Source organism: Biomphalaria glabrata, chromosome 6 (assembly GCF_947242115.1).
Source record: "Biomphalaria glabrata chromosome 6, xgBioGlab47.1, whole genome shotgun sequence".
In the NCBI taxonomy this organism is placed as follows: domain Eukaryota; kingdom Metazoa; phylum Mollusca; class Gastropoda; family Planorbidae; genus Biomphalaria; species Biomphalaria glabrata.
The window spans coordinates 52,621,234-52,740,765 of record NC_074716.1 but is presented as its reverse complement, the minus strand read 5'-3'; the positions used below and the strand labels follow the sequence as shown (position 1 = coordinate 52,740,765).

Here is a 119,532-nt window from a genome sequence, read left to right as displayed (position 1 = left end):
CGAGATGATAGCAAAGGCATCACGACCATTCACTGAAGGCCAGTTTGTAAAAGAGTGTATGCTACAGGCGTGTGAAATTATCTGCCCCGAGAAAAGAAACTCTTCGAAGGCATAAGATTGTCTGTGAACACAGTTGCAAGCAGGATCACTTAGGCAGCGACAAATGTTCAACAGCAACTGATTGCCGCTGCAAAAGACTTTGTAGCATATTCCATTGCACTGGACGAGTCTACTGGTGTAACAGACACCGCATACTGTGCCGTATTCATTCGTGGGGTCGACGAAAACTTGAACATTGTTGAAGAGCTATTGGACTTACTAGCCATGAAAGGAACGACGACTGGACGCGACGTGTTTCAAGAACTGGTAGCTTGTATTGACAGGTGTGTGGGCTACCGTGGGAAAAACTTATTGCAGTGGCTACGGACGGTGCACCAGCAATGTGTTCAGAGAAGGTTGGTGTTGTTGGATTAATGGTAGAGAAACGGAATCAGCTCAGCTTGGCAGGACCTTTTGCAGCCATACACTGAATTCTGCATCAAGAAGCACTCTGTGGCAAAAGTCTACAAATGAAGAACGTGATGGATGTTGTCGTGAAGACGGTGAACTTCATACGTGCACGGAGTCTCAACCACAGACAATTTATGTCATTTCTAAATGATTCAGAAACGGAATACAGTGAGTTGCTTTATCATACGGAAGTCAGATGGTTGAGTCGTGGAAAAGTGCTGCAGAGATTGTTTACACTGAGACGGGAAATAGCATTGTTCATTACAATGAAAGTCTTAGACATACCTCAGCTGAGTGACCCAATGTTTTGTCGGATCTTGCTTTTCTTACTGACATCACGCAACATCTCAATGCACTCAATTCACAACTACAGGGCACAAAGCAGCTGATTACCGTGATGTTTGACCGCATCAAATCATTCAGATGCAAGCTGATTTTGTTGGCCTCACAGCTGCAGATGGGGCAGTCAGTGATTGGGTCATCAGATACGTGGAGCAATGCAAGAAAAATTCTAGCCTTAAAAATATTCAAGCCTTTTTAGTCTTATTACTAAGTAGTTATGCTCCGCCCATTTACCCTTCTACCAACCCCTTTCTTTCGGGATGACCACGCCTATAAAGTAATGGATTCCATCCATGAAACTCCTGCACATTAAAATTTTACATTTTTATAATCGCAAAAAAAAAAAGTAAATAAATAGAAATGTTGTTTTTTTCTTTAAATGTCCGCTGTTATCTCTTTTGATTACCAAAGTAGTGAGTCAGCCCAATATAAATCCGCCGAATAATTTCATGGGCTGTCAACACTGGATAAAATAAACCCAGCAAAACCTAAATCGTTTCTGTGTTGTTGTTTTAACTTCTAATGTTCTTATTTAAGCCACGTTCCATGTTTGTATATAGGTTAGGTATTTCAGTGCTGACCTTTGACCCCGTTTTCGTCAAACGTACCCTACGTTTTGTGATCACGCGACTCAGAGACATACAAAGTTATAATGCTAGATAGTGTGGTAAGGATCTTCTCAGCTTGTCTGGTCGTCTTGTCTCAGAGCCATGTCTTTTGTGGTCGGTCACTTCAACACTTTCCGGTGCACCAGGACGTACTTGCTGAGGATGTTGGCCAGGAGAAGGCAAACGACCTGAAAAGATTCCACGTCAAGAGCTTCAAATCTAGGAGGAGGCATAGAAATTGGAGGGGGTGGGGAATGGAGGGGGCAAGTAGGAGGGAAGAGAGTGGAGGAAGTGTGAGGAATGGTAAAAGAGGAGAGTGTGGTAGAAGAGTGGTGAGGAAGTGTGGCTGAAAGAGGGGGAAGTCAAGTGTAAGAAAAGGATAAAGGGGGGGGGAGTGGTGGAGAGAGTCCCTAGTCAGTGGGTGTGCGTAAAGGAGACAACTCACTTAAAATAAGACTTGGTGTGTGTGTGTGTGTGTGTGTTTATGGATATAACAAAGTAATTTTTATTGTTTCGTTTTGTAATTTTGTCTAATAAGCTAAATACAATTAAATTTTAATTTCCACGATAAGCGATGCAAATTTGCACTTAACAAAATTGATATAGAAATAACATTTATTCTACATACAAGACAATGCCCCCCCCCCCCCGACCCAATTTTTTAACATTTTTTTTTTATTTTTTTTATAAGATTACGCAATGATATTTTTATATTTGCTAGATGAGTTGCGTACTGACACTTTAAATAGTTATTTAATGAAAATGGAAATGATAAATCAGTAAGTCATCAGTTAATCTGTAAGGGTTCAGGCATTTTTTTTTTGTTGTTGAAAATAGAATAATTTGATAAATAATGAAACAGTAAGTAAAGTAGAGTAGAACATATAAGAGTGATGTTAAAAAAATACTTCTATAGATTGATATGACTCTCTAGCCAGGCCTATCGGCAAACACTGCACACAACAACTCAAGAACTTGACAACACGGGCTTTCATGTCTAATACGTTAACAGACACATACTTTACAATTGGTCTCACTCAATATCTAACTGGAATCGCTGGACTCAACTTGTGCTGGGATCCAGGGCCGGTCTTAGGCCAATGATACCTATGCGGCCGCAGTATGCCCCGTATTTTCATAGGCCCCGCGCGAATTGTAGGTGTAAATTATAAAATTAAACCACCTTAACTTAATTTTAAAGGGTTACTGGAATTCTCCTGAAATTGCAGATTATACGAAAAAGTGATGAAAATCTCCTGAAATTATTAAAATCTTCTCAAAAATCGTGCAAATCTCCTTAAAAACACACAAAATTGTCATTTCGGGGTGTCAGTCAATATCAAAAACGTCAATCCTACTCGCGATTAAAAAAAAGCAGCATTGTCAGCTTTCATTTAATAAAAATGTAATAATAAGACGAATTTAAACCAAAACAAGAAATTCAAATACTTAATATACTTAAATAGTCACTGGCATACAAATATAGATCTAAAATCAAAAACAATATTTTGCTAGTCGATAGTAAATCTAAAAGGCAGATCTGAATGTTTATCTGCTTTTTGTTGGAAAACTACGATCTACTGCAGATGGCTCGTAAAGTTAATTTGATAGTAATTTTGTACTTTGTAAAGAATGAATAAAATGCAAAGACGAATTTAGTTTCGAATACAAAATCGTAATGTTCGCCTATTATCCTTATCCCAACCCAGAATAGGCCCCGCACAATCCGTTTCGCATAGGGCCCCGCAATCTGTAGGACCGGCCCTGCTGGGATCTGTCTCGTCTTGAACTCGGCTGATCTCAACTGTCCCGGACTGGCCTCACTATGGGCTTGATTGGACTGCCTTGTTTTGCTGAACTGTTCTGGACTGAGTCGCCTGCCTCTGACCTATTCGTTCTTTTTGTTGGGTCTCTTTTGAAAAAAAAATAGAAACGCCAGTTCTATCTACACAATCCCATGACCAGACCACTGGTGATATTCACCTGTAGAATTCATATGGGCACTTTCTTTTAGGTCTTTCCCTTGACACAGTTGACCGCTAGGAACACACTGGGCTGTGCCACATGTATCAGCTGATTGTACACACAACTACAACCATCCGCATCGCACTACAGTTATAACAAAAATCTACACGATTAAAGCACAGGAAGTGACAAAATATTGAGTTTTTTTGTGCCAGGGTATTACCGGATGTCTATCACGGTGTCTTGTTTATTTGATTATCATCAAGGTGTTTTATCTGAACATTATCTGGTACCTATCAAGGTGTCTTGTCTTGCTTGTCTAGTTTACCTATACATTATCTAGTGACTACCACTGTTTCTTGTTAGCCTTTTAAAACTGTCAGGTAGGGTTGAGAAACTAAGTAAGAACTTCCTTTCACCACCATGATTGAACAAAGTGTTTTTGTCTGGAAGAGGTCCAAGTGAATGTCTTATGTTTCACACTACTATTTCCAGAGATTCGAACTATTCGGTCTAGAAACGAGGCCGAAGTTGGAGCACACCGGGGATCCATTTTATTTCTCTATTTCACACTAACCTGCGGAACTCGCCATTTTTCAAACGGTCCCTTAAGAAGCGGAGTGTGGATTGTAGACATAGAAGTGGGAGCTCTCTTTACAACCCCGCCCCCCCCCAGTGCGATGGAAATGCTCTCCCCCCCCCCCCCCTTAGACACCCCAACGGCAGTCTTATCTGCTACCCATAAATCGTTTTGGAGGCGCGGTGAGCGGGTAAAACGCTTGGCTTCCGAACCGGGGTCCCCGGTTCGAATCCTGGTGGAGAGACTGGGATTTTTAATTTCGGGATCTTATGGGCGCCTGATTCCACTCAGCTTTAATGGGTACTTGACAATAGCGGGGCCCTATGCGAAATGGATTGCGCGGGGCCTAATTTGGGTAGTGATAAGGATAATAAGTGAAAATTAAGATTGTGTATTAACAAATAAAGTCGTCTTTGCATTGTATTTATACTTTACTAAGTACAAAATCACTGTCAAATTAACTTTACGAGCCATCCACAGTAGATAGTAGTTTTCCACAAAAAGCTGATTAACATTCAGATCTGTATTTTAGATTTACTATCGACTAGCAAAATATCGCTTTTGTTGTTTTTTTTAAGAGGTCGAGATAGATTTAGATCTATATTTGTATGTCAGTGACTATTGAAGTAAATAAGGTATTTCAACGTCTTGTTTTGGTTAAAATTCGGCTTATTATTACATTTTTATTGATTGAAAGCTGACATTGCCGTTTTTTTTTAATCGCGAGTAGGATTGGCGTTTTCCATAATGAATGACACCCCGAAATGACAATTTTGTCTGTTTTAAGATTTGCATGAGTTTTCAAAACATTTTAATAATTTCAGGAGATTATCATGATTTTTTCTTATATTTTATAATTTCAGGAGAATTCCAGGAACCCTTTCATGATAAGTTAAAATAGTTTAATTTAATAATTTACACCTAGAATTCGCATCGCGCGGGGCCTATGAAAGTGCGGGGCCCACTGCGGCCGCATAGGTTGCAGTGGCCTAAGACCGGCCCTGCATGACACCCACCTTAACCGCGGACCACAGAAACAGGTGATCTTTACATCATCTGCCCTATAGATCGCTTGCCTTACTGTGTTTTTAAGCTGCCTCATAGACTTCAGTGATATTTGTTCATCTTGCTTCATTATTTATTTTACTACTGACTTACATATATCGTTACCCCTCCCCACTTTATGGCAGGGTACCTGCTCGGGGGTCATCTGTTGTCTAGCACATTGTCTTGATAACCTAAACTATTAAACTCTCTTGGATACCTGGAAAAGATAAGAGAATAACAACACAGGTCCGATTAGCACGTAACAAACTCACCTCCACGGCACATATTGAAAACGCCAAAGACGCAATGATGATGACATTATTCTTAAAGATCCTCATGATAGACACAATACACCCGTCTGTGTGGATAACAGAATTCATGTAGTCTTCCTGTCAGAATAGAAATGCGGATGGAATGAATCCGACATGGGGCTCGTTGCCAGCGAAGAAAGGAGACAAAGGCATTTTGGCCTTATGCTTTTACTGACCTTTTCGCTTCTGATACCAAAACCACAATGTTCGTCTCTGGATTTGATGCAGCATGAACTAGGCACACCACATCGGGAGGGGGGCGCAGAAATGTTGCAGTTGTAATATCTGTTGGCATCCCAGTCAGAGTAGCTGGAGCCCCCACAGCAGGAAAACTGAGAAATATATCAATGAGTGAACTTATACTTCGAAAACAAAAATCCAATATGTTTTAATGCAACTTATCATTAACACAAAGGATTATAAAAGTAAATATAAAAATCTATTGTTTTTTTTTTAAAGGAAACCTCAGAATTTGCGCTATTCAAATTTAGCTTTATCATCATAGGAATCCTTGGGCCTCTTTTCTTTGCCTCTTTTGTGGGCTATTATTTATTTATAAATTAGTGCTTGGTCAACTATGCATGCAATAACTACACTGGATAAAATAAAGAACTAAAAAGTTTGTTAGCTATAAGACGGACTTTTTAAAATAATATTTGGTTATGTATTTTTACATAAAATTAGTGCTTTGTAAAAATAACATTTGTATAAAAATAGTGATAATTTAAAATAATAAACACAATAAATATATTATATTGTCATATAAAGTTGAACAGTTATTACAGGGTGATCAAGTTAGTGTTTTTAACAAAATTCCCCCTATTACCTCCCTTTGCAAATAATCGAGTGCTATGTCCCTTTGTTCGTCCAGGTCTCTCTCGTAATTGGTCACCGCCACTTTAAGTACTCCCAACATTTTGAGCTGGATGTCATCCATCAGGAAGAAGATGACCGCTGCCAGGACCAGCTGCAGCACGAAGACTGTGATGACCAGTACCATGAACTGGGCATCAAAAAAGAAACAAAAGATAAACTGTATCTACGTCAGTCGCTCTGAAGGTTAATCACATTTGCATTATTAAACCATGGCTGTGGACATATCACTTGTGGACAAAGACGATTGTAAATAGTTCTTATTTTAAACATATTGTGAGCTCAAAGGTTTTATGAATAAAATGTTTGGTCAAATTACAAGACTGTTTGGCATTGATTTACATGTTTTGGGGTGTTCCTTCACAATTAAAGATAATTACATCCTGGCCCATACCTCCCTTAGGACGCTGGGAGATGGTGACGGACAGGCTTCGAACCCGGAACCTTAGAGACAATAGACTAGATCGCATACCACACCACCAGGCAGCCATCTCCTTTGTTTTTGAATAGAGCCATTTGGACGAAATTTTCTTTAAATGAAATTTAAGGGTTCTTTGAATTGGTTCTCAGGGAGGTCGAGACGACAGTCCAGAGCGCATACCACAGAACCAGGTAACCATCCATTTGTAAACAAAAGTTACATCAACTGTTAGAAATGTCAGGACTCGCTATATGCGTATACCAAGGTCCGATTCAAAATAGAATATCTTTTCAATGTTGATTGGATGTAACAGATGGTATTGTCTTCCCAATGCTGGACTAGATAGCTGAACATTAGACAGGTGAACATTAGACAGGTGAACATTAGACAGTTGAACATTTGACAGGTGAACATTGGACAGGTGAACATTGGACAGGTGAACATTAGACAGGTGAACATCAGACAGGTGAATATTAGACAGGTGAACATTAGACAGGTGAACATTAGACAGGTGAACATTAGACAGGTGAACATTAGACAGGTGAACATCAGACAGGTGAACATTAGACAGGTGAACATTAGACAGGTGAACATTAGACAGGTGAACATTAGACAGATGAACATCAGACAGGTGAACATTAGACAGGTGAACATCAGACAGGTGAACATTAGACAGGTGAACATCAGACAGGTGAACATCAGACAGGTGAACATTAGACAGGTGAACATCAGACAGGTGAACATTAGACAGGTGAACATTAGACAGGTGAACATCAGACAAGTGAACATTAGACAGGTGAACATTCTTCTTGGAAATAGCACAGCTTCTCCATAACATTCTTGTCTTATGATACGCATTGTAACATCTAATGATCTTAATTTTATAAGGGAAATTATTTAATCTAGTTAGAAACAGGTCTCCGAAATAAGAAAACAAAACAAAAACAAAAAGAAAACCAGTGACTTGGCAGAATTTAAGTCATTGGTTAATATGCATGACTAAATGCATGACGCGTAGGACGTAATCATCTTCTTTTTTTTTAAAGTAACGTCTGTAAAATATAAGATAAGAAAAAGATAAGAAGAAATAAAACGAAAATTAAAACTCTATGTCCATATTAGAAGGTCTTCGAGGCTTGCAAAGACCTTCCTTTAGGGAACAGTACCAGGAAAAAGAAGAAGAGGCAGACAGAGAAGGCATTTGGAAAATAACATCAAAGAATTGACGGGTCTGTCATTGAAGGATTACTATCCTAGGCATAAGACAGAGAGGAATGGAGAAAGACGGTGGACAAATCGTGTGTGGTGCCCCAACGGTCCAACAGACCAAGGGGAAGGGGAAAGTCTAGACTGATTTCTACTAAGACGGTGCCCTAATGTTCCTGAATGTCCATTTGTCTATTTCTTTAGCAAATTTAATCGGGAATTTCCATTGATGTGTGTTTAAGATATGGGCCTCCAGACCAAGTGTAAATTGAAGGTTATATTTTAAAACTCATAACGGTTAAACCAGAGTCTTCCCTGTATGGCCAATTAGCTATTAATTCTTTTCCCTAGGATATACATAAACTATTAAATTTCTAGGAAAATCTTTAGAGCCGTTTTTGAGACCCCCATGAAGAATTAGCAAGCTGATAAGAGGAACTGTAAAACTAAGATGTGACTGTCTTGACGAAACGTGTTAGTCCTTTTTAGTTCCTCTTTCAGACCATCCTATCTATGGGGCAGATGATGTAAAGATCATCTGTTTCTGTGGCCCACGGTTAACGAGGGTGTCATGTGGTCAGCACAACGACCAACCGCCTTTACCAAGATAATATCTATGTCGTAATTTTTTATTACTTTAATTTAAGTAGTCGTAATGGTAAAGAAAGTGTGACTGATTGTTCCTTTTCTTTTTAATTCAGTAGTTCAATAATGTCTATGTTGTCAAGTTACTTTTGTATTGCTAAAAACACAACTGTCTGTAATTACTGTAAATACTTAGCAATTAATGTTTTATAACTGGTATGTTCTAGATAACATTTGCTATGATGTTGATTCTTTTTTTTTTGTGCATTGAACTGGCGAAATGGAAAGAAAGTCTTACCACTCGAAGACAGATGATGTTCAGTCTCAGCGCCCCTGCACAGCCGAACACCCCCACCGCCAGCATGACGACGCCTGTGCCAATAAGCAGCCAGCTAGGCTCCGTCAGCAGCGACTCAAAAAGAGCAAGTCCCGAGCTGTTGACCAGGGCCCAGGTGCCCAGCCCTATCATCGTCACGCCAGCTGACTGTGGATGTTAATTATAAATATCAGTGAAGCTCCAGGGCATGTATAAGTATTGGCATGCATGGAGGGAGGTGGTTAGGTACTCAGAGTATGGAAGAGGAGTCTGGGTTTTCAGTATGTGGATGGAGGGGGTAGGAATCAGGGGCGGACTGGGTATCAAAATCGGCCCGGGCATTACAATATAAACCGGCCCCAAAATGTCATGTCATATATTTTCGGTGTTTGTGGGCGATTTTAAACCTCTCCGCAATTTATATATACAAGAAAACGTGTTCGGGCCTTTGTGTCTTGCTGCTGTCACTTTTTTTTTTAAAGTTGTCTGCATTTAATTTTTTTTTCTTTGGTCGCGACCAGACTCGCCCATTTGGTACCGGCCCACCGGGCATTTGCCAGTTTGCCCATATAGCCAGTCCGCCCCTGGTAGGAATATGAAGTGCCCCCTCTTGGGCTCGGCCTTCAGCCTCGCAATGGGTCACTACGTTGGCTTAAGGTATTGTGACCCAAGAACAAACGGATGTGATTAAATGATCATCTAGTGGACAGAGGCTTCCGGACAACGGGGGTCATTGGAGAGCCAATCTTTCATCCTGGCCACTGGATAAAATCCTTTCTCGGGTCAAAGGTTTATAATAGGGATTTATCTCGAACCTATTTGGACACCTCGACGAGGTAGGTAGCTGAAGGTTCGGAGGGCGAACAATGAAAATGTGGAGATGTTGGTTGTTTTCTCCGAGTTCTTTCTTCTTCTTCTTCCTTGTTCTCATTGTTATGTTGGAGTGTTCAGATGACTAGACCAATATAATGAGATGAACTATTGGAGTGTTCAGATGACTAGACCAATATAATGAGATGAACTGTTGGAGTGTTCAGATGACTAGACCAATATAATGAGATGAACTATTGGAGTGTTCAGATGACTAGACCAATATAATGAGATGAACTGTTGGAGTGTTCAGATGACTAGACCAATATAATGAGATAAACTGTTGGAGTGTTCAGATGACTAGACCAATATAATGAGATAAACTGTTGGAGTGTTGAGATGACTAGACCAATATAATGAGATAAACTGTTGGAGTGTTCAGATGACTAGACCAATATAATGAGATACACTGTTGGAGTGTTCAGATGACTAGACCAATATAATGAGATAAACTGTTGAAGTGTTCAGATGACTAGACCAATATAATGAGATGAACTGTTGGAGCGTTCAGATGACTAGACCAATATAATGAGATAAACTGTTGGAGTGTTCAGATGACTAGACCAATATAATGAGATAAACTGTTGGAGTGTTCAGATGACTAGACCAATATAATGAGATGAACTGTTGGAGCGTTCAGATGACTAGACCAATATAATGAGATGAACTGTTGGAGCGTTTAGATGACTAGACCAATATAATGAGATGAACTGTTGGAGCGTTCAGATGACTAGACCAATATAATGAGATAAACTGTTGGAGTGTTCAGATGACTAGGCCAATATAATGAGATAAACTGTTGGAGTGTTCAGATGACTAGACCAATATAATGAGATGAACTGTTGGAGCGTTCAGATGACTAGACCAATATAATGTGATGAACTGTTGGAGCGTTCAGATGACTAGACCAATATAATGAGATGAACTGTTGGAGCGTTCAGATGACTAGACCAATATAATGAGATGAACTGTTGGAGCGTTCAGATGACTATACCAATATATGAGATGAACTGCGCAGTGGTTTTTCAAATCAGGGAGCTCTCCATATAGTTTTTCTTTCTATTGGAGGTTTTGGGGCCTCTTGGTAAACAGGAGTAGGGCTTACATTCTGAGAGTACTTAAAGGGAAACTCCGATGGTTTTTCAAATTAAAGTTATTGACATATTTAAATTCTGCGTAAAAAATTGTAACAGTAAACTTTTTACCATTATTTTTTATATTTAAATGCTTAGAAACATTTATATTTAATAAATCAGTACATTCTTGACATCCTAAAAAAAAAGGGGGGTTTCTTTAACATATTTTTCGGTTAGGCATACGTCACTTATACTGAAAGCGAATCTAGATTCGATCTAATACTAACCAATTTTTCAGTGGCTTTTGGCTTAGTACCGTGACAGCCTTGTCCATAGCTATGGTACAGTTATAATTATATATAGATCTAAAAGCATTAGGATAACCAACTCGAGAAAATAGTAACATTGTCATCTACACCCCTCCCTTTCCCCAAAAAGTAAATAGATCGTGTGTCTGATTCTAACAAACTGGTCAGTGCAAGGCTACACTGTGCTACGTGTAGTCGATCATGACAAGACAACCGAGCGATAGTGTTTGTTGAGTGGTCAAGCGAGAAAATACACACTGGCCTGGCTAGTCAAGCATGTAGATAGGGCTGGGCACCTGGGCCCTGGTCAACAGCTCGGGCCTAGCCCTTTTTGAGACGCTGCTGACGAAGGTGTGTCTTAACTCTTTCTCTTCTAACTGACGATACCAACGTTGATTCCATCAGAATGTGGTAAATAATTACGGAGAGAAAGAGTTAAACAAGGTCTGACAAAACCTATACAAATTAATCACATCAGAGGTGTATCTTAAACAAGGTCTGACAAAACCTATACAAATTAATCACATCAGAGGTGTATCTTAAACAAGGTCTGACAAAACCTATACAAATTAATCACATCAGAGGTGTATCTTAAACAAGGTCTGACAAAACCTATACAAATTAATCACATCAGAGGTGTATCTTAAACAAGGTCTGACAAAACCTATACAAATTAATCACATCAGAGGTGTATCTTAAACAAGGTCTGACAAAACCTATACAAATTAATCACATCAGAGGTGTATCTTAAACAAGGTCTGACAAAACCTATACAAATTAATCACATCAGAGGTGTATCTTAAACAAGGTCTGACAAAACCTATACAAATTAATCACATCAGAGGTGTATCTTAAACAAGGTCTGACAAAACCTATACAAATTAATCACATCAGAGGTGTATCTTAAACAAGGTCTGACAAAACCTATACAAATTAATCACATCAGAGGTGTATCTTAAACAAGGTCTGACAAAACCTATACAAATTAATCACATCAGAGGTGTATCTTAAACAAGGTCTGACAAAACCTATACAAATTAATCACATCAGAGGTGTATCTTAAACAAGGTCTGACAAAACCTATACAAATTAATCACATCAGAGGTGTATCTTAAACAAGGTCTGACAAAACCTATACAAATTAATCACATCAGATGGATACACTCCAACACGGTTAAAAAAATTATACAAATTAATCACTTCAAAGGTGTATCTTCAACAAGGTCCCACAAAATCAATACAAATCAATCATATTAGAGATTTATCCGCAGAATATAATAATATATAAGTAAATATCAATCACGTCAAAGGTGTATATTTAACAAGGTCCGACAAAATCAATACAAATCATTCATGTCAGAGGTGTATCTTTAACAATGTCCTCCCAAATCAATCACGTCAGAGGCGTATCTTAAGCAAGCTCTTACCCAGACTAAAAAGTTCAGCACGAACAGCGTGTAGCGACACCAGGGGAAGCAGGTGCAGCAAGGGCGCTCACTCTCTCTCCCGATGAACGACGTCTGCCCGTCGTCGTAGGCCATGATGACGTCATGTCCGGAGATGGTAGGCAGCCTGTCGTCATCATCCATGATAACCTTAAAAGGAAAAAAAAACTTCAATGTAAAACAAACTTTGTTACTTTTTACATATAAAAAAACTGCCTGTGGATGTTTCCTTGTATAGAGCATTGTTAAATGTTTGTTTGAATACAATTTCTTGACTCTTTTTAAGTTTGTTTGTTAGAGTCAATAAGGTCACCTAATCCCTCAAAAGGTCTAAGAGAAGTAAAGTCATGACTGCATTTTGATAAATATGAACACAATAAGTCACGTGATAACTCTGTCTAACAGGTACATTTTATATGCTATTTCCTCATGTAAAAGAATTGACAGTGTTTTGGGTTTTTGACCAGTGGCGTAGCAGGTAGCAGTGGTGTAGCAGGTAGAGGTGGATGGCTGCCTGGTCGTGTGGTTTACGCACTGGATTGTCGTTCGGATTTATCGATGGTTGAGGGTTCAAATCCTGCCCGCTCCCATCCTCCGTCGTCCTGAGGGAGGTTTGGACTTTGGACTAGGAAGTAAACTATCTTCAACTCTGAAGGAACATCCGAAGCATGTAAAACATGTAGTAAAGGTGGCGTGGCAGGTGGCAGTGACGTAACAAGTAGAAGTGTCATAGTCGGTAGCAGTGACGTGGCAAGTAGCAGTGTCGTTGCAAGTAACAGTGGCGTAGCAGGTTACCTATCGACCACCTGCGCCCTGTGTTATGAAGTATGTTTCTAGGATGATGGTGAAAAGTTAGCCATTGCTTGGTGGCTATGCAGTGTGAATGATTAAATATGAGCAGATCGGTCGTTGTGCGTATGTTACGCCAATGGCCCGTCGTACAGATTCTAGAATAATCTCTAGAGCTTTGAAAAAGTAAAGACGTATTTTTTTGTGGTGAGCTAGATTTTGTTTAAAATACTATTTTCTGTTATTACGACTACATTGATTTCATTTAATCTCAAGTGGACTTTGTCTATATTGTAATAAAAGTTATATTAAGTGTTTAAAGTTTTTTAAAGTTTGTTCAAGTTCTTTCAAGTTCTACAATTTAAACTATAAAACGCCTGCATCGGTTTAGTTGTATTAGCAGTATAGTGTTATAAGTAAAAAAAATGTTATGTTTGTTTGTAAAATGTTTGACATGTTTCGGATTTTCCTTCAGAGTTGAAGATAATTACTTCATAGTCCAAGTTTACTTCCTAGTCCAAACCTCCCGCAGGACGATGGGGGGATGGGAGCGGGCAGGGTTTGAGCCCGGGACCATCGATAAATCTGAACGACAGTCCAGCGTGCAAACCGCACGACCAGGCAGCCATCCAAGTCAACGACCGATCTACGTCACCCTGACCCTCCTCGTTGAAACTAAAAAATTGAATGTGACAAAAAAATAAAGTCCCTCTGTATGTACCGTCCTTTACAGAGAAGGACATAACAGAGAAGGACATAACAGAGATGGACATAACAGAGAAGGACATAACAAAGAAGGACATAACAGAGAAGGACATAACAAAGAAGGACATAACAGAGAAGGACATAACAAAGAAGGATATAACAGAGAAGGACATAACAAAGAAGGATATAACAGAGAAGGACATAACAAAGAAGGATATAACAGAGAAGGACATAACAGAGAAGGACATAACAAAGAAGGACATAACAAAGAAGGACATAACAGAGAAGGACATAACAGAGAAGGACATAACAGAGAAGGACATAACAGAGAAGGACATAACAAAGAAGGATATAACAGAGAAGGACATAACAGAGAAGGACATAACAGAGAAGGACATTACAGAGAAGGACATAACAGAGAAGGACATAACAATTAATGGAACACTTTTTGAGAGTAGTGGTGTCTTTAACCCTTAAAACGCGTGTGGAAGTTAAGCCTCTAAACATCAGAATTGTAATTCCATTTCGTATGCACTCATTGTAAAACAGCTCGGCACCTTATGGGCTAAAGATACTCTCAACATTAGGCCTATAAATGAATTTTCTACATATTAAAGTGTGAGGTGTCCGTTCGATTTTTTATACACATCGTTTATCGTCAGGAAGGAGTTATCTATCAATGGACTTGTACATTGGACACAAGGGCGGGCTTGGTGTAAAAATCGACCCGGGCATTTCTATAAAAATGTCTATCCACAAATTGTATATCATTCAATTCTACTTCTACCTGTCCTCAAAATCATTATTCTAAGTTTGTTAATGTATCAACAACTGTACACATGCAAACAATGTTGCCCCATGTGCGATCCATCAGGGCTTCATCTGGGCCCCCTGACTAAGCCGTCACTAAGCCCAGACTCGCCCCTTAAGGGCCCCATTTGGACTTTCATTAATGCCCCCCAAAGGCTCAAGTATCTTTGGCCCTGTTGGGGCCCACAAGTCCTTCCTCTTAATGGTGCCACAAGGGTTTCACATGGGGATTTTCTGGGCCCCCTGACTGAGCCCAGACTCAGCCCTAAGGGCACAGGTTTGGGCCAATGTTCATCCCCCAGATGGGACCCATACGGTTAGTATGGGCTGGCCCAGTTGAGGCCCTTACTGGGCCAAAAATCTTTGCTATCAGGGATACACCTTTATAAGGAATACATGCATAATGTCGATTTTTAATCTCTAAGTGTGTAGGCCCTAAAAAGATGAGGCCTATTAGTAGCACTGTCTACATTATTTCGGAAAATATGTTAAGATTAAATTAGCTTTAAATTAACGCTGTATTTTTTTTTTAAACACGGCGTTCAGAGGGCCCCTTTTTACAAAAGAATATTATAAGATCTTATATAATTTAGTACGTTCTGTAGTGGCATTCATGAGGCCCTTTTGGTGGCCCAATCGGCCCGTTTGGGTACTGGCCCGCCGGGCATTGGCCCGAATGCCCATATAGCCAGGCCGCTACCGTAGGAGGTTCGAATCTAGGAAATACTTTTTTTTTTGTTCAATCTGATACTATAGAAAATGATAACGTTTATTTTATTTTTTTTCAATTCTTTCCTATTTTGGTATTTAATTATTTAAAAGTCTTTGGTTCCTAATTTGAGCATTGTTTTTTAATTACAAGTAACTGGAAATTAAAAAATTATAATTGCATTGCTAATAACGTTTAAGACTAATAGTGTCCGTACACTAAATTCAATTATAAATTCTTATAAGTAATGACGTCAGTATTGTAGCCTACGTCTTCTTCATTGAAGTAACGTCCATCTTTGAATAATACTATTGGTCCCGTTAAGTCATAGATTGGAGCGCAATAGACTAAGACTAAGACTAAGACTGTTTTATTGATCCATATGGAAATTTGTTGTGATTACAAGGACTCGTTTTCTCATATAAAGACAACACAACAGAAAAATACACATAAATACAACAGAAACAACATAAAGAGTTCATTCAGCGACTACACACAGGCATCTTGGTGCATTTCATGTTCTCTGATCAACGGGTGGCGTTGATATAGTCTGACCGAGTGAGGTACGAACGAGTTTTTGTACTGCACCGTTCTTGTTTTCATTGACAGCAGTCGCCCACTTCGCGACGACCTGACGTAGTTCTGATGGACCCTTTTGTGCCATGGTTGTTAGCTACTTTCTCTCTCTCTCTCTCTCTCTCTCTCTGTGCGTGTGTCTGTTTACAAATAGGAGTTCATAAGTTCACACAACTACTGGATCTACTCAGATGGATGTAAACGTCATAACGCTATTAATAGAACGATGACGTCACTTCAACAGCTGGTAGAAAAAGATAAACATTAAAATCCAGCCGTGTCTCTGCGTCACGTGACCGTGTGGAATGGTTGACTGATCAATATGTAGAAACTGTAGAAACGTTTATCTCAATCGGGGCCGGATTTAAGTATGTGGAAGCCCCTGCACAGTTCGAAACTTTTAATACAAATCCACTTTTTAATAACAATACTGATATACACAAACATGCCACATTTTAAAAGAAGGAAACAGAGTACTGTGTTTTTTGTTTTGTTTTTTTATGTAAAACTTTATATTAAAAAAAAAACCGCGGTTGTTTTGGACTTGCCTACCTGACATTAGCTGAATTCCCACCCTGACTTTGGAGTAACCTTGCATTGGATGCTTGACCCTCAGGATTCTATGAGTAATCCAATGGGGATTCGTTTTCCCTCCCGACGGTATCCTAATCCCCTCCATTAAACGGACGTTTCCACCTAGGCGCCAGGTTGAGACCACAGGAGCTAGAATCCTCGGCAAAGTGGACACAGGATATTCCTATATTTGCTGACGTCACAACCCCCAAATCTGACAACAGTTACAATAGTGTATCGTATTCATGTGCTTAACAAGGCAGAGGTGAGAGGTCAAAGGTCGTTGTTACACCAAAAGTTGTCTTTTTTAAATGTAATTTTGAAGTTCAATAAGCTTAAACAAAACTGGTAATATAAGGGAGGTAAACGTTAAAATCTGTATTGAAAACAATTTTATCTACACAGTGCCTGCTGCCAAAATATTTGCACCAAATAAATAATTTGAATTAAAATAGCAGACTGAACACATTTAAAAAAAAAAAAAAATTCAGTTCAGGCCCTACTTGGGAAAATATTTTTCCCCTCCAATCCAAGACCTCTTGCGAGACGGCGGGAGATGTCGGCTGGCAGTGGACAGGATTCGAACTCGGAATCATCATTACAACTGGCTGCAGCACATACAACAAACCAAGACATCTTTTTTTTTTTTTAAAGAATCTTAAATAAAGATGGTCAGACGACTAGTTGGGCCCTGGGACCCGTAAGGCCACTGACCACAGGTGACTAACGAGGACATTATTGGCTAAACGTAATATAAGAATGAAAGGTATCATTACACTCACCAAAATGTCAGCCCTAGTTGACCAGGTGTCCAGCAAGAAATGCTGACGTCATTCATAAAGTACGCATCTCCTCTGTCAACTTTTATACCAGCTGGAAAATCCAAGTGTATTTGTGGCTCAGGGAAATACCTTGGATCGATACTAGGATTAGATCAAACCTTTGTCTGTCTCTCTCTGTCTCTCTCTCTCTGTCTCTATCTGTCGCTTGTTATCTTTATTTCTCATTCATTCTCTCTCTCCCATCGTGCCATATTAATGTTGTTACTCATCGAACATTTCTCTGTCAGTCTGTCTGTCTCTTTCTCTCTGTCCGTCTGTGTGTCTCTCTTTTTCTCCCTGTCTGTCTCTCCCTTTCTCTATGTCTGTCTCTCTCTATCTGTGTTTCTTTCTCTCTCCCTGTCTCTCTCTTTGTCTGACTCTCTACGCTTCTCTCTATGTCTCTATTCCTGTGTGTCTCTCTCTCTATGTCTCTCTCTATGTCTCTCTCTTTGTCTGACTCTCTATGTCTCTCTCCCTGTCTCTCTCTTTGTCTGACTCTCTATGTCTCTCTCTGTCTCTATTCCTGTCTCTCTCTCCCTATGTCTCTCTCTCCCTATGTCTCTCTCTCCCTATGTCTCTCTCTTTGTCTGACTCTATGTCTCTCTCCCTGTCTCTCTCTGTGTCTCACTCTCTGTCTCTCTCTAAGTCTCTATTCCTGTCTCTCTCTCCCTATGTCTCTCTCTATGTATCTCTCTGTGTCTCACTCTCTACGCCTCTCTCTATGTCTCTCTCTGTATCTCGCTCTGTCTCTCTCTCTCTCTCTCTATTTCTCTCTCTGCCTGTCTGATCTCTCTGTCTCTCTCTGTCTGTCTTCTCTCTATGTATCTCTTTGTCTGTGTGTGTGTCTCTCTGTCTTTATAATTACTTCTTCCCCCCTCTCTCTCTCTCTCTCTCGTTTCTTTTTTGTTCTCTCTCTGTTACTTGAAAAATAACTAAGTCTTGTGTGTTAGGATGTGTTCACATCTGCTACGTTCAATGTGCTTTAAAAATGTTTTTTTTTTATGAATGTGTACTAGGAGGAACTAATCTTTATTCATTTTACACATAGCTATGCTTAAAAGAAGTATATATCACCCCCTCCTCCTACATAACATAACAATAGGGCCGGCCTTAGATAATTTGAGGCCCTGGGCCAGGGGTTCTCAACCTGTGGGTCGCGACCCCCTTGGGGGTCGATTGACAATTTGCCAGGGGTCGCCTAAGACCATCGAAAATATGGATTGTTTTTGTCTATTCTTCTATTGCTGTATGTGTGTGTGGGGGGGGGGTCGCGGTATAGTGGGGGATTGTGAAAAGGGGTCGCCTAGCATAAAAGGTTGAGAACCGCTGCCCTATGCGAAGTGAATTTAGTGCCCCCCCCCCTTTCAAAATGATATAGAAAAATAAAAAATAAACAGCGAAAAAATGAAATTACGCAATTTGTGTAGAGCCTAGTATACTCAAACAATAGCACAGTGCACAAGTTACGTTATTCTCTAAAAATTGCTTTGAGTCCAATGCTAGGCATCCACTAGTGGACGCCCTTTTGTCTATACCTAAGGCCGGTCCTGATGGCTACAAAGTCGTGAGGTATGCGCATTATTATTTCTATCATTATGTTTATTAATATTATAATTCTTGTTGCTTTAAAATGTAATTGTGATTCTCCCACGAATAGCGACATCTCTTGTAAGACGCTATTAAAATCTGACCATGTCGATCTATTTACATTTTATAACTGATATTTGTTTCGTAGATCTGAACAAAAGATTTACTCATGATGATTTAATCTAAAGCATTGTTTTTAAAGTTTCTATATTTAAATTTATTTCGTTTCAGCCAGGTCTTTCGAAATTACTTTCATAACAAATGAAACTTGAAATGAATAAAGAAGCTTGCTGGTGACTCACGCTTAAAATATATAGGTCTGGATCTTGTGCCGCGCGAGCCTTGGTTTTTTCTATGCGGAGTTTTTGATTGGACTGCCCCTTTCTATTTTTATTCTCTGATGTGTGTTGATGGGTTATTGATAGGGCTATTCTATGCTTGCGCGGTGAGGTTATAGGTGTATGGGTCGTGCGGTTTGCGCGCTGGGCTGTCGTTTGGATATATCGATGGTCCCGGGTTCAAAACCCTGCCTGCTCCCATCCCGTCGTCCTGCGGGAGGTTTGAACTAGTAAACTATCTTCAACTCTGAAGGAACATCTGAAACATGTAAAACATTTTACAAACACACACACACAATAAAATACTGTAAGAAAATATTTTTCTTAAAGGATATAAAAAAAAAGCTTTTAATAAGCGTAGCAGTGTCAATTAGTTTGGATCAGTCATGTGATTGCATTTGTAATTGATCTAGGCTAACAATAATAAATCTGTACGATTAGAAATATTTTTACCTTTTTTTTTTTTTATTGTTTAGCTCAGCGGTTCTCAACCTTTTAAGCTCGGCGACCCCTTTTTACACCCCCCCCCACTCTGCCGCGACCCCCCCCACACACACACACAGCAATAGAAGAGTAGACAATACCAATCCATATTTTCGATGGTCTTAGGCGACCCCTGGCGAATGGTCAATCGACCCCGACCCACAGGTTGAGAGCCCCTGGTTCAGCTCAATTTCATGCTCATAGCTTTCTGAATACGCTATGATCCTATTAGCTATCACTTGTCTGGACCGTGACCTCCGTGACAATGCCGAAGGCGCCGTCTGGACCAATTTACAATAGGGAGGGGGGGGGGAGAAAGAAGGCAGTATCTGTGTGAGTTAGACCGTGAACGTAAAGACACGAGGAGAAAGGTTCAATTCTCACTCCGTATACTAGGGAGAATGCGTTCAAGTGCTCCACTTATAATGGCATTAGAGCAGTGCTTGGCCTACATGTAAAACACAAAATTTGTATGTTTAACTCGTTCTCTCCGAACTGACGATACCAGCGTTGATTCCAATAGAATGCGGTAAATAATTACGGAGAGAAAGAGTTAATAGAGCAATGCTTTATTTATTTTTTATAATTTTTTGAGCATCAACCTTTAGAAGGCGCGGTGGCTGAGTGGTAAAGCGCTTGGCTTCAGAACCGGGGGTCCAGGGCTCAAATCCCGATGAAGACTAGGATTTTTAATTTCGGGATCTTTGTGCGCCTCTGAATCCACGAACCACTAATGGGTACTTGACATTAGTTGGAGAAAAATAAAGGCGGTTGGTCGTTGTGCTGGCCACATGACACCCTCGTTTACCGTAGGCCACAGAAACAGATGACCTTAACATCATCTGCCCTAGAGATCACATGGTCTGAAAGGAGAACTTAACATCAACTTTATAGAACCTTGATATTTTTGGGGCCCTCGAAAGGGCATTCAAAGTAGGCCAGAATTTACATCAGTACTTTGTTTTTTTATTATTTAAACGGTTATATGACATTGATCCTCGATTGACCTATATAAAAAAATATGGAAATAAAGAAAGCTAAGAAAATTGCTAAACATTTTAAAATTTCAGCTTATCTAAAAGGTGAAGATTTGATTGCATGTCAGTGTACTGTTCAATTTCGATCAAAATGGGGATTATATTGAGAACTGGCTTTCTTAAGAACTAACGCTGCCGCAATCTAACTACATGTTCCGAAACAATGCTGTGCTTGTCAAATTGTAAGTTCCACCAATTTCTTCACATTTTCTTGAAATGGGATTTTTTTTTCCAGAACCTATTATCCAATGTAGTCTAAAAACACTAGAAATTAAACTAGAAAATCCTATTAAAAAATAACTTGCCATAAAATCATTAGCATAGAAAATCATACGCTGCTATTCTAAAAAAAATAGTCATAACATCCTAACCTAGTCATTAATCTAGTCATTAACAGAAAATCCTAAGCTATGCTAAACAAAAAAAAAATTAGTCATAAAAACAACCTACAAAATTCTAAGCTATTCTAAAAAAAATATTCATTAAAAAAACACTTAATATGGACATTAACATAGAGGATTCTAAGCTATAATATTCTAAAAAAAATATTCATAAAAAAAACTTAATATGGACATTAACATATAGGATTCTAAGCTATTCTAACAAAAAATATTCATTAAAAAAACACTTAATATGGACATTAACATAGAGGATTCTAAGCTATTCTAAAAAAAATATTCATAAAAAAAACTTAATATGGACATTAACATATAGGATTCTAAGCTATTCTAAAAAAAAATATTCATAAAAAAAACTTAATATGGACATTAACATATAGGATTCTAAGCTATTCTAAAAAAAAATATTCATAAAAAAAACTTAATATGGACATTAACATATAGGATTCTAAGCTATTCTAAAAAAAAATATTCATAAAAAAAACTTAATATGGACATTAACATATAGGATTCTAAGCTATTCTAAAAAAAAATATTCATAAAAAAAACTTAATATGGACATTAACATATAGGATTCTAAGCTATTCTAAAAAAAAATATTCATAAAAAAAACTTAATATGGACATTAACATATAGGATTCTAAGCTATTCTAAAAAAAAAATATTCATAAAAAAAACTTAATATGGACATTAACATATAGGATTCTAAGCTATTCTAAAAAAAAATATTCATAAAAAAAACTTAATATGGACATTAACATATAGGATTCTAAGCTATTCTAAAAAAAAAAAAAAGTTAAAAACTTAGCATGGACATTAACATAGAAAATCATAAGCTATTCTAAAGAAAAAATCTTGTAAAAAAAAATAGTCATAAAAAATCAAACTTAACCCTAAAAAAAACATTTCCGCCAATTTAAGTATTGACAACACACCGTCCATAAAAACTTCTGTGTGTGTATGTGTCACAGAAATGTTGGACATTACTAACAGATAAAGACATTGACCTTCAAAACTTCGAAGATCATGCATTTCGTGTGAGATGTAAGCCCATGTGGGATGTATGCGGACTTTCACGTGTCTAGAGAGGGAAAATAGGACAAGCAAATGAACGCAAGAACTATGAACAATTTCTGAACAAAGTTTTTACATTTGTTATTGTGATTCCATGAAATTCGGTGTTTTTTTTTTGTTTGTTTGTTTGTTTTTTTTGCAATGTAATATTTTGGAAAGTGAATTTTTTTTTAATCTAAAAAAAAGACAACAGTATGCGATGACATCCCAATATACAGTAAACACTCTAATCGCCTTTACTTTCAAAGGCTTTAATAATAATAATTAAATAAAGTCATTAATAATTTTAAAAAAAAAATACGCGTTGTGTGCAAACAATAGTTATCCCTTTTTTTCGAAGTAATATCTGTAATTTAAAATATTAGGAAAAAAAAATAGAAGATTACTTTTGAAAACTGCGTTAAGAGTATACATTCGGCAGGTGACTAATTATTAGGGTGTTTGGTTAGAGCTGACGAAAATTAAGCTCAGGAACAGATTAGACCATTGTTGGGTCTGTTTATGGTATTGAACTGTTTGAATATAATTATATATTCCTTCCATTGACCCACCGTTCTTATCTCTTTCTTAAACGCCTATAGTCTATAAAGTTTCTACTGACACCAAGACACTTTTTTTCCCTCTTTCAAATAAGATAGAGGTCCAGTGGCTGAGCGGCAAAGCGCTTGGCTTCTGAACCGGGCGTCCAAAATAAACAACAACAAAAAAAATAAATTGCAACGCGAACTAGATACTATACTTTTAAGCTAGATAATGGCCTTGACTAGCCTACAACTATTTTGAACAACAGTGAATAAAACTTAAGAAGCTGTCATTATAAATGTTTAAATGAAACTTGAATTATTTGTTTCTTTTAATTTAAATGTAGAAAGGGAGGGGGGGGGGGCTAAAGAGACGTCCTGACATTGACCTAACTTTTTTGCAACTTAGGTCAAATACTATCAAATAGAATAATTAGTAGTAGTGATGGGAACTAAACTAAATTTTAAAAGTTAAACTAAAACTAAGTTTCAACTAAAATAAAGTAAGTAAACTAAAAGTTTATCACCATTTTCAAAACGTAATTAACCTAAACTAATAAAAATTAATTAAACTATAACAAATATCCACAAATGCACACTTGGGGGGGGGAGAGTAAAATGTTGTTTTACATGTTTCGGATGTTCCTTCAGAGTTGAAGATAATTACTTCCTAGTCCAAACCTCCCTCAGGACGACGGGGGGTGGGGGCGGGCAGGGTTTGAACCCTGGACCATCGATAAATCTGAACGACAGTCCAGCGCGCAAACCGCACGACCAGGCAGCCAGTAGGCCCTATTGTTTTATCTGTAGGCCTACGGTTCGATCTAATTGTTTTAACATTGTAGAAACCTTTTTTTTTAAAAGTAACGTCTGTATTATATAAGATAAGATCTTTCAGAATTCAGAATACAATACAAAATGATGATGTTTCTTACATAAAATTTTAAGCTACTGCACAATAAAATTTGAAAAACAAGGTGTTTAAATAAATATGTGTGTTTCGATTTTTTGACTTGAAATAAAACCCTTAGAAGAGAAGTACTTTTATTTTTACAAAATTATATAGACTTATTATACAACGAAAAATCTTACAGTAGTGGTAAAGATTTAAATCTCATAAAAGAAATAGATCCAGAATTTCACATTTCGATCTGGTAACTAAAGAAATTTTAAAAAAAAATTGCTGGAGTGTTAAAAGACTTTTGATTTGTGTGACGCATTTTAGTTTATGGTAGATCTGCTTATATGCTTGACTATGACCATACCAATGTGTTATTTTTTGACTGACCACTCAATATACAACAAACACTATTGCATAACGCTCAAGGGAAACAAAACGCGGGGTGGTCTTGTCATTATAATGGACTACACTCAACACTTGGCCTACATTGCAGGTGTACATCTATCTGCCCAGGTTATTAAAATCAGTAGGACACACAGTCTATTTAGGCTACTTTTGGGGCAGGGGGGGGTGTGGATTAATTTTATTTTCTAGAGTTAGTTATCCTAATGCTCTTATTAGACATTGCCTATATATATATATCGATAGATTTAGACCTAGATATCAATAGTAGGTCTATAAAGACTAGACTCTATAAAGACTAGACTCTATTATATGCTTCTGCATCATCTAAGGTTTAAGCTATAAAAGGGTACACTCCTGCAGCTAACAAATTATTGTTTGCCGCAAATTAATTGATTTTAACCACTAAATAAATATTGACCTAATACGCTTATCAGATTACCACTACAAACTAACATTAAGTAAACAGCACCAAGCGTGACCTACTCAGAAAAAAGTCGCAACAACCCCATTCATAATATTGCAAAGAAGCTCTTTGTAAAAAAAAAAAATAATTTTTAACAACATAATATAATGCTGGTATATTCAAGTGCAGGCATTGACTTCAAATATCTTCTACCAGCATCTTACTTTCTATACCCTCTTCAAATGCAGACTGACAAAATAGTTGTTCATTGCATCTTTTTTTTTTAATTATCAAAGTTTTACCATATGACCAGGGGCGGACTGGGTGTTAAGATCGGCCCGGGCATTTCTATACAATTCGGCTTATATCATACGAGGGGCATCCAATTCTAGGTCTACCTAATGTATCGATAACTGAACGCATGCATACAATGAATCTTCATAAGTAAGAAACATATAGGCCTTATGTTGCTTTTTAATCGCCAAGTGTGTAGACCCTAAAAGGATGCAGCCTACTAGTAGCCCTGCCAACGGATATTGGTTATTACATTATTTCGGGAAAATGTGTTAGATTAAATTAGTATTAATCAAACTATAGAGTCTGTAAAAGATTTTTTTTTAACACGAAGCTCATGGGGTCCCTTTTACAAGAGAATAGTATAAAACATTTAACAATTTAATGTAACACTTTCTATAATCTCATTCATAAGGCCCTTTAGGTGGCCCTACCGGCCCAGTTGAGTACCGGCCCACCGGGCATTTGCCCAAACGCCCATATAGCCAGTCCGCCCCTGCATATGACGAGAAACAGGGTATGTGTTTCAAACGCTAACACATGTTGAAAAGCTTTACAACTTTTAATTGAACTGTTGAGTTTGTAACTTAGCTCGTTCCATATGCTAGGACAAATTTGTACAAATACTCCTTCTTCCCTAGTGCTATTAGAACATATGGAATGGGTTGCCTGAGCCATCCCAGAAAACCATGGCAGTGATGTCGAAAATTTAAGTCATTGGTTAACATGCATGACGTATTCATCTTCTTTTTTTAAGTAACGTCTGCATTATATAAGTAGAGACAGTGGAGAGATACAGTGACCAAGAAAGCTATGGACAGTGAAAGTACATGGATCTCAGCTCAGGAAGAAAAACGTACAATCCGAAAAAACGGCCAGCTCCTCTACCACCGAAGCAAAAGCCACCTCAACCTTCGCTATCTGTGGACGGGAGTGTCTCTCCAAAATAGGGCTCCACAGCCACACGAGGAAGTGTGCTCTGAGATGAACCATAGTCGTTCTACGACTGAAGGAGGCCAATGAATGATATAAGTATAAGATAAAATTAAAAAAAAAAATTAAACTACGATTTTAACTAAAAAAAAAATTATAATTAAACTTTGGCCTTATTTTGTTTTTAGTTAAACCATGCTTAAACTAAAAGTTTCTAGCTTTTTAGTTAACTTTGGCCCATCACTCTACGTCTCTGGCTAGAGAAATCTTTATAGGTAAGTGTAATAATATCAAGTCCTCTACAGAGGCAAAGACCAATACATGTATGTATAATATATACAGGTCTGTGTTGTCATCCCTTCAAGTAGCTCTTCTGTAAAGAAAAGAATATAAAATATAGTGTTTCTTTTCCGGTGACGATTAAAAATCTAGATTATAATAGAAATGATTGAGTGATTCAACCCATTTCCTGATAAATATATTGTGATTTAAACTATTTTAGAGTTACAGTGTAGGTGCACTTGGATTTTCTGAAATCCAGATAAGCGATTTTCCGAATTTCATTCTTGTGTTACTTACAATTGCATCAAATTTGTAAACTCAGTATTGACAGTAAAGTTGAGTAAAGACTAAAAAAAAGAGTCAGTAAAGTTAAAGACAAATAGTAAAAGTAAAGTAATACAGTAATTGAGTAATATAAAATAAACAAAAAATCACGTCACAACTTATTTTTAAGATCTAGATATAGTTTCACACATTCACACTGAGACTACCGAGAGTGAGACACTAATCATACTAATCACTTGCACTAAGACTAACTAGTCTAAGTCACTAAGACAAACTAAGTCTTTAACTTTAAGACGACTCTAACACTACTAACTAGTCTAACTCATCACTAACTGTTGACTGTAAAACTATTTTGAGTCTATTTTAGTTTTAGTATTTACCCTCTTTCTCCATTCCTCTTGTCTTTTGCTTAGAATCTCTTTCACTAGCAGGCCCGTCCATTCATTTATTATGTTGTCTTCCCATAATTTTCTTGTCTGCCTCTTCTTCTTTTTCCTGGTACTGTTCCCTGAGGGAAGGTCTTTGCACTGAGCACCTTGAGATATGGCCATAGAGTTTAGTTGGCTTTTTTTTTTCTACAGTAGTTAGCGGGTCATTGTGAGGTCCAATCACTTTAATAATCAAATTTATTATCTCTTTGTTTGTGATACAGTCTTGAATAAATATGTGATACCTAGGATCCTTCTCTATCATCTCAATTCCATTGCTAGGATCCGCTTTTCTAGTTCTGCAGTCAGTGTCCAAGATTTGCAAACATATTATAAAAAAAATATTTAATAAGATTGTAGCTATGACCAGGGAGCACGTCAATCTGATTTTAGTGTCGACATCTATATAATATGCCTTTGTCTTTCCATATTGTTTTGAGCTTTGCATATGCTGCTGTAGACTATGCATTTCTAGCTGGTTCTTCAGATTTGGCTCATTCATCTAAAATGATAGCTCCAAGAAGGTATTTGAAATTACTGACACTTGTCAGCTTTTCACCTCGAATACCGATGTCCCTTTTAAAGCCCCATTAAATATTGGTCATAATTTATGTCTTTTCTGCATTGATTTACATACCATCTTATATGCTCCAAGTCAGCTAGCTCTTTTTCTGTCCCTGCCAAACCATCTATGTCTTCCGCAAAGTGCTAGTTAGTAATTCTTCTTCCTCCAATGCTTACAGTACCTTTGAGCCCTCGGGAGCATCTTCCAATCTCCCGTTGTCCTTTCAAGGAAGATTTTGAAAAGACCAGTGAAAGAATGCAGCTTTGTCTCACTCTAGCTGTGGTTTTAAACCAGTCTCTTGTTGAATTACAACACACAAGTGACTGACTTGTTGAGGTTCTGGGTTACTTTTATGTTTTTTATTTACATTAAATATTATCCATTATTGCATAGGGTGCCCCATACCATACTCAGTCGAAAGTTTTCTTGAAAATAAATTTGTTCTGTTGTGTTGCAACCTTCTCTAAAACCCACTTCTGAATAATTATAATTTTGTATGATATTGCTTTAAGCCCGTTTGATATAATTTTTAACTTTGCTGGGATGGCTTATGAGGCTGATGGTGTGGTAGTTTTGACAGAATATATTGCCTTTATTTGGAAGTGTGATGATTAGTGATTGGGTCCTAGTTTTCATATATGTCAAAATGTAATTGAAATCCACCTTCCTTTTCCTCTTTAGTCTGTTGTACCATTGTGGTGTACCAGACATGATCAGTCGACTGTCTTTCTCCATTCCTCTCTGTCCAGAATCTCTTTCATTGACAATCCTGTACTTTCATTGATATTGTCTTCCTATTGCATTCTCTGCCTGTCTCTTTAACCTTTACCCCCTTCCTAAAACAAATGCATTTATGTTGTCAAATAGGTGAATGTGTACAAAAATACAGGCAAAAAATTATTTAAAAAAAAAGGAAATATAATGGAGTGATTTATCTAAGAGATGTTTATGTTAAGAAAGAAAAAAAAAATTGCCTTCTAGTAAAGAAAAACATTCAAAGGGTGATAATTAAAATCAGATTTTTGTTTGTGGCCAAAAGTGAAAATTAGTTTTAAAAAAATGTTGCCACATCTATAAAAATGATAACATTGTTGATTCTTTTTAGATCTTATATGGGGGAATGCTATTTAATCTTAACGGGAATATAGAGCAGTCTTAATGTTTTTGGTTCCACCTGTAAATGGTCCTGGACAGGTTCCAGATGTTACTGTACAATCATTAACAATTAAATTTTTTACTCAAGGATGTCTGCTTGTAGATCTAGATTTAAAATGATAGATCTGGACTAATACCCTATTCATGAAATTTTTTTCTAATTTAACCTAGAGAATATTTTTCTTTATAGAGCAGGTGAGTATTTAAAAACAGTCATCAATAAGTCAATGGAAGTACTTTAAAAAAAACCCAACTGTTCTACAACTGTCTGGTGTTGGTCAGTACTACATATATACATACACATAAATACTAGGTCTATTTCTGCTACATTCTGTGTCTCGAGAGACAATCTTTTCCTTCTTGTGTTACTAAAAAGGTCAATCCTTGATAGACATTATACATAAATATTATAGTAACTGAAAAATCTAGTTATTATCTTTTCTTCACCTTTATTACCTGAGATGAACTCCAATTGGTGACAAGGCAGGGAGACCTAGGTCTCCCGTAGTGCCCTGGTAAGGAACTCTGCTGTTTTGGCGTAGTGCCTCATAGCTTCCATACAAACATAGTGAACCACTGGATACGTCTTCCCACAGCTCGCGGAGCTGCGGACACTCTTGCAAGACGTGCGCCACCGTCTCTTCTGATTCCCGCAGTGTCGGCAACGGGCATCAAACCTTTATTACCAGAACGAAAACCAAAAAAAAATAAGGCTTACATTTTTGATACAACTTCCAAATACACAATAATATATATGTTACAATATAATGTTCTACAGCACAATTAAACATTGTTTTTGGACAGATTTTTCTTAGAATGTATATATATAGAGAGGTTTAAAAATAATTTTTTAAAATTGTTTTATTTCAGTCAACAATGGCAGGGAGAAGTGAGTTATTCACAGGTAAGTTGATTTCTTATTCTTCCTTGTCATTATTATAATGGGGGGGGGGGTTCAGATGACGAGACCAATATCTGAGATGAATAGCGCAGTGGTTTCTGAATCAGGCAGCCCTCTGTGGATATAATTTTTTTAGAAGAAAAACTATATCAGTGTAAGCTGATGAGCTCAAAGTCTTTTATTTTAAGCAACATAAATTTAGGTCTACAACTTTGCAACATTTTAAAGTTTACTTGTTATGTTTTTGTTTTTTTAATAAATATGTTTTGGATGTTCCTTGAGAAATGAAGATTATTATATCCTTGCCTAAACTTCCTTCGGGAAAGCTAGGAATGGAAGAGAGCAGTGTTTGAATTCATACCATTGTGATGTCTGTCTGGAGTCCATACCACACCACCATGTACCAGTGGTATCTAATAGAAGATCTATATATATCTAATTGCTGCTGTTTGAAAAGTAAAGAGTGTAGAGGATTGAATTGCATCAAATCTTCTGCAAAGGCTTTTAGAGCTGTTGAGCTCAATTGGGCTCAATACTGATTTCCATAATAGTGTTGTAACTCCAGTGGCGGACTGATAGGGGACTGTTAATGTGTGTGCGGCCTACTGATACACACGATTCAGGCCAATCACACAGGTCAAACAAGGGACATTACTGCTAGTACACGCAAGTATGAACTGTGTTGTGGTCATGTGACCAAGAGCCTTTAATGTCGAGAGACAATGTGTAAGAAAGCACAGTTGAGTCTAGGACAGTAAAGCAGAAGGACTGTGCTGTACCTTTGAGTCCTCGAGAATGTAGCGGTACGAGCAAGAGAGACTTGTAGTGTTTAGTTAGGCAGTTCTGTTAAGTACAAGAAAGCATTTGAATTTGATGTAGCCAATTGTGTTGTATTGGTTTTTGATGTATTTGTCATTAAACCGCCACATTGTTTATTTAAGTTCTTGTTGTCGAGATATTTTGTTAGATGTGCTGTGTTGTTTAGCAGTGTTTGCAGAAGGCCTGAAAGAGAAAATCGTAACAATAGTTTACAACATAATCTCATTACAAAAAATTAGTAGTTTTAAAGATAACCAAAGGTTAAAATATCTTAACAGATTAAATAGAGAGAGGTATCACTAAAACCAAGCTGTCTTTAATGTTAAGCATTTCTATTGTAGACTGTCACTTTGGAACTTTGACCCTGACATTCTTTAATACATCTCTCTCTCTAAGCTCTACTTAGTTTTCCTTGAAACATTTAATTTTCTCTCTTTTTTTTCAGTATACAGTTCAAATAACTTTGAACCAGAATTCAATCTCAACTTTGTCATTGCTCTAAGACTTGCTCCCCCTAACTTTCCAAAACTCTTGTTTAAAAGTTTAAATTCATAGCATGTTCAGTTGTATCATTGCTGTTAGACTTGTTCCCCCATAACTTTCCAAAACTCTTGTTTAAATTCACAGTATGTTCAGTTGTATCATTGCTCTTAGACTTGCTCCCCCATAACTTTCCAAAACTCTTGTTTAAAAGTTTAAATTCACAGCATGTTCAGTTGTATCATTGTATCTTTGTAACATTGTAAGTTTATCATTTTGTTTAAACAGACCATTCCTCTAGACAGAAGAACATTCAAGACATAGACTTTACAACTACAGAGGAACCTGAGCTGGAGTTTGATGAGGATGGCACTGAACTTTCTGCTAGCAAAGAAGGTGAAGACTAGAAACATTTTATTTAGCACATACAGACAATGTTAGTTTTGTAATGAAGGTGTCTTCATTACATCAAGTAATGTTAGTTTTGTAATGAAGGTGTCTTCATTACATCAAGTAATGTGTAGTTTTGTAATGAAGGTGTCTTCATTAGATCAAGTAATGTTAGTTTTGTAATGAAGGTGTCTTCATTAGATCAAGTAATGTTAGTTTTGTAATGAAGGTGTCTTCATTAGATCAAGTAATGTTAGTTTTGTAATGAAGGTGTCTTCATTAGATCAAGTAATGTTAGTTTTGTAATGAAGGTGTCTTCATTACATCAAGTCAACAAGACAATGTTAGCTGTTATTGAATGAACCAATCACTTTTTTCTAGTAATTATTCATGTGCATGATAGTGAGAAAAAAATTCTCAACTCATTGGCCACATCGGGAAAACTCGAGGTCGACCGTTATATCGGTTTGAAAATGCCTCATTATCGAAAAATTAATTTTGGCTAGAATGTTTTATGAATGAAAATTTTCCGTGACGTGAACGGGAAAAACGCTGCCTACGTCACTAGGCTTACCGCAGTACACTAAAATATTTCTTTGCAAACAAGAACGAGTTTTAAAGGATCAATAGACCTAATTAAACATTTGCACACCATCTTACTGTAGATTGATTTATTATAGAACTATGAAAGAGAAGTAATGAAATTAAATGTGCCAATGTACGATTAGTTATTGTGTTTTGAAGGCTTTATAAATTGATAACACTTGAATTGCCTAGAGCGGTGTAGATACCTTTTACATTGTTGTTTATTTTGCTGGTGACCTCCAGCTGTCTCGTTCTGTGCTATCTTCTATGTCAGCTAAGGCAAGTTGGCGCCTAAACTGGTCTTTTAAGCGTTACGGTGTTACGTCGACCACTTTTTAGCTCACCAAAAAAGACTGCCTTTGGCATACATTCGTCTGAGATTCGTCTCCCATACAGGATACTGCTCTGTCCTGCGTAACTGTCGGACTTAAAGAATTCCATCTATACAAAGGACGCGGATACACATTTGAGACCAAACTAAAATCTGCTGCCGAGGACAGACGCAGACGCTAAAAGAAAATCTTAATCGATCACCGCGGACAATGGTTATGCTTGCCCTGTCTGTGGCAAAATATGTAGGTCACAGCTGGGGCTGCGTACCCACGGGAAACACTGCAATCCTCATTTATTTTCGGACTCGAAGACAAGCCTTATTATTATTTTGCTGGTGAGTTATCACCATGTGTTCATGCTTCGGTGTCTACTGTCCTGTACCAAAACAAAGGAAATGGTCATAACACAGCTTCTCTGCGCCTTACTTGCTCACACTAAACATGATATCCATCTAGCGGTCAACGAGTTTGCGTACGCTGCAGCCTCTTTTGATTTAATTATAAACCTGGGTAAAAAGCTTGGAGTTAGGGCGTGTTGACGGAAGGCCCAGGAGAGATCTGTAAAAGCAGGCCATATCCCTCCACGGGCTGTAGCACCACTGGGATGGATGGATGGATGACAAAAGCCGGTATGAACTTCTTATAGTCCGACAGTCAGGCTGGGCAGGGTACGTATCCCGTATGGGGGACGAACATATTTTTCGGCGTAACAGAGGTGCCCCACGGAAACGTTTCTTTAGAAAACTAATGCAATGATTTAAGTCTATTAAGAAAAAATTTGCCATTTTACTTTGTCACAAAGTGCCTGTTTTACCCTATAACGTAGAGATTTGCGTCACTTGATGTTTCGTACTAAAGCCATAATGAATATATACTAATTCCATAATTAAATGTCTGAACGTTACCATCTGAGAAGTAACACTGCAAAGACTTTCTTCCAAGCCAATAATAGTAGGCCTACAATAGTTTTACGCAAAAGATGGATTGTAAAACTATAAGACGGATGTGAGATGTGGTTGGTCTAGACTATAGGAGGACTTAAGAGACTTTATATTTAATCGCCATGTGCAATTACATTTAGAACTAACAGAACACTAAAGCAACTCTTCAGATTAGTAGTCTTTATCTGATCGTTCATTTTCGTAATTACAACAATAGCCCAATAGTTTTACACGAAAGAAGCAATGTAAAACGTTAAGACGTGAGCTGTGGTTTTCTATAGGCCTACTGTTGGGGGGACTTTCTATTCAAATCGCCATGTACAATTACATTGAGAACTAACAGAACGAAAAAGCACCTCTGATTGAGTCTTTACCCGATCGTTCATTTTCGTAATTACAACAATATTCCCAAAATTACTTCGGGTATATATCCTTCCTTCACAAATTATTCATCCGAGCGAGGCTCGGTCACCTGATATTGCTTATTAAAGCCACTACATTTAATGTAAACATCGCACATATATAGAATACTTAAGATGAAATCATCACAGTTTATAGTAACTTAAAGGCAGCTATATTAAGATGGCAACCTCTTTAATGTGTACCTTTGAAGTTCAATGCTTTGCTGATTATATATTTTCGAAGTCCGAAATACCTTAAACAAAGGCACTGCATTTTACTATTATTTTTTTTTAAAGTCATAGAAAAAAACACTAAACTAAACTTATAAAAACAATTATGGCTATTTATAAAAAAAAATAAACCTAGACGATAAAAAAAGACAACTAACTAAGCTAAGAATCTTTAAACAAGTATCTAAAATTGTTTAATTCTAAAACTAACTAACTATGATTAGAAAAAGAGACCTGAAATTCTATTTCCAAGTCACTGGTCATCACTTGACATCAAGCCTTGCACTCATGACAGACGTTGGCTTGGTATTTAGTGTGGTGGATAATAATAATACAAATAAAATTTCCTTTTATGTCCCTCTAGAGAGTTCCTTTTTTTTTTTTTTTTTTTTTTTTGAGATGTACAAGCAACCTTCTAATTCTAAATTATATAAATATTTTTAAAATCATTCACATTAAAGAACTAACTGCTGGAAGTAATTTTTCTCAGAGTAATCTGATCATGTTTATTACAATTATCTTAAGTAATCTAATATCTCCTGGTGTTAGTTATATAGATAAGTGGCTTTTACGTCTGCTAATGTTTCATGTATAATTATTGTCTAATGTTTTCTTATCTGGACTTATGCACAAAACAGAACTGGAAGCTGAGTTAGAAGAAGGTAAAAATTATTTTTTTTCTCATCTTCTCAGTAGTTGTGTCAATGGGAGAGTTCGGTGTTGTTGCTTTCTTTTGTCTTGGTGGCTATAACATCTTATTATGGTAGTTTGTAACGTAATCGATGGATCAAACATATTGGAGAATTTATTGAATGCTGGGATAGTGTTTTTCTTTTATAGCATTTTTTTTTGTTTGTATGTTCGGCCCTTGGTCAAAGCATTTGTTATTTTGATATACTAGTCTTGAATTTTTAAATATATTTTTAAAGATTTTCTTATATGCGCAATATACTTGATATTTAACATATTTCCGGTTAACTCAGGAATCTGAGGGATGGAGGGGTATACTTGATATTTAAGATATTTCCCGTTAACTCAGGAATCTGAGGGATGGAGGGGTAATATAGATTTCAAATAATGTTTCATTTTCATGGTGGGGAAAGAAACAACCACAATATGTTTTGTCCGCTTTCTGTTTCTGGACAATGATATTAAGTTTATTTGGTAAATGTTTTGATAATAATCTTTTCAACGAGATTGTCAATGCTAATGTGTAAAGCAAGTCATTTGAAACAGGACCCTAAGATTGCTGTTCTTTAGTCAAACAAGTTTGGAACTCGTAAATTGCAAAACTTCTTTTTGCTGTAATAATGAACATGAGAGGAATCGGTTTAAGTTATGAATTAAAACTGCCTGGCACAGCTTATCCTTTAAGATAATTTTATTTCATATCAACTTGATTTTTTTTTTTTTTTTTAATATTTGCTGTAATGATTTTTTCAAGTTTTTTTTTTCTTTGGAATGCCATTTTGTCCTGAAAAAGTTCTAATTTTATAATATTGCATTAAACCTTTTCATAATGACAAAGAAACTTTTTTTTGTGTGCTATTTTCAACAAGTAAAAACTTTGTTTCTATTGTGGTGGGCTATTTAGATAAACAAAAGCATACAATATGGATGGCTGCCTGGTCGTGCGGTTTGCGCGCTGGACTGTCGTTCGGATTTATCGACGGTCGAGGGTTCAAACCCTGCCCGCTCCCATCCCCCGTCGTCCTGCGGGAGGTTTGGACTAGGAAGTAAACTATCTTCAACTCTGAAGGAACATCCGAAACATGTAAAACATTTTTACAAACAAAACAATATTTGTTGACATTAATTATAGTTGTTGGAATGTTTTGAAGAAAAGAGCATAACTCTTGTTTTTGTGTTGTTTGATTTTTATAAAACTTTTTCTAAGGCTTTTAAAAGCAAATCAACATTATAACTATTAATAATATGCATTAAATTATGTTCTTTGCTCTGCTTTAAACTTGGAAACCATTTCTAGGCTGTAGATTCATGAAAGAGAAGTAAAGAAAATCAAGAAAGAAATGCATCTTTCCATGTCTGTAAGAATGTAATCATTGAGACTTCAATTGTTTTTCTTTTCTACTTAGTCTTGTAAGATTTAGGTTGATGTCAGAATTTGTTGTATGTGTATCTTTAATGCTAGAAATGAAAATGTTACATTTATTTTTTTGATACAGAGCCATCTTTTGTAAGACGTAAGCATGACCTAACCTTTTTTTTTTTTTTTTTTTTTAAACTAATATTTATCAGAAAATCTTGGCTGTTGTTATTAGTATTATTTTTATTGATAAAATTTAAAATTGTTTTGTAATAATCATTTCACGACGCGAGGTTAAAGGTGAAATCATTGTTGTATCATTTGGTCTGTGATCATAAAGTTCAAAGTAAAATGAGTCTCAAATTTAAATAAGAAAAATTAACGTAGATCAAGTTAATTCAATGTTTGTAATTACTAAGCGACCTATCCTTGTAAAATTAAGAATCCTAAAACTCCACTAAATTATTTAAAAAGCAACAACTTTAAAATAATATTAATCATTATCAACAGATCTTTGATTACTAACCAGGAGACATTTTTGTAGATTTCAGCCAGTAACTCACTTTCTTTAAAAAAAAACAACATTGTCTCAGTGGTGTAGCAAGGTTTAGGGTGGGGGGGGGGGGGGGCAGGTGCTTGGCCTCCCTAGGGGCCCCTGCATCATGACATAATGTACTTAATAAATACATAACTCAAATGTTTGGAATACATGCAACATGGTCACTAATTTACATAACAACATGAATACCAAGATAACATGGCATTGGTTTAATATTAATGTAAAAAAAATTTGGACACTCATTTGGGTGCCCGGAAGGGGAATTTCAAATTTGGAAAAAAAAAAACCACTCTAGCTACACCACTGCATTGTCCATTTTGCTTCTTAGTTGGCAGCTTATAACATTCAAATCATAGGTCAAACATGCTGTAGAAAAAGAAGAGTTCTCTTTTCTTGATTGCTTGCTATTTTTGCAGCCTTAAGTCATCTCTACAACAAAATATTAATATTTTCCCTTTCACTTTAAACATAGAAAATTGCTGACAAAGAAATCAAGATCACAATGACTTAAATGCTGTGATTGTACATATTGAAATCAATTATAATTTCTTGGCAACTGGGTTTGCGGAGTTGTGTAAATTACTGCTCTCATCCTTAATCTTCGGAATTAAAGACATTGATGTTAATTAATTAATATTTGCATGAATCAGAGGCTCTCAAAGTACCAAATGAATTGCAAAGATATTATTGGGATTCTGTTTTTGTACCAAGTTTTCAATCACTTTTTGTCTCATTACAAACCTTATATCAACTCATTCTGTTTGTCTGGTAAAAAGTTTGTATATGTTATTTCTCTCAGATCCAATCTCAGATCAAGCTGAAATTTGGCGCAATTATTTCTTTTACCTGACAACACAAGAATCAATACAAAAAAAAGTTAACCTATTAGTTAATTAACTATTGGCAATAAATTATTTTGTTTGGTATCTCAAACAAGGGAAAGAAATTGTAATTGACTGAAGCGGTGGTATAAGCTGAATTAGTCTATAGGTTGTCATCTGAATATTAGTGAATACAAAACTAACAAATAAGACGAGATTATAGAAACAATAGATAACTATACTATGCTCATAAGCTCTCCACTAGCGGAATGGTTACTATGTTGGCTTGAGAAGCCTGAGATGGCTTAAGCCATGAGTTCAAATTCTGGTCGTTCCCCTTTATTTTTTATTTTTTATAAATGCTTTTTTATTGTTATCTTATCTGTTAGTCTAGATCTATTACAAATTTAATTACATGACTGATCAAAACTAATTGATGCAATTACCCTTAATGTAAACTTTGTTTTGTTTTTTAAAGTATTTTTTTATTTTATTTTCTTGTTATAACATTAGATGTATAAAACTTTGTTTTAACTCTGTTGGTGAACTGTTTAGTAATGTTCTGTCTTTCTCTCTTATTCAATTTATTCTTTCTTTCTCTCTTATTCAGTGTATTCTTTCTTTGTCTTATTCAGTGTGTTTTTTTCTTTCTCTCTTATTCAGAGTATTCTTTCTTTCTCTTATTCAGTGTATTCTTTCTTTCTCTCTTATTCAGTGTATTCTTTCTTTCTCTCTTATTCAGTGTATTCTTTCTTTCTCTCTTATTCAGTGTATTCTTTCTTTCTCTCTTATTCAGTGTATTCTTTCTTTCTTTCTTATTCAGTGTGTTCTTTCTTTCTCTTATTCAGTGTGTTTTTTATTTCTTTCTTATTCAGTGTATTCTTTCTGTATGAGACTACCTATATAATTTATGACTTGCTATCATTTTAAGGGTCTCCAGTTTTCTTCAGTCCTTATTCCCACATTCCATCGTTACCTTGGGATGTTGGTAAGACATGCACCCAGTACTCTGTAACTAATATAACCAACAGTCACTTAGCACATTGTTCTGAATGACTCTGATCCTGAATGAGCTGGCATTTTACCTCCTCAAACTAACTTTATAGTGTTTGCATTGTATATGGTGTACTATACAAAGGCTGAAAAATGAAAACAAAAAAATTACTGTTTCAATGGTAAATAACTTAACAGAAAAAGAACAACAATAGTTATAGATATAGGAAACCTTGCCGGAACAAAGTAAAAACACAAGACGCTTGGGTCATGAGCCAGGATTTCCTTTGTGTATTCTGACATATTTTTCTGTAAATTACCAATTGAGATCAAATTGCAAAAAAAATGTGATACTTTAGGATTCAGATTCACAATGAAATAACTATGTGTGGTTTATTGGGCATGTATGACAATGCAAAAAATTTGTTTCCAAGACAAGCTGTGGGCTGAGTGAAAAGCTTTGGCTGTTGATTTGATGGTTTTGAAGCAAGAGTCCTTGTAGAAGCTTACATTTTAAATTCTTGATCTTAAGACATCACTGAATGTAGACAGGTAGATGAAACAGGGCTTCAAATAGTACACACAGATGGTTGTTGAACTGTCCAGTTGGTCACTAACGTGTAAACTTGACATGACCAACTCTGTAGACTTCTTAATCTCACTTATCTCACTAGGAGATTTATAGAGTTACTGTAAATATTCAATAGCCTGAAACCCAGAAATTTATAGTAGTGTCTTGAGACAGCAATGCACTGGCGAATTTGAGCTAGTTGTATAAAAAGACCAATTAATCAGTTTTAAACTATTTGATTAGCAACCAACTGGTATATAGTTCAGTGACATAAAGATTTGATAAAACATTTTTGCTCTGTCTTCATGTAGGATTCAAGTTATTTTAAGCACAAAATATTTTATTTGGATTTTGAAATGCTTGACACTACAATAACACACTTCACACATATGTTATCTTGATTGTACTTTGAGTATTGATAGAAGGAAGCCAATCAGTGTCTTCAAATATTCTTCTTGAAGATGTTTTAACACATCCTTTTCAAATCTAAATGAAATTGTGTCTCACTAAAAAGATTAAACAAATTGAAGTAAAATATGTTGGTCTTATTTTAGTATGAAATGTTTCTGGGCTACTAGAAATTACTTTTTATATGCAGTAAAGACTTTCTAGAATCCCTCCATATCATTTATTTTGTATGTTTTCATGATTTTAAAATAAAGCGGATATCGGCTGACCTCAAAATTCTCTAAAGTAACTGCATGCTGTCTGAGATTGTAAAGTAGAAAATTGACTGGTGTTTGATCTTGGCATTACATCAATCTTGTGTCTATACAAATAATCACACAACCAACTCCTCTAGCATGTGTCACTAGAAATCTCGTTTCACAAATAACTCTAGCATGTTGTTTTTAGGGAATAGGCTTTTTTTTTTTTTGTCATTTTTGTTCTCTACAAACTGGATGCCTAATTAGTTCAATAATTTATTATTAACAGTCTGCATCTTGTCTTTAAAATCAGCTGAGCCAGTTATAAGAATAGATTATATGCTTGTTGTGACCCTAAGATTGGCAGGACTTAAAGAGTGAAATCATTTAACTCTTTCTCTCCTAATTGACGATACCAGCGTTGATTTTGACCTCATTAAATTAAATTAATGTTTAATTTTTTAAACTTGACCTAGGATTATATAAAAAGAGCATGCATTTCCCTTTAATTCTATACCAAATACATTTTCTGATAGCAAACAACAAAGCTATTGAAGCCCAATCATAAGAGGGGATGTGAAATAGTAAATGAAGAATTCCTTCAAAATGTGGAAAAATAATTGCGGAGAGAAAGAGCTAATCATTGCTTAGACATAATTTACAGTTAAACCAAAAGAATTTAGCTTAAAAAACATATTTCTGGGTTAAACTAACTAGATATTGTTTTTTCTTCACAAAACATTTCTGTATTAGATTTACTAATATGCAGAGAATATTATAGTTAGTTGTTTTTTTTTTAATTTTAACTTGTTCTTCATATTTTTGCTTTAGATTAGCTGCAAAGTTGGAAGTACTTTGCATCATATCAAAAACTGTCACCTTACAACAAGTATTTAACTTCAGAAGATAGTTCTGCATGAAATATAACGGCCAAATAAGTTACTGCTGATATTCTACTAAAAATATTTCTTGCTATATTTATCCTACTTATTGACATAGTTGTTTGCTGTTTTGGAACTTGGATTGTTAAGATATATTTTTTTTGATTAAGATACATACAAATAATACATATTTAAATTTTGATGCCTGAAAGTCACTTGGTTAAAAAAAAAAGGTGATTTAAAAAAATAATTGTCAAAATAATGATAAATAGTTTTTAACAGTACACATGAATATTCATATTCAGGTTATTGTAAAAAAAAAAAAAGTTTAAAGCAAATTATAAAAAAAAGCTTTCAGAAATTAACATTATTTATACCTTCATGAAGTAACTAGTTTTGTCTGATATTGTCAAAGTTATTTTTATCTGTAATCTATAAATGAACTAGATCTACATTTCTTATTTATAGACCAAAAAAATGACTAAATTTGGATTTTGTTTGGGTTCATATTTGTTGATGCCAAAGTATTGTGGGACAGTGATCTTTCTGAATGGCAAAAATCTGAACAGTCAGGTCTAAATAAACAATATTTCAACACAGCTGTCAGAAAATAATTCGAACTTTTTAGTAAACTATAGTTAGCAAAAGTTTGAGGAGGGTTCACTCTATTACAATAAGTTTTCACTTAATTATTCAAGCAGTATATAAATGTCATTTTGAGCAGCCTCTGTAGGGAAAGACCACAGTTGGTTTTGTGTCATTGTGTCATGTTTAGTTATTAAAAATTAAAATCCTATTTCTATCCAAATAGTATTATCTTTAAATTGTGTATAAATATATACATATAGCCTGGGTTTAAATCCTGCCTGCTGTCATCCTGTGGGAGATTTGGACTAGGATGTAATAATCTTCAAATCTTAAGGAACATTTGAAACATAAAACAAACCTTTTTTTTTTTAGAACTATATTTAATAGGCAGTTCATCTGAAATTTTCAAGCAATATATTAATACTTGAATGTTATACCTTGGTAAGTCTGACCCACAAGGCCTGCCTACAAGTTTGTGTGATACAAACGCTATACATTGTTCTCTTGATTTATTGGTCTTTTCAAGAGACTAAGTAATTGTGGTGTAAAATATTCCCATTAAGGAGTTGAAAGTTATGTTTTAGCACAGGAGAGTTACCTGTTAGTATTATGTTTATGCAGTAGGAAGTTTAATAGTAGAGTGGTTGTTATTGTCATTATTTATGCTCATATTTCAGGATATTATTGAATCCTAGTCAATTTTTTGTAGCTTATAGTAAGATTTGGTCATTGTTGTGGCCACATGGCATCCTAGTCATATTTTGGTCACTGATGTCTGCCCGGTAGATCACAAGGTCTGAAAGGGGAAGGTTAGGTTACATACCTTGGCCGATTGGTAAAACGCTTGGCTTCCAAACTGTTGGTCATGGGTTCAAATCCTGTTAAAGACTGAGATTTTTAATTTCAGGATCTTTGGGTGCCATATGAGTCCACCCTGCTTTAATGGGTACCTGACATTAGTTGGGAAAAAGAAAAGTTGGTTGGTCGTTGTGGGCCACAGAAACAGATGACCTTTACATCATCTGCCCTATAGTTTAGTGCAATCTAAATCTAAAGAAGAGGAAGACAGATGTGTGACAGTAGCCAAAGTCAAAGTGTCACCCACTTATTGTTGATTATGTCAGTGTTATGTCATAAACCTGTTGACTACCAATGTTTGTTTTGGCTTCAGACTCAAGACTTATGTAGAGAGAGATTCAATTAGGCTCCCCACACACCCTGACACCTGATATTCAGTTAGGCTCCACACTCACACACACTAATGCCTTGTGTGACTTGTGTCACAGCTGATTCTATGAATACATAAACACATGGGGGCACCATGTGTTGTGTCCCTTTGTTTTAATGCAGGCTGGTGATCTCATACCCCAGGCCTGCTGTGTTGTTAGACTTAACTCTTAACTTCTGGAACTATTACACCAAGGACTGACCTGTACATTTCTTGTTGTTGTGTAGACCGAAAAAAGGAGTTAATGCCATGTCAGCAGGTGGATAAGTTTCCATGAAGTGTATGATTGTTTCGCTGCACAGCTGTTTGCACAAAGATTTTATGCCTGAATATTTTATTTTTATTTTATCCAGAACTTGCCAAGGATGCAGAAGGTGGCGCTTTTAGAGGAGGAGCCATAACTCCAGATGGATTGATTGATGAAGATTTTGAGAAAGAATTAGGAACACCTTCAGTAAGTTGACTTCCTTGCTTGTAGAGTCTTTAGTCCTTAGATTTTCTTTCATTTATTTTGTAATTTAAATCTATGTATGGAAGGTGCTGGATATCAAGCCCACATCTCATCACTGTGTGTCTTCCAAATTACAAGAAAATGTTTTATTAATCGTGAATGGTGGGGTGTATGGCTAAGAGATATAAATCACTTATCACCAATAAATCACTTATCACCAATAAATCACTTATCACCTATAAATCACTTATCACCTATAAATCACTTATCACCTATAAATCACTTATCACCTATAAATCACTTATCACCTATAAATCACTTATCACCTATAAATCACTTATCACCTATAAATCACTTATCAAGGGTCTCAAGTTTAAAACATGATACAAACTGAATTGTATTTGCTGAGTGCATAAAGGCAGCATCTTTTCCCAGATACCCCCACCAAAAGAGATGAGACCATAGTGCAGTGAGCATGCTAGAAACATAAAATATGTGCTGTAGAAAAAAAAATTCAGTTACTTCAACATTTTCAAAATTAACATTCAGGATTGCTCTTAGTCTAGTTTGATGGTGTAAGACTGACTCAGAAGTAAACATTCTTTTAGTGACACACAGGTCTACTGTGACTTTTTTGTAACTTAATTTACTTCCTGTGTGCCGCTGGTTGACTGAAGAGACAGTAAATTGTCTTGTAATGTGTGTGACTAACTGAAGTTTGAAATGGCTGCCTGTGTAAGTGATTTTTTTTGGTTCAGACTGTTGATTCAATGGTATAGAGCTTGTCTTCAATTAGCATTTTGTCTTAGAGTTGTCAAGATGATATGGTGATGGTGTCAGCATGAGGGTATTGTGTTGTTATTTAACTTGTATTATAAGTTTTTTGAGTTTATATCAGCTGTATTCAATTATATACATTTTAACTATTTGAGCTATGAATGGACCTTATTTTTAATAACTATAAAGGGGAAGTAACCCTTGAGGGTTTATGGGCATGACATGGCTGATGTGCCAAAACCCAAAAATATCAAATATCCTATCAGATGTATTCTTCAGTTGTGAATGTAGTTTGGGCTTTAGGGATGATTGGGGGTTTTGTTTGGAAGAAATGAATGCAGCTTATAAATTATGAATGTTGACATATATGGCATTGATTCTTACTTGTACAAAGCTTACATCAACTCACTCTGACTGTCTGTCTGGTAAAAAGGGTGTCAGTTAAAGCAGGGCCCATCGTTTTGTAAAATTCTCAGTAAAAAATGATTTTTTGAATTCCAGGAAGATGATGCTAGTGGCGAGTTCAGTGATGTGGAAAAGTTTGGAATAGTGGAAGTAGCAGGTGAGTCGTGGATACATTCGGATCTTGATATTCTTAAGTTGGTAAAGCATCAGTGGCAAAACAATTATGTCTGCTTGATATATCAACTAAATATCAGATCCTAGCCATCAGTCAGACACAGGTGATCAGTCAGACACAGGCCATCACTAAGACACAGGCCATCACTCAGACACAGGCCATCACTCAGACACAGGCCATCACTCAGACACAGGCCATCAGTCAGACAGAGGCCATCACTCAGACACAGGCCATCACTCAGACACAGGCCATCACTCAGACACAGGCCATCACTCAGACACAGGCCTTCAGTCAGACACAGGCCATCAGACACAGGCCATCAATCAGACAGGCCATCACTCAGACACAGGCCATCACTCAGACACAGGCCATTACTCAGACACAGGCCATCACTCAGACACAGGCCATCAGTCAGACAGGCCATCACTCAAACACAGGCCATCACTCAGACACAGGCCATCACTCAGACACAGGCCATCACTCAGACACAGGCCATCAGTCAGACAGAGACCATCACTCAGACACAGGCCATCACTCAGACAATTAACTATGTTCTTTTTAGTACCTATAATTTGGATTCTCAATAATTAGCTTGAAACTCTAACAACTCATGTACTGTAACCGTATGGCTCTTGCAAAGCAACTTGACCAAACCTCTTGACCATCTGAGATGGGGGAGGGGGGAGATCATTTGAGACATGCCTGTCAGACACTGACTTTTATATGGACAAGTACAGTTAGGCTAGAGACTATATTTAGTATGTTCCAGTAGAAGAGTTTTTCATTAGGTCCCAGTGACAATATCCAGCTAAGAAATAGTCAACATAAAGTAACCTCACTTGTGACCTTTTATGGCATTATTAAGGATGGACCTCTTAAAGCCACATGAAAAGTTGCAAAGGCGTAAAATGCTAAACCGACCACCAGCAGACAACATGCTTAAAATGCTTAAAGATATAGATGACAACCCTGTGTGTGTGTCTTGCGTTAGGTTTCCATCCATGCAATATCTTTTTAGTTAATGAATCTCTCCTGACTATGACACAGTAACATTTGAACACACTTTTTGTTCACTTGCTTGAAGTGATATTGAAGTGAGTTGCACTACCATCACTGGATTCACTGCTATAGGGAATGTTCAAATGCAGCTTTACATGGATTTATATTAAGAACCAAAATATGAAAATATTGGAGGATTGATTCAGTAGACCAAGTGGGATAGATACATTTGCTTTGATATTTATAAACATTTATAATACTAAACAAGTGCTATAAAGATCAACTCAGTTGCCATTTCCCCCTCACTGCCATAAAGGAAAGTAGCTGGCAGCAGAAGGTCTCTGAAAGAGACAGTTGGAGAGCTCTCACAAAGGCCACGGAATACACATTTGAGACATAAAGAAAAGTCTTTATTGAAGACAGGCACAGAAGATTAGAAAAAAACTTTAATAGACCATGGGCAGACAACAGCTTTGTGTGCATGAGATAACATTGTTTGCATAGTGTTGTGAAACGCTGCTGTGAGCCTTAATCTTCAGCATCGAATACATTGCCATTATTATTATTTTAATACTGACTTTTTAAGTATACTTTATGATACTTTAAGGTTTGAGACTAAAATTCTTTTTTGCTTTAATATGAAACATTTTTTTTCCTTATCTTCATTATTATTTTTTAAGTTTATATTTCTCTCACCCTCATTCTTAAAGTAGTAAAGTTTCCCCTTTCAGACCTTCTGGTCTATAGGGCAGATGATGTAAAGGTCATCTGTTTCTGTTGCCTACGGTTAACGAGGGTGTCATGTGGCCAGCACAACGACCAACCGCCTTTACTTTTCCCCAACTAATGTCAGGTTCCCATCAGAGCTGGTTGGACTAATAGGCGCCCAAAGATCCCCAAATTAAAAATCCCAGTCTTCAGCAGGATTCGAACCCAGGACCTCCGGTTCAGAAGTCAAGCGCTCAGCCACCACGTCTCCATCCTCATTCTTAAACTATTAATTCAAAACAGAGGAAGTTTGAATCATTGAAATGCATTTAAATAGAAAATTTTAATGTTACCGCTGTTGTTAATATTATTATATATTATATTAATACTATTCTAAACTATTCCAAGCTCAGCGCTGCTGAAAGTCAAAGAACTTGAGCAAAGTTATGACCGCCAAATGCTTTTCCTCCAATCGTTACTCTCATGCCTTTTTTGAATTCTTAATCTCATCCAACCAGGTGATGACTTGTACGGACGTAAAATAATTGTCATCTCGGCGTGTAAGCTGCCGTCTAACAAAGGTTTGGACCACGCCAGGCTTTTACAGTAAGTACAGACACACACATACAGATAACATCCATGTCATTGTCATAACAAAAATAAGAGTCGTCTTGTTCACTTTGAAACAAAAAAATCACAAAGATTATACTTTTGTCTATGAAGCCAAATATAAAATGCTATTTGGGAATATAATCCACAAATCATTGTCGCAGTTGCATGTAAGATTGAAACAAAATTCTAAGAAATAAAAAAGCCGCTTATACTTTGACTCTAAGAAATGCTACATTTATAGTTTTTTTTTAGTTTCCTTGTTAATAGTTGCATTCTCTCCCTTTTGTTTTGAAGCTTGGGTTTTGTGCAGATGAATGTTATATTCAGTAAAGTACTTTATAGAAGTTAATAAAATGAGTTCATCCTGTTATTCAAACCTCTTTCTATGAGTATTGACTGAGCGCTTTTATACTCCATAAATCTCTCTTTCACAACTTTTGTGAAAATAATTTTTTGTTGTCTTTGTTTTATCATGAAATTCTTTAAAATCTCTGTGTTGACTAGTGTGATGTTGCTTGTTCAGGCTGTCTTGAGGTCAACTATGAATGACTGTTGAATCTCAACCAATTACTCTGCAAGCGTTTGGGTGTAATTGTTCGGGTGTATTCCGTGTAGTTGATCAACAATCCAGACAAAACAAACACATCGGTTTTAACTAGTGAAGAGATGTAGTCAACGCTGATGAACAACTTCACATATATTTATTCTAATAAAAGGCCACAGTAAAAGTCTCTGTCACTAAACACGTCGTTACCCTAGAGGATTATATCGCTAACTGATTTTCCGGTCTCTAACCCAACATATCCCAAACGTCACTAGTCCCGTTCAATATGTGTCTTCTATGGTGCGTCGCTAAATAACTAAACTATAAATAAGGTGTCTAAATTCCACTGCCTCTCTTCCAGTTCTGACTCTGTTCTCCGGTGCTACCAGTGGATACAATCCGTGTCGAGTATCCCACGTAATGCCACAGATGTCTTGATATGCCACAGCAAAATGTTTCAGTTTCTTCGACGACTGTTGATGACCGTATGTGTAGTTCCGACGACTTTGTGTACACAGTTACTGACGAATAGGTTAACGGTTCTCCTGGCGACGACTTGATTTGCGTAGACGACTACTGACAAATAACAGTCTCTTGACGGCAACTTGATCTGGACGACTGACGAATAACGAATTTCTTGACGATGACTTGATCTGGGCGGACGAATAACGACTTTCTTGACGATGACTTGATCTGGGCTGACGATTAACGACTTTCTTGACGATGACTTGATCTGGGCTGACGAATAACGGTTCTCTAAAGTAGTTCACTGTTTCTGCTGTTAATCTGGTAGTACGACGAAGTTTGCTGTTGTACGCTGCTTCACTAGACTAAAATGTCCAATGTAGACTAGGTGAGACCAAGGTCACCTCCGACGACGTTCCGTTATACGATTAACGGTTTTCAACAAAATTAAGTGGATGTAGCTGTTTCCACCACTTCAATATCAACAAGTCTAGATATGGTCTAGACCAACGTATAATAAATATATCAATGTCCAGCAACGACAAATACGATTTCACTAACCTTCCAAAGGTTAAACACAGTGACCGTTATAAAAGTGGCAAGCAACCGGTTCAATGAGCAAACTGCTCCACAAGAATCTCTCAAAGGGTAAGACGACAGAGCGATTTAGTTAGCTATCAAACTTGTAGTACTCACAATACTTCTGACAGCGGGCAAACTGTCCTTCTCAAAACTGACGAGGTAAAACTTGATACTCGATGTGGCTCCTACGACTGTTTTCTCAAGCGAAGAAAAAATATGTCCAACAGGTTCACTAACGATCTCTCACCCGTTATGAATGAATGGTTCCTCTGGCTGTAGGTCGATTCGGCATACGACGATCAGGCGTTGATAATATAAACGTTGAGTAGACCAGACGTTGCGATGATTACTGTCCTGACGAAGGTCACCCTGAGTTAACGGCTCGTTGAACGTACGATCAAACAGGCGACGACTGCATGTAGATCTAGAACAAAGTCACTCTGCGATGATGCTGTGTTCAGCCGTACTCCGATGAAACTTTATATCTTCGAGTGCACGACCCTCACCTGAGTAAACGTTCAGCTTCGAGGTCCGGTTCAATGTTCGGCTTCGAGGTTCGGTTCAATGTTCGGCTTCGAGGTTCGGTTCAATGTTCGGCTTCGAGGTTCGGGGTCGCCACTGTGATGTTGCTTGTTCAGGCTGTCTTGAGGTCAACTATGAATGACTGTTGAATCTCAACCAATTACTCTGCAAGCGTTTGGGTGTAATTGTTCGGGTGTATTCCGTGTAGTTGATCAACAATCCAGACAAAACAAACACATCGGTTTTAACTAGTGAAGAGATGTAGTCAACGCTGATGAACAACTTCACATATATTTATTGTAATAAAAGGCCACAGTAAAAGTCTCTGTCACTAAACACGTCGTTACCCTATAAAATTATATCGCTAACTGATTTTCCGGTCTCTAACCCAACATATCCCAAACGTCACTAGTCCCGTTCAATATGTGTCTTCTATGGTGCGTCGCTAAATAACTAAACTATAAATAAGGTGTCTAACACTAGATAGCAATAAAATATAAGGACATAATGTATTCAGTGTCTAGTATCTTCTCTCTTGGTAAATCAAACAGATCATTGCTTACTATTTAATGTTCTATTTGAAACCTGTTTAGTAAGCATACTCTAAAATTCTGTGAAGGAAAAGAAACCCAAACTGGAAGAATCTCAGTGGTCACTTTTAAAAAAAAAAAAAATGTAATGACCGATATCTTGACTGCCAGTGGATCACGCGACTCAAGTGCAGTGGGCTTTTCTTCTAAAAAAATTGAGTGTGATGGAAACAACCAATCTAGACAGACCAAGCCTATCAATGCCTATCAAGGTCTCCTGACTCACACAAATGTTGAGTTTAATTTTGAATGATTGTATATTCTAGGTACATCAAGCACACCCTTGACAAGTATGTAGAGCAAGACTATGTCCTGGTCTACTTCCACCATGGCCTCAACAAGTCTAACAAACCGAAGTTGTCGTGGCTAATGCAGGCGTATCGAGAGTTTGACAGGAAGTAAGTGCCTTTTTGTTTGCGTCGTTGTTATTGGTTGTTGTTATTTTATGTTGCAATAAGAAAAGGGACATTATCTGAGCTCTGCTGTACGCGGTAAAGAGAAACTGGGGACACTATTCTTTGTGCAATACATCAAAAACTGTTTGTAAGCGTGAAAGAAATGAACACATCACTACTTCAAAAATCTTCTAAATAATATTGTCTCGGTCTGTTTGATTACTAACCTTGCGGGATTTTTTTCTTCCAGATTTTTTCACGATTATTCTGGTTAATATCATGCATAAAACTAATTGGTGATTAAGCTGGTCTTAAAAGCCTTTCTGGGGGGGCACTTCTGTTTGCACTGACCTCCTTTTAGCTCATTCAGAAAGGTTGCCTTTGGCATGTGGTCATTTCCATCAGTATTCAAAGCCTTTGAGAAATATATGTTCTTCTGTTTCTCTGTTCAGGTTGATTGATATGCACTATGTTTGTTTGGTATACTGCACCATTGTCACCTCGAATAATGTACATTCACTGATATACATAGGACTAGATTCATCTACATCCCCATGTAGGCTCGTCTAATGATTGAAAATAAACCATAGAGAAGAGCACTTTGCTTTAGGCAGCTGAAGATTTCTTACCATGCCTGTAGGATAAACATTCAAGAAAATTCATTTGCTGAGATGTTAAATGCAAAAAGGAAAACTTTAATTCACCACCGGCGGACAATCCTTATGTCTGTGCTGGATGTGACAAAATATGTAGGTCGCAACTGGGACTACATAGTCATTTTAAGTACTGAACTCTGCATAAATATCATACTGAAAGACATGCCTTATTATTATCATGCACTAGGAATTTCACTGACCATGTGACCCAATGGCTGTAGAGATATCTATCAAGCATTTTATAAATTCTTTGAATGAACTATATCCATAAACTTGTATCCCTAAAAAAGTCTGTGAGTGACCTAACATAAAAGTAACTTTAGACAGTATATGGTGAGAAGGAGTATTTGAAAGTTGCCAGCTCATAAATGACTAAAATATGTACGAATGTTTGTTATAAATTACTAAAATAATGAAGTACAGTTTAAAATAGATAAAGATGTTGTCTTGATCATGAAGTCAATGCTGGAACATTTTGTTGTAGTCTAGAATTCCTGTTAGTGGATAATTCATTCGTTTGTTACAATAATCAAATCACTTGATTTTCATAATGAATTGAATGCCTTACTTAAACTTAAGTTGAACTAGATCAATGGATAAAATATTGGCATTAATGGAATCAATTTCAGATCATACAAGATTACAAAGAGAGTTTGTGTTACACAAACTCAGAGGCGGCCCCCGTCGAAGTCGGATCCCTGTCGGATCTGCATATTCGCAAATAATATTCAAGAAGTGATTTAATTTTGATGTAAAATGTTTTACATGTTTCGGATGTTCCTTCAGAGTTGAAGATAATTACTTCCTAGTCCAAACCTCCCGCAGGACGACGGGGGATGGGAGCGGGCAGGGTTTGAACCCTGGACCATCCATAAATCTGAACGACAGTCTAGCGCGAAAACCGCACGACCAGGCAGCCATCCGATGGTCAAAAGTACTAATGTTTCAAAGATTCATTTGCCGTAAATTTAAATTTAAATTAAATAAAAAAATAGTAGATTAGTTTTAGTATATTAAAACATTACAATATTGATCAAAACGTTTGGAAATGAAAATCTACACTTTTTTTTTACACTTTAAGTTTAGAAATTGAAATTCTACATCTTAATCTAGTCTATTTTAGTCTAAACTAGATCTACAAATTCTAGATATAGACTCTAAAATAATTTTAATTAGAATATAAATCCAGATCTAGATATACTGTAATAAAAATCTAGATCTAGTTTTAAAAAATCTAGATTAGATCTAAATCAAGATATCATTCCTTTTTTAAACGCGAGTCACATAACGAGGCTTAATAAACATTACTATACCGAGTTCTTTTTTCATTTCATTTGAAGAATTAATTCCATATAACGTCAGAGGAAAAAAAAAACACTATGTCACACGGCCTAGCTAGACTAAAAATCGCCTTCATCGATACGAGCCATTTATCCGAGTGTTCATTGACTTTGGTGCACCGAGTGCGTTCTTTAAGCATTTCATTTAAAGAATTCATTCCATATGACGTCAAAGGAAAAAAAAAACACTACGTCACACGGCCTAGCTAGAATAAAAATCGCCTTCATCATTACGAGCCATTTATCGAGTGTTCATAGACATTGGTGCACCGAGTGCGTTCTTTTAGCATTTCTTTTAAAGAATTCATTCCATATGACGTCAAAGGAAAAAAAAAACACTACGACACACGGCTTAGTTAGACTAAAATATGTTTTTATTAATACAAGCAATTTTTCGAGGGTTAATAGACATTGGTGCACCGAGTGCGTTCTTTTAACATTACATTTAAAGAGTCCATTCATATGACGTCAAAGAAAAAAAATTCCATTACCTCACAATAGGCTAGTACCGGTACCATAAAAAAATGTCTTTATTTACACGAGATATTTAACGAGGGTTCATAGACATTGGTGCACTGAGTTCTAATAGAATTTATTTAAAAAGGATCAAAGCCGCATTGTTTTTGCGTTTTGTCTGTCAGTCGGTCTGTCCGTCATCTTGATATAAAAAAAACAACAACTAAAAGTTATTAAAAATTGATTAACCTTTATTCTACGTTTCAAAACATCGCAATAATTTTTAGGTATGAACACAATTGAAAAGTTTATATAATAGATTGTTCCGGATGTTTGTATAAATAGTAAAAGAAAAAGAGAATTTCAGATAAATGAAATACCGTTAATTAAATTTTTTGGATGGTCTCGTATAAAAATTAGATGTACTACAGACATGTGGAGAGATTTTCATAGCTTACTTTGGTGTTTGGATTCTGTTTTCCTTAAAAATCGGAACATAATATTAACGATAATTAGATTTTTTAATGTTTTAGGTAGAAAGTTAAATGTACTGTAAGAGAGTAGTGAGTTAGAATATTTTTCATAAAAATCCGTAAAAACATTATTTCGTAAATGAGAAGATTATTTGTTTATTAATTAGAAGAGGGAGTTCAAACAATTATTTGGCGTTAGTAGATTTTTAAATAAATTCGGAAATTTCTGGCGACGATTTGTAAGAAACAAAATCTGGAACTTTCTTTATCAATTACAAAACTTCTATGTTATGTTTTAGCAAAAAAATTAAATGTCTAAAAAGTAATTTTCAGTAATCAATTCTAGTAAATTACTTTTTTTTAAAACCCTGAACAACCTATTGTCGATATTTTTAAAATTTGTTTAAAGATGAAAATACGGAACAATTTGATATTGATAACCAAATTATAGTGACGCATTGTCAAATAATATAAGTATAATATTAGTAAATTATGCGATTTCAAACAATCATTAGGCATAATTCATGTTTTATAAAACAATATCCGGAACATTTTTACACTTAATGAAATATAAGTCAGTATAGAGATTTTGATTTAGCATTAATATGCTATTTACATAAAAAACGGAACAACATATTATTGATAATGTGTTTTTGCAACGTTTAAGCATGGAAATTGAATGTGATATAAATTAGAAGAGCAAACAAACATTTGTTGGGGTTGATTAGTTTTGCACAAAAAAATCCGGAACAATCAATTTTTAGATACTTAAAACTATTGAGATGTTACGGGAGGAACATTAAAGTGTAAATCAGATTTTCAATAGCTTTTAGAGTTCTAGTTTTTTTTAATCTAATCGTGACGGACAGACCGACCAACAGACAAAACGCACAAAAATAATCTTCTTTTATTCGGATGGGGGCACTAAAGAAAAAATAAATAAAATCTGATTTTTTAAAAAAGTTTAAGGAATTGGTTTAGCACCGGGTCATGTAGCGACGTTACGCTACTGCACGAAAATCGCTGCATAAAAAGTCCATTAAAAAAATGTGCGTGATATTTACATACAAAATGCATTATTAGCCTTTATAAACAAACAGAAATGTTTTCTTTTAATTTTAGCAGCTAGTTGACCAGAAAAAACATCTTTAACTATTATTTATATTTGTTGTAAACATTTCCTGTACATTTTAAAAATATATTTGACTTAGTGATACTGAAAATACACAAAAATTGTCCATCTTTGTTAGCATATTGTAAGAGTGCCTCCCTTACATTTACGTAATTGTTTTAGAATTGGTGTATTTTTATGAAAAAATCGCTTGCATAATTAATTTTATAAATTAAACGGTTTGCTTTTAGAAAACCAAAAGTAGCCGTTGCACCTAAACTTTTCAAGCCGCATTTAATGATGAAATAATATTTTTCATATCTCTTCTAGTTTTCAAGATCTGAGTGTGACAGACGGACATTTTGCACAAACCTAATAGCGGCTTTTTCCCCTTACGGGGGCCGCTAAAAATGTTAATTGTGATAAACGAAGTAGATTATAAATTGGGTGCATTCTCTTAAAAATCCCAATCTTCACCTGAATTCAAACCTAAGACCTGTTGGTTCAGAATCAAAGGGCTTCACCACATTAAACTAAAGCGCTAAGTTCATGTAATTTATTAAAGTTGTTTTTTCTATAATTATAATCAATTGTTTTTGGCCAAAAAAACAAACACGTTAATACAAGCTAAATCTTTTATTTCCTTGAAATAGAATTTCAAAGATGTGGCATTAAACTCTTTAGTTTGGATAGAAAGAATTTTACACAGCTATCCCTATGACACTAAGTCGTTTAGGACCTCCCATAAAATATTTAAAAAATTGGATTTCCTTTGATGTCTTTCAGGTATAAGAAGAACTTGAAGATGCTGTACCTGGTGCACCCAACAAACTTCATTAAAGTTCTCTGGAATATCTTTCGCCCGTTCATAAGGTCAGTTTCTTTATTACAGTCTATGTCATTCAATGAGAGCTATTGGCAGTAATTTATTATTCGACACATTAAATATTGAAGTGAACTATTGTAACTATCAGATATCTAAGGTTATCTTCCATGACTGCAAGCCTGTTTGTATATTTTATATCAGCATTTAACCATTATATCTAAGCAGATGAACGAAGAAGGAAATATAGAGATGCCCCATGGGTAAAAGTTAACTTGATTTATAAATTCAAATTACCTGTTTAACATTTGCAAGGTAAAACTTAGACCTTGACCTCCTTGACAACCTTCTTTGAGGCAAAAGAACATTTAAAAAAACTGTTCTGCATTGTTTTTTTTAAAAAAGAAAACTGTAAACAAAATAAAAAAAAAAAGAAAGGTTCTTATCATGTATCTTAGTGTTATATCTTACATTAATCTTATCTTAGCATTATATCTTACATTATCCTTACGGATAATAAAGATTATTATTATTATTATTAATCTTATCTATACCTTACATTAACCTTATCTTAGCGTTATATCTTACATTAATCTTATCTTAGCGCTATACCTTACATTAATCTTATCTTAACGTTATACCTTACATTAATATTATCTTAGTGTTATACCTTACATTAATCTTATCTTAGCATTATAGCTTACATTAATCTTATCTTAGCATTATAGCTTACATTAATCTTATCTTAGCGTTATAGCTTACATTAATCTTATCTTAGCGTTATATCTTACATTAATACATATCACAACTTTGGTCATTGACTGTCTTTAATTGGATTAAATTACATTTTTAATTCATAAAAATTACTTTGCTAATTTTTTTCCTTTTAAATAAATCATGTATTCTTAACCTTTGCCTGTCTTTTAGTATGTTAGACCTTGCGGCACTACCATATTTCTCCAATTTTCCCTGTCTAGATTCTCTTTCAATGACCAGCCCTTCCATTCCTTAATAGAATAACAATAATTAATTCTTAATTATAATGACAGATATCCTAAAATTAGATTGGATGATTAAAAATATATTATTGCATCCCCCATCCAATTCTACAGTACCTAAATTAGTGATTAGTGATAAATTAGTGATTGGCTAAAAGAATGAGTTTTGACCTGATAGTGTCATGTGGCCAGCACTTTTACCCATCTAATGTCCAGCTGGCTGGACTCAGAGGCCCCCTAAAGATCCAGAAATTAAAAATTGCAGTCGTCACCAGGATTCGAGCCTGGAACTCTATTGTTTAGAAGATAAATGCTTTACCTCTCAGCCACTGCGCCTCCTAAGCAGAAAAAATTCAAATATGGGGTCAGTAGAGTCTTAAACATAGAAAATTGAAAATAACTTTAAATCAAGATAGAAAACCAAATTCATATTTTCATTAAGATAAGTAGAAATATGTTACTTGAAAATACATAGGTCAGTGTCTAGCAGAAATATGTTACTTGAAAATACATAGGTCAGTGTCTAGCAGAAATATGTTACTTGAAAATACATAGGTCAGTGTCTAGCAGAAATATATTTTGCTTGAAAATAACTTCTAGATATATTGACATTTATCCAGCACTGGGGTCTCTATGACCCCCATGATTTCATTATATTAACTTTTACTTTTTTAACTCATGTACTCACCACAGTGTCAAGTTTGGACAGAAGATGATGTATGTCAACTATTTGAATGACTTGAAACGTCACTTACCCTTTGAGCAGTTGTTGATTCCACCCCAGGTGTTAGAGTGAGTAGAAGCATGTTTTATGTGTGTTTTTGGATCCATTGTTAGTCTCTTTGTCTCTTCACATTCTGTGTTACATTATGGATAGCTCTTAAAGCAAAACTATCTCATGAGAAATCGAGGTGGGGGCTCGAGGTTCGACACTCGACTCGGGCAGAGTTGTGTTTACTGAGCACCTAAAGGCAGTACGGAAAACCAACTCCAAGATACCCCCTCCCCCCACTGGTCCACAAATGAGATCGGACCAAAGCGCTCTGAGCATGCTATAAGCATGAAAGTAGCGCTATATAAAAGCTATAATAATACAAATCAACCAGCTTGTAGTGAGAAGGCAATCAGTAAGTAGGTAGATAACTTTCTATTCTGTAGCATTGGGTTTTTCAGAGTTGTTATTGTTTGTTTAAATCCATATTTTTTTTTCTGTGCCTGATATGAATGAAATAATATGTGGCAATGAAGTTTGCTTTCTATTTTTTTTTTTCTTATTGGTATGCCATAGCCATGATTTGTAGACGTCTGCACAGTAATTGTTTATTTTCAGAGTTGTCTCTCTTAGATGAAATGTAACTTTTAGATGACCTTCATCTGACTTGGTTTAGTTACATTGTCCTCTAGTGTATTAATTGTATCTGTAAAAAGCAGTGATTTACTGCAGAGTTACTTGTCTTGATTTATGTGTTGTTTTAGTTGTATATTATATTACAACTGCTAGATATCTCATTATTAATGACACTAAACTAGTTAGTTAGTTGATACTTAACTATGATATTATCATATTATTGACTTTCTAATGCATTTGGTGGATAATAGCTTTAAGTTTGAATATTTTCAGCATTATTCTTATCTGGGTTTGTGCTGGGTTCGATTCTTGTTTCATTTTATATTCTGCCATGGCATTGTTTTATAAACGTTTTAAAAAGATTTCGTAACTTGCAATAGGATTTCAAAAATAATCAACTTCACCCTGTTTGATCAATAGTCACCAAACATCATCTCTCGTCCCTCTTTCTCCATTCCTCTCTTTTTCCTTGACTAGAATCTCATTCAATGACTGGCCTGTCCAGTCTGTCATGTCGTCTTCCTACCACTTTCTCTGCCTGAATCAGCCAGGGAAACCAAAGACTTAGCATTGATTAACATACATGACTAGATCGACACATGAAATGCGTAGGACGTAATTATCTTCTTTTTTTGAAATGACGCCTGTAATATATAAGATAAGATAAGAAGCCCCAGACATAATAAAACAAATTTGTCAATGAAATACTTTAGACAAGTCTGCAATGACAAATAGGAAAAACAACAACATTGGATCCCCATTAAAAAACAAAAAATCAGCAAAATCTAACATTCTAAAAAATTCCTGCTTTGGGAAGCTGATCGTGGTCTCTAATTTCTCATTCTATTCATTTCTTGTCATGTGGCAAGCGTGGTCAAGAGGCTAAGTACGCTTAAACTTGGCTTGGCTACTTTATGAAGGGGGCTCGAGTTGTGGTTACTGAGCGCCTAAAGGCAGAACGTAAAACCTTCTCCCTCCCCCAACTGGTCCACAAATGAGATTGGACCATAGCACTTTATAAAAGCCGTTTTTTATAATTATTATGTCTCATTGCAAGGAGTTTTTCCTGTCAGCTTTACGCAATCATTATTCTAGAATTGAGATTTAGTCTTGTATTTTTACATTTGTATATTTCAAAATACTCTTGGAGCTTATACTTCCCCCCTCCCTCTCATACCTTGCTATTTATAAGGGTGATGATGTAAAGATCATCTGCTTCTATGGCCCACATTTAATAAGAGTGTCGTGTGGCCAGCACAACGACCAGCCACCTTCACTTTTCCTAAACTAATGTCAGGTACCTATTAGAGCTGGCTGAACTCAGTGGTGCCCTAAAGATCCCAAAATTAAGAATCTCAGTCTTCACCAGGATTCGAACCCGGGATGCTCCTGTTTGGAAGCCAAGCGCTTTACGTTCAGCCGCTGCGCCAGCAATTAAAATTTAAATACCCTGATGAAATTAGATTTCTATAATCTTTCTAGAATCTTTTCTTGCATAAAGAAAGAACTCACACCAATAAACTCAATCTCAAAATGATAAATGACTCATTTCCCTGTTATGGCACAATTATTTTAGTTGTTTCCTAGACAATAATAATAATTTTAATAATAATTTTATTTATAAAGCGCTGTTAACAAACAAAATGTAGGCTCAAGGCGCTGTAACAACATTACAAACAAAAACACGAGAGCTAGAATAACAGTTAATCTAAAAAAGTTTTAAACAGATAGGTCTTAATGTTCTTCTTAAAAGTGGTATAGCATGTTGTCTGTCTGAGATCAATGGGGAGTGAGTTCCAAACCTTTGGTCCGTGAACTGAAAAAGCACGCAGACCGTAGCTTTTGAGGGAGAAACGTGGCACTACTAAAAGCGTTGAGTCCATTGAGCGCAGGGCTCTCTGGGGGACATATGGAGTAATCAGTTCGCTAAGGTACAAGGGCATCTCATTGTTATATATACACTGATGACAAAGTGTGGCGACCTTGTAATCGATTCTCGCTTTCACGGGAAGCCAATGGAGCGTGCGCAAGAGCGTAGTAGCAGAATCTTGTCTAGTTTTTTTAAGGACTATTCGAGCTGCGTTGTTCTGTATACGTTGCAGCTTGGCTATTTTGTCATCAGGTATACCTGCTAGCACGGCGTTGCAGTAGTCAAGGCGGGAGAGTATGAATGCCACAGCTAGCGTTTTTGTTGACTCCGTTGTTAAATATGGTCGGATCTGGCCTAATCTGCGCAGCTGCAGATAAAGACCTTTGCAGAGCTGACTTATGTGTGGGTCGAAAGATAGTGTTGAGTCGAAGAAAACTCCAAGATTCCGCACTACATGGACAAAAGGAACATGGCAGTTCGTGATTAAGAGAGAATCTGTGCTTTCAACTTTTGAGACAAGGGAAAGTTTTGACAATGATGCAAGGATTTTAGGAAGAATAGCACAAATGTAAACAGACTCCTTTTGAAGGCTTTAGAGAGAGGCAATTCTTATGGACGTAGAGATTTAGCTTGACGACGTTTTAGGGTTCCCTTCGTAATTAGTAAAGTATTCAACTTCTTGTTCAACATTCACTTTCAGGGTCGACTAACTTCTAGTGTTGGACTTTCGCCTTGTGCTATTTGATTTCATTATTTGAGGGGTACCTTCATTTGCTTATCTGCATAAGACACAGCGTGGAATCGCCTAACAGTCCCTTAACTTCGAGTTTAATTTCCCATCAAAGTTAATATTTTTATTGAGGATTTATACTCGTGACAACAGGTAGGAAGAGAGCAGGTGAAATGATCATTGTGCCAGATACAAGACGTCCTTGTTTAAAATAACCAGTCCTTGTTTAAAATAACCAGTCCTTGTTTAAAATAACCGGTCCTTGTTTGAAATAACCAGTCCTTGTTTAAAATAACCAGTCCTTGTTTGAAATAACCAGTCCTTGTTTAAAATAACCAGTCCTTGTTGAAAATAACCAGTCCTTGTTGAAAATAACCAGTCCTTGTTTGAAATAACCAGTCCTTGTTTAAAATAACCAGTCCTTGTTTGAAATAACCAGACCTTGTTTGAAATAACCAGTCCTTGTTTGAAATAACCAGTCCTTGTTTGAAATAACCAGTCCTTGTTTAAAATAACCAGTCCTTGTTTAAAATAACCAGTCCTTGTTTGAAATAACCAGTCCTTGTTTAAAATAACCAGTCCTTGTTTGAAATAACCAGTCCTTGTTTGAAATAACCGGTCCTTGTTTGAAATAATCATTGTTATTTCGTTAGCCCCCCCCCCCCCCAAAAAAAAAAAAAAAAAAAAAAACTATCATGCCCTGAAGAAAACTTAACATGCTTGGACATTTTAAAACATGTATATGAAAAAAGTTCTGAAAAAAATGCGTGCTTTTCAATATGTATTAAAATGTTTATAATACATAATCAAATGTGGAAAATGTGAAGGTCTCAACTGGGTTCGCATAGTCATGTGTAAAGCTGCACTCGCCCGTAACCTTCGGAATCAAAGACTTTGCCATAACAGTTCAGTTGGTTTACTATGGCATTATGTGGCCACCACTGTGATGCATTACAGTAACTGATCCCAATACATATCAGACACTGAGAATTGACTTTTCTGCTGCATTCTGGACACTGATGCAATGCAGTAACTGATCCCAATACATATCAGACACTGAGAATTGACTTTTCTGCCGCATTCTGGACACTGATGCAATGCAGTAACTGATCCCAATACATATCAGACACTGAGAATTGACTTTTCTGCCGCATTCTGGACACTGATGCAATGCAGTAACTGATCCCAATACATATCAGACACTGAGAATTGACTTTTCTGCCGCATTCTGGACACTGATGCAATGCAGTAACTGATCCCAATACATATCAGACACTGAGAATTGACTTTTCTGCCGCATTCTGGACACTGATGCAATGCAGTAACTGATCCCAATACATATCAGACACTGAGAATTGACTTTTCTGCCGCATTCTGGACACTGATGCAATGCAGTAACTGATCCCAATACATATCAGACACTGAGAATTGACTTTTCTGCCGCATTCTGGACACTGAGTTTAAAACTCAAGTACTAGGTTTAAAAATCAAGTAGGGCCTACTCGAATCTTGGACCCACACTTATTGACGTTGTTTATATTTATGAAACTGTTTCCTGACGTCTGTGGAGCTAGTTTCTGTAACCAACTGCAGTTACTTCCCTATTTAATGGATTCTTTGAATTACAAATTTAGAAATTTCCCCAAAACCGCCTGAATTTCAAATCGACAAGTCAATTTTGTTCGCCACCCGAGTGCTTAAAACACGCAACCTACAGAGATTCATCCCGATAAGCATTGATAATAACCGCTGCTTAGCTCATCGTGTCCGATTCAAGCTTGAAGGTCAAGGGAAGAATTGTAAAGTTTCAACACAGACGGACAGAAAAGACATATCAAGAAAAAACTTGATTAGTTCTTATGGAAAACATATAGTGGAGGATGGGTGAGGTACACGCTCTGTCATTTTGTGCTTTTCATGTGTAAGCCTCACTGGTTTTAACAGTCACAGGGCTTAAACAAAATGGGGTACTGTTTGGGAGGGTGATACATATAAACATTTTCTAGCTTACTTTAAGGGTTTCACTTTTCTGCGATTTCATTTGTCTTGATTCCAAAACTGCTGCATTTGGGAAACTCCAGAGCATTGTTCTAAGAATAAGACTGCTTTATTAATCCATATGTTGTGATTACAAGGACTCTTTTCTCATATAAAGACAACACAACAGAAACATACACATAAATACAACAGACACAACATACAGAGTTCATTCAGCGACTACACACAGGCCTCTTGGTCCTTTTCATGTTTCCTGATCAACGGGTGGCGTTGATATAGTCTGACCGAGTAAGGTACGAACGGGTACCCTCTGTTCTTGTCTTGATCGACAGCAGTCGCCCACTTCGCGACGACTTGACGTAGTTATGATAGAGCGGGGGGGGGGTGTTGTCTTCCAAGATTTTTCCGATTTTTCTTAGACATTTCTGTTCACAAAGTTTATTCAAATATGGTAATGTTGTGCGTGTGATTTTTAATGCTCTCTTTATAATGTTTTCAGAGCAACTGTTAAGATGAAGCGTTGCCTTGTCAACAAGTTATTCCATATGTTGGCAGATTTTGCATAGTTGCGTACTATAAATTATCTAAAGTCTTCTTGTTTAGTTTAAAGCTATTGAGTTTGTACAGGAAAAATAGTCGCTGGGCTGTTTTCTTTGCCTTGAGTTCCAAGGTGGTCTTCTCATGAGAGCTTGTTATCTATGATGAGGCCTAGATATTTATATGCCTTCACTTGTATCGATGTAGTCTTTATCTGGAGTTGGTGTATCATCTGTTAAACGCAGTCCCCTCCCATGTACACACTTACCTCTAGTGCCCGTGTATTTTGAGGCGCACCAAAATAAGAATGTCATTTATTGCGTCCCCTGTTGTCAAGTTTAAGCACGACTTACGTCCCCCTTGGTTCTCGACCTATCTATTCATTTCGCTTGCTGTCGTCTGCACTTGTCTCCACTTGCTGAAGGGGCAGTTTTAAGCCGCCAGGTGGCGCCAAATGACTTTGAAACTAGTTACGCTAAAGTTACTGATGATTGCTAAGAAAAATATGATTGTGTTACGATTAGCAGTATAACAATCACAGACAAGAAATACATCAATAGGTCAGACTATTTGTCAAGTTTGAAATTATTATCGACAGCTCTTTATTAAGTGGGAAATCGCACAAAATGGCTGCCTGGTCGTGCGGTTTGCGCGCTGGACTGTCGTTCGGATTTATCAATGGTCTCGGGTTCAAATCCTGTCCGCTCCCATCCCCCGTCGTCCTGCGGGAGGTTTGGACTAGGAAGCAAACTCTCTTCAACTCTGAAGGAACATCCGAAATATGTCAAACATTTTACAAACACTCAAAACGTGGCAGCAAAAAAAAAGCAATACCAGGCGCCCCAAGGGCAGACCACGAATACGATGGATGGCTCGATGATGTAGAGGCAGATCTTCAACAGTTCGGGGATGGAGACGTAAAGAACTGAATGGAAAGATGTGTTAAAGCAGGCGAGGGCCCTTTTAAACACAGCCACCTGTTCCCTGAACACACTTTCAAACACAACCACCTGTTCCCTGAACACACTTTTAAACACAACCACCTGTTCCCTGAACACACTTTTAAACACAACCACCTGTTCACTGAACACACTTTTAAACACAACCACCTGTTCCCTTAACACACTTTTAAACACAACCACCTGTTCACTGAACACACTTTTAAACACAACCACCTGTTCCCTGAACACACTTTTAAACACAACCACCTGTTCCCTGAACACACTTTCAAACACAGCCACATGTTCCCTGAACACACTTTTAAACACAGCCACATGTTCCCTGAACACACTTTTAAACACAACCACCTGTTCCCTGAACACACTTTTAAACACAACCACCTGTTCCCTGAACACACTTTCAAACACAGCCACATGTTCCCTGAACACACTTTTAAACACAGCCACATGTTCCCTGAACACACTTTTAAACACAACCACCTGTTCCCTGAACACACTTTTAAACACAACCACCTGTTCCCTGAACACACTTTCAAACACAGCCACATGTTCCCTGAACACACTTTCAAACACAACCACATGTCCACTGAACACACTTTTAAACACAGCCACCTGTTCCCTGAACACACTTTTAAACACAGCCACCTGTTCCCTGAACACACTTTCAAACACAGCCACCTGTTCCCTGAACACACTTTTAAACACAACCACCTGTTCCCTGAACACACTTTTAAACACAACCACCTGTTCCCTGAAACCAAAAATTATTTATAGGAACGAACAAAGCATAAATCAATTTTTTTTTTAAAGTAACTAATAAGTCAATTAATTATTGGTCATTCATTAATTTGTTTGATACCGAATAAGGGAAATGAAATTCTACTTTATTGAGAGAGATATTTTTAATAGCGGAGTTTTTCCCCCTCATATAAAGCTTTATTGTTGTTTGTTTTTTTCGTAAAAGTATTTTTATATTTTGCCTGTTCCATGTTTTTGTTTTACGAGTGTCCTTCACACGTTGAAAGAACCTTCCGCCATCTTGGCGGACGTTTGAGTTGAGTTGTGTAGGAAATAGTGCGCCGTGTAACTACTGACACCTTACCATGTAACATTTTTTTTTTTAAATCTGATTTACTTCTGAAGAGTCTCCTTAGGCTTCAGGTCGACGTGATATTCGCTTGTGGACTCTGGTTGGACACGGGAGATTTAAAAAAAAAAACGCGTGTCTTCGTGACGTCACTACCACTCGTGTGTCTGTCCGTGCTGCGGCGTGCAACATTCGTGTCGTGTCGTTGTCTTGCCGGCGCGTAACCATGACAACGGTGCGCTGTCAAATTATTCACATCGAGAAGATTTTTTTTTTTTAAACCTGGAAAGACTTTAATATTGACTTAGATCTAGTCGCTGGCTTGTTTTAGTCTTGTATCAAATATATCAAATATCAAATCACTCTGTCTGTCTGGTGAAAAGTTGGTAATCGTTATTTCTCCCACACCCAATCTCGGATCAAGTTGAAACTTTGCACAGTCATTCATTGGTATAGACAAGACATGAATCAACATACTAGTGGATGGACTTGTTCGATTCGTAACGGCAGCACACGTGTAGGCCAGGAGTTGGACTGGTTGTCAGAGGCTATTTGAGACGCATGCCATTGGAAGCATTTTATAGGTAATGATGGGCTTAAGACCATTACCGCTTCCGGCGTTAACAACCTTGTAGTGTGTCGGTAGATGTTTGTCTTTTGATATATAAAAGCACGAGACGAGTCCAATGTCAATAGTTCGGCTTCTTAGAATGAGCTGACCTTGAATAGTGTAAGACTTCTGAATCAAATATGCTATTAGAGCATGGAATGGGTTGCCTGAGCTAGCCAGGAAAACCAGTGACTTGGCAGAATTTAAATCATTGGTTAATATGCATGACTAAATGCATGACGCGTAGGACGTAATCATCTTCTTTTTTTTTTTTTTTTGAAGTAACGTCTGTATTATATAAGATTAGAAGATAAATACAAATGTTATATTGTAATAGACTTTATATAGAGATCGAACATTCCAATCAATTATTTCGAATCAACAAGGAATCATTTATTCATGAATGTCAACCATCCAGTTAGAAAAGAAAATTATATCTAGTTCATTTTTATTTAAATACACCAGCGAAGTAGAATTTAAGTCATTGGTTAATATGCATGACGCGTAGGACGTAATCATCTTCTTTTTTGAAGTAACGTCTGTATTATATAAGATAAGAAGTATTTTTTTTTTACTTGATAATGGTTGGTTGGGAGTATAAACAGAACAAATTCTAAAAATAGAAGAAATTTCAAAGTCCCTTTTTTTTTGTAGGTTTAAGGATACAAACGCACTTTTGGATATTTTGATGCTGCAACGCAAGGTCTCCCCAGTCTTACGTCACGAGTTCAAATTTAGATTGTTTTAGTCTGCATTGCGTCAAGCGTGACTCAGAGTCTTAGCAGACGGGGATCTCGACATTTGAACAGGGCTTCTGGGATAGCTGAGCTCGGAGGCGCCGTTAAGAACGAAAATGTCTCAAGGCAACAAGGCAACCGGGCCACACACACTGGCACCTGGTTGGGTGATCAAGACGAGGCCGCTGTGCAGAAATAAACAAAAAGTCTCTAACTCTTTCTCTCCCGACTGACGATACCAGCGTTGATTCCACCAGAGTGTGGTAAATAATTACGGAGAGAAAGAGTTAAGACAAGTGTCCACACGTCTTTGATACATTGTTTTATGTGTCAGATTGGCTGTGTCTACACATACCAGTAATACAGTATGCTAAGCCAGCAGGTCTGTATTACATAACAACACCGGCGGCTTATGAAAGCTATCGTGTCTGTATTAGAGTGACATCCTCGCCAGTAACATTGTTCTGACAGGTTACTTTGTAACTTTTAAAAATTTCCCCCTGTTACACTGTAACAATTATCCCGTCCCTTCTCTTTTGCTTCTGTTTCATTTTGCGACTGCCACCCTCCCCCCCCTTTTTTTTCCTCCTACATGTAATGTAATGGTCTTGTTACCTGACCGCATTCAGCTCTTGCATTCTTCATAATTAATTGTGTGATGGGGGGCGGTTGTGATGGGGGGCGGGGGGGTCGTTGCGATGTGTACCGTACAGGCCTTTGATTTATTCCCTTGTAGCGGAGGGAACTGCGTCACGGTGAAACATGACATACCCCACCTTCTGTCCTCGCCCCTTCTGGGTCAGCGCTTTTTGGCTTGGAGTGACACTTCTAAATAGTCAGTGCAATGGCGTAGGAGAGAGAGGGAGAGAGAGAGAGAGAAAGAGAGAGATGGTGGTGAGAGAGGTAGAGAGAGGGAGAGAGAGAGAGAGGGAGGGAGAGAGGGAGATTTTAAAACCGCACACACGTAAGAACTATTTAGGTCAGTTCACTTTTTTTTTTTGGGGGGGGGGGGGAGGCGGTAGTGCTCGAGAAACATTTATAGCTCTACAAGGACATTTGGGGCTAATGTCTAGGATTGTAAGGAAAGAAAAAAAAAAGAATGTTGGGGGGGGGGGGGTTGTGATTTAATTGCGAAATTTAATTGGGTGGGAGAGTGAAAATGGATTTCATTCACCAATCGTAAATAAACACATTTAGCCATAATATTGAAAACAATGAAAAATACGTATCACGTGACAGCCTTTATGGATTACATAGTTTGTATAGAAGAGATAGAGAATCACGTGGCTAAATGTTGTTTGTTTACGATTGTTGAATGGGGTCCATTCACTAAATGCACAAGCGCTTCTGACGAAACCTAACATCAGGCAAAGCGAAAGGCCTACTCTTGCTTCGGTCCTGGGAATGATACGTATCCGTTAGTCATTAGTGCCATAGCCAAGAACTTTGAATGTGCGCAGACGATGTAAACAGACAAAAAAAAATTTTTGTATTCTATCAATGTTAACGACCCAGGGCATCTTATATTCAAAAATGTTTTAAACACAACTCGACTAGGGGAACTAATCACACCTACAAATCTGTTCATTTTGACGCCTCGGTGAGTTGTCGTACTTGTTAAACAGATTTCGGATGTTCCTTCAGAATGGAAAATTATTACATCCTAGTCCAAACCTCCCACATAACGGCGGGTCTCACAGGGCGGGGGTGGCGGTGGGTTCGAGACTTGGGACCATAGTGACGACAGCGCATAGCACATTCCACGTGACCAGACCAATGTCAATTGTTGATCAAACTACTTCATCTGGTTTTGTCTTTGTTTACAAAGCTTATGATCAACTCACTCTGTGTAGTAAAAAAAAAAGTGTGTACGCGTTATTTCTCCCACACCCATTCTCGGATCAAGTTGAAACTTCGCACAAAAAAAAAACCAATTAATTATAGGTATTTCAATATTTTGTTTGATACCAACGAGACTAATTGATCCTTCAGCATTCACAGATATGGCTTAATGTGTTGGCTTTTAGTCACTTTAAATAATTTGTAACGCTTATGCATATCCCAGTCAAGTTGAAACTTTAAACAATTATTTATTGTACATAACAAAACATGACTCTATAAACAAAATACCCAATTAGTCAATTAATTATTGATAATCGATTGTTTTGTTTGATATCGAATTAGGGAAATAACTTGTAGATTATTGATATAGTTTTAGGGTTGTAATTCTTCTCTTTTAGATAAGCTTTTTTTTTTTTTTTTATATATATTTTCTTCAATATTTTGCTTTTTTTTTAATTGCTTTAGTATAGCGCATCTATCATGTTTATAGCATGATCACTGCGCTTTGGGTCACTCTCTTGTGTGGACCAGTTGGTTGGGAGGCAGAAGCGTAGAGAGCAAAACTTGCACCCCCTGGGGCAAGGCACTTTATTGCCGCCCCCCCCCCCCCGCCATTTTCCATGAGCATCACATAGAGATATAGGCTGCGTTTGGCGCCCCCCCCCACCGAGGGTGGTGCTCCCGGGGCATCTCTTCCACCCCCACCACCACCCCCCCCCCATCTCTTCCACTACGCCTGTGTGAGAAGGTTTCCGTTTTGTCTTAACTCTTTCTCTCCTAATCGACGATACCATCGTTGATTTGACCCCTCATTAAATTTAACATTAATATTTAATTTTAAACACTTTTCTTTATGTCATATAGAAGGAGCATGCATTCCCCTTTAACCCTATACCAAATAAAACATTTTCTGATCACAACGGAACAAGGCCATTGAAGCTTAATCATAATATGGGTAGTGAAATACTAATGAGCAAAATGAAAGATTCCGTCTGAATGTGAAAAAATAATTACGGAGGGAAAGAGTTAATGCGCTCAGCAAACAGAACTCTGCTCGAGTCAGGGAATCGAGCCTCCTTGTTAAACGGTCAAGCCATAGTCAAACGGTTTGGGCCTTTCAGCTGCTAGTCATTGATCATTATTTCTGACATCAATATTATAGACACGCAGTGAAACAACAGTGTTTTGTGTAAGTTTCCTAGTACTCACTACAAATAATTCTGTGATCCACGAGCGTTACCTTGGTGTTCAGGTTTGGCTGCGACAAACCCAGATTTTGTTCCAAGTTTTTTAAATACACATAACCACACTAAACACAGGAAGCGAAAAAGAGAGAAAGAAAGAGAGAAGGAAAGAGAGAGAGAGAGGCTCAACTTGACACGAATTGTGCCGATGTACCCCCCAACCCCCATCTAAAAAAAAAGAAAATTAAAAAACGCACATATATAGACAGAGAGAGAGAGAGAGAGAGACTGCACAATAAAATTCTCAAATTAATGATCTGTCAAAAGTGACCCCCCAAAACTGACATTCCCGCTAACATCCTGTGGCTGACTGACCCACATGCGAAACCTTCCCACTACCTCGAATTCTCGCCGCCTTCCTAGAACCTCCAAACAAGAGTCAGCTCTGACCTAAGCTTGGTCTCGATCTCATTCTCTTTAGTTCCCGGACGTAGTGAACTTCGACATGAAACAAATATAGAACGTACATCACGCTGGTATTTTTTGTGCCCGCCACGCTGCTGACCCCAAAACTGTATGGGGTTTTAAAAAAAAAAATAAATGTTTTGCCCTTCCTGTACCGAAGAGTTCCGTGGAGAGATGGGGGGAGGGAACTACTGTGTGGGCGACAAAGTTCCGAGCATAGCCGAGGCCAATCGTTATAGAAGGCCTGAAGACTGAGCTGCGACGTCACAACCTGTGGGCCGTTTAGACCAACAGTTCGTTGTCACGCCACAGGCCTGTACGACGTGGCAACGAGCTGTTGGTCTAAACTTCCCACAGGTTGTGACGTCGCAGCTCAGTGTTCGGGCCTTCTATAAGGAATGGTCCTTCTATAGCCAATGTCCAAGCTCTCATCCCCCCCCCCCCCCCAAGACGGGTTCTAGTCCTCTTACAACTGAAGACTAGCTAGTGGTGTATGTTGTGGCTCTTCCGCGGTGTCGATAAAATCAATGCCAAAACAATCAAGATAGGTGGTCGATACTATTGTGAAAACTATAAACACGTTTGATACTCAAGAAGGGATCCGTCTAATGTCCTCCGTGACTAGCCGTCTGTAGACTGAAAAGCGTCTTCTTGATAGTGTCGAATAGAGCGTTCCAACTTTTTAAATATCTATTACGTCACTTGTCGCTAAGTAAAAACTTTCCCCTTATTCCTGAAACAAATATACTAAATCCTAATCATGTCATAACAGTATTTAATATGCATACAATTAAAATCTAATGCGCGTGTATGTTCCTTAATGAAATCAACACCGTTCAGCCACTCGGGTTCATTTATAAATATCTCTCGTGTGTTAGGCCGTGCAGCGCGTCGATACAAATTGAATTAGTATCTAAGGCAGGGGTTCTCAACCTGTGGGTCGCGACCCCCTTGGGGGTCGATTGACGATTTGCCAGGGGTCGCCTAAGACCATCGAAAAAATGGATTGTTATTGTCTATTCTTCTATTGCTGTATGTGTGTGTGTGGGGGGGGGGTCGCGGCATAGTGGGGGATTGTAAAAAGGGGTCGCCGAGCACAAAAGGTTGAGAACCGCTGATCTAAGGTCACACATAACGTCACTTTGGTAGTGGGGGTTGTGGGTTTCGGCGTTAACACTACCAGAAAGCTGTGTGTGCATCGATGCCCCCTACCCCTGTCACGTGATATCAGCAGACGGCGAGGGGTAAGGAAAGAAATGTAATGAGATGTCAATAGGTTGTCTTCTTCCAGTCAGGCGAAACAGGGGACATTAAGCAAAGGGCAAGACTTCGGGTATGGGGCAAGGCATTGGATATAGGGCAGTGTATTGTGTATGGGGCAAGACTTCGGGTATGGGGCAAGGCATTGGATATAGGGCAATGTATTGTGTATGGGGCAAGGCATTGGATATAGGGCAGTGTATTGTGTATGGGGCAAGGCTTCGGGTATGGGGCAAGGCATTGGATATAGGGCAGTGTATTGTGTATGGGGCAAGACTTCGGGTATGGGGCAAGGCATTGGATATAGGGCAGTTTATTGTGTATGGGGCAAGACTTCGGGTATGGGACAAGGCATTGGATATAGGGCAATGTATTGTGTATGGGGCAAGGCATTGGATATAGGGCAATGCATTGTGAATGGGGCAAGGCATCGGGTATAGGGCAATGCATTGTGTATGGGGCAAGGCATCGGATATAGGGCAATGCATTGTGTATGTGGCAAGGCATCGGATATAGGGCAATGCATTGTCAATGGGGCAAGGCATTGGATGTAAGGCTATGTATCGGGTATGGAGCAAGGCATCGGGTATCGTGCTATTCTGTACTCTCTAGCCATTTAAGCCTCGACCATCAAAAAAAAGGTGCGCTGTTTCTGCTTGGGCGCCACAGAGATGCCAGACTATCTATGTATTCTATGACATGATCGTAAAAAGAAAATAATAACTAGACCTAATTCATAAATGGATTACTGATGCCAACTAAAACGTTTATAAACTAAAAACTATTAATAGAAAACCGTTGTATGGGATTTGAGATGTAAGTGTGTATTTAAAGAGCAGCAGAAGACTCTACTAAGATTACATCAATGAACTCAGGCCAAGATACTAAGAACTGCTCCACCCGTTAGTGTCCTGGTCATGGTAAAATAACTCTGCTCCGGGGCGTAGTTCCTTTTAGCTCCCTTTACAACGACGGCCTCTACCTTACGTAGTGCCACATTAACCGTTACATCCACTGGGTGGTGCAGGATTGAGATGTGCCCGCGTGACTAACGCTATATGTATGATCCTGAAGATTATGTTTTCTTTTGAAAGTTTTCATTTTGTTTTTAGTGGAATTTCAAATATTTTTTTTTTGACAACTATACCCGTCTGTCTGTCAGGTAAAAACTTTGGACACGTTATTTCTCCCACACCCATTCTCGGATCAAGCTGAAACTCTGCACAATTATTCATTGGCATAGACAAGACACGAATCAATAAAAAGATTAACCAGCACTGGTTAATTAATTAATTACCAATTTAAAAATGAGTCCATAATTTACTGGTAATTAATTAATTTGTTTGATACCAATAAGGGAAATTAATCCTTTAGTATTCACAGATACGACTAAATATGTAGGGTTTCGTCGCCTTAGATAATTAATACGCTATTTCTCTCCCATCCTCAGATCAAGTTGAAACATTAACCAATTAGTCAATGAAATATTGTTAACGAATTTTTTGTTTGATATCGAATAAGGGAAATAAATTCTACATTATTTAGTGGTATAGTTGTAAAATCGGAGCTTTTCCCCTTAGTTAAGCTTTTTTTTTTTTTTCAAATGATTTTTTACATTTTGCTTGTACATTTTATTTTTAAACAATCGTCCTTTGTCTCTTTAACTTTTTCTCTCCGTAATTATTTACCACATTCTGGTGGAATCAACGCTGGTATCGTCAGTTCGGAGAGAAAGAGTTAACTCCCCCCAAATTTGGGGAATATTTGCCAGTATTTTAAATTATGCCGTTGACAACGAAATTTAGTTCAATTTTATTTCACATTTGCGCCCCCTCTCTCTTGGTCCCCCTGCTCCGCCCTAACATTTCGTACCCTTCACTGTTTGCACCCCCCCCCCCGCTCCGTCTTCTCCCCTGCTAGCACTAATTTCAATCTGCTGTAAAGAAAGACAAACATATTTGTTGTGCCTGTCAGAGTTGTCCTCTCTACAGGTAGTGGCGCGCTGAGAGGTAAAATCTACGGGTCACTGGAGCTGGGGGGGGGGAGAGACATTCTCCTTCTGGCTCCTCCCGACCCAGTTCTTTAGAGCGATCCTCCTCCCCACCTCCCCCCAGCGCTCAGGGAATGTCTCCTCTCAGTGCGTGCGCGCGTGTCCCATACCAATGGATAAGTTTATCACCCCCAAATACCATCTACGCACTCAACAGAAATAACAGCGTAACAATCAGATAGTAAGTGTGTGATATCAAAATGTAGAGATCCAGAACTACTCACAAGTGACCTAAATCTAGGATGTAGTCGAGGACTCACCGTGTCTTCTTAGAACCTTGAAGACAGATCTAGCCTTCCTGGGGCTACTGTTGTTATTGGACATTTTTATTGTTGTTTGAATAATCCTAGATCGAGTGATTTAAAAAAAAACAAAAAAACAGTAGTTTGTAGGACATGCGTGTAACTATGTTACATCAGTGATTCTCAGCCCGCGAGATTCTGGTTATGCAGACGTAGTCCAAGACATACCAGTGTAAAGTTGTGCTCTTGTGTCAGTCAGTGCGGGGAATGGGACGCCTACGCTTTGAGTGATTCTTCGGTTGTTATTGTTAAAGTATCGCCTGGACTGCTCGTAGGAATGAAGGCGTGCCGACACTGGGAAACAGTAGAACCAGTGACACGGACTAATCTAGATCTTGTGATGACAGTAGAACAATGGTACAGGATACAGCGCAATTTAACTTTATTCAAAATATTTTCAACACAAAGTTGACCAGGAAACAAATATTTTCACCGGAGAAATGTTTACTTTGTGCATTAAGCATACGTCATTGGAATAAGACGAACTCGTTGTTTTTTTTCCCTTTCGCTTGAAGTTGTCAACAAATGATAGCTTAGCAGACGATATGTTTCATTAGCAGACGATATGATATTGTTTCATTAGCAGACGATATATGATGTTGTTTTATTAGCAGACGATATGATATTGTTTCATTAGCAGACGATATATGATGTTGTTTCGTTAGCAGACGATATGATGTTTCATTAGCAGACGATACGATGTTTCATTAGCAGACGATATGATGTTTCATTAGCAGACGACGTTGTGTTGTTTCATTATTTACTTGGTAATTGATGGTGTTGTCTTGAGTTGGTAGGTAATTCCACGTGTTGTGTGCAGGCAGACGATAAAAGAGGATTTTAAACCGGACACACTCTCTTTTTTTTTCGGTGTGTGTCTTCTAACTACAGAGATGGATGTTAGCTCTGTATTCAGATAAGGAACTAACGCGCGGATTTCAGAAGAAAAAAAAGTTAATCTTTCTGGACTTGGTGTTTTTTTTTTTTGAGTTTGGATTAAACAAACAAAAAAAAACTGTGTGTTAGTTTCAGACTATTTCATGCAGAAAGCTCATTCACATTTTCTTGGGATTAATGATCGCCCATCTTTGACCGATGAAAAGTTTTCTTTTGGATTAAATTTGTGCTGGACAATTGAATAAAGGTTGACCGGTGTTTGATTCTCTTCTGAAGACGTGGTGGATATGCTTTGACCCGTGGTCATCATGTTTGTAAACATCGATGTATGCTGACTTTCTTCTGTGGTTTACTCTGGTCGTTTGCTTGGTCTGTCTAGATATTATCACGTGATCTAGTGTTTGACATCAGTTCCAAGCAAACAGTGTGATGTTTTCAATGTTCAGTGGTCATATCTGCAATGCTAACTCGACCAATGGCTTCCCCACACCAGGCCGCCTGAAGAAAAGCGCCTCCGGTGACTCTGGTGGAAGTTTCGACATGGTAGAGAGCTGTGACACGGAAATGAACCAAAGCGATGACCAGTGTCCACCAATAGATCCAACGCAATCTCAATCGAATGAAGACCAGTGTCCACCAATAGATCCAACGCAATCTCAATCGAATGAAGACCAGTGTCCACCCACACCTAAAACACGATTAAAGGTTTGCGTCCCAGACCCGAGCATGTTGGTCAGAAGCAGTCTGGACTCTGGGGGGAGCTTCGACCTAGAGACCACTGCCCAGGATGACCCTTTCAGCCTTCGACTACAGAGGCCCGAGAAGGAAAGCACTCTACCCACCAGAGATGACGGGCTCTCCTCTCTCAGCGATAAAAAGTTTCTCACGTTCTCTAAAAAGAGCTCACCCTGTCTTATCTATAGATCAAACACGGACGTGTCGGCCATCTTTTCCAAGATCGCCAAGGAAAGAAGACAAGGGAAAGAGACAATGAAGCCACTTGAAACAACTGACAGCTCAACCTCCAGGAGCGATTCATGGAACAAAGAGAAGTCTGACAGCGATGTAGGAATTACACATTTAGGGCATGAAAAGCCCGAGGAAATTACACGTGAAGAGACTAGAACAGAAACGAAGTTTAAGCTAATGGAAGGCAGCCATGATAATAGGGATGGTACGTACTTACCAGGTCAAAAATGTGAAGATTCTGATACAAGGATTCCAGGAGTAGACTACTTACAAGTTGTTGATGGCAATCGTGTAGACTTGGTCAGTGATAAGTATTTGCAGCGTAATGAACAAAGGGACATGACTTCATGCATGCCCTTAGATTGTTCGGATTTACAACAGGGGCAAATAAAAAGTGGCGCCGGGGATAAGGATGTAAACAAAACTTACTTAGAGAAATGTGTTCAGAAAGAAGATGCATGTGATAACGCTACAGAAGAGGTGACTTTCATTCCGCGTGTCGATGAGGAGGGGGGTAGATGGGCTAGAAGCTTGGAGGAGATGGAACTCCAGGATGATTGCAAAGACTCTAGTAGAAGCGGTAATGGTGAAGAAGAAGATGTTGACACACGTGAGCGAACATCAAACGAGGAACAAGTTTGTAAGCATGCAGAAGATGTTTCCCACCAGTATGGACATCTCTGGGCGATTCCCTCTGAGCGAAGAGGCCGCAGCGCCAGCGATGTGTTGCCCTCGTATCGAGTAAAGTGCGCTTTGGACAGCGGCTTGATCCCAACCCTGTTTCCATTGCAGACAATCAGTCCTACTCTTGATGTCTCGACAATTGAAAACGCTTTGGGGCAAAATGATATGAGCCCAACGAATACTGAAACTCAACCCATCTCAGACTGTGACCATCTTGAAGGTTATGTAGACGTCATCGAGATTAGTCAGGACGATCCGGAGCATTGTGTTGACATTCCTAGTCATATGCAACTCCCAATTCTCTGTGGTTTGTCGCAATCTTATAGCAATGATAGTTTTTTACCTAGCTGTCAATCCCTGGACGCTAGAAGAACCAGTGTTGATTCTCTTGAAGACAAAAATGGTTTTGATTCAATGATCGACTCTAACATAGCCAGTCGCATGAATGATTCTATCAGCAGCATTAGCTGCGACATTGACGACTGCCACTGGTCCAAGCTCGACGCTGCGCACAGGCTCGGAGATCAATCTCCATCAAGCTCAAAGGATTATTTTTCGTGCGCAAGCAGTTTCAGTGTCGGCCGAAGCAGCCTTGACCTTGCGGAGTTTTCTTTGGCGCACAGCTTCACCAGTGACTCGGAGGTAGCCGTTGAGAATGACACATTGAGCCCAGAGAGCGGAGTGTCACACAGCCCTGTGAGAGTGAAGAGAGACTTCGGAGCGTGGAGGCTGCTGAGCTCGTTTGAAGAAGGTTTCGACATAAAACAGCTTAGCCCAGAGTCGTTATCACTTGATGCATCATCTTTGGAAGATAGAATGTTTAATCCGCCTGTGCCGAGTGCTAGCCTCACAAAGTCAACAGAATTCAACGATTCTAGCCTAGAACTTATTGAGACTAGAGAACGGTCTTACAGCGAGAGTAAGCCTTCTCCAGATACTTTACAGAGACACATACCATTTATGACTAATGCTTCTTTATCGGATATATACACCAACCCTGCTGATTTGAAGGCATCGTCCGTCTCCAATATACCATCAACTATTTCAAGGTCATTTAAGCTGAACCTGGTTCAAACTACTGCTCCACTTGTTAGTGGCAGCTCGGGCTCACCAAGTCCGGTCGTGCCGAATGTTAAAGTCGGTTCTAGGGGTACCAAATGGAAGGGTTTAAAAACTGCGATCCTTCGAATCTCTAGTCCGGGAAAAAATTTTCAGCTGTCGAATTTGTTCAACTCCTCCAAGTGTTCGTACAACTTGGCCCAGGCTGCACCGAGAGCCCAAGACACTACCTCGCCGGCTCAAACTGCAGCCAGTGCCATGGACACTACCTCACCTGATCAAGCTGCAGCCAAAGCCATAGACACTACCTCACCTAATCAAGCTGCACCTAGAACTCTAGACACTACCCCACCGTCCAAGGAGCGAAGGCGTAAAAAATCTCACCAGCCCACCATCTCCTCATCCCCCGCTACGCCCTCGACACCTCCGATGACGTACAAAGTCCAGGCAGATCCCCCATCGGAGAGCCCGGCCCACTTCCTGGTCAAGCGTGTTAGATCGCTGTCTGTGGACAACATCCTCAGCGCCCCCTACGGCGGCCACTTCACTTCTGGTGGCCCCGTCACCCCGGACACATACCCCTCTCTGGGGGATATTACAAGACTGAGCAAAGTTTACTACGGAGATCGAGCCTACATTTGCTACAGAGGTGCCCTTATACCCCTGGAGGCCATGTAAGCAGAGTGTTTTTAATTACAAACTTGATTTCATCACATTCAGTTAACATTGATCATTAGCATTGAAGTTTAGTCCACTGTTTTACATTACTATCACTTAGCATTGGCTCCTAAATGTGAATAAAATATGTGGCTAAGTGCAAAAAGTATGTTGCATTCAACTTCACATGTCCCTTAGTCTGTTGGACCCATGGGGCACCACACTTGATCTGTCTAACGTCTTTCTCCATTTTTCCTTGTCTTTTGCTGCTCTTCCATAGGCCCGTCCATTCCATAATGCTGTTCTCCTATCGCTGCCTCTGTCTGCCTCTTCTTCTTTTCCCTTGTTCTGTTCCCTGTAGGAAAGTCTTAGAGGATTTCATTCTATGGCCTTACAGTCTTCACTTTCGTTTTGTCTGAACAGTGGTCAGAATGTTATCACGGGCCCAGGGGCGTAGTGGGCAAAACGTGCTCCCGGGGCAAGTTACTTTATTGGCGCCCTCCCCCCCCCCATTTCCCATGAACATCACATAGAAATATAGCCCTTTGGCCACCCCTCGCTACGCCTCTGCATGGGCCTCGCTATCCTGATTCAATTTCGGATTTTCGCGTTTCTTTTTCTATGCTAAGAATCCTTCAGTTCGCAAACAGCGCAGATAGAATGGCAGCACAATTTTTATTAAAGAGAAAATGGCGAATTATAACAACATAAGCTAAGTACCCTTTACAGTTTGGTGGACTCGTGGCTTTTAGAAATCACCTGGATTCGAACTCGATACCCCACGGCTAGGAATCCGAGCGCTTGAGACACGCAAGACATGACCGAATCTAGAATGAATCTTTACGAAAGCTGAGCTTGTTATATATAGTATTGATAGAGTATTTATAAAGTACTTGCCAAATATTACCCGCGGCCTGCGGGCCTCAGTTGGGGTATTACTGATTTAGTGGATTGGATTTAGACCTTTGTGAAACATGGCGAATGTTCCCTTCACATTTTTATTTTGCCACAAAAATAAAAGTATGAAAAGTATGAAAACGGGTTTACCCGTTTAGCCCACATATTCATTTCATCAAATACATAGACATAAAATATAAATATTCTGAAAACGATTTGTTAGATAGTTTCACAATGTAATAGAGATAGATTTAGGTATTTTCTTGTATTTTTAGGGCCTTCCGGTCGTGGGGGAGGGGGGCATTAAACATACCCTACGGTCTCCGCTATGAACTAAGGAACATTTATGCCAAGTTTTATCAAGATTGGTCTAACTATTTGGATTTCCATGCGGGACATAACTACATTCATACGCCTTGCTTTCTGCTTTTGCTTTATATATTAGATTTATTTAGTATTTTTAGATAGCATACAATGTGGACGTTTATCTTTGTGATGCAGTGTCTTTCTATTATTGGATAGGGCTCATTCTCTCCCACTGTTTATAACAACAGCAACGAAAAAGGTCTTCTAAGCAACATTCTTGGCCGTGCTTCAGGTCATGACCTATCTGTTTTGTAAAAACCTCATTTCTGGACGTAATGGCCTGTAACAGAATCGGCACACATGGATTTGCACGAGGCGGACATCTAAATCATTTTTCTTTAGATGTTGTGTCATATTTTATGAGCGAGGGAGAATTTTATGTCGGGATGATGTGACTGTTGGCATGGAATTGGGGGGGGGGGGGGAGAAATCGTCTGACTTCTGGAGTTCAATGTCAATACAGTTTTTTTGTAAGTCATTCATGCATGTCTGCGATTCTCTCTCTCTCCCCACTCCCATCTCCCACACGCCTCGTTTCATTGAGCTATCAACATCACGGGTGTGAAAAAAAAAAGGGGGGGGGGGGCGGCGGGTCAGGAGGGTACGCACTGAACCTGATACAAAAAATGTGAACAGAAGCTTCAGTAGTTTTCTGAGCCTGTACATCAGTAAACCAAGGCTGGGTGTGAATAGACGTGCAAACCAGGACTGAGTGTGAATAGACGTGCAAACCAAGACTGAGTGTGAATATGCGAATAGACGTGACCCTATCCTAAACACAAAACTTGTCATAGTTTATCTGAAACGTTGGCTTTCTTATGTTTGTTGGTCGCCTTCATTGGTTCATCTCGTAGAGCACTTTAGAGCCCTATTATGGAGAGGCGTTCCCACCCACGCAGGTTACGGTTTTGCAATATAACTCACAAATAATGTAAAACATTAGAACGACGAGTTCTGATGCTGTGGTAGCTTCGATGTTCAAATCTCGAACAGTGGTAACGCCCATGCTCAAAGTTTGACCAGTGGTGACACTTGTGTTCAAATTTTACATTGCGGCGAGACCTGTGTTCAAAACTTGGCGCAGTTTCGTCGAGCAACGAAACAAATTTGGTTTCAATGAAGTCAGTAAAAGTCATTGCAAGAAGTCGTGTCCTTGGTTGCAATCCGCTTCGGTAATCAATATGTCCTAGACCAGATCTCCTGAAGGACGCCTGGGGGATGGCAGGGTTTGAACTGGGGACCATTGTAACGGCAGTCCGAAGCGCAAGCCACACAGCCAGCTTTACTTACACGCCTGTACAGTTTGTTGCCCGCTTCTGGCGCCCAGTCGGGTGCTGTTGACCATACGCCTGTGTATTACTAACGCGATGGGCTTTATCATATTAGATCGAGGCTCTAGATCTAGGCGCTGTGAAAAATGTTTTTCGTTTCATTGTGAACTTAATGCAAAGTTATCGATGAAAGAGACTTTATACTTCATGGTCAACTGAATTGAAATCTTGAGGGACATTCCCTTTTTTTAAAAATAATATTTGTATTTCTCAAATACTGTAATATAGACAAAGAAGAAAGAGCAATATGGTGAGACGTGGAGGCGATATATTCAGCTTAAAGAATAACGTACGAAAAATAGAAAAGGAAAGTTTGGGAGGCTAGAATGAATGACGAAATTAAGTTACGATCGGAAAACATTTGACGAATATACCTAGAATTACCCAGACGTGTCTGCATGTTATAGGTCACGAGATGAATTGAAGTCACGTGTTATTGTTGATATATTGCCGAGATGGAGTCAAGCAAAGACTAAAACCTTTGCCTTGCGTCTCAATGGGTTTGTGATGGAGAAGGAAGATAACTGTGTATTTACTTTTGATGTCACTTAAGGGGAAATAACCCAAATACTTGGGATGAGGAACAACTAACTGTAGGGGAAGAGGAAGCAGTTTGCGTCAGTAAACTTGTAAAATCCTGTCTTTGCGCTGGAGGGAAATTTAGTACCGATTAAATCAACCAGCTGTCAATTAGAGTGGTTCTCCCCTTTCCTATCCCCATGTGTCTGGAGTCAATCTTGATCTGTGCAGACGTCAAGGAGTTTCTTCTTATTGACAAAAATAAATATTAAGGATGTACATTTAAAATATAGATGCACACATGTACTCTGCTAGTTTCTTTAAAATACTCTACTGCTTTTGTCACTTTATCCTCTGCTGTTCCATGTTTTTGTCACTTCTCTGCTGTTCCATGTTTTTGTGTCACTTCTCTGCTGTTCCATGTCTTTGTCACTTCTCTTCTGTTCCATGTCTTTGTCACTTCTCTTCTGTTCCATGTCGTTGTCACTTCTCTTCTGTTCCATGTCTTTGTCACTTCTCTGTTTTTTTTCATGTTTTTGTCACTTCTCTGCTTCTCCACGTTTTTGTCACTTCTCTGTCTTCTCTGTTGTTTTATGTTTTTGTCCTACCTCTATTTTTGAACCTATCCTGTTCCTATCCTGTCATCAACTTCTGCTGTTCCAAACCTACCATCACACCTCTGCAGTTTTATACCTACCATCACACCTCTGCAGTTTTATACCTACCATCACACCTCTGCAGTTTTATTCCTACCATCTCACCTCTGCAGTTTTATACCTACCATCACACCTCTGCAGTTTTATACCTACCATCACACCTCTGCAGTTTTATACCTACCATCACACCTCTGCAGTTTTATACCTACCATCACACATCTGCAGTTTTATACCTACCATCACACCTCTGCAGTTTTATACCTACCATCACACCTCTGCAGTTTTATACCTACCATTACACCTAGGCCTCTGCATGTCATTTGTCATATATCCGGAAATTTAGAAAAACTCTTGATTGCATTTTTTCTCCTTTCATTAACATAACAAAATGTTGATGTTCCAAAAGTGAAGATTTCTTTGACATGTTTTTCTAGGTCAACCAATTACCTTCCCTGTCCTTTAAAAACATTGTTTTCTACTACACAAGCATATTGGGGGGTCAGAGTTCAGAAGAATAATATCAGAAATTCTTTGGATCAGATTGCACTTTGATATTCTCTTTTACTTGACCTCATTAAAAACAGTATTTTTATATTCATTGTCAGACTTACGTTTGTCTCCCTGGGAAGTTCTGGCAGGCTTAACAAAAATATTCTTCCCAAACAGCAACTTTCTTTATACTCCATTGTATTTATTTTCTCTACATCTTGGTGCATACCTTGCCAGTTTTACTTTGTCTGACCCAGTGGGCTTTTTTTTTGGTCTTTATCTCTTTTTTCCCCCATTATTTGTGAACTACATTAGAACCTTTTGGTGTCAGAAGTGGGGGTGAATTGCATTTTTTTTTTTTAATTGACAGTATTTTGACTGCATTGTTTTTCTCGAACATTAGGTAATTAAACTGTGACATTTGTGGAATAGCTTGCTTGTCACAGTCAGTTCCCCTTGGACTTTGTTCATTGTCACTAGTTTTTGTGTTTTTCCTGTAAACATCATCTGTATTAATAATAATTTTTTTTTTTCTTGCAGTGTAATAGACTGTTTAATAGGATTAGATCTTTTAATCATAAAGTATAGTAATATGATTCAAATATTAGAACTGATTGTTAAAATTTGTGTCAAATATGACTGAATATTATTTTGATATTTGTCAAAAATTATATAAATTTTTAAATATTTGTCGTATTTTTCAGATTTGATGCTCAGAAAGTAGAAAAGAACAAATTTTATTCTCATGATGGGAATACTGTAAGGGAGGTAAAGAAGGCTCAACAGTTTGGACTGTCCTTACAAGAGTAAGTACCCTTTGTTCACATGATTAATGGATATTTGTAGTATATTTTCAGAATATCTCTGGATGTAAATAATTTTTACTTAAAAAAAAACAATGCTCTAATTTTGAAATTCATTTTCTGTTTTCAAATATTTTTATTTTTTTTATAGTTTAAAGAAAAATACAGGAAAGATAATTCCAGCCCCTGTGGAAGATACTATTGAGTTTTTGAAATCATCAGCAGGTATTGAATTTTTTGTGTTTTAATTTCATTAATCAATGGATTTCTTGCTAGCTGTGCAAGGATTCCTTTCAATATGTTACTGGCCATTTCCTGTTTTTTGAACTGTAGTAAATTAAACAATTTTAATTCTGTCTTTAACGGTTTGTAGCCTAAAAACCTATTTTTTTTAGCAGATCTTACCATCTTGCTGATTCTATATCATATTAAGTAAAAGAGTATGTAAAGTACCCCTTTCAGACCTTGTGACCTATAGGGCAGATGGTGTAAAGGTCATCTGTTTCTATGGCCGAGGATTAATGAGGGTGTCATGTGGTCAGTACAAAAATCAACAATTTTACTTTCCCCAACCAGGTATCCATTAAAATTGGGTGGACTCAGGAGCGGCTAAAAAAATCACGGAATTACTAAATCCCATTCTTCACTGGGATTCAAACCCAGGACCCTGGTTGACCCCGGTAAAGCCAAGTGCTTTACCATACGGCCACCACACCCCCTTATACCATGTTGGCATGTTTTTTTTATCAATTTTAAACTTAGCACGAGAAAAAGAAATATGTAAAAAATTCATTACAAAATCAATGCACTGAAAGATTTAACCTTTTAATGAAACATTTAATTCATAAATATTGAAAAATCACAATACTAAACACATTCATCACTTCAAATTTCATAAAAGATCAACAAATGCACTTGTATTTTATTACATTTTTCAGGTCCCGGGATAAACAAAAAAAAGACAAACCACTAACAGAAAGTTGTATTTTTTTTTTTTAAACTTGTTGGACCTGCATTCAATTTACTACCAAAACTGAAAACAATTACTGTCATATCCGAAAAATAAAAAAAAAGAGAAATAAAAAGCTAAACATAAAAAAGATAGTGAAATAAATATTATACAAGTTACTCGCTGAGAGTAACGCTACACTCTCCAGCGCTAGCTAAGATACTCACTGAGAGTAACACCGCACTGAAAGAGTTAAAAAAAAAAAATGGAGAGGCTTTATAGAGCACTGAAAGAGTTAAAAAAAAAAAATGGAGAGGCTTTATAGAGGAAGTGTTGTGCAATTGAAAAGAAATTCGAGTAATTATTCTGGGTTGTATTTTTTGAAAATATTTTTGATTCTAATAAGTTACCTCCTGTTTATTTCTAGGAGACGAGGTCGAAGGTTTGTTTCGGCGATGTGCCCGAGTGTCCACAATGAAAGAAGTGCAAGAGAAATATGATGATGGTCAGTGGTCATCTTTGTGTTTTTAACCATGTCAATATTTATACATATTATTAGCCTCAAGATCAGTATCAATGGATTTATTAGCATTTTAATTGGAAATAGTTTAAAAACTAGAGATGTTTTTAAAAACATATCATTGTTAGGCAGGTCTTAAGTCTATTATCATTGCACAGCTGATCTCTGCACCTAAATTTGTTACTGTTATGTTAAAATAACTAAGCTGGATATGTTACCAACTTTAATTTTGATCTGATCCCTTGAAAAAACGACAGTTTCTTGTTCAATCTTCTGAATAAACTTGGAATGTGAATGTTTTAATTTATTCTTTAAACCCCAAATACTTTCAATAGTTTTATATACATTTTCCAGACAAAAACTAGGATATTTCAATGCAATTAAAATCTACTTTATCATAGATCCGAAATCACTTTATGTTTCTCTTATTGAAACATATGCAGTCTTGGTGTGTGAATGAAAACAAAACCTTGTCAGAAGCTATATAAGACTTATTGTGTTCGGCAGTTCATGCATTGGTGATCCATCTGAGCTTGGATAAATTATTTTGTCAGTAAAAATCTAATTTAATTTTTGCTGCACTTTCATATCTTACTATCTCCCTGGCTCCCTGGAGTAAATGCCGCAACGAACTCGGTCGCCAATTTATTCATAACAACATCTTGAAATACTTATCAAAGGCTGGCTGTCTTTTGTGTAGACCCCGCCTCTCCCCAAGAAGATGATGGCTTTGTCTGCGTCATTTGTGGCAAAATATTCTGGTCATAACTGGGTCTGCATAGTTTAATGACACTGTAATCATCTTTGATCTGCAGGCTGGATGACCATGCCTGAGTATTAGAAAGTCTCTGGAAAAAACTGTTTTTTCTAAGGAATGACTCAACTTTAGGAATGATTTGAGTAGATGTAATCAGCAGTACAGCAGTCTCATATTTTCACTTGTGTACATTTCAAGTGTTACTGTTCTTTTGTAATTTTGTTTAAAAAATATTATTATAGAATAGAAAATATTCCAACTTAATAAAAATTAGATTTATGAAACATTATTTTGTTACTCAATAAAGAACAAGCAAAGAAATCTATAAAAAGATAGAATTGTCATTAGAGATTTAACTGGACAATGTGTTCATTAAATGTTGGAATGTCATTCGCTGCTGTCTCTCTGGTCAGGTGAAAGAGTTGACTTTAATACATATGACGACCCTCACCTTGCTGCAGCCATCTTGAAGAAATTCTTGAGAGAACTGCAGGAACCGTTGCTGACTTTTGACCTTTTCGAACCAATCACAAGAATCCATTGTAAGTATTTGTATTATCTGGCGTGTTGACATTTGTTTTAGAAGCTTCAGAAATTAAGGCTACTGCGACCTAGCCTAACCTCTTACAGGACTGCAGGGTATAGAAGTGCGCAAGGTTTGAACTACGGAACATTGTTACGACATTCAGAAGCACATACCATTCAACTGGCAGGTGTTACTCTGACTTGTACGTAGGCTTCAGTATTGTGGATTTTTTTTTCTTGCATTGGTTCAACAAACAATACAAAGGGAGAGAATTAGCTCAAGCTGCAAAGAACAACAGAAGTTAAGACACAGACAGTTACAAAAACTTGGCGGTGGTCTCTGGGGTAAAACAAAAGTAACATGTCCACAAATATCTCATGGCAATAAGAGTTTTAACATCTGCAAAAAAGATTTCTCTATTTTCTTGTTACCACCAATTACATAGGGGTTGACTTGGGTGGTTGTCAGGTCATTGTTTAGGGGTTGGATCACCGGCAAGCAACTCTACACTCTTGTCCAGTTAATTGCCAACAGAGGAGAATATATCTAGCATTATGCTACTCTTCAAGAAGACTCAACTGGATCAGATAGCTAATCAATTTATTAACTACTGAACATATGCACATGAAATTCAAGAATGTCAATTAGATAGCCCTACGCCACACAACTCAGATTACTTATCTTAGATAGGAAAAACTCTTCTAATGGGACACAAAGAAAAACTCTTCTAATGGGACACAAAGAAAAACTCTTCTAATGGGACACAAAGAAAAACTCTTCTAATGGGACACAAAGAAAAACTCTATACTAATGGGACACAAAGAAAAACTCTTCTAATGGGACACAAAGAAAAACTCTTCTAATGGGACACAAAGAAAAACTCTTCTAATGGGACACAAAGAAAAACTCTTCTGATGGGACACAAAGAAAAACTCTTCTGATGGGACACAAAGAAAAACTCTTCTAATGGGACACAAAGAAAAACTCTTCTAATGGGACACAAAGAAAAACTCTTCTGATGGGACACAAAGAAAAACCCTTCTAATGGGACACAAAGAAAAACTCTTCTGCTCCGACACAAAAAACTGATTTCTCTCTGAATAAAACCAAGTCACACACTCCCCTTCTCGGATCAAATCATACACAATTATTTATCGTACCTAACAAAGCATGAATCAATAAAAGAAGTTAACCAATTCTTCAATTAATTATTGCTAATTAATTATCTAAATTGATTTCAAAAAAGGAAATAAATTCTATATTATTGACAGATAGCTGTAAATGTGATTCTTCCATTTACATAAGTTTTTTTTTTAAGTATTTTTATACTTTGTTTAAATTATGATATTAACTTTGACACTATTAGCTACATGATCATCTTCAACTTGAGTTAGAGTTACTCCTCTTCTTTCCCAGATCTCGAGGCCAGCAAACAATTGACAGAGGTTCAAAGAATCTTGCAGGATGAGCTCCCAGAGGACAACTATATCATTTTAAAGTTTGTCTTCCAGTTCTTGCAACAGGTACTGACACTTTGTAGCGTATTTCAAAGCATTGTTATTTAATAATAATACTAATTTTATTTATAAAGCGTTGTTAACAAACAAAATGTAGGCTCAAGGCGCTGTAATAACATTACGAACATGAACATGACTGCTAAAATGACAATTAATCTAAAAAAGTTTTAAACAGATATGTCTTAAAGTTCTTCTTAAAAGTGGTGTAGTCACTCTTGAGTTGGCCTACTTCAGTTGTAGAATGACTATGGTTCATCTCAAACACTTTGTCGTGAGATTGTCGAGCCCTATTTTATAGAGACACTCCCGTCCAAGTATATCGCAGGCTAAGGTGGCATGAAATACTGCCCTCATCCCTAATTTATATTGCCCGGTTAAGCTCATTAAATCAGTCATGTTATAAAACTTACTTTTAACTTTCCTGACTAAAACCAACCAGCCTTCTGTGCTTATTAATCCTACTTTAAAGTAATAGTAAAAAAAAATAAAGTTATATTTAGACCAACGGTTCTTATAATAAGTTACAGGCATTCATTTTTTAAAAATGTGATGATTTTATTTGAATATAATATAGTTAATTGTTAGTTAATAGAATCTTGGTTGTAAGTTAGGACTAATTCTTTGTTTATTTGTTCTGATTTCGTGTTCAGTTAGTTAATGTAGAGTTAGCAGCCCTTGAGAGATTGTTGTTGTCAGAGGCCTGAGTTTTGAGACTAATCGTAGAAGTACTGTAGAAGGCAGTTTTCATAGTTTGTTGTGTATTTAATAGTTCAGCATTTGATTGAGATTTTTTTTTAAAGTTACAGTTTATTCTGATTGCTTTTATAAAATTTATAATTCTCTTCTTAATTAATTCCTGGTGTTTCTTTGAATTGTTGAAAGACATACGTTTGTGTGTCCTTGTCAAAGCCATGTCAGGAGTGCACAACAAAGAAGATAATTGTCCTTTTACTTTGAAAACATTTGGCTGTAATGACTTTACAGTCTTTCTTATTGAAAGATTATATGTTGAGGCCTAAGGCGGATCTTTAAAATAAGGTGGCAAGATAAAATAACCAATGAGGTAGTGCGACAAAGAGTAGGGTGCCAGGACATCTGCTGTGTTATCAGCAGCAGATGCCTTGGCTGGCTTGGCCACATTCATAGAATGCCAAAAGGTCAATATTCTGTATGGTGATCTAACAGAAGGCATTTGTCATTTGTGGATGTCATTTATTACTGAAAACACCAAATCTACGTGCGATAAAAAATGGCTTTGTCAGCTTTGATGTAATAAAATGTAATAATCAGACGAATTTTCACCTTAACCGAAAGTTCCAATACCTTTATTTACTTTTATAGTCATTGGCTTATAAATATGCCATAGGTTGCTAGGTTCGTAAAGTAAAGTTAATTTGATCGCTATTTTGTACTTAGTAAAGAATGAATAAAATGCAAAGTCAAATTTTTTTCTAATACAAAATCTTAATTTTTACTTATCATCCTTATTGCCACTCAGTTTCGCATAGGGCCCCGCATTCGTTAGGACCGGCCCTGGGCAGGAGAGCCGCTGGTCGCCCTTATTTACATATATGGATGTATGCAAACGCGACATGAAGCTCTTCGAAATCGACACTAGCAGCTGGGAAAAAGTGGCACTGGATAGATCTACATGGAGAGAGAGCAGAAAGGAAGGGTCTCGGATAGCAGATCCCATACATAACAGAAGTAGAAAGTAGGGTGAAAATGCAACAGCGCCTGGCGTTTACATATTCCCAACCTGTGACCACAGCTATGTATTAAGGATTGGCCTCTTTAGTCACACAAGAAACTGCTAAGGGAAAAAAATCATCTCTTGAGATGTAAAATGACACAGATATGTTGAAATTTTAACTGGTAATTTATAGATAGCTGTTTTTTTTTTTTACTTAACATTTTGTGTTCATATTTTTTTTTATTTTTTTTTTCAGGTGGTCAGCAAGTCAGACATCAATCACATGACTGCTGAGAATGTGGCCACAGTCTTCGGTCCAAACATTGCCTGGCCTAAAGGTCAAGCTAATCTGGCCTCAGTTGAGCAGGCGGTCAAGTTTGCCCTTATACTTTTACAGAATTTCGATGAGGTCTTCCTGAGGTGATTGTCTCACCAGACTTGTAAAAAAGAAAGGAGCAAGTTCTTACCATGCACAAACAAAAATAGCTCATTGAATTTTCCTTTCTATTTGGTATCATTCTTGCAATACTTTTGGTTCTGTGAAGTCATTTCCTCCCCTGTTTCCCTTTTAGACTTGATTATGTCCCTCTTTTGTTTCTATAAGTTTTGATTGGCTGAAGATAGCATTGACTAAACTGATGGTTTGAATATATATATATATGTATGTAATCTATTTATATATTTGTTTTGAATGTATAACTGTCCAGAGCATATTGAGATGATAACACTCTTTCAAATGACATATTATTGTATTATATTTTCAAACAAAGAAATATTTTATGCTTGACAACATTACTGAGTCAGTTTTTCTAAATCATCTTGAAGTTTGTTGTGCTGCCAATTATGACATTTTACAACTTGTATACACTAGCCTCCTTCACAATTCTTGTTTGGATTGATTGTATCTGTTGTGTTTGGAAGTGTATTTACAAACTGTATTTGTTTTGTATGATGAATGTTATGAGCTCCAAATTGTTTATTTCTTTTGCTATGTAATAGAAATACACAAGTTTCTCTTGAAGAAATAACAGTCGTTGTAAAGTAGAATCCATTTGTTCTGGACAATTTCTTCTTTTGGTATTTTATTTATTTTTCAGATTTAGTCAGTGAATGACTCATTTAGCATTATTGTGTTAGCCGAAACTTTTTTTGCTTTGTTTTAATTACAAAGGGAGTTGACACCTAATCTAGCTAAAAGGTCCTTGAGCATTACTTTCCATAGTCGCTAGCAACCAAAATGAAGTAGATCTTGATGTTATTTGAATGTCAAAGTTGAACTGTTACATAATTTTACATATTTTTAGTTTTGGTTTGAGAAATTACCCTGATTTTTCTCGAGCAGTTCTTTATGAGTGCAGGAGTGTGTTTGTTTGTTTGTTGTTTTTCTTCATTGTTATTGGCCATCATTCTATACCAAGTAATATATACTTCCAAACATGTGGTGCCAGCTTGGATTGAAAGTTAATGTACTTAGTTTATGATGTACTTAATTAATAGCTGCTGGGGAGAATAGATTTTAAATTTGTTAGAAATTTTCCTGAAAGTCATTGTCATAATTCACCAGACTAAAATATTGACATGACTCAGTGAAGAATATGCACGATTCTAGATTGATATTGGTTTTTAATTCACCATTAAGATCTCTCTTGGCATCCTGAGATTTAGATGTAATAAAATACTCAGAAATACATAAAGATAAATGGCACATTTCTTATTCCACATGCAAGGGCAAATTGATGTAAGTGCTCTTTCTTCCCTAATTCCATTAGAGCATGGAACTGATTGCTAGAATCATCTCGGAAAACCAATAACATGGTAGAGGTTTAATACACTGATTAACATGCACAACTAGATTGGCACATATCAATACTTTAAATGATTAGATACTGAAAATGCTGATTGACTTCTTTCTTTGTACATTATAAGAAAAGCCTGTTTTGTATTTCCTGTTGAAGTAACTTCTGTATTATATAAGATAAGATGACCTTTTGTCCACTTGCCTCACCATTGTCTACTGTTGTAAATCTTTCTGACCACAGATTACATTTTATCTGGCCTAAGTTTCAAGGAGGAATGTTTATTTGTAATAAAAAGGTTCTAGTGTCTGGAAAAAATAGATGGGACAGTGCTGTGAAAGATTCAGTTAAGTTAATTAGATGTTTTATATCTGTTTTTTGTATATTGATCTCTACTGCCCTAGTGTGGGAGATTAGTCTGATCTGCTTAAGTAGGCTATTATTGTCAGGACATTGACAAAGAAATTCTTGGTTTCTGAAAATAATTTGTCTCTTGTTGTCTTTTTATAAAAAAAAAAACTTGTGTCAATGTCAATGTATGCTTGATGTTTCATAGAAATCTTTTCTCTGGGGATAGGCAGTAAGTAAATATAGAAAACATGGTCAACCATTAGAAATTGAGCTGTTATAGGACTTAAGTAAAAACATAGGAATAAACAAATAACGCTAAATTGGTTATTAGTTAACAATTTTGTTCTAATTATTTGTCATATTCCTTGTTTGTAGCTGATGAAGGCCTTGTGGCGCAAACATCCTTTTTTTTTTTTAATGCCAGCAGGGTTTCCTTTATGTTTTTGTATTTTCTATATAGTTGTTCAACCCTGATGCAGTGAATCTTTTTTTTTTTTTTTTCAGCCCCTTAATTGAGGAGATGTTTTTTTATCTTCAGTTTTCTGTAAAATCTAGTTCTGTAATACTTTCATCAGTTAGTCTCTCTCTGATATCACATGGATGGCTGCCTGGTCGTGCGATATGTCCACTGGACTGTCATTCAGATGGTAATCTTATTTTGTTTCATCAGATTCTAAAGCATACTTTTTTTTCTTTCTTTGTGCTTTGGTATGGTCAGTGATAAAGTTGGAATCTTAACCTTTTGAACTTTGGCATTATTAACGACAATTCTGGAAGGGTTATCTTTGCATTTTGATCAGCTTGTTATTTTGTATAGATTATGGACTGGGGATCTTTTCCTATGTAAGTTTGGTTTTGAAAGATTATAGATTCTGTTAGGCTGTGTTTGACTGATGTCCTGTGGATGTGTTAGGTGCTAGGGTGTGTTTGACTGATGTCCTGTGGATGTGGTTAGGTGCTAGGGTGTGTTCCCTGACATTCCTGTACAGATCTACTGGGCCATGACCAGTTCATGTATTCCACTTTGTGCAATCATTCAATGTTTTCATTAGATATAATTTCTATTCTTATTTTCTTCTGGACTACAGTCCATTGACTTACAATCCATATTCTTGTCATGTATTTGTCTGGCTGCCTTGTTTAGCTGTTTTAGAGCAGCCACTGTAGAATGTGGTTGCAGCCATATAGCCATTTTAATTTTTTGCCATATAATATTTCACAATGTAAATCTTTTGCCATGTAGCCATGAGCAGTGTCATAATTCAGGCAGTTCCTATTTATTTTAATATATATCTCAGTGATATGCTCTTACTACTGAAAATGCTTATGTTGTTTCAGTAGAATATTATCTCCCTTGATGTGGATTAAACCATTGCAAGAGGGGTCAGGGGGGTCAATTTACAAATATGGAATAAGTTTTTTTCAAAAAGAGGTTATGAGAAGTTATTTTAAAGTTGCTTGTGCCTTTTCAAGAGATCGGGGAATGGAAAGGTTATTCATTTCCCATCAGTGCCATGACAATATTACACTAATGAGGAGTTTCCTTACTAATTTCAACATATTTGCTATATCCATGTTTCTTATTTAATCACATTTTTTTTGGTTTCAAATTGGGTTTGATCAGATCTTGAATAAGTAGGTTTACAAAGTGACAAGAGTATCACTTTTTTTTTTATGTGGATGAATAGAAATGTAGTCTGTCACTTTTTTTTTTAAATGTTTGATGTTGGTGAAGAATTAATATGAAAAGTGCCCTGACTGACTTTTAACAGTACTACTCTATGTAGCTAGGCTGTTCAATGTTAGTAGATAAAGTAATATATCACATGGAAATTAATAGTTATAGTTATCAATAGGGGCCAGAGATTGTTAGCTTGTAAAATAAAAACAACCCTAACCTATATATAGGCTAAAAAAAAATATTTTAAATAGTAAAATATTCAGCAGTATAAACATGTATTGTTTTTTCCTGAACAAAACCTGGATATGTTTATTTAATGATGGATATTAATAAATCTGATTTTTTTTATCTTTTTTTTTTTTTTATAATTTATTGAAAGTTTTTTTGTGTGTGTGTGCATAATTTTTGGTTCACTGGAGAATATTATGACATTTGAAGACATTGATTTTTATTGTCAATATACATTTACTGCAGACTTGATTAATAATGAATTTTGTTGCTAGTTTTGATTTTTTATTTCTCTTTTAGTTTGCATGATGTGTACATATATTTGGATTAAACTGACTACAATCATGTCGATAAGAGTTTCTTTTTGTTCCATTGGGCATTGTGTATTTATATGTTGATGTTAACAAAACTAATGTAGGCTCAAGGCTCCATGAGAATACAACAAAAGCATAAAAGTGAGAATTTAAATAGCAAACTAATCTAAGTCAGTTTTGAACAGATAGGTCTTTTAAGTTTCTTTTTGAATGTGGTCAAGTAGGTGATTTGCTAGAGCTCAAAAGGAAGTGAGTTCCAAACTTTTAGGCCATGAACTGAAAAAAAAGCCCACAAACTTTTGGGGGAAACATGGATGGCATAACTAGCTGTATTGAGTCCATGTAGTGCAGGGGTTCTCAACCTGTGGGTCGCGACCCCTTTGGGGGTCGATTGACCATTTGCCAGGGGTAGCCTAAGACCATCAAAAATATGGATTGCTATTGTCTACTCTTCTATTGCTGTATGTGTGTGTGTGTGGGGGGGGGGAGGGGGGGTCGCGGCAGAGTGGGGGATTGTTAAAAGGGGTCGCCGAACTTAAAAGGTTGAGAACCGCTGATGTAGTGTCATGTTTTCAAAGACTCAATTGTGGTGGAAGTGGAGAGAGAGAAGATTCAACCTAAGCAAGAAATGATCTCTAGTACACTCACTTGTGTATCATTGCTTATTTTTACATTCAGAATTCATTGTTTTAGTAAGGTGAAAAACAATTTAAATGTTTAATTGCATAAAGATGCTTATTTTTAATTAGCAAGTTATATATATGTATATATATATATATATATAACAATCATTTATTTTGTGTGGGTGTATATACATATATATGAATCTAAATGTAAAAATTGCTTTCATTATAAGGCATTTAGTCCAAACATTTCAGGAAAAAAAATACCTTCCAGCTTTCTTAGAAAGTTTTCTGTGTAAAATATTTTTAAAAATATTTTGTCATTTTATATAGGTAATATTTCATTCTTCTAAAAAAAATGTAATGTGAACTTGGACCTGTAAGTCAATTACTTAGTTTTTGATGCACTTAATATCTTCTACAATACTGGGGCTACTAGGTTTTCCTTTTGAAATGTTTCTGAAAGTACTACTAAGTTTGTCCATGCCATAATTCACTGAACTCAATTTAGATTGTAGTAATATGACCTTACATCAGACCTATAAGTGAACTTCAAAATTGGAAAGCTCTTTAGAGAATTTCAGAATTCCTTGATAAATGTCACAAAACTAATGTTTACATAGGCAAGTGATGTGTACATGCTTTAAATCTAAATGTTTACAATTTACAATGTACTCAAGTGATAATTTGTACATTTCATGATTACAGTCAAAACATGAAACAGAAGTTTATCCTCTCCATAAGATGTCAGTTACATCTTGACATGACAGAAAAGTTGCAACAGAAGTTGGCAGCTTCAGCAGAGAAGGTTGGGTACCTTGACTCAACTACTATCAGTAGTACATTGATTTGAAGCTTGATATTCATGAGGATATTCCTACAGAAGAAATACAGAAATGTTTTACTGCGTAGCCAAGATGAAAGAGGCCTGGTATGATTACAGGAGTACACATATTTACAGAAAAGTAAATTATAATACATTCTAATTTTTTATTTTAAAATAGTAAAAACAGAATATGAATAATAACAACAAACTAAGCATTTCATGGTTCACAAGTGTTGATAGTGTGCATCATTAGCTTCGATTCTCAAATTAGCTCATCAAATTAGCTCGTCTCAATGTGTTTTGGAAAACTTTTGTCAGTTCATTTGGTGCGACTTTGGCAATCGTAGTGGGAACGTTTGTTTTTAACTCTTCAATTGTATGCAGTTTGCTACTGTACATTTTACCTATTAAGTTACCACACAATTAAGACTCTAGGCCTCTTTTTTATCTGTCATGTTGTATATTGTTATGGCAACTTTTTTAAAATGTAAAATTTTATGTAGAATTATAGCAGCAAGTATCAAAGAATTTATTCTGTAACAGATTTTCACACTTGAAGTTAATGGCAGTAATCTGCTCTTTGTCAGCACATTCATTTTAAAGTTCCTGTTTAAGTTCTGTAAGGAATAAACTCAAGTAAGAGAGAAAAAGAAGAGAAAAGGATATGAAGAAATATGGTGATGATATAGTGGAACCTAATTGGAAAATGAAGAACATTGGGAGAGATGTTGAAAAAAAAAAAAAAAGACAAAATTTAGAATGTCAAGGACACCATATTGAAAAATCACAGTTGTCAAGTAAATAAAATAAATTGCTTTGTGTAGCAAGCAAAACTGCTTAGAAGTTTAATTCTACAGCGCTGAAAAGTGAAAACAAATAATATTGTTTACTTCCATTTTGTGTAGACTAGAGTCACCAAAAAGCTTAATAGGACTAAATTTTAGGCCTTGCCTTCATGTATGAATATTAATGAGAAGTACAGTAGCTACCCAACCCCAGCTGCAACCTACATATTTTGCCACATTAAGACGTCATTAATTTTCAGATTCAAAGAAAAGCTTTATTATTATTCATGTATGAAAGTGTCTGATAGAATTTAGTAAAAGTAAAGTAACTCCTCAGATCTTTTGCACAGATGATGCCAAGAAAAATCTGTATCATGGCCAACATGTAATGAGGATGTCATGTGGGCTGCAAAACTAAAGACCTTATGAATTTGTGAACATGTACTATTTACATTAGATTTTTACCAAATAATTAATTTTTTACTACCTTTACTATTTTAACTGTGAATAGACCTTGATTTTAATGATATGACTGTATAGAATTTGGCCCTTGTTGTTTAGAGAGAGAGTAGTCCTTAAGGGACTGCAGGCACGACATGGCCTAAACTGTGCCGATGTGCCTAAAATCAAAACCACCACCACCACTAAAGACCTTCACTTTCTTCAACTAATGTCAGGCATCTGAGAATAGGCTTGGATTTAGGGGGTGTCTTTATGGTCAAGGTATAGAAGAATATAAAAATATTTTTTTTGTTCGTTATGCCTACCAAGCATTTCATCTGGTTTTCCAAAATGGAACAATGTTCATAGCATTGGATGCTGACCCTGGAGCAGTGTTTGTTTGGATTGTCTGGCCAGGTAATGTAGTCACAGCAAAAAGCCTGGGTTGATGAGAAAAACATTTTGTAATGGATGAGTCAACTATATATGAAGAAAATAACACTTTTACTAAACATTCAATACCAAAAATATTATATTTTTATAAAATAGAATTAGCACGAGCCCAAAACTTTTTAAAGCTGCTATCAAAACACAGCATACCTTTTACTTGATGGAGAACTTTTGGAAGAACTTTTTCTGAAACTGCCAAATCTGGTGTTTAGAGGAGTCTCCATTAAGGGAGGTAATTCGCTCTTTTTCTTGCAGAACTGAACCTGATTTACAAAAAGAAGTGACTAGTTAATAAAAATAAAACATTCGGTTCATAACTTCTTCAACAATCATTTTAAATTTTATAAACAGAAAGTAGTTTCAATACATAAATTGTAATAAGCATAGCCAACCACTTACGAAAATGTATGGCTGCTCAACGCTGTTGAGTGTTAAAATGAATCTTCTAGAATGAAACGATTAGGCTTAGTTGGCTATAGACCAGGAGTGTCAATCAATGCTAATAATAAATTAAACTCTTAAGTACAGCAACTAGATCTAGTACAGCTGATCTTATGAGTAGAGAAATAAAAATAATATGCAAACAAATAAAAAATCAATTACGTATGCTAGTTTATATAGTTGACCTTTATATTTTATTGTTCATAATTTGTCTTACCTTTGTCCATATGCAAGAGGAAACTTTGTTATACTCAATAAGAATAATACAATTTAGGCTTTAGTGGAAATAGAAAATTTTAATATATTCAATAATTTTTAAGATGTTGGTGTAGGCTACTGTAATTTCTAAGGACCTTCATAAATATCCTATGTACTTGAGTGTACTGGTGTATTGAAATGAGACACTCGCAATGTCCTCATAAATCATCTGGTCAATTACAAAGTTCAGTCTAGTGAGTCTAGTGTATAATAAAAAATCATGAACTTAAATGCAGAATGGGCCACAGTCGAGACTCGAGAGGGTCTATGTCACTAAACGATGTATTTACCTGAAGTGTCTAATGCCAACTGTCTCATCAACTAACACTAAAACCCCTATTACTGTGTCGTCACTAAATCAGTAAATTTCGCGTTCAAAGTTCGTCAACTATGGTGCGTCGCTAATCTAAACATGTACATATCAAAATAAATAGGTGATCGTTTTAAAATTTAGATAAAATTTGTAGTCACACAGCACTAGCGTTTAACGAAATTTCAGCTTGATAGGATAATGAAAAGTGGTCAAAATGATTCGGATTTTTCACATTTGACTATAATGAAAATGTGTGTTAATTATAGGAACTGAAAATATAAATTTAATTTCCAATCATTCCAAGCCTAGTCACGGGGAACAGACTGTTCACGCACGAAGCGGAATTTTTTTCAGTAACAGCGAACAAAACTGACCTTGACATTCAGTTTGTCCACTGATATGTTGATCGGCTTGACGATCACGTTGACTGTGTTGTTATGGGGGTAGTAGTGGCTCTCTGCGATCACCCTGGGCGGTGGCTTCTTAAGCTCCGTCCGCCTTCTGCTCAGCGATCCGCCTCTCAGCGTCCTGTTCCCAGCATCCCGGTAATTCGGAGGTCCGCTGCTCTCCGTGAGCTCCACGGATTTTCCCGGTTTCGATTTTTTCATTTTGTCTCCTGCGGCTTTCGCTAGAATTAAATGTTGAAGGGGAGATTACGCACACAAAGATGCAGACGATTCTTCAAAAATAAAAATGCGAATATTTCATAAGCCTAGGACTACGGACAGGGCTAGAAGTTAACGCCAACGTTTTGACTGTCCGATGTGTCACATTACAGAGAGATCGTTAAAATGAAATAAATGTATGCAGTTATAGCAGAGACTTAGAGCTAGGCTAGTAGAGATCTCTGCTATGTTGGAAAGTTGATCAAGGTTTCGCAATTTTATTACGAAAACATTTTTCCTGTACGAGGCCGACATCTTGTATTGCTATTTTCGTTCACTCCCATACCCCCCCCTTTTTTTTTTCTTTTAACACACACACGATCTTCATTTTTTTTTTTAGAAAGGGAGGATATGGGGTGGGCAGAGTCGAGGCTGGTGTGACCTTTTTTTTCCACACTTAGCTTATTTTTAGTACCTTAAATCTTACTCCTAACTTGTTCGCAATAACCATTACACTCTGGTACGTGGATACATTCAGGTTACTTACATCCCGAGTACGCTATTCTGCCTCAACGTGACACTTGGGTGGAAACGACCATTAGAGGAAGTGGTTAGGCTACATGGGTAGCAAAACAAAACTCCCGTGAGGATGTCCAAGGGAACGCGAGAGCGGAGTTGAATGAGAGCTCCCGCGGCCCTGTCGATAATCCATGCGCCGTTCCTCAAGGGACCGTTACACAAATGGCGAGTCCTGCACGGTTAGCTTGGTACAACATAGGAAAATGGCGGAGGTTCCCGGTGTACTCGGCCTTCGGCCATGCATTCTAGCCCATGCGCCCGGATATATCGGAAATAGCAATGCTTTACATAGGCATTGACTAGGATCTCTTCCAGACAGAACAGTTGTTCAAACAAGTTGTTTTTTTCAAACCTAGAGCTCGGAGAGCCTTCGGCTCAGCTCTTTGACAATCAAACGGTTACTTACATAATAGGCTTAATATATTTTTTATCGACACGGTTCAGTAAACTGCAGAAACATCTATAAATAGTGACTTGACTGACCAGCCAGGTGCTTCCTCCTCACCCCTTCCTTCCCAATTTACTAATACATTGACCAGTTTTAAAAAAAAAATGTTTCGGTTTTGTTCTCCGGTAAATTTTGAGAAAGCTTTCACTCAGAGGTGCAAGCCAAAAAGGAGAACTGTTATCAAAAGGATTTAAATGTCTTATTAGTAAAGTTGCATAGCGCTTGGCTTCCGGTTTTGAATCCTGGTGAAGACGGTTATTTTTAATTTCGCAACCTTTAGGGCGTTTACCCAGCTCTAATGAGTACCTGACGGTATTTTAGGTATTTTAGTACAGGCGGTTGGTCGTTGTGCTGTCAACATGACACTCTCGTTAACCACGGGCCACAGAAACAGAGGACCTAAACATCATCTGCCCTTTAGTTCGCAAGATCTAAAAGGGGAACTTTACTTTACTATTAGCATGAACAATCGTATGGAACATGCATGGGAGATGATAAATATTGTACTGAATGCTTGATATGCATTAAAAAAAAAGGTTAAGTATCCTTACAATTAAAATAAGGGTACTGCAAATTTATCTAGTTGTCCAGATCTGGCATATAGCCTCTTTTAATCTATGCTTTTGACAATGAACTGGAAAAAAAAAACAGTATAACTAGTGATATGTAGTACCTATAAGTATATGTTTTTGCTCTAAAACTTACGACACTGGATAGTGTTACTTGACCAAATGTTTTGAAGCCCATTGCTAACTCAGGGGGAAAAATGATATACATGTTATTCTCTTTTGTACCGCGGGCAAGGGCAATAACTTACTTCCAGAATCCGTAACGGACGTAATCGAATGATCTTCTTTCCTGTCAGACACGATCTTTGATTTCATTGGTTCTTTGAGTTGACCTCCGAATTTGAATTCGTCATTGGAGGTTGTTTCTGCGGATGGCTCGTCTTTCTTTGGGAGATTGCCCATCTCAATAAAAGTCCCTGGCGAGTCGTCTGCGTCTGCTGGAGATGATTCGGTTGTCTCCCTTAGAGTGTCGTTATTTGTTACTGGAGTCGATTCCTTCAGACTACCTTTAGTAGCTGCAGGAGAGTATTCGATTATTTCTCTTTGTGCAGTATCGGACTTTATCGTGTCAGTTACTTTCATTTCAATGTCGTTGGTTGTGAGATACATAGATTTATTTTCCGTCGGGCCCTCCACCGCGTCAACATCGGGTTCCAACCGAACTTCTTCTTCTTTCTGTTACAAAAAAATAAAAATGATTTGCTGTGTATTACACATTCAATAATAGTAATATTATGTAAATTTCTCATTTAACGACAGAGACTTTAAAAAAGTTTATTTATTTTTTTATTGGAACTTATTATTGGTGCCGATGACCACCAAACATTTTTTTTCTGGCTTACACTTTGCGATGTGTCCGGTTCGAATCCTGATGAAGACTGGGATTTTTAATTTCGAGATCTTTGGGCGCCTCTGAGTCCACCCAGCACTAATGGGTACCTGACATGAGTTGAGGAAAAGTAAAGGCGGTAGATCATTGTGCTGGCCACATGACACCCTCGTTAACCGTATGCCACAGATTCTGATGACCTTTACATCCTCTGCCCTATAGACCACAAGGTCTGAGAGGGGAACTTTACTTTTTTACTTTACGTTTATGAACATCCAATGTTTAGATTTTTTTAAAAATTATTTAGGGATCGTAAAACAAAAGGTTTTACATAAAAGCTAAGTGGAGAAAATGAATAACATTAGCCAGGAGTTTTGGAAGCTGCATGTTTACATTCTAGATTTGATGATGATGACAGCTTATATGTGAAAGTATTTTTTTTAAAGTTAAAATAATTACTTTAAAACATTGGCATAGAAGTTTCAATGATTAGTATCTTTTTTTTTTAAAGCAAAGACAGATTATTTATGATAACATTTTCACCGTCATGCGGGGTCTACATAGTTTTAAAGTTTTGTAAATGTAGATATCAAATCTATTTATTTTAAGAGTTTCGCTTATTTGCATGTTGTATTACACAGACCTACTTTATTTGGTTTTTAGAAACATCAACTTACATGTTCTTGCTTGCTCTGATCATCGCCATCTTGAATCTCGTCAGTTCTGCCGTCAGTGACGTTATACACAAGAACGTTGGGCTCTTGTATGGGCAGAAAATGACACTTTATAAAGTCGTCTGCTGTTTCAGCCGCGTTCTGCTTGGCTGCGCGCATTTCGTCTTGTCTCGCCTTCCTCCTGCAGCTGTCTCCGTGGCTCAACATCTCCTGGGCGATCGCGTCCTCTAGGTCGCTCCCATCGGTCAGGCAGGTTTTGGAGCTGATGAGGTCAGAGGTCAAGGACCAGTCATCCAAGGCCAGGGCTTCCACATCTTCTAGGGTGTTGCATTGCTGCATGGAAGATTCACTGGTTAATCCAGGGGCTTCAGAGAACTGACTGTATAAAGTTTCTCCAACATGAGATTTTGTTTGCCCCACAGAGTCTGAAGACTTTGAAATTCTTTGATGTTCTCTGTCTGAGGGACGGGTCAACTCTTCCTGCAATGCCCAAGTGTTGCCAGTAGAACTCGAGTTTTGCGTCTCAAAAGTCACCATTCGCCTCCGACGATGTACAAGTTTTTCAAATCTGCTCAGTTGGTCAGCAGAATCATTTCGTTGTTTTTCAGACGCAGAGGTATCCTCTTCTGGAACCTGGGTCAGACTCGATTTCAATATGCTTCTCTTCTTTCTATACACGTTTGGCTTTGTCACTTTTTTAATGGGAGAGAGGCTGGCGCGGTGTAGTTGATTCGATGTTTCCCCAAAATTTGTTCCGCTTATTCTTTGAGGGCCAAGTAACGTAGCATTACCACGGTCGTTATCTAAGAAACGATTTTGAGGCTCTAAACCTGTCGCCATGGTAGGATTTCTGTATCGATCGCTAAAAAACTCGTTTCTCTTCTGCCTAATTCTTTCTCTCTGCGCCTGTAAGTATCTCTCCCAGACAGCGTTAGCGGTGATCCTATGACTAGACTCTAGCTCTTGGTGCTGGCTAGGTGTCTGTTGCTGAAGCAGCTCCGGCAGAGTCACATTTTCCTTGGACTGACAGGAGCCTTGTGTTACATGTCTGGGAGTTATCTCTGGTAGATGACTTAGGGAAGCGATGACTTGGGAGCTCTTATTGGGTTTACTAGACATTACTGGAAGGGTAGGGCACATGAGCTCAAAGTCATTGTCTATGCTAAGTTTGGATTGGATATCACTCATGTTATCAGAACAGAGAACAGTGTTAGAGATACTTTGTGGGCTCTTTGCGACTGATGACTCTTTGATCAGACTGCGGTCATTATATTTCGCATCAGGTGCATACGATTCACCATGAGTAATATTCTGTTGGTGAGTACCATCATATGTGGATTTGCCCTGACTGTATGACCCGCAAGAATTGTCGGATCGATGCGACACGCTATGATGGGAATTCTCTCCGTTCTCATTTGTTGGTGAAGCTATTGTTGGACCGAGTTTGACAGAAAAATCATCAGATTGATGTGGTTCAGAAAGAGAGATGGTCTGTCGGTTGGCAGCAATTGGTAACGATTTAGATTGATGTTCAATAGACGCGGAGATAGATTGATGCATTTCAGATTTAGAAACATTTTCTTGATTATCTAATAGTGATGCTTTGTATAGAAGAGGCTGCAGTGAAGAGGTTTCAGATTGATCAGCTACAGCAAGGGAGACATTGTTTTCTTCAATATCAGTTAACGACTCCTTATTCTGACTACATTTTGGTCTACGTGACGCCGATTGATACGATTCACTGAAAGAGACGTTTTGTTGTATACTAATCAATGAGATTTTGGTTTGACTTTTTTGAATAGATTCATTTAATTCAGCCCGAGAGACGTTTTGTTGTTCAGCACAGACTTGGGAAGTTTTGGAGTTACCCATTTCATTAATTAGTGTTTCAGATCTTTGTCCTGAAATATCCTGGACATTCGCTTGAGTATGACCTACTGACAAGTCTTTTATGTGACTTACAGAGCATGGTTCAGATCCATTCATTTCTTTAAGAGAGGTATTCTGTTGAGGAACATTTTCGGATGGTACTTCACTCTGGGTGAGATCTTTACATACATCAGACGGCTTGGGTTCAGACCAAGAGGCAATCTGTTGGTGCATTTCGTTTGCAGAGACTTTGGTCTGACTGACTTCTATGGAACTTTCCGATTGGTTCATTTGAGAATGATATGCATTATGATCTAGAGTTTCAACAGCGTGAATTAATTCTGATCGTTGAGACCAATTACTAAAAGAGTTGATAGACTTAACACCTTCACTTATAGAGTCAGGCAATTGTTTCTCGCTAGAAAACGTACTTAAGCGATGCGAATGTTTTTCATTGACGTTTGACTTAACCAGTGAAGTCATTGAAATATTAGGCTGAGTCAGTGACTCAGTCGAGATGCGAGGTGTTAAGGCAATGTTTAAGAATTTTGGTTGAGTTAATGATGTATTAGAGATTGCTGCATGAGTCGATGCTTTATTAGAGATAGCTGCATGAGTCAATGCTGTATTAGAGATAGCTGCATGAGCCAATGCTGTATTAGAGATAGCTGCATGAGTCAATGTTGAATTACAGATTTGGATCTGAGATTCTCTAGTTGTCTGATCACGAGATTGATTCAATGCAGTGATAGAGACATGGCTTTGACTCGGAGCATTCTTGTATATATTAGGCTGGGTTCTTGCAGTGCTGGAATCCTTGACCTGGTGTGGAATGCAAAGAAAGTTGCTTCCGGTCACGTCATTGATCTGCTGCTGCACCGCTTCATGTGTTGGACTTGTGAGTACAGGCTTGTTAGCATGGTGCTCAATACCAAGAGAGACGGACGGATCAGGTGATTGCGCTGCTGTGTCAGATGGGACAGACGTTCGAGGAACATTGCATGACATGGCGTCAGTGAGGCTAACGTCTGTTGGAGAGACTACAGGCTGCCTCATAGAGCTGACAGAAAACAGGGACTGACATGAAGTATTGGGCGTGACAGCGGATTTGACAACTGGATGACATGGCATCTTGCAACTATTTAAGACTAATGAATGACTTAACTCATCGTTAGACATAACTGATTGAGAACCTTCCTGACCAATATACTCCAGTTCGTCGCTTTTACAAATATCTGCAGGGCAAGTAATTGCTTGCAATGTGTTGCAACTTAAATCATTCCATGACTGTAGCTCGTGGCTATGCCATATGGCCATCTCTGAGACAGTATCCTTCCAGTCACCTGCATGATTGGGGTCTAAATGTGTCCAGCTGGACGATGGCTGTAAACATAAACTGTCGCACTGGTTGCTGACGGACGCTTTGGGTACACCTCGTAAGAAGTCCAGACTGAGGCACTGGACGCCATCAGATGCCATCTCTCTTGGGGAAACTAAAGATCGGCTAAATGCCTGACTAACAACAACGTCTGAAAGGTCGCCATGGCTTGCGCTAGTAGAGCCTTCAATCACACCATTCTTGTCCTTAGACTTGAGCGTATATGGTTTTTGATTATCTGCTGTTATACGATACGGTGATGCGGTAGATTCAGCCTTGATATTTGAAATAACCTCAGATTTGCGTGAAGCGGTCAGACTTAATGAATTAAACCTAACAGAGTAGCTGGTATTGAGAGCGCGATCCGTGGCATCATTCAAATCAGCTGCTAAGATTCTTGGGGATGGCCTGGATAGATTAGCTTGACTCTGACACTGGGCGCCGCAAGAAATTCTGGACGAAAAATCTTGACTCTGACACTGGGCGCCGCAAGAAATTCTGGACGAAAAATCTTGACTCTGACACTGGGCGCCGCAAGAAATTCTGGACAAAAAATCTTGGCTTTGACACTGGGCACCATCAGATACTAAATGTCTTTGCGAAGATTGAACACATTTCGTGCTAGATGCAAACTTTGAATCCTTGCATGTCTCAGCTTTACTTGATTTCGCGCTCCCCTTTTTTATTTCTAAGCTCTTCGAATAGCTCGTTCTAGCAGTTTGGTCTGTCATTGTCATTTCTTCATCAAAATGTTTCAGAGGAAAATTGTCTTTTGATGAATGAACTTCCTTTTCTTTTAGAAATTCGTTTAATAATTTCGTAGAATTTAGCAAACATGAGTTTTTAGGAATACCAATCATCTTAGTCACAGCCTGTTGAGAGAAACTGGCTTCCATATTAAATGCGTGTTTGTCTTCCGGCTGGTGATAGGATTGACTCGGTATCGAGATCATAGCACAACTTTGCGAGCTTGGGGAACTTTTGGTTTCGGAAAAACTTTCTGTATAGCTAGGCGGCATGGGCAGTGAATAGACACTCGTTCGGTCACATTGCTGGCTGTTGGATATGACACTGACACCAGACATGGTGGCGGTCATAAAAGAAGGCATTGTGGGGCACTGGGCTTCAGTTTCTTCTTGCAAACTAACCAAACATTGTAACGTATCACTCAGCTCGTTCAGGGGACCTCTACTTCGACAACATTCCGACATAGGTCTTGAACGGTCACATTGTAAACTCGTAGATCTGACATTAACATCAGAAGCGTTCATTGAACTCTGAATGCGGGTTAAATTTTCCCGTTTTTCTTGCAATTTATGTAACGTTTGATTATGAACCTGAATAGTTTCGGGCCCTGTTCCACTAAGATGGTACTTTTTACCAATCGATGACAGAATCGTTTGCTCGCATTGCAGACTTTTTGATACGACATTAATAGCCGATGTTTTTAAATCTTTTGTTGATTCAGGGGAGAGTAAAGTGTGAGGTTCTTCTTGGATTGTCTCCATAGATCCAGAGATGATGTTGATAAGCCCAAGACTGGTGGATGGTGGGCATGTGCGGTCACATTGAAGACTTGCTGAAGCAACATCAATATAAGACATTGGTTGAGATGTCTTCTCTTCCAGCCCTATACCTTCGTCGAGCAGATGATTTCCCTTGACAGAAGGGTGAATATTTGGTTTTTGTTGACCTTTCTGAACGTCTTCTGGAGATAAATTGGGAGTTTCTACGCCTTTGAACTGGTCATTGGAGGACTGGTGATAACTCGCAGAATACGGATCAAACCAGGACGATACCTGATTACACGTGGATTGATCGTCAACAAGAGTCGAACAGCGCGTGTTTTCAAGTGACTCGCGAAGCAAGACAGAGCGCATGTTTGAATTTCGTTTATTAGGTTTTAGGCGACTTGTCGACGCAAGTTTCTGGTCTTCAAAGTCTTTCAGAGCCAAGCTGGCAAATGGCTGAGCGCTTTTTGATATCATGTAAATCTCTGTGGATACTTTGGCATTAAGACTTTTGGAAATCATTTCAGCGTACTGCCCTGAACTACAAAATGTAGATCCACATTCTGAGCGGCTGACTCGCGGCAGGGCATTGTTACTAGAGGAAGCCCGGTTCTGTCCAGTTAGAATAAGTGTCAAAATGTCATTCTCGTGCGATTTCAACAGAAACTCTGATCTTGACCGGGCAACGCTAGCCAGAACTAAGTTACAGGGAGGCAATCCGAAATCTTCAAGGGAGTTGTGATTCAAGAAGAATGTCCCAATGTCAAATTCTGAGCTGGCGGTACCTTCAAAATTCTCTGGCAGAGTTACGCTCTTCGTGTAATCTTTGGATGGTACGTCTAGATGTTGACCACATGGCTTTTGTACTTCGGTTGCAGAGAGTTGAAAATCTTGGCTAGTTAGCCTAGCAGTCGTTGGCCTGCAGAACTCTGTGTTCATTCTTGTGTGACCTGGTTGACACTTCACAGAACGATCTAGAGTAGATGGACTTTGATCTTCAGCCTGAAAACAAATGAATAAAGTAGTTGGCCTATTGATCTAGAGTAGATGGACTTTGATCTTCAGCCTGAAAACAAATGAATAAAGTAGTTGGCCTATTGATCTAGAGTAGATGGACTTTGATCTTCAGCCTGAAAACAAATGAATAAAGTGGTAGGCCTATTGGTCTAGAGTAGATGGACTTTGGTCTTCCGCCTGAAAACAAATGAATAAAGTAGTTGGCCTATTGGTCTAGAGTAGATGGACTTTGGTCTTCCGCCTGAAAACAAATGAATAAAGTAGTTGGCCTATTGGTCTAGAGTAGATAGACTTTGATCTTCCGCCTGAAAACAAATGAATAAAGTAGTTGGCCTATTGATCTAGAGTAGATAGACTTTGATCTTCCGCCTGAAAACAAATGAATAAAGTAGTTGGCCTATTGATCTAGAGAGTTCACGTTAAATGATTAATGGTTAACTTTCATTTTTGTTTTCTGAAGTCGTTACAAAGTTTATATCAACTTTTTCTGTCTGTCTGTCTGGTACAAATCTTGTACACGTTTATTTCTCCAACTTCTCATTCTTGTATCAAGTTGAAACTTTGTATTATTATTTATTGTCGACATATGACAACATATAAATCAATAAAAAAATTAACCAATTAGTTAATTAATTAGTGTTAAATAGTTAAATGTGTTTACATAGAACAAGAGAAATAAACGTTGCACTATTGAGATATGGCAAGAGTTGTGTGCTTCTTTCCCTTATATATATACTTTTTTTAAGTATCGTTTTAAATTTGCTTTTATATTGATGTCTCTGTAGTGTACTCTAAGTGTTCACTCCCTGTTGAAATAACTTTATTTGTCTTATTGCTACGTTATAATACATCACTTTTCTCACTGACAAAAGCAAGAATGCAATCCTAGACTATCTAACTGGAAATCATTGTATGTCTCATGCCATAGGCTTAAATCAGTACATCAAACAACAAAATAAAAAGACTATACGAAGTGTAATTGTATCAATTAGTTTGGATCAGTCATGTAATTAAATTTGTAGGCTAATAGATCTAGAATCTAGACCAACAACAATTAATCTGTGCGATTAGAACTATTTTTACCGATTGTTCTGTTTGGCGCAATTTTATGCTTTTAGCTTTCTCAATATGCTATCATCCTATCACTTGTCTGGACCAGTTCAGAAAAGGAGGAGGGGGGGAGAAAGAAGCGGGTTATCTGGGTGATGCTTACCGTAATCGTTTTTCAAAAGTATTTATATATAAAAAAAAAAAAAAGGAACGACCTGGAATCGAACTCAACATGAGGTGTGTATAAGAAAAAAGGATTGTATAGTTATCTATTGTTTGTTTAAAACTAACTTTAAAACGGCAACCTATAAAGGGGACTAATTCAGCGTATGCCCCCACGTCAGTGAAGTATAATTTCTTTCCCTTGTTCGAGATTATTACCAATAGTTAACTAACTACTTGGTTACTTTTTTTAATTTTATATTGATTCTTGTGTTTTTGGGTAAAAGAAATAATTGTGCACAATTTCAGCGTGAACTGAGCTTGGGTGTCAAATAACGTGAATTGATATTAGCTTTGTAAAAATCAATTATTAAACGTATTTCATGACAAGACGGCTGCCTGGTCGTGTGGTGAGCGCTCTGGACTGTCGCCTAGATCGTTCTAGATGCTAAACCCTGCCCGCCACAATCCCCGCAGTTCTACGGGAGTTTTGGCTAGTAAACTAAAGGAACATCCGAAACATGCCAAATAAGGAATGAAAATTTTAGACGATTTACCTGGCACAGTTCTGAATGCAAGGTCATCCCGCTGTCAACCGCTGTTAACATCGCCCCGCCTCCTGGGGTTAATCTAACAGGCTGGGGGTCACCGTTACACAAGGTCGAGCTGAAGCCACTGACAGTAGTGTGCTCTGGGTCATCGCAGACAGACAGCTCCTCTGACCAGGTGGAGTTTTCAACACTCGTCTCACTACAAGATAAACACCCACACTCTTTAGGCTCAGTAATTCGGATATGTAGATCAATCTTAGACTCACATTATTTAACATGTAAATTAGGCATACCAGCCTAACTTTTGGTTTGTGAATCATTAAAATTAGTTTTTTTAGAATCGCAGGTATGCAATGCATATCACATAGCTAGACACTTGAATCGTTGATACCAGTCTTACTTATTGATATTTAACTAATTAATATCAATTTAATTACCTGGACGTAAATCACCCATACCAATCTGATACTTGCTATATAAAATCGTCAATACTAGACACACTATTTGCCTAGTATAGTCTGATGTCTATTTCATAATTTGATGTGTAATTTATCAATGCTAAGCTCATTATTTAAACTGTTTATACCAGTCTCGCTATTTCAGGGATTCTCAACCTGTGGGTCGCGATCCCCTTGGGGGTTGATTGACAATTTTGTCCATTCTTACATGTAAAATTTATCACATACTAAGTTTTTTTTTACATTGGAATTTACTAAATATATTGATATTCGAGGATATATGTTGAAGACAACTGAATCAGAGTTGATTTCGAACATTTTAATTGTCCAGCAGATAAATTAGTATAAGTTTAAATTAATGCAGATTAGGTAATAACGAAACAGAAACATGATTTCTGAACTATTGTCTACGACAGTGATGCCCAACATAAATCGACCTGCGGGCCATTTTAATTTCCGACACTGGTGTCGCGGGCCACATAAAGGAAAGGTACAAAAATGAAATGAAATTGACCTGAAACTATTTGATTAGAAACCTGTGGATCTAGCACTTACATTCATTAACCCATAAGATGCGTGTGGTAGTTTGGCCTCTAAACATCAGAATTGTTATTCCATTTTGTATGTACTCATTTTTTTTCATGCATCAGAAAATGGCTTTATTTTTCTACTAAAAATATGAGGAACAGTGTAGCTAGCTTTACCAACGACTCATATTCTTGACACTTTTTGATAAATATTCACATTAATCTTCCAATCTCTAGACGTAGTTTAACAATCTTTATATTCAAATGACGTCAAATTTGTCTTATAATTGCGTTTCTTTTTAAAAAAAAAAACAGCCACACTTTATTGACAATTCAATTCAAAAAAAGTATCGTTTTTTTCCCCCTATATATTCTACATTAAGAGTCTCATAAACTTACTAATGTTGGTCATAGTACCAATCAATCGGAGTAAAATTGATGGCCCAACATAGGTAAACAGACATTTTTAAACCTTTTCTTTAGGGGGGTAGCAAATTTATATACTTTGTGCCGACATTTCGTCGGGCCGGATGGAACCACGTTGCGACCGGATATGGCCCGCGGGCCGTATTATGGGCATCACTGGTCTACGAGATATAGAATCATTCACCCATAAAGGTATCACTGAAACATTACGGCCACTTTTTTTTTTTAGGGGCCACTAATTACTTTGTCTTTTTTGATGCTAGTGCATAACCATTAATTCGCTAAAATTCCGTAATATATGAACTAAACAATGTACGTTTTGGAAAAGGTTGAATATGACATCCATAAATTTTAATACGTAAACTTTGTTTAGAAATCCATAACGCATTGAACAACATGAACCTTGGATGAACTCTAAAAGGTAGCAGGGGAGGAAAGCATGAGCCTAGCGTTGTGCTCTGGTAAGTAACTCTTGTTGAACGTAGTGCCTCATAGCAGTTCAGGTGACACCAGTTATCTCCCCTCAGCTATTGTACACTCTTGTAATACATGCACATGCACCACTGTTTCCTCTGCCTGCCCCATTAGTTTTAAGCAGTGGAAAAAAAAAACAGTGTGTCATTTGTAATAAAAATAATATTTACATGCTTCCAATCTGATCTCTATGAGGGAACTGACTTTGAACCAGGCAAACAGATAATTTCTGTGAAAGTACATTTGCGCATGTCTGTGGACAAAACTTCCTGCTACTTTTCATTTCCGCTTAACATCCCAAAATGGGATCGTCCCATTTGCACTGGCCAGAAATCCAACGAAAGTCAAAGTGAAAGATTTATAGGAGACAGAAATAGTTTAAGAGTCTTCTTCTTCTTCATCGTTCTCATTGTTATGTTGGAGTGTTCATATGACTAGACCAATACATGAGATGAACTGCGCAGTGGTTTCCAAATCAGGGAGCTCTCCATATAGTTTTCTTTCTATTGGGGTGATTTGGGGCCAATGTCTTATACGGGCCTCTTGGTAAAGAGAGCAGTTTTGGAGGACGTGGTCGGCATTCTCTGACGATACTCCACATGGGGCAGATTTCACTGGCTCCAATTTTGAGCTTCCGGTGCATGTGTTGTCGCATTCTGTTGTGTCCGGTCCTGAGTCGAAAGATTAGACGTTGGTCTTGTCGGGATAGCTTATAGTAAGCGTCATCTTTAAGAGTGAAACATTTCTCTTTAGTAACACAAATCTGGATCAAACGTTTTGCAGCCATGTTCCGATTTAGTCAGTGTTGAACCTTCTTCTTCCAAATGCAATACTATATTTATTTCTCGAAACAGCCTGTTAGTTATCAAGTTTAAAAACAGAAAATTGTCACATGTGTGTGGATTGTGTGAATAGGAAATTCAAATGTAAATAGATGCAAGTCATAAAGAAATTGTTTCGTTTCGTGGTCGAGAGGCTAGGTGCGCTTGAACTTGGCTTGGCTTGGCTTCCTAGAATGGGGCTCGAGGTTCGACACCCGACTCGGGCAGAGTTGTGTTTACTGAGCGCTTAAAGGAAGCACGGAAAACCAACTCCTAGATTCCCCCTGCCCCCCCCTCAACTGGTCCACAAATGAGATTGGACCAAAGCGCTCTGAGCATGCTATAAGCATGAAAGTAGCGCTATATAAAAGCTATAAATATAAATATATATTTATAATTGGATAATAAGGAGACATATATATTTCAAAGAATATAATGACATATTCTACCGTGATTGAACATTAAGCTTTGTCAATGCGAATCAGATAGTCACATTCGGCCTCCAATTATAGGCCTAATTTTGTAACATCACACTTAATGAACGAAAGTAATTTACTATTGGGGGTCGCGAATAAGTGAGGAATTGTAAAAAAAAAAAAAAAAAAGGGTCCCAGAGCTAATAAGGTTGAGAACCGCCAAGTTATTTGATAGTTAAAATACAATATCGATCTCACTATTTAGTGCATAATTCTTGATCATTTGTGTCAGTCTCACTATGTGATACACAGACACCAGTGTCACGACTATTCGTTATTACCACTCTTAAAGATGTATTTAACATGTATACGTGCGCCACTGCTTGATGGATCTAAATAAACCACTGGCCTAACTATTTTGTAGACAAAACATCGACTATAGCGTCCCTTCTTATTAAAAGCTCACTGTACGAGAGCTAATGAGTCAAACTATTCAAAATGAACTATTCAAAATGAACTATTTAAATTTTAAAATGAACTATTCAAAATGAACTATTCAAAATGAACTATTCAAAATGAACTATTCAAAGTGAACGAATATAATTTCTGATAACGATTATGTCACACTATTCAAGCTAATCTAGAGAGAATGTAAGAAAGGCTTCTCTAAATCACTCCATCTTACACGCCGTTTCTCAACGGGAGCTGCACTTGGCGGTGACTGCAATTTCATGTGGCGGTACATTATAGGAATCTCATGGGGTTCAAAGAGCAGTGTCCCCAACTCTAGTTGATGGGAGACCTCCGGACAGAGGGGTTGTTGAACAGCCAATCTCTCATTCCATGCTACTGGGGTAAAATTAGTTCCTTGGGTAATAGGGCTAAAGTTCGTCCCTTAAGAAACATTCACAGAGAACATAAACAAAAAAAAACTGTCTCTGCTCAATACATTGCACATCGACCTACCTTTCTGTTAGATCGGCAACAACTTTTAAAAAATCACATCTGTGGAACCCTGGAATGTGCTCAAAAGTTTCGCTGCCCACGGGCAAGTTCACTTGGTGCCCCGCGTCATGGCGGGACTCTGGCAGCACAGAATGGCGCGACACAAGAACTCCAGCATGCCCGACCTCGCCTTGATAGGAGCTGACCGTTGTTTCTGCCGCCTGCCCGCGCTTCAGGGCTGAAAGTTTTCTTTTGGCGCTTCTTTCGCGGGACTTTTTTCTTCTCGTGCTCTCGCACGTCTGAGGGCGCCGACTTCTCTGGCGCTCTCCATTTGGCCGCAGGGGCGAGTTTCTTTCTGACTGAGTCCCCAGGACTCCACCCATACTCTGATTCACGTTGTATAGGACAACCGTGGCGTTCGGTGTGGACGCTCCCTGAATGGGTAGCCCGGCGTCTTCTTTCAGAGCTTCACCTGCTTCATCACCAAGGTGAAGGCTGCTGTTATTGAAACTACAGTTGACGTCTGCCAGGTCAACTTCCGGTAAGGGCAAACTACTATATTCGACAGTGCTGTACATTAAAAAAAACAACATTCTAACACAAATGTTTAAAGTGAAAGGAATTTCATTGCAACTTAGCGTGAATAATAAAGCAAAAGACACATTGGAGATTGTGAATATTTTCAAATTATCAGGTTCATAACCATGATTGTTTTTTAGGTGGGGGGTCTTGAATCTCAACACCCTCACTTGCTAGGCCAGTTCCATTTGGTGACTATAGTTTTTGGTTTGGTTTTACTTAACTCTTTTTCTCCGTAATTATTTACCACATTCTGGTGGAATCAACGTTGGTATCGTCAGTTCGGAGAGAAAGAGTTAAGCTGTTCCTTGAATTCGCATTGATTTGCTTTATTAATGGTGCCCATTGACATTGAGCTGGTCAATTTGGACAGTATTTTATTTCGGACATCGCCCCCCCCCCCACCCCACCTCCAGACTACGTCCATGTAAATAATTACAACATTGGTTATAGATTGATCCAGTGGCGTCTCTAGGTTGGGCGTCACCCGGTGCCGCCTGCACCTCCTCCCGCACCATCTAGTGATGCCACTGGATTGATCTCTATAACTCAGAATGATGTTGTACCTGGGATTAAACATACCTCATTGAACATTGAATTTGGTCTTTTCTGACCATTTAAAACTTAGATGTTTTTTTTTCCCAACCCAACTGACCATTTAGAAGTATAAATAAAAACAATTCACTTTTTTTTTTCTAACTATATGAATGCGTCCCATTAATAAATTCAGAATTTGCATTCATTTATTTTGTGTGAATCTGGCAGTTTATATTTATGTTATAATCGTTTCTTTATTTTTTTTCCCGCCAAAAATAAATAGCTAACATATAAAGAGAATTGGACCATAGATAATACAGTCAAATCGGGTTAATCGAACAACTGCTGAATCGGGCCAGCCGCTTATTCGGACAGAATCCTAAAGCACCGAAACTTTCTTGTAACACTAAATGCTCGTGTAATCGAACTAGTCGGTTATTAGGACCAAAATGATCGCGTCCAGCAGTGGTCCAATCAATCGGCATCGACTGTATATATACAAGATGATTAAAAGAAAAGTATTCTATATACTTGATGCAGAGGCGTAGGTGACGGGGGTGGGGATAGGGGCACGATGCCAAGGGCGCCAGCCTCAGGGGAGCGCCACATGAAGGGAGGCACCAGAAATAATTATTGTAGATATTTTAGTTTGTAATACATTCTTAAGTTATTTGTATTATATTATTATTAAATACTTTTTATTTATAAGCCTATATTTCTGTGTGATGTCCATGGAAAAAGGGGGGGGGGCAATAAAGCTTCTTGTTCCGGGCGAACGTTTTGCTCACTACGCCTCTGACTGAGTGTCCCTCTAAAAAAAATATGTGTTTGAGTTTGCCCGCTAGATCTAAATACAAATCAAGCTAACCTGTCACACTTGACCGGCGTCTCGCTCTCACGGATTCGCGCTGACGTCTGCATCCACCAGATTACCTCACACTGTTTTAGAGAACACAAACATCAGTTCATATTGTACTTTTTTTGTGTGTTATATTTTTAATATATATTGTTATATTGCAATAACATTGTAATTCTATAGACGGGACATGTTAATAGAATAATGAGCCGGGGATAAACCCGACATTTTCACACTTTCGATCAGAGCCTCTTGGACGGAGGACCCGGACCAAAAAATGTTGATAAGTCCTCTTTTAACTGGACGTCTGGTAACCCATCCCAAAATTAGCTGTAGGCCTAAATTGTGTTCGAAAACTGAGATTGGCAGAAACTTTTACTTGACTGTTATTGTAGTCAATGGTGTCACCCTGATATATCTACTCCAGTAGTGTGACAAGAGGGACAATAAGGGTGGCTACCTTTATTTTTTTTATTAGAGTTAGCCCCCTTTATTACTTGATTTAAGTCCCTGTCAATTGTTTACGATCGCCACTCTCTCTTGAGCCTTTCAACTGACCAGTGTATTTTGAATTAAATCTATATACTGTTTAACTCATCCTTGTGTTGTACTATTGTTGTGTTACTCAAGAGGAGTGTGCCACTGTGGTGGGAAGAGTATTTCGATAATGAGCTAAGTAGATTTTATCAATTTGTTAGTACTAAATTGATTTATGTAAATGGTATAGGTCTACTTAGTCTCTTATCCTCTTCTGTATGTTTTTTTTTTGAAAGACATATTTTGTTTAGATACGAGACAGTAGTGTGTCTCATGAATGACGTCATTTCATAGTTAATGTATGTATGATATTATTGTAAACTAATGTAAACCCTCGCTTTGGTTTTTGACATAAAATGTCTCATGAATGACGTCATTTCATTGTTAATTGTAAACCATCTTTTTGGTTTTTCGGCATAAGACATTATTGTGCCTCTATGATTGTGGTCCTTTCATTATATTGACCTGAAACTGTCTTGCTACTTTGCTTAGTTTCATTATGTCATTTTCTTTTGGTGAGCCTTTATTGCCATTTATATTTTTCATGATCTTTTCCTTTTGTTTGTAAATAAACTCCTTTTTTTTTGTTGTAACTGAAAGCTCAGAATTATTATTTGTTTGTCTCGGTAGTATTATACATCTAGAGGCTATAGTTATTAGCCTAGATAATATAATTGGGACCACAAAGTACCACTGGACTAACTTGCTAGTACAGTACACGTCACTGGTCTTATGACCTATCCTATTTATAGGTCACAAGTAGTTCTCAAACTTTTAGCTTCACTGAACACTTCGCACATTCTGAGTATTTAGCAGATCACTTTGCTTAATCTTATAGAGAGATTAATTCACGTGAAACACTACTAGTTAATTATTGCAGTAGTTTGTGGAACAACTATTAAGACTTCGGGGAACGCTACGGTTACGCGGAACACAGTTTGAGAAACACTGATCTACATGAATTGATCTGCGCACCTAACCGAAAACATAAAAGAAAGTTTTATTAAATGAACTACTTGAAGGAAGTTTAGAACGGCATTGTTGTTCACGTTGTCATCGTATCCAGGAAGTGCCAAGTCGCCACGCCCCTCTAACAAACACTCCGGATCTTCTAGGTCAGGCTCTTCGCCCCGGTCTTTGTCCTTGTTGTCATAGGCAACATTGTTGTTGACAAGGTAGTCAGCCATATTGCCAGCTTCCTGGAAGAAAGGGAACACCTGAAAGATATAAATGAACAATTCGTAGAGAAACTGTTAAGACACTGTGGAACACTATTGAGTCACCTTAAAGCAACTTAAAGACACATCCGCGGAACAACATTGAGTCACACCGTGGAACATCATTAAGACACACTGTGGAACAACATTGAGACACACTGTGGGACATCATTAAGACACACTGTGGAACAACATTAAGAAACACAGTGGAACAATATAGAGGCACACCATAGAATAAAATTGTACGTGGTACAACATTGAATTACTATAAAGATGGCAAAATTGACAGCGAAAAAAAAAATAGACAAAGAAATAAAGCGATAGTGAGAAATAGAGAGAAGGGGAGAAATTAGTTGAAATTGAGAGATACTCTAAAAACCTTGTATTATTTGTTATCATCGCAAGAAATAACACCCAAAACAATACCAACATAAAGAAACATGTTGTTTTTTTTCCAACATATTCTCAATACGAGTCTCAAAGCTGCATGACGCGACCAAAATGACCACCTACCTCTGGATCCTCAATGTCCACTATGGCAGCCTCAAATTGAAGGTCTCCTGGACGGACCTGATAATTGGGCTGAGGTCCACCTTTCCCCATCTCTTCCACGGGATCTAATGAAATAGAATCACATTAAAGAAATCAAAGGAGTCAATATTTTCAAACGACTTTTAACATTTTAGGAGGCCCGGTGTCTTAGTGGTAAAACGCTTGGCTTACGAACCAGGGGTCATGGGTTCGAATCCTGGTGAAGACTGGGATTTATATTTCTGGATCTTTGGGGTGACTCTGAGTCTCTAATGGGTACCTGATATTAGTTGGAAAAGTAAAAGGCGGTTGGTCGTTGTGATAGCCACATGACACCCTCGTTAACCGTAGGCCACAGAAACAGAGGACTTTTACATCATCTGTCCTACAGATCGCAAGGTCTGAAAAAGGAACTTTGCCTTTTTTTTTTTTTTTACATATTTATGTACACTAACATTTTATTGTAGAAATTGACGCACTTTCATAAGTTTAAACAAATTCATTCTACATGACACATCTCTATGTTTTCTTTCTATTAAATAGTTATTATTATTATTATTATAGCTTTTATATTCTATTATACTCAGAGCGCTTTGGTCCAATCTCATTTGTGAACCAGTTGGGGGGGGGGAGGGAGTGTCTAGGAGTTGGTTTTCATTTAGGCGCTCAGTAAACGCAACTCTGCCCGAGTCGGGTGTCGAACCTCGAGCCCCCTTCAAGGTAGCCAAGTTCAAGCGCACTTAGCCTCTCGACCACGCCTCCCAGTAACTCCACAGCCTAAGCGTTATCATGTGAAAATGTTTTGCAAGTCTTGTTTCAGTGTTTAACTTATAGAAAGATTTACTTGAAGATATTACGACAGAAAGATATTATGACCTACTGTCCGATAGGAGGCTACTTAGCTAGGGAGCCGAGAGAACCAAGATCCCAGATGTCGACACTGTCACACAGAAGACGAGACAGTAGAACACATCCTCTACGATTGCAGGGTGCTCAGAAACACAATCGAAGATACGACTTGTCTTGGAAGAGAACTGGTGCATGAGGGGGGTCTTACCTTGTACGGAGACAGGCAACGCCTACAGAACACTGCAGGATACCTGGGCCGTGGTTGGGATCAATCTCAGCATGGAGCCTTACTGCATGGAAACCAAACCCTACAGAACACTGCAGGATACCTGGGCCGTGGTTGGGATCAATCTCAGCATGGAGCCTTACTGCATGGAAACCAAACCCTACAGAACACTGCAGGATACCTTTACCTTTGTTGGGATCAATCTCAGCATGGAGCCTTACTGCATGGAAACCAAACCCTACAGAACACTGCAGGATACCTTTACCTTTGTTGGGATTAATCTCAGCGTGGAGCCTTACTGCATGGAAGCTTACAAAAGGTACCAGTAGAAACGTTCCCTACATTTACTCTTTCTCTCCTGATTGACGATACCATCGTTGATTTGACCCCATTACATTTACTTAATTTTTGGGTTTGTAAAATTTAATTTGTGTTTTATAAAAAGGACATACATTTATCTATGTCAGTTATAACATTGTCTGATTAAGAGAAAACCTTTATTGAAGCTTAACTCTAACAGGCTAGTGAAATACAAATGGGAAAAAATTAATAATTCCTTCTGAACATGGAAAATAATTACGGAGAGAGAGAGTTAATGTATTCTCAATGTCTCTTAATTGTGTTGGTCGCCATACGGGAAGAGAGGAAGGTAATACCTAAATTGAAAAAACAAAACGTGAAACATGGGCCATGTGTACATAATTAAAATCACATACCAAGAATCCAGCTACTTTGCAATTTACATGTTCTTTAGCCAAATCTTTACCAGGATGCTTGGTAGTCAGTACAAAGAGTGACTGTCAGACTGAAAGACTTTTAGCTTGGTGTTTTCAAGAGGACCAACAACTTTTGACATTTAAAGAAAAAATACGTTGATATTTATGGTGTATACAAAAACAAAATTTAATAAAATACTCTGAAAGACACAAAGATAAAGGCACATTCCTCGTCCCATATGCTAGGACAAATTTGTACAAACGCTCCTTCTTCCCTAGTGCTATTAGAGCGTGGAATGGGTTGCCTGAGCCAGCCAGGAAAACCAGTGACTTGGCAGAATTGAAGTCATTGGTTAATATGCATGACTAGATGCATGACGCGTGGGACGTAATCATCTTCTTTTTTGAAGTAACGTCTGTATTATATAAGATAAGATATTAAATACAAAATATCCTGAGATTGTTATCTAGATACTTATTTAGTGACTAAATTGTTGTGTGGTTCTACTCCTTAGTAATTTTGTCTTAGTGAAATCATTTTTTTCTTTGTTTAAGATTCTATAAAAGTCTATTTTCCACATCCACATAGATGCTTCTATCTAAATCTAAAGCGATATAAATTCACACTAAGTATTTTTTTATTCACTTGTAAACCAATGAAGCTGTTGTAAAGAATTAAATTTACTGTCCAGGGGCTCACTTCACTCTATAACCATAGTCGACAGCCAGTCTAGGAGATGAAAACTCCAAACTAAAACCTAAAGCCATCTACTATCTACAGCTGTCTCAGACTACTGAGCCACTGTGGTCGACATTTGTCCCAAGCCTATAGAAAGGTTTCGCTATGCGCAATCCACGTTCCACTATAAAAAATAGTCTGATAGGCTTACAGTGCTTCACAAGACCTACGCCATTCAGTTTTATTAGCAACTCTCTGCCCCATATATCCTCAGTGTCTGAAAGGGGAACTTTACTTTTACTTAATTAGCTATAGCCACTATAGGAGTATAGCGTCTTCTTATCTTATCTTATATAATACAGACGTTACTACAAAAAGGAAGATGATTACGTCCTACGCGTCATGCATCTAGTCAAAGCAATAAGAACATTGACAAGACAATTAAGATCTAGATCTAGGCAAAATCTAAATCACACTAAGTGTATTAATCAGAAAACACAAACTCCCGTCTTTCTTGAACAGTTCTGAAGTAAAGTGAAAATCGACAATGTATAAGACATTTTAAAATCTAGATCTGTGTCTAGATCTGGGTCTAGGTCTGGGTCTAGATCTGGGTCTACCTGAGCAGTAAGAGTAGGTTCATCTCTTTCTGGCATTATTTATAGACTTCCGTTTAACACTAGAGTCATTTGAAGGTCTGCACCATAGACATTTAGATCTAACCAATATATATATATATATATAGGTCTGTCTCTTCACCTTACTGAATAATAATGGCAATATTATGGCAATGTCTTTGACAACGGCTTTGCCTGCACAAGATTTTCAAATATGCAAATCGCCACTGGGCTTGCGTAGTCACGTGAAATACTGCAACCATCTTTAATCTTCGGAATCGAAATCATTGCCATTATTAGAGCTGATCTCAAACGCCATATTGTAGTCAGACGTGATTTCAGACGTAAGGATGCAGGTTGTCGGAAGAACTTACAATAAGTAGAGACAGATAGGCGACCACTCATTCAACTTTGATTGTCGACGCATTTTATTTTAAATAGCTTTTATATAGTGCAACTTTTATGGCTATTGCATGCTCAGAGTGCTATGACCCCCATCTCATTTGTAGACCAGTGTGGGAAGTGATATCTGGGTTAAGAGACTATTGTTAATTCTTTTGTTTGGTACCTCGAACAAGGGAAAGAAATTGTACTATAATGAAGTGGTGGTATAAGCTGAATTAGCCCCCTTATATAGCTCTAAATTGAAACGAACAATCCATAAGTATACAATCTTCTCTCATCAACAGCATCTCTCTAGCAGAGTGGTTAGCACGTCTGCCCGGGCAGGCGTGAGCCACGAGTTCGAACTCTGGTCGTTCCTTTTTTATTTTAAATAAAAAAAAAACAAATTAGGCCTACATTAAAATTCACCCAGATATCTCTTTCTCCCTCCCCCCCCCCCATTTTTTTTCTAAGTTGTTCAGATAAGTGATAGGATCCTAGAGTATTGAGAAAGCTAAAAGCATTAAATAGCGCTAAAGAGAAACAATTGGTAAAAATATTATTAATTGCACAGATGAATTGTTGGTCTAGATTCTAGTTCTATTACGAATTTACTGATCCAAACTAATGGATACAACGGATGAGCTTTTATAAACATTTTTTTAAAAAGTATTTTTAAAATGTTTTT

The 119,532-nt window shown here is 37.5% G+C and overlaps 3 protein-coding genes across 11 annotated transcripts; 1 reads left to right on the top strand and 2 right to left on the bottom strand.

Annotated features, from left to right (window-relative positions):
* Nucleotides 1-947: 947 nt before the first annotated feature.
* Nucleotides 948-17,520, bottom strand: LOC129927010 (tetraspanin-33-like). Its single transcript, XM_056034162.1, has 7 exons — nucleotides 17,408-17,520; nucleotides 12,446-12,613; nucleotides 8,747-8,932; nucleotides 6,190-6,366; nucleotides 5,540-5,695; nucleotides 5,325-5,441; nucleotides 948-1,648 (listed from the first exon to the last, which is right to left on the bottom strand). The coding sequence occupies exons 2-7, from the start codon at nucleotides 12,605-12,607 to the stop codon at nucleotides 1,580-1,582; spliced, it is 867 nt and encodes a 288-aa protein (XP_055890137.1). The 5' UTR covers nucleotides 12,608-12,613; nucleotides 17,408-17,520; the 3' UTR covers nucleotides 948-1,579.
* Nucleotides 17,521-26,211: 8,691 nt separating this feature from the next.
* LOC106063598 (rho GTPase-activating protein 1-like) lies at nucleotides 26,212-91,710 on the top strand. 8 transcript variants are annotated; one of them, XM_056031787.1, is made up of 17 exons: nucleotides 26,212-26,331; nucleotides 29,406-29,439; nucleotides 31,024-31,131; nucleotides 34,254-34,277; nucleotides 37,974-38,030; nucleotides 42,304-42,404; nucleotides 43,680-43,740; nucleotides 45,984-46,071; nucleotides 49,047-49,178; nucleotides 53,998-54,084; nucleotides 55,726-55,824; nucleotides 81,240-81,341; nucleotides 81,490-81,563; nucleotides 82,715-82,792; nucleotides 83,978-84,106; nucleotides 85,507-85,613; nucleotides 87,557-91,710. In XM_056031787.1, exons 2-17 carry the CDS (start codon nucleotides 29,412-29,414, stop codon nucleotides 87,722-87,724), a joined length of 1,443 nt encoding a protein of 480 aa, XP_055887762.1. In that variant the 5' UTR covers nucleotides 26,212-26,331; nucleotides 29,406-29,411; the 3' UTR covers nucleotides 87,725-91,710. The 8 variants fall into 8 exon arrangements, 7 of the variants coding, with proteins under 7 accessions (XP_055887762.1, XP_055887764.1, XP_055887763.1 ...); XM_056031789.1 differs by lacking the exon at nucleotides 37,974-38,030 and adding an exon at nucleotides 35,802-35,819; XM_056031788.1 differs by lacking the exon at nucleotides 34,254-34,277.
* LOC106063597 (uncharacterized) lies at nucleotides 90,595-118,508 on the bottom strand. Of its 2 annotated transcripts, none has more exons than XM_056031783.1 (13): nucleotides 118,464-118,508; nucleotides 117,165-117,294; nucleotides 115,356-115,459; nucleotides 114,642-114,842; nucleotides 113,101-113,171; nucleotides 111,138-111,686; nucleotides 107,056-107,248; nucleotides 99,515-105,271; nucleotides 98,257-98,683; nucleotides 96,182-96,435; nucleotides 94,946-95,058; nucleotides 94,672-94,785; nucleotides 90,595-93,170 (listed from the first exon to the last, which is right to left on the bottom strand). In XM_056031783.1, exons 3-12 carry the CDS (start codon nucleotides 115,443-115,445, stop codon nucleotides 94,680-94,682), a joined length of 7,761 nt encoding a protein of 2,586 aa, XP_055887758.1. In that variant the 5' UTR covers nucleotides 115,446-115,459; nucleotides 117,165-117,294; nucleotides 118,464-118,508; the 3' UTR covers nucleotides 90,595-93,170; nucleotides 94,672-94,679. The 2 variants fall into 2 exon arrangements, with proteins under 2 accessions (XP_055887758.1, XP_055887759.1); XM_056031784.1 differs by having other exon boundaries at nucleotides 118,347-118,473.
* Between the last annotated feature and the right edge of the window lie 1,024 nt (nucleotides 118,509-119,532).

Bases quoted from the DNA above. Each gene is read 5' to 3' on its own strand.
- LOC106063598 (XM_056031786.1), top strand. From the start codon at position 73,338: ATGTTTTCAATGTTCAGTGGTCATATCTGCAATGCTAACTCGACCAAT. The intron at 81,564-82,714 runs GTATTGAATTTT...GTTTATTTCTAG, and splicing joins GTTTTTGAAATCATCAGCAG to GAGACGAGGTCGAAGGTTTG. The intron at 82,793-83,977 runs GTCAGTGGTCAT...CTCTCTGGTCAG, and splicing joins GCAAGAGAAATATGATGATG to GTGAAAGAGTTGACTTTAAT.
- LOC106063597 (XM_056031783.1), bottom strand. From the start codon at position 115,445: ATGGGGAAAGGTGGACCTCAGCCCAATTATCAGGTCCGTCCAGGAGAC. The intron at 114,843-115,355 runs GTAGGTGGTCAT...TATATCTTTCAG, and splicing joins TGGACATTGAGGATCCAGAG to GTGTTCCCTTTCTTCCAGGA. The intron at 113,172-114,641 runs GTAGTTCATTTA...TCTCTAAAACAG, and splicing joins CCGTTCTAAACTTCCTTCAA to TGTGAGGTAATCTGGTGGAT.
- LOC129927010 (XM_056034162.1), bottom strand. From the start codon at position 12,607: ATGGATGATGACGACAGGCTGCCTACCATCTCCGGACATGACGTCATC. The intron at 6,367-8,746 runs GTAAGACTTTCT...TTTGATGCCCAG, and splicing joins ACATCATCTGTCTTCGAGTG to TTCATGGTACTGGTCATCAC. The intron at 5,696-6,189 runs GTAATAGGGGGA...TATATTTCTCAG, and splicing joins TCGATTATTTGCAAAGGGAG to TTTTCCTGCTGTGGGGGCTC.